The sequence below is a fragment of the Alosa sapidissima genome, chromosome 10 (assembly GCF_018492685.1).
Source record: "Alosa sapidissima isolate fAloSap1 chromosome 10, fAloSap1.pri, whole genome shotgun sequence".
Lineage (NCBI taxonomy): Eukaryota > Metazoa > Chordata > Actinopteri > Clupeiformes > Clupeidae > Alosa > Alosa sapidissima.
Genome location: NC_055966.1, coordinates 2,384,326 through 2,523,780, shown reverse-complemented (window position 1 = coordinate 2,523,780; position 139,455 = coordinate 2,384,326). Strand labels below are relative to the sequence as shown.

Here is a 139,455-nt window from a genome sequence, read left to right as displayed (position 1 = left end):
TACTGGCTGAAGCTGACTGTTCTTCATCTGTGTCTGTAGTAGGCTACTTGCCAAAGACATACAGTAGGCTACTGAACTGGCTCCCCCTGATTCCCTTCAATATTTTTTCAAACGTAGACTATTTTATACAATCATTTTAATACTTCATATGGGCCTAATTTACGATGTGCATCTATTGTTCAGTATGCAGCACAGTAAATCAAAGTTAATACTTTAGGCTACTTTCCATTTTACATACGTTGGCTATCTAAACCAACTAAAGCTTGACTGAAATATTATAAAACTATTTACTTCATTTAAAAATGTATGGGAAGAGTGAAATCACTGATTAGTTTCAACAGGTCTTGCGTTTCTGCTGAAAAACTGCTAGTTTCATCCCGAGCTGCATGTTATTATGAACACATTTAAAGATTCGTTTTTTTTTTTTCTTTAAAAATGTAGCAAGTTGCCCCCATTCAAAACACGGAATATGCAATTATATTTCACAACTTTGCAAAGTACTTTGACTGGGAAAGGCTGGCAAGCAGGCCACAGACAGACCAGGGGATTTACTGCCCTGTTAGGTAGGCCTAGGCTGGGACAGCAACATGTGCTGGAGAGATACAGTATACTGTATGTTGACATTAAACCATGGAACGAACAGAAGTTTACCCGACTGTTGTTCCTGCTGTTCATTCTCGTGAAGTTTCTTTTTCCGGTTCCCATGCCCTGAATGGTAATTTGGTGTCATGTTCATCTTCATAATGTATGAGACACTCGCTATAACTGTATACCTGTCCTCACTTGACTCAAGGTGAGACGGGGGACGGGGCCTTCATTTACTTGCGGGGCACTACGCAACTTGCGTAGTGTGTATATAGGAAGAACCGGCCCTGTATAGGATTTTGACACCCTCTGAATGCCAAGTTTCGTGGGATTACGGCTACACGCATGTACACGTACTGTACACGCATACACGCATGCACACAAACACATAAACACACACACAGCACACATTCAAGAACGCACACACATTCACACACACAGGCACGCACACACTCACATGTATGCACACACAGGCACGCACACATTCTACTTCTTTATTTGTGTCCACAATTCAGAATAAATATTACATAAGGACACAGATTTGGGCAGCCGTGGCCCACTGGTTAGCACTCTGGATCTGTAACCGGAGGGGTGCCGGTACGAGCCCCGACCAGTGGGAACGGCTTAAGTGCCCTTGAGCAAGGCATCTAACTCCTCACTGCTCTCCGAGCACCGCTGTTGTAGCAGGCAGCTCACTGCGCCGGGATTAGTGTGTGCTTCACCTCACTGTGTGTTCACTGTGTGCTGAGTGTTTCACATTCACGGATTGGGATAAATGCAGAGACCAAATTTCCCTCACGGGATCAAAAGAGTATACTTATACTTATACTTGACGAGCAAGCCAGGATGAGCAGACACGGATTCATCAAGCCAGGTGAAACCTATCCTGGATAAGTGTGCACTCACGGCTCCCTCAAATAGACCCCGCCACCGAACACAGATTCACTGATTCACCATGGCAACTAGACATAACTAGAGCGGCTTCATTGCTTCTTTTATGGTGTGAAGTAGGTAGCGATAGCCTTTTCACAACAGCAACAAACAGCAACACCTCTGTTTAGGAGAATATTGCAACTAGTGCCGCGACCACCATGCGCGAAATGGTTAGGCACTCCCGTGACGTCACATTGTCGCATGACAGGTCGGGAATGGCAATATGTAAAAGTTAATTAATGATCACAAACGTTTAAATAATGACAGTGGGTCTAGTTATATGTGATGATAATGTGTAGTGGGCAGTGGAATAACTATTGGTTTCCATTTGTGGTGACTACTGACTGAGATAAGGGATGAGATTAAATAGATCCTGGAACTTAGCCTGGTCTGGAGCAGGCTAGCTCCACAGAATAAATCGCCATGGTGATTTATACCATAACATATCCTGCTGCCCCCTATCCCGCTTTTGTGCAACTGGATCACGGATAAATTGAGCCAGGATAACCAAGATATCCCGGCTTAATCCCTTATCCTAGTTTTGTGCAATAGGCCCCAGTACAGCATATGTTAAGGATATACACAACACCTCCTTCTCCAAATGTAAAGCATATTGCATCTGTTTGCATTAACGACGGCAGTTACCATGGACTGTGTTGGGGTAGTTTAGTGGAGCTCTCTCTACACCCGCCTTGACACTCACGTGCGCGCACACGCGCACACACACACACACCCCATCACCCCCCCACGCCCACTCTCACAAGCATACTCACACACACACAGGATGAGGTTACAGTGGCTAGAAATCTGAATCCTGAGCTCTGTGGTTTTCAGTGACCTGTCATAAAAGGCTTGATGGGAAAAAGCAAATACCAATGCACCTACAGCCATTAACAGCTTCGATCAGCTTCAATTTCACAGTATTACTATTGACTAGTATATTATTAAGCAGTTTAGTTACTGACGGGGACATTTAATGTTTAAATTCCATATGGTAATGTTTGTATTTCTGTGGAGATTTGTAATTTATCCCCAATATGTAAATTTACTGTATTACTTTAAATTATTAAATCACTTTGGCCATGTACACACATACACACACACACACACACACGCACGCACACGCACACACACACACAGGGCAGCCGTGGCCCACTGGTTAGCAGTGACTTGTAACCGGAGGGTCGCCGTTCGGGCCCCGACCACTGGGCCACGGCTGAAGTTCCCTTGAGCAAGGCACCTAACCCCTCACTGCTCCCTGAGTGCCGCTGTTGTAGCAGGGATTAGTGTGTGCTTCACCTCACTGTGTGTTCACTGTGTTCTGTGTGTGTTTCACTAATTCACGGATTGGGTTAAATGCAGAGACCAAATTTCACTCACGGGATCAAAAAAGTACTTATACTTATGATGAAGTTCTCTATTCGCTATCACCAACTCTTTGCAAGTTATCATCTTTGATTAACTAATTAATTTTACATTACTCATAACACAGCTTCCCTGCAACATATTCTTGACAGATTATTTCTATTTAAATTTCAGACATTTCAATTAGCCACATACAAAATAGACAAGACAATAGTTAAACATTTAGGAACTTTTACTGAGTAAAGAAAATTAGTGACTTTTAGGAAATAGTATTTTGAATAGAATAGTTTTTTAGAATAATAGAATAGAATAATAGAATTTTGAAATAGTTATAATGAACAACACAAGTCAATGCTGTCACCATTTGGTAACATCATACAGGCAGAGCATTTTTAGCAGTATTTTTAGCAGCAAATTATGTGACTTGACACCGACTGGTTTCAGAATGCCGGAAAGGATATCATTTAAAAATTAGATTTTGGGAGTGATGGTATGAACACTCTTGAGGCTTTTCATATCCTGAAAGTCTTTTCTCTCCTTTTGTCTCTGGATTGCATTAATAATGACTGGATTAGACGTAACAAGTCAGCCACTACACTGTAAGATCCTATTAGAAAACAGGTTGGGTTAACCGGAATCTTTAAAAAGTTCACTCACATGCCCTCTTTTTGTAGTCTGGTAAACCAAACTCGTCCACTTTGTGAATAGAATATGGTCACTCACGATTACAAAACCTTTCCAACATTGGCTTGGTGACGGGCATTGATGTAACGTTAACTTTGTTTGTGATCGATGTAAATGATTGATTCCAGTCTAACAAATCACATTGATCAGGGATTCCTGACGTTACTTCCTGCTTTGCCTGAACTTTACAAACTAAATGTATCGTCAGTCAGGAAACAATGTGTGTGAGCCCACCTTTTGCTGTACATAAATTTACACATTCTTCTGTCTGCAATTTTATATGTTTGCAGGCGTTGCAACTACCGTTTACCACAGCCACTTTCGATTTCAAAATCATAGCATCATCCCTTCTCATCGCTGATTGGGCAAATAATCTGCCGACCGATGGAAACGCTAGTGAACTACTGTATGGGGTTCCAGACTAGTATCTCCCTGGCCGTGGCGCAACTGGCTGGGGCACCTGCACTATACTCCGGCGACCCGGGTCCAATTCCCGCCCCTTTCCGGATCCCACCCCGACTCTCTCTCCCACTCGCTTCCTGTCATTCTCCACTATCCTATCACATTATATATATATATTAAATAGAATATATATATAATGTGATATATAATGTGATATATATATAAAAGACTAGTATCTCCCTGAAAGAAGATCTAGGTGGGCATGGCCAGACACACTTTTTGGGACTTAAAAATGCATCTAACTGGGAGTTCTTAAGAGACACAATGGGTGTGTTCGAAACGGGTAAAGTTGCTGCCTTTTAAGATATCTAACTGGGGAGCAAGGCAGCAAGTGCGGTTCGAAACCGAAAAAACAAATTCTGCTGCCTTTTAAGATATCTTAGAATTCCCAAATAACGGTCATTTTTGAAGGCAGCATCGATGCACACTTCATGCTCCCTCCTACCCATAATCCCTTGCGGCAACGTCTGAAACAGCTGTGAAAGGTAAACAAACATGGCGGATGACATCGGTAATGGCTGCTGAATTTGTTTAAAATGTCATTTGTGTGACCTTATTTTGCTTAGATTTGTAGATTACAGATTAGAAATAAACAATTTACTATCTGATTATGCCATTGTTGTAACCATTAATAGCGTCTGGTCTGATATATCTGCCGGCCGTAAAACTAATTTATACCGTTAGCCTGCTAGCTTATGTAAGCTAATTTAGTTTAACGTCAGGCCTTTGCTAACGTAATACCGTAGTGTTAACCAAAGATTCTAGAGTGCTACGCTCATTTTTAAAAGATGCATTTAATCCAAAGTCATGTCTAGTGAGACAGCTCTCTATGTAGGGAGGGAGGCAGTAGGCAGCTGTCTCCCGTTTCGAACACACCCAATATGTCTGGGAAGCAACTTTATTATGCACAGAGAATCACAGGCTCAGTCCCTGCCTCAGTCATTGCAAGCGCCTCTTGATTAATCACCCATTATGTGGATACTGTTTTAAGAATTGATTTAGATCAAGTGTTATTTAGTATAATTTGTATTTTAGTATATTTAGTATATTCTTTATCTTCTACTGTCCTTATTGCTTAGTTGTGTTTTTTATATTATGTACTTTTAATTACTTTTTTCTGCTGTTAGTGAATGTGTTTGTGATGTCTGTATGCTACTGAGACCTTGAATTTCCCCTGGGGATCAATAAAGTATCTATCTATCTATCTATCTATCTATGAAGTCACTGCTTATAAACTGAGGGTCATGGTCCATCTCGATAGATAGATAGATAGATAGATAGATAGATAGATAGATAGATAGGGTTGTATTCCATAGTACGCACCATGGCCCAGGGCACTAATTACCCCCCCCCCCCCCCCCCAGCCACATACATGTTAAGCAAAGAATAAAAATGACATATAGATCAAAACCCAAATAAAACAATACACAAAAAAAAATAAGCAAAACAAATCTTCAAAGACGAACAATGCCACAGGCTACTTGTTGAAGCGTCCGTTTAAATGTGTGAATAAAGGATAGCACTCATAGTTCTTTAATCGCCCCAGTAATGTTACGGGCCAGGCGGCCCTCTTCAGCATGATTCAGCGTGATCCTTGTTGGGGCGAATATAGGAGAGCACCAATGGTCTAAACAAAACTACAGGGAATACAGAGCTGCAACCCTGATGGGGCGTTGAGACACAACTAATGTCTCTTCACTGGTTGCCTGTTAGTTTTAAGAATTGATTTTAAGATCCTTTGACTGGTTTTCAAATCACTCAATGGATTAGCGCCTGTATTACCATCAGATATGACTTTGAAGTATGCCCTTACATGCTCCAAAGGTAAGGTTTTAATACTCTCATATGCCTCACTAGTCGTTCCATTCTGTCAGGTCTCATTTTAAAAGGGAGCTATAGCCTAACTCATTGGATTCCAAAGACTGGGTCGCAGGATATTTTATTTGGGTCGCCAGCATAGCCTAGTGACAATTTATGTTGTGTAATAGGCCTAGCTTATACCTTATATAGCTTAGAAAAGCTAACAGCTTTCTATTAGGATCTAGCTTGTTAACAGTCACGGTTTTGTCATAACTCCTGTGCCTTTTTGCATTTAGAATAGCTCTGAAACTGGGGGGCGAACACGTCGCAGAGTGGACGCCGGAGCGCGGATATCTCACTCACAAAATGAAATAATATTTCTGTCGTTATTTGCTGTTTACATCAGAATTGCCCACGGTGTTATGTGAGGTGGCAGGTGCAAGGGCCTTGAGTGGTGGACAAATTACGACCTCTGTTATAGAATATCCCCAAACTCTCGGATGTACATTAAAATTCATCTTTTCGGTAGGCTAGTCATTTCCAACTTCCCAAGCTGATGGTGTTCAAAATGCAGCACAACGGTGTTCAAAGCAGGATGAGGACAACCTGAGGTTGTGTGTGTACAACACTGAGCTAGAATTTAACAGCTTTGAGATTGCAGAATTGTGGGAAAACTGAGGAGTCAGTGCATCACCAAACCCTAGTAGTGGGCCAGACCTACTGTATAGGCATTAGATATCGATCCAACCACTTAGATATGGCACTGTAGAATGGTTATAGAAAAGTTTGAGAACCTGTGGCCTTAAACATCGACATTTTGGGCAATATTGGTGGTTGCATGTTACATTTGAAGTGAATTGGGCCGCAATAGTCTGTCATTTTTAAAAAGTGGGTCCCTAGAAAAAAAGTTTGGGAAACACTGGACTAACTGATGCAAGCCTTTTCCTGTGAATTATACTAAACTGGGAGATATCCCCTCCATAAAAATATAAAAAGGTTTACCAACATAAACTGCCACTGTCAATCTGATTTCATCAGTCTTGGAAACACAAGATTGGCCCCAGACTGGGCACACTTGGAGACCACAATATACAGAGAGCCAACCACAGAGTCAATACAGTAGAGGAGAGTCATAAAAGGGTCCCCTAATTGCCATTACAAGTAGGAATCAATAACGGAACTGCCCATAAACTCCTCCATATTACTCTGTGCTCATCCTGCTGCATCCATTGTATAGCACTGAATGAGCATCATGCATACATTTGTTTCTTTGTATCCAAGGATATTATCTAAAAGTTTTTTTGCACTATAGCATCAGTCCTCATCTGTAAGTTGCTTTGAATAAAAAGTGTTAGCTCAATGAATAAATATAAATGAATATTAAAATGTGAAACAACTGTGATCACCAAACACAAAGATTTTTGATCACAATAACCACCAAAACAAAACAAGATCACCAAAACTAGATCAACAAAGTCAGGTCCATAAGTATTTGGATAATAACAATTTCTATAATTCTGCTTCGGTGCACAACCAGAATGGACATGAAGTTAAACAATTAAGATGTGCTTGAAGTGTAGACTTTCAGCTTTAATTCAAGGAGTTGAACAAAAACATTGCATTAGGAATTCCAGCCATATGCATTGTCACCCTGTTTTTGAGACTTATATAACGGAGGCAGACTGAACTAGCGTGCTAGTTGCCCGTGTAAATCCTTACAGCCCTAACCTTAAGAACGCTTCTAACCGCTGAGTTGGAAGCCTGGGCTTTTAGCTCAGTGGTTAGAGCGTTCGTCTCCCATGCCGGTGTGTGTGTCAAGGTGGCGAATTCGAGGCCCGTGAGCGGCGAACAAACCGACCTTGTGACACTTATAGTAATATGCTCCAACATTGACAGTGGCACTTTTGTTTGGGGTGTGTTGCATGTACAGTATGTTTGGGGTATGTTCGTGTGTGTGTGTGTGTGTGTATGACAAGATTGGTGGGCAAGTTAGGATGGTTAGTCAACATTGATATTGTGGGGATCGGTATGTTTGGCCCCTGGTCGGGCTCAACCCGCCGCACCAGGGGAGGTCATGCCAATGATAAGAGATGGGCAGTGCTGTTCACCTGCCTAAGCACCAGAGCGAGCCACATTGAAATCATACAGAGCATGGACACTTCCTGCTTTATAAATGCTGTGAGACGCTTTCTCGCCATTCGTGGTCCAGTGAAGCAGATACGCTCCGATCGAGCAACCAACTTTGTTGGAGCATGCAGAGAGTTGAACCTCCCTTCCAACTTGAACGAGAGCACAGTCTAAGCTTTTTGCAGAGCAAGGATGCTCAAGGATCTTCAATCCGCCCTATGCCTCTCATATAGGGGGTGCATGGGAGCGATTCTGTGACTCTATGATGCTCCAAATAAAACCCTAAGCCGTGCGTTACTCAAAGCTACATAGCTCGTGAATGAACGATGTTTGTTTCCAGCATTCCGTACATTTCGCGGTCATTTTGATTTTCATCTTATCAGTGGCCATGAGATTTGACAAAACACTGAATAACATCATCATAACATCATTCAGAAATATGGCAATAAATGGCAGTGAAGCTAGCAACATTTGTAGCCTCCTGTAAGTAAACGTCTTCCCAATACTTGCCACTTCCGTGGATTTTGTCACGTATAGCCCGACCACACAATCATAATATAAACTAGATCTGCAAAATGTGGACATAACAAAATGGTAGTGGCAAAGTGATTTGCGAGAGACCATCTTTGACTTTGAGAATGTACAATGTCAGCCCATGTTAGCCAACAAGTGGTAGCCCATTGTTAAGCAGCAATTAGAATACTTATGTAGCAACATTCCAAACACAAAAGTGTGACGGTACGCTTTTACGGATAGTTAACGGCCGTCACACCAGTGTGACGGTACGTTCTTAAGGGTTAAGAGTTATTTGTTTATTGATGATGTCAGCATCTCCATGACTACAGTTTAGGAAGTAAATCAGTTCATCTGAAAACAGTAAAAAAGGTTCATACATTTCTGCTCATTTTATCTAAAGCCATCTGTTACATTTCATGCCTTTGGATGCACTGTCTGTATGTTATTTCTGTTAATGGAAGTCTTAAGTGACATAGATTTGATTAGTTTAAATTAGTGCAGATTTCATATTATAATCTAATGAGTTCATATTACATGTGTCATTGTTAGCATGTGCTAGCTCATAATGCATTCAGCTGGATGAGATAATCCATTCTCATGAGTTTAGCTAAAAATCTACACCTCAGTTCATTCATATTAAAAGCGTATTTGGGAAATAGTAATGTAATATGCGCTTAAGTAATTTCATATTAATTTTCATTAATGTACTGAAGTTAAAAATGTATTATTTTGTATTTTGTTTTACCCTACTTCCAGTGAACCATTAAAACATAGTTGAACTAAGTATCCTCTTCAGCTTGGTGATTGGAGGAGGAGTTGTCTCGAGGAGGGCCGGCCCGAGGCATACGCGAACTAAGCGGCTGCTTGGGGGCCCCCAATCGAGTTTCTTTCTCTTTTTTTACATAATAAATAACATAAACAAGTGACATCAATGAATGAATAAACGAAACAATTAATAATTCAAAACAAGAAAATTCTGATTTCATGATCAATATGCCTGCCTACCTCTACTGTGTCTGGCAGCCTTTGAGTCACGCGCATAAACTAGACACCTCGGGTGCATAGACAATTCGTGCAGACACTGCATCAAGTTCAAAAATCGGAAGAGATGGTAATGTTAAGAAAAGTCACAAAAAAGGACGTATCCCTCTGGTGCCGAAAACAGAAAGAAGAAAATGACAGAGGAGGAGAAAAACGAGCAAGATACAGGCAAAGATCCTTGATTACTAGCTCCGCTTTAACCCTCTCTGATACAGGTATGTTTGCATGATTAGAAGCTATTTACAGTATATTTTGTGCTTGAGGTAGCTAGCTAGCTGTCATGATCTAATATAAGCCATCACCAGAGCTAAATCCCTGCCATCAACAGAGAAATGTCTCCCATTAATATATATTTATCTAGGTGTATTTCAGATGTCAAGGATATTGGGATTGTTTTGGATGTTCAATCAAGCATGTACCCTAGCCATAGGTGGGCTTATGTTGTAAATTAAAGTTAGCTAGCTGACTGAAGTGGACATTAGTACTACAGTAGCTACATGAAAACGGAGCTGAAGGCAAATTTACCACAGAGGGATTGTTTCTGATTTCGCACCTGAAAGTGTTGATAGTTTATTACTGTTCTATAATATGTGACATAGTGGTAAGTCTGATAGCAACAGCAGGCTAAGGGACCGTTCGTTATTTATAAACGGGGCCACCGGAGGAAAATAGGGGAGGGTCATGTCTTTTTATTCTTTGTTGAGGGGAGGGTCACCTAACTTTTTTTTGTCTAGGAGGGGGGGGTCACCCACCTTTGTATTAATGAAAACAGCAAAAAATCAAAGTGGCTTTTTTGATTGTTGATTTCTGTCGCCATATAACGTTCTCTTTCATTCCAGCTATGAATCGAATGAATCGTGCTTTCACGACAACCACGTCGTTAACTTAAATAGGCCTACTGTAGGTTAACATCACTCTGAGTTCGCATTCAAGCAAGCAAAACGATGATTTGAATACATCTGTTTCTCTGGAAGGGCAAGGGGTAACAACAGGACAACACAGAGACAGGCCAGAATGCAGGACTAATGTTATGAGAGTATTACAGTAGGCCTAATATGGGATATTCTACGGGAAAATATTAAAACGGCAAGACAGCGGGGAAAAGTTAAAATGATAGTGAAATAGGCAAAATGAAATTGTGCAAACGGCCTTTTCAAGTCATTTGAGAAGTAAGGAGTGTAGCATGCTCCCAAATTGACGCTCGTCTGAGAGTTTTGGATAATGTTCAGCTTCGGCAGCTTTACAATGACTGAGGAAGCCTAGAGACGAGTCCATAGCAACAAGTTCATGTGTTGAATTTGTTATTACCCAGTGTGCTTTGTTAAATGGTCTCAATGTTTTATTGTTTTATTTCATGTGAATACTTACTAGAGGAGTAACTTAGGCAGTAGCCTAGGCTAATGCAGTTGCAGGAAGTGTGCATTTAGTTTCCATGCTTATTGTGTTTCCACAACAACGTTAGTGAATAAATCTACTGAAATGGCCACCATCTTGGTGAAGTGTGATGTGATGTGATCAGAAAGCAGGGTGAGTTTAGAACGATAGCATACGTCGATGTGTTATAGCGCTTTATAACGTGATCGGAAGGTATCGACAATTGGCTGGGGAGGGTCATGTCTTTTTGAAAACACTGCTGGAGGGTTGTTGAAAATTTTTTGCAGGCATTGGAGGGTCATGCAATTTTTGATTGAAGCACTCAAAATCCCTCCGGTGACCCCGATTATAAATAACGAACGGTCCCTAAGCCCAGGCTCCCAGTCCCAACCCACTGACTAGCGCGACTCTGGGCATCGGTAACGTTCCAGCTTCATAGGCAAAGATGGAACAGTACGTGCGCTCTGCTCTAAGATCTTTGGTGAGAGATGGTAGTGTTTGAGAAAATATACCATGTTGGGTGGGGAGACTTCTGTGATGGAAATAAACTTACATTTGATTAAGATAGTGGCAAGTGATGTAGCGGTGCTACCCTAATATTTAGGCTGCAGAAGATCACCATGTTAAGCGTTACTTTTGATTATGCCTCATTTGCCAATAGAATATGAATTGTTACATGTGGAATTGCTTGTTGATGAGTGTAAGTAATGATAGCAAAATAAACTCATTCTGCTCGATCAAATATGCACTTATGCAATATTTTTTCTTTTTTTCAGACACTGTTGAAGTACTTTGGAGCACATCTCTACCACTACTTAACTCTACCTCATCAAGTGTCTGCCTCCATGGCTGATGACACAGAAGGTGAGGTTTTCTTGATGGCAAATGGTTACATAGCCTGTTAATATGACATGACACATTTAACATAGTTTTTGTTTTATTTATTTATGTATTTATTTAATCATTGCAGGTTCGTCCACTGCAGAGCTGCAGATACCTGAAAGCCAGGAACGAAGTAGGAATAAGTATCTATTCTTTGGGACATTTTATTTTTGTCATTATTATTAATGTTTGTCTATTTTGGTTTTATTTTGTAGTTGAAGAATGATCATTTAATGCACATTTGCGGATTTGTTCTGCAAATCTGTTGAAAAACAAGTCATTAAACGGATGTACTTGTTTACAACAAATACAAATGCTGTTGTATTTTGTTATTTGTCAATTCAACTTCAGTAAACCACCCTTAGTGCTTCACTTTGAATATGAATGTTTCAAATAAATCTGTGAATTTAGTACCCTCTAAGATTAAAAGGTGACAGGGTTGGTGTAAATAACAACTAATACATTGGTTTACCAAGCACATGGGGCCAGAAATGTAGAGCGGAGCCCCAAAACATTTTTGGCATGTCAGCAAGGATGGATTACTGAATGAGCCTACCGAGTCCTTATGCATCTGTGTCCAGGGGGACAGTAGTTCAGTCACTGTATTAATACATAACCTCACTGTATTAATTTATAATATGACATTATAGTGTGAAGTTGTCAATTATCGCCAAGCACAGGTGACTCTGCGTTGTGGGAGGGGGCCCCCAAATCAAATTCTGCTTAGGGCCCCCAAAAGGCTCGGGCCGGCACTGAGTTGTCTATCTGCCGCGTATAAGGGTAGCAGAATAGATATGTATGCTGAAATTAAATTGGCAAGGATATGGCAAGATTTTCTTGATTTCCAGTTATGATTGACAATTTTTCTTAGATAGTGATAGTTTTTGTGTTTTGTGGGAAGGGTAGGCTTACTTTTAAAATATCACCTGGGAGGCAGTGAGACAGTGGGACAGGATCCTGCTCTACCACATGCTGCTCTACCTGGGTCTACAAATTCCACTCAGCAGGCTAAGATGACCAGGGAGCACTTAACAGAATGTTTAAACTCTAATAACAGAGATGTTGTGTAATGGAATTGTTTGTGAATGCATTGATAGGCCGTATAATATATAAATAAATTCTTAAATTTACAGACAAGTTTGACTTTGCTGCCTTTTCCTCATATGGATCTCAAGAAATGTCATCCTCTGCAACATCCAGGACTGGCAGGGTGTGATAAAGCCATCACTGCCTGATGGCTTTGCCTTCAGGTAGCGGCTGTACTGAGTCCTCATACTCTCCATCTTTGCTTTCACTGTAGCTTCTGTAAAAAGCAGTAGATTCAGCCTACATTAGTAACAGCTACTAGCCTACGTTCAGATTTTAAGACCACCAACTAGGGTAGGCTAGGCTACTTAAATTAAATTTAAACATAACATATCCAAATTACAGTAAGAGCGTATCGTATCCAAGCCCTTCTTCTCACACTAGCCTACTTCAAGTTAAAATAATTATAGAATCAATTGCGAAGAGGTTATGTGGAGCTGTCATTACTATTCATACAGCCATGACATTTGTAGCATTCCATTAACATTGCTTAACTCAAAATAAAAATAACAGTGTTAGAACGGTGTAACAAGGTTAACGTTAGGAAGGCTACTCACCAGAGGTTTCCAGTTTCTTCGTGATGTGTTTAATCGCTTGCATTTTGCTGTCGCCGTTGGAGTATGCTTGGGTCCTAATGTCATAAAGTTGAGGTTTCTCTTCCCATAGTTCAATTAGCGATTCTTCGCGTTCCTGGGTCCAGAAACCTGCCGTTTTCAAACTTTCAACGCAAAAACTACTAGTGTGATACACAACTGGATACAAGGTAACTGTGCTCACGGAAGTTCTGCCGTTAAAGCTAGTTGTTGTCAAGGGAACGAGCTGTTAGAATGTTGCCGTTTGTTGGAAAATGGGCTAGCCTACATTGGTCCGACATTCTACAACTCCACCCGACCCGACTGGACATGTCAAACTCTTAACGACTCCATCCAACAACCGCCAACAAACACAGACGGCCGGCCCACACTGACCCAACTGTTGGTGTTTGTTGGAGTTTGTTAGAGCAGTGTGCAAGCTCCTTAACATGTCTCTGGCCCACTCAACAGTCCCCCACAGTTTGAAATCTGCCACTTTTGTTCCGGTGCCTAAGTCCACAGCCAAAGAACTGAACGACTTCCGCCCAGTTGCACTGACACCCATTATTGGAAAATGTTTTGAGAGGCTGGTCCTCTCACAACTGAAATCATGTCTGCCTGCTACAGTGACACAACAGATCAACAGAGGATGCCATCTCCACAGCGCTCCATCTGGCACTAACCCACCTGGACATTCAACACTGTGATCCCCTCCAAGCTGATCTCCAAGCTCGGCCAGCTTGGCATCAGCAACTCACTCTGCAACTGGATTATGGACTTCCTTACTAACAGACCCCAGACTGTTGAATTAGGAAGTCTCTCCTAATTCCTATCTCCTCCTCCACCATCACCCTGAACACTAGCGTGCCGCAGGGCTGTGTGTTGAGCCCTCTGCTACTCCCTCATCACCCACGACTGCGCCCCTGTTTATGGCTCCAATGCTATAATCAAGTTCGCAGATGACACCACAGTAGTGGGCCTGATCAGAGAGGAGGATGAAACAGCATATAGATATGATGTTCAGCACCTAGCTATGTGGTGCAAAGACAATAACTTGGCACTCAATACCCAGAAGACCAAGGAGATCATTGTGAATTTCAGGAAAGCCAAGAGCAGGGCACACATCCCCCTTCACATCAGCGGTGCTGAGGTGGAACGTGTGTCTAGCTTTAAGTTCCTTGGGGTACACATCACTGAAAATCTTTCTTGGTCTCAACTCCTCCAGTCTGGTGAGCGCCTTCACTTTCTACGAACCCTGAAGAATGCACACCTATGTCCTAGGATTCTAACAGACTTCTACCGTTGTACCATTGACAGCATACTCTGTATGGTACGGCAACTGCAATGCTGCTGAGTGCAGGCACTACAAAGAGTAGTCTTTTCAGTCTACTCCCATCTGGCAGGCGATACAGGAGCCTGCACTCCCGCACCAGCAGGCTCAGGTACAGCTTCTTTCCAGAGGCTGTAACACTGCTGAACAAAACTTCACTTCATGTCTAGCACTTGCACTTTAGCTGTTACTAGTTTACCTATTTATTTTTCACTACTGCACTGTTTACCTGTTTACATTGACTGTATTGCACTGTTGACCTGTTTATATTTACTCCTACACTGTTTCACCTATGACCCATATAAAGCAAGAAGCGTCTGTGTGTCTGTCTGTCTGTGGCACGCATATCTCTCTGCCCGTTTGTCAGACTGATTTCAAACTTGGCAGGTGTCTTGCTACGGGCATGAGTAAGTGCAGTGCCAAATTTGACGTTGTTTGAATAAGAAATGCAAAAGATATTGTTAAATATATCGGTAAAAGAAGCACACTTCGCCGCTAGCCACTCCCCCTCCAACACACCACTGTACTGTAAGCTACCAGTGAGGACCTATGGTGAGGACAGAAGCAGGGCTTTGGCAGAGCTGGATCAGTGTAGGTTACACGGGTAAAAACGTAACATGTCTGACCTCAACAATAGAGTGAACTCCGCGGATTTTGCAACAACACGCCAACACACACAGGTATGCAGTGGCTCTTCAAAATGACGTAAAAAATGATGTGAAATAATCGGACACTTCCAATAGCCCAGGCTACTTTGGGCTGTCTTTAAACTTTGAATAAAGCAAACGACATTTCCAACTGCATTAAATTGTGCGTTAAATTGAAACGAGCGATAATGGTCCCGAATTAAAGAATGTCTTAGAATGCCACACATGCAAAGCATAACCAGCGACAAGCGGAGTTTGGAGTGGCAGACAGAGTGTGATGTCACATATGAATAGCCCAGGCTACTTTGGACTGTCTTTAGACTTTGAATAAGCAAACGACAATTCCAACTGCAAGGTCCTAAATTGAAACGAGCGATAATGGTCCCGAATTAAAGAACGTTATGCCACACATGCAAAGCATAACCAGCGACAAGCAACGAGTGACAGACAGAGTGTGATGTCACATAATAGCCCAGGCTACTTTGGACTGTCTTTAGACTTTGAATAAGCAAACTAAGCTGTCATTACTATTCATACAGCCATGACATTCGTAGCATTCCATTAACGTTGCTTAACTTAGTGTTAGTCTAACACATAACAGTGTTAGAACGGTGTAACAAGGTTAGGAAGGCTACTCACCAGAGGTTTCCAGTTTCTTCGTGATGTGTTTAATCGCTTGCATTTTGCTGTCGCGGTAAATTGAAACGATCGATAATGGTCCCGAATTAAAGAATGTCTCAGAATGCCACACATGCAAAGCATAACCAGCGACAAGCAACGAGTGACAGTCTGGCAGACAGAGTGTGATGTCACTTATAGGCCACCAGATACTGTTTTTGAGTCACACCGTTGCAAATTTCATATGATGCATCATTCCACAAAATGGTTTGTTTTCTCTATCATCAAGTTATTCAATAGGCTAAGCATATAGCCTTGACTCAAACAGCTGTTAGTCATAGTCAAGTTTATTTATATAGCACAATTTAAAACAACCAATATAACAATAATATTATTATATTATCTGTAGGCCTATTCATTATTGAATGCTAACCTGGAATTATGTTTTTCCCTATTCTATTTTCAAAGCAGGCGTACCTGCAGGCATGCAACTGGGCTACAGGAATAACATGTTTCTCCCCAGAAACAAGCAGATTTTGTAAAAAAAATCATGTTAATTGGTTCTTTTAATGATGTCGTCACCAATGCATGATAACTTTAGGTAACTTGTAACTGTCAAATTGTCAGTCTGAGGTAAATTGCTGAAGGTGGAAACCGCTGACCAGATTGTGCTACGACCCTATTCAAGGTAAGTGCCCTTTATTAAAGCAAAAATGGGGAAATCCTTCATATAAGTACCTTAGCCTTTAGATGTAGAGGTAAAATAAATTGACATTAACATTGATTTTGGTAGTTGTTGAGTTTACATAGAAAGGCTTGATTAATTCATGGTGGTAACTTTAGCATAAATTATCGTAGATTAAGAAGTCCTGCTCGTGTCGTTCATCTTAATAAGTAGCTGATAGACTTTTGTCTGGTTGTAAGCTACATTAATGAAGCATTTGTGTCTTTTCCCCCCTCCTAACTGTAATTAGTTGATGAGGGTGCGCCTTACGCTGAAGCCGATAGGCCTAGGTTAAATTGCCTATAAGCGCTCGGAGTTGAGACGTAAAGCGCTCAATAAGATAGGAGAGACACCTGTTAATATGTGTTATAATTTTTGTTGTGCGTTGATGTCAGCTGAGGTAACGGTTAAATTGTGTCTGAGATAAATTGATGGAAGAGACTGCCGCTCGCTAGTCAGTGAATAGCGCAACAAGTTAAGTGCCCTATAGCGAAATGGAAATAGTGCTACAGATGTGGAAGGAGACAATTGTTGACTTCACGTGAATCTTATCTGTTTATTACTGTATGGTGAGGAATCAATTAATTACCTCGATTAAGCCTATATTGTACACATTATAGCTTAAAGTTGAGTGTGGATATTTTTTTTTACAGTGGAGGCACCACGCTCCTTCTCAATCTCCTAATTGAAGGGGTTACATCACCTTTCATGTTAGATTAACTGTTTTGAGAGAAATAATAGAACAAGCCTGGTGATAACGTTAATACTACTTCCTTTACAGTATGTTTTGTCCATTTTGTGGAGTCAGCCTCAAAAGTTTTCAAGCCACATACCGCATAACATGTGGGAAGAACATTGGCTGGCTCCAGTGAAGGTACTGGTAAATATTACTTTGTTGCTGCACCTTCTATGCCTTAGCCTATTTGTATATTGTATTATGTTAAATAGTGGCGAACCGTGCGTTCAGTGGTTAGGCGTTTAATGACGACTATTTTTGTTTTGACAAAAATAATAATTAGGGTGGCTCCCCCCGAAGATTTTTTTTTTTACATTTCAGCGTTAAAATTTGCAATTTCCAAGCATTTCACGGTGTAAAAGTTTTCTCTCTCTTATGCCAGTATGCGTAGCACTCTAGAATCTTATTTATATATTCTAGAATATATTGACTGTTACCACCATAGACTGTATATATAGAACTGGACAGTGTGGCTGCATTCTACAGTGTTCTATGGAATTGAAGCCGCCGAGGCGACGCCATCTTGGAAAATTTGGAGCCAATTTGAAGTGCGGCTGCGCAGCAAAAGTTGAAGCATGCGCAGTGAAGAGGAGTCGCGGTCAGGCACGCCCACTCAGTTGCCACTCAGCGAGTTAAACACGCCCCTTGTCAAGTGAAACCCGCCCCCTTCTCCTTTCCACAACGCAGGTCGACTCGGCGCAGAAGGCTAGCTGGCTGGATGAATTTTGCGGCTGTGAGTTAGCTAAACAGTACAAACAACAATCGGTTTGTTCTTGTCTGGTAAGTGTTGCGTATCAACTGAAACGTTTTTTTGTCTATTGGTGTTCTTAAATACGTCTAAGAGAGCTTATTATGTTGATTATAGACTGTGACAATTTAGTATAGTGAATACTAATGGAGATGGGCGGAGTTACGCATTGTACTGCAACCAGCCACCAGGGGGCTCTGGACTAGCGCTCGCATCACTCTTAACAGACGGCACACTGTCCAGTTCTATATATACAGTCTATGGTTACCACCATAGACTGTAGGCTATATATAGAAGTGGACAGTGTGCCGTCTGTTAAGAGTGATGCGAGCGCTAGTCCAGAGCCCCCTGGTGGCTGGTTGCAGTACAATGCGTAACTCCGCCCATCTCCATGTATTTCAATGGGCAAGTAGCCAACTTTCCGTGTCACTTTTCTCACCTAAAACTATTTTTGCATCTACAACTTTTTATTAGAAAAAATAGTTTTCAAGATGCTTCAATACACACTATTTTTCTTTTCTCGCTGAAATTATTTTTTTTAATGTTATTTTAACAAATCTAAAAAGGGCGTGTTTACATCTATGATTGACAGCTGGCTGGCAGCAGACTCGACGCTTTGTCGCTACCTTATTTTACCGACACCTGATATCGACACCTAATCTAACCTAAATAAGTGTTGCTGTTATTATCATTAGGCTATATCTTATCACAGTCTGATTAAATACATATTGATAGTCATACATTGTGTGATTGTTTGTAAGAGACATCGTTGTTAGTTGTGACAGATTCTTAGTGAAAAAATATATGTGCTGTTCTTTCGTAGATGCTAAGTATATTAGCTTATAGCATGCTAAATCATGCTAGCATTAGCCAGTTGAGAGGTAAAGTAAAAGGGCTCTACTATATTGATCCGAAGTAACGTTAGCCATAGTCACGATCATTTACAGTCCTACTTGTTTCAAATGGTTTAATGTGACCAGTGATTGCCGCCACCACCGTTGCAACTTCATTTGAATACACTTAAGTCACTGGGAGAAGGCGATGTTAAGTTTCATTAACGTTAACTCTTGCTTAGTTTTGCACGAATGGCAATAAACGCCACCTAGCCTGCTAGGTCGACAACCTCGGTATGACCATTTATTAATAAGCCAGACAAATAACGTTACTTGTTTTTTAGTGAACACATATTGGACCATAGCTTAACGTGAGGAGGGATTCAAAGTTACAAATGGACAATTTGCTTAGTATGCTCAACAGCGGTATCTGAAAATGCTGAGTTAAGGTATTGTTGTTACCTGCGATTGCACTGCTGGAGAAGCATTTTGCATTGGTATGATTTGATCAGGTCTTGCCAGTGATGTGTAAATCCTCCCGTAGACATACCCCATTTCAATACGTCTAAATTGAAAACTGTGACAACTCATCATAGGCTCTCTCAATATGTCTGTAATCGTATGACTCTACCACAGGGTTGCTAGTACTAGTCTTTCACCAGAGAGGGTGCTCCATTATAAATCAAAAATGTAATATTGCAGCCTTCATGTCAGCTGTAAAAATATGAGAACATGGACCTACTACATCAGGATACTTTGTAGACATTTTACACATAATCAGGAAGCTACTTTGCTGTTCAGTGAGTCATGTGTTTAAAGTGGTACTACATTTAAAGAAACATATTTTTATTTTTTGCTTCAAGTGCATAAGAAAATACCACATTATGATGGCTAGGTTACACTTTTGTCCAAAGCCATATACAAATACAAAACAATATAATACTTAAATTTAACAGGGATCAATCAATAGCCTAATTAAATATAAACAATGAAAATGAGGGGGGGGGGCAATAATAAATAACAGGACTACACAGTAAACCCACTTAAAAAGCATCACCATCTCAGTATACCCATTTAAAATAGGCAAGGATTGCTCACAGTATACCCACCACTACAGCTAACTAGACTACACCACTGGTTAAATGGCGCATTGCAATTTACAATTTGTGTGAGTTCAGGGGCATACAGAAAGTTGAAGTTTGGGTGGCATCAATAAAGAAAATAGAAACAAAGTGATGTGTACAGCCTCAAGTATGAATGATGTCAAGTTAACAGAAGGTTCAGAGCAGCGGCAGACCTATCTTGGTGCCACGCAAGTTATTGAAAGTCATGTGTTTCGTAGTGGTGCTGTGCCATGTCCCATGTATAAGGGGCTTCAGGTTGATCCAGTGACAGTGGGTGGTGTCAGGGAGATGAATGTCTGGGAACTTGGAGAAAGGGGGAGGACATGCCACCTCAGACCACCCCAGCCAAACCACTTCACGTAGGCATTCCCTTGCAGACTAATGGAGACCTCCTTGCCGCCACCTCCAGTACATTCAGCCATCACCCATACCTTATCTGCAAAAAAGAAAGTTACAATAAAGTTAGTCAGACAATTTTACAATATTACAAAGCATATAATGAGGCACTCAACAACACTAGTAATACCAATTAATTAAATATATGTGTGCAATAAATGTCACTGCCTACCTAATGTTAACTACACGTTTAAACATGCGATTTTAATATTAAATTCTATATTTAAATATGTGAATTATCAACTTGCGTCATCTTGAAAAATAACGTTATCAGTATGACTGATCATGGACGTTAGATGACAAATTGAGGTGTTACTTTCACCGATATCCCTGGGAATTTGTGACTGGTTCTTGGCGTAGTGTTTAATGCAGACGTTTCATTTATCGATCATTCACTTATGCGGTCTACAACTACCGACCTACCGTCACAGGTGTAGCTCTAACGGAGGTGTCTTTGTCGTTAACGTTAGAAAAAATGCAACGTTGGTAAACTGGCTAGTAGGCTAGTTACATTAATATGACAAGTTGATGAGGTCCATGCTTCATCTAACGTTAACTTATGTTGCTTTATCACATCATAAACTGTACTGACTGTGTAATCTCCATGTACAGTCAATGGTTACTCCATGTTGAGATGGCATACATTCAGATTGAGATATTTGAAAACAGCAAAAACTAATAAAACCGACTAAACATGCATCGACTCTTACGGGAGCTGTTTGCTAATCTTCACCTCAATGACCAATTTAGCCTACCGTTTACAGTAACGTTAATGTAGCTGCTAACGTTAGCATGTAATTTGCTGTCCGTATTTCTGTTGTTAGCTGATTAGTATTCACCATACTAATTTCTCACAGTCTGTAATCAACATAATAAGCTCTCTTAGACGTATTTAAGAACAATAGACAAAAAAACTTTTCAGTTGATACACAAAACTTACCAGACAAGAACAAACCGAAGACTGTTGTTTGTGCTGTTTAGCTAACTCACAGCCGCTAAATTCATTCAGCCAGCTAGCCTTCGGCGCCGAGTCGACCTCATTATCGACCTGTGTTGTGGAAAGGAGAAGGGGGCGGGTTTCACTCGACAAGGGGCGTGTTTAACTCACTGAGTGGGCGTGCCTGACCGCGACTCCTCTTCACTGCGCATGCTTCAACTTCTGCTGCGCAGCCGCACTTCAAATTGGTTGCAAATTTTCCAAGATGGCATCGCCTCGGCGGCTTCAATTCCATAGAACACTGCTGAATGCAACCACACTGTCCAGTTCTATATATACAGTCTATGGTTACCACATACAGTGGGTCCCATTTAGATGTGGCTTTCCGTGATTCATGCAGCTGCGTGAAATGTATTAAAACTTATCGCCACAAGGTGGCAGTTTAAGTCCGCTGTAGCATTTGTAAACAGGGCAGCGGATTGCATTGAAAGGCGTTGCAGTGGCAGTGATATACTGTAAGCAGAACGAAACTAAAGATCACTTCGTTGAAGTCATACAGTAGACTAGGCTAAATCAGAGCCTACTTTTGTTTTTATCAAGCTGGGGCCGGAGATGATGGCCTTTGGCGAACAGTTTAGGCCTACTCAAAATGAGTAACCAAATTTGGCGAAATCTCGCCAAAGCTACCATGCGCAATGAGTAACACTGGCGTATTGGTTAACAGAACATCTTTATTAGGCGAATAGCACCCACCTCATCATCCTTATCATGCCCAACTTATGTTCACGACTCGCACGCGCATGGCACTGCTACAGGTCTACAATGATGTGTGCAAATCATTTAATAGTTTAATCTGACATCAGCAGACTTGCTTTAGACTGTATATGGCTCTCCTATTTAGCTGCAGCTCAGTCTGTTAACATTACAGTGCAACTGTTCTAGGTTGTGCCGCTGCACTGATTACTCAAGCTAATGTGGAACTACATAGGCTATCCTACAGTGTATTTCGGGTACACCACGAGAAAATGTCTCAACAGAAAATTGTAAGAAAATGCCACAGATTGCCCTAATGCTGCTACTGCTTGTTGGCTATTTCAGAATGTCTGATGGCCACATGGATTTCACCAATAACTTCCACAAAACTCAGAAAGATAAAAAGTCAGACTAAACTAGCAGGGCAGTTTTCACATAGATGCCAATCCAGACAGCTTCACCAAAGCCACATCAACTCACACACAAGCTAGCATACAATCTAGTAGTAACCAAGCAGCACAAAAACACTTTTTTATAGAAAAAGGCCAGATAACAAGCATCTACTACAAGTCTATGTTATCAAATAAACATGAAACAACACTTACCAATTCCTGCATAGGCCACTATAGGTTATGTGCATCTTGCTAACATGTAGTTCAGGGAAGACATGCGATTGGATAAAAATGTATCGCAACCCCTCACTATATGTTCACACAATCTGCCAATCAAATCACATAGCGGACAGTGGTAGTAGTCGAGAACGATCGGGGAAGGAGCAGAAGGTAAAATGGTAAAGTAAAATGTTATCAAATAATGTTAATATGTTGATATGTGCCTATATGTATGTTGTCTCTATGTGTCTTTATTACTATTGTCAACAGGTATGTTTTACTACTGTCTATTTGTTACTACTACATGTGTATGTTTTTGAATGTATAGAGTTAACACCTCTTATTTTGCAGGATTGCACATTCCTCAGCAACAGGAAAGGGCTGGGAAGTATGTGGAGGCAGCACGGGACATCCAGCTTCTCAAGTCCAGGGAAAGGCAGCAATGTAAAAAAAAAAAAAAAAGAGATCCCCACAAGACAACTGTGTGAAGGTAACTCGTCTGTTGATGCAGGCTAATAATTCTGCTGGTAGTTCAATGTAGTAGTTTTTGTAGTGCATCACATTCATTTAACCAAACCTACTTCTGCATTTCTCTGTAGATTTCAGTAGGCCTATATGCGCCTCAAGGATGGGTCCTCCCCCCGGCAAGTGTCGCCAGAGATCAGAGCAGCCCAAATGAAAATGAAAACTTTCATTACAAACATACAGGGTGATTCGTATGTCCTGCTCTACCCTGACACGACACCAGTCGTCAACATTCCCGGGACAGATATGCCTTTCTTACTGCAACTTTATAAAGATGCAGTGGGGAAGGGATATCAAAGACTCACCCTCTATATATGTGCATCGGAAGACTTCCTTTCATGTAAGTGATTCTGAAATTAATAACCAAATAAGAACTGATCCATGATCCATAATTTTTATTCAGGAGTAAATCTATCTATTTTATTGTATTGTTTTGGGATCACTCTCACTGAATCACGAGATTATGAATGCATGGTGATATTTTTGCTATGTACAATGTAATCTAACATTACCTCTCTATAGACAATGCATATCTTCGGTCAGTTAATCTCTTCGCTCCCGTGCTGCCGCTGGGGCATTTGGGTTAAATGGCATCGGCATGCAATTCAACATCACGTCTCCTTAAGTCATCTAATATTTCCTAATTTATGTCATCAACACATCCGTGATTCGTGAAAATGTGTACGCTAGATTTATGCCTATTTTTTCACATCTTAATAGACACCACACTGATTTCCCTCGAGTGGTAATATTTTTCTTTGAAATTATGTATGGTTTACCGAAATGGGAACTACGTTGTATAGATGAATGTAGCGAAGTGTGCGTTGCGCAGCACAGGTGGCCTATGAGAAAGTTTCCAAGTTGACCTAACTTTCAACTCTGCACAGTACAGTATATCCCATTAACTGCATGACAGTAGGCTATTTACAATATTTTCTGTTAAGTAGAGTTTGTAAACACTTTATCATCAACTTAATACACGCACAACATTCGTTTGAGCAGGAGAGAGAATAACAATGAATGGGTGCAGCAACTACAGAAATTGTAGCCATACTTGCTGCTTTCTTGTACTGTTTGCTGGTTAACAGCACATAAAAGCTGATTTAAGCTAATTCACTAACTCAAGACTTTAAGGCCATCATGGATATAAAACATTTTTTGAAAATAACGAAAGGATGGAGGGAACATAACAAAGCTTGGAGTTATTTCAGATGGGCTGCAACAAAGTAGGCAAAATTGTGGTGCTTAAAACCTTAGCGCAGCTGGAATAATGCTTAGGCTGATGTTAAAGCGCACGCGATGTTTAAAGCCATACACAACGGTAAATTGGAAACTTTAGCCTTTATAGGGCTGTATAAAGTTGTCCAAATTAATAGGTTATAATTAGGCGTTGTTGTTGTAAAGATATTGCATGTAGATGTTGTACTATATAGGCTACTGAATTTTTAGTTCACCAATGCACGAACAAAACCGGGAAATGGACAAATATTATCAAGGCTTTGAATGTTTCCGTCTGTGCACGGGGGTGTCTGTAGATTTGTGTGCAACGCATTCATTCATGCAGGCCTGTGGTCATGCATGCGCCCTTAAAATAGCATCTGCATTTGCGCCACAGACTTTAGACCAGGGAGTTCGTGGTCTGTGGCGGAATTGTTTTCTGAAACTGCAAAATATCAACAGTGAACGTTTGCGCCGGAACACGCCCTGTCTTTTCGCTGAACCGCCCCGGTGGGCACAATCGAATTCCCTAATTTACAGGCAGTGCCGGCCCGAGCCTTTTGGGGGCCCTAAGCAGAATTTGATTTGGGGGCCCCCTCCCACAACGCAGAGTCACCTGTGCTTGGCGATAATTGACAACTTCACACTATAATGTCATATTATAAATTAATACAGTGAGGTTATGTATTAATACAGTGACTGATTATGAACTGCTGTCCCCCTGGACACAGATGCATAAGGACTCGGTAGGCTCATTCAGTAATCCATCCTTGCTGACATGCCAAAAATGTTTTGGGGCTCCGCTCTACATTTCTGGCCCCATGTGCTTGGTAAACCAATGTATTAGTTGTTATTTACACCAACCCTGTCACCTTTTAATCTTAGAGGGTACTAAAATCACAGATTTATTTGAAACATTCATATTCATAGTGAAGTACTAAGGGTGATTTACTGAAGTTGAATTGACAAATAACAAAATACAACAGCATTTGTATTTGTTGTAAACAAGTACATCCGTTTAATGACTTGTTTTTCAACAGATTTGCAGAACAAATCCGCAAATGTGCATTAAATGATCATTCTTCAACTACAAAATAAAACCAAAATAGACAAACATTAATAATAATAACAAAAATAAAATGTCCCAAAGAATAGATACTTATTCCTACTTCGTTCCTGGCTTTCAGGTATCTGCAGCTCTGCAGTGGACGAACCTGCAATGATTAAATAAATACATAAATAAATAAAACAAAAACTATGTTAAATGTGTCATGTCATATTAACAGGCTATGTAACCATTTGCCATCAAGAAAACCTCACCTTCTGTGTCATCAGCCATGGAGGCAGACACTTGATGAGGTAGAGTTAAGTAGTGGTAGAGATGTGCTCCAAAGTACTTCAACAGTGTCTGAAAAAAAAAAAAAATATTGCATAAGTGCATATTTGATCGAGCAGAATGAGTTTATTTTGCTATCATTACTTACACTCATCAACAAGCAATTCCACATGTAACAATTCATATTCTATTGGCAAATGAGGCATAATCAAAAGTAACGCTTAACATGGTGATCTTCTGCAGCCTAAATATTAGGGTAGCACCGCTACATCACTTGCCACTATCTTAATCAAATGTAAGTTTATTTCCATCACAGAAGTCTCCCCACCCAACATGGTATATTTTCTCAAACACTACCATCTCTCACCAAAGATCTTAGAGCAGAGCGCACGTACTGTTCCATCTTTGCCTATGAAGCTGGAACGTTACCGATGCCCAGAGTCGCGCTAGTCAGTGGGTTGGGACTGGGAGCCTGGGCTTAGGGACCGTTCGTTATTTATAATCGGGGTCACCGGAGGGATTTTGAGTGCTTCAATCAAAAATTGCATGACCCTCCAATGCCTGCAAAAAATTTTCAACAACCCTCCAGCAGTGTTTTCAAAAAGACATGACCCTCCCCAGCCAATTGTCGATACCTTCCGATCACGTTATAAAGCGCTATAACACATCGACGTATGCTATCGTTCTAAACTCACCCTGCTTTCTGATCACATCACATCACACTTCACCAAGATGGTGGCCATTTCAGTAGATTTATTCACTAACATTGTTGTGGAAACACAATAAGCATGGGAACTAAATGCACACTTCCTGCAACTGCATTAGCCTAGGCTACTTGAAATAAGTTACTCCTCTAGTAAGTATTCACATGAAATAAAACAATAAAACATTGAGACCATTTAACAAAGCACACTGGGTAATAACAAATTCAACACATGAACTTGTTGCTATGGACTCGTCTCTAGGCTTCCTCAGTCATTGTAAAGCCGCCGAAGCTGAACATTATCCAAAACTCTCAGACGAGCGTCAATTTGGGAGCATGCTACACTCCTTACTTCTCAAATGACTTGAAAAGGCCGTTTGCACAATTTCATTTTGCCTATTTCACTATCATTTTAACTTTTCCCCGCTGTCTTGACGTTTAATATTTTCCCGTAGAATATCCCATATTAGGCCTACTGTAATACTCTCATAACATTAGTCCTGCATTCTGGCCTGTCTCTGTGTTGTCCTGTTGTTACCCCTTGCCCTTCCAGAGAAACAGATGTATTCAAATCATCGTTTTGCTTGCTTGAATGCGAACTCAGAGTGATGTTAACCTACAGTAGGCCTATTTAAGTTAACGACGTGGTTGTCGTGAAAGCACGATTCATTCGATTCATAGCTGGAACGAAAGAGAACGTTATATGGCGACAGAAATCAACAATCAAAAAAGCCACTTTGATTTTTTGCTGTTTTCATTAATACAAAGGTGGGTGACCCCCCCTCCTAGACAAAAAAAAAGTTAGGTGACCCTCCCCTCAACAAAGAATAAAAAGACATGACCCTCCCCTATTTTCCTCCGGTGGCCCCGTTTATAAATAACGAACGGTCCCTTAGCCTGCTGTTGCTATCAGACTTACCACTATGTCACATATTATAGAACAGTAATAAACTATCAACACTTTCAGGTGCCTAATCAGAAACAATCCCTCTGTGGTAAATTTGCCTTCAGCTCCGTTTTCATGTAGCTACTGTAGTACTAATGTCCACTTCAGTCAGCTAGCTAACTTTAATTTACAACATAAGCCCACCTATGGCTAGGGTACATGCTTGATTGAACATCCAAAACAATCCCAATATCCTTGACATCTGAAATACACCTAGATAAATATATATTAATGGGAGACATTTCTCTGTTGATGGCAGGGATTTAGCTCTGGTGATGGCTTATATTAGATCATGACAGCTAGCTAGCTACCTCAAGCACAAAACATACTGTAAATAGCTTCTAATCATGCAAACATACCTGTATCAGAGAGGGTTAAAGCGGAGCTAGTAATCAAGGATCTTTGCCTGTATCTTGCTCGTTTTTCTCCTCCTCGGTCATTTTCTTCTTTCTGTTTTCGGCACCAGAGGGATACGTCCTTTTTTGTGACTTTTCTTAACATTACCATCTCTTCCGATTTTTGAACTTGATGCAGTGTCTGCACGAATTGTCTATGCACCCGAGGTGTCTAGTTTATGCGCGTGACTCAAAGGCTGCCAGACACAGTAGAGGTAGGCAGGCATATTGATCATGAAATCAGAATTTTCTTGTTTTGAATTATTAATTGTTTCGTTTATTCATTCATTGATGCCACTTGTTTATGTTATTTATTATGTAAAAAAAGAGAAAGAACAGCCGCTTAGCTCGCTTATGCCTCGGGCCGGCCCTGTTTACAGGCGTACCTGTGGAGGGAAAATTCCAATATGCGCTGACTGCAAAATAGGAAAGACAAAAGCGCGAGTATACAAAGTAAATTGCGCTGGGACGCACGATAGAGCCCTTATTCTTTAATGATAAGGTAGTACATGTAGGCCAACTATAGCATGTTTTGATTAAAGTTCGTCAGCTAACGTTAATGTAGCCTAATAGCCAATCATAGCATTCTATATCCCATCCTATTAACTTGATAAACAAAATACCAGTAGGAAATGTAACTTAACGTTAGGTCTACAATAGTTAACTTAACTTATATATTCATGACATTTATTTACATGTCATGTGTTATGTTGCATTGCTAGTGAGGACTGTAACTTTAAACAACTTAACGTTAGATATCAAGTCTAACGTTAATCAAGCCAAAGTTAACGTTTGCCATAGCTGATGCCGTTGGTACAAAAATAGCCCATATTCATCGTAAATGCACAACATTTGAGTTATTCATGACATTATCTACATGTCATGTTATTGGATAACGTTAACGACAGGTGAAGTTGTTGACATTATCAATGGCGATCAAAGGTGCTCGCGCAGCAAACGTTCTAAAGGTTAACGTTACTGTTGCCGTTGGCTAATAACGTTAGCACCATAGACTGTATATATAGAACTCTATATATACAGTCTATGGTTAGCACACTAAAGTGACTTTTTATATATAACGCTATCTAATACTATACGCTATATCTAAATTAATCTAAAACTCTATCTATCTATATACAACAAAGATTACAATGTGATTAATATAAACAAACAAATATATATATATATATATATATATATATATATATATATATATATATATATATACAAAATCTATTCTACCTATCTCCTATTCTAAGCTAAAGTTAATATTAATATAAAAACAAATCAATCTAAATATCGCTATGTATCGCTAAAAATGCTGTCTCTTGTCTGTCTCTTGTTATCACCACCAACGTCTGCGCAGATTATTGGTAGCTGGGGCTATTATAGTTGCGGCTGGTTGGCAAGCACGCGACTTTTAGATGTGCAGTATTCTGTTAAATAATCTGATAAGTGAAGTGCTCACATGGCACTGAACTCTTCAATGTATCCCCCCATCATTTTGTTGAATTGTAACGGGCTACACCTCTGCTAACTTTCTTTAAGGACTGAGAAAGGTGGTGGAACTGCATCAATATGGGCTAACCACCTAGAATGCAAAAGTAACTCTCTTGGTGATTTCTCATCTTTTGAACAACATTCCATACTCCTATCCTCTATTCCTCCTGTTCTTGCTATTACTGTCTATAGAGCCCCCAAACCAAATGCTATTTTTCTAGAGGAGTTCAGTGACTTACTTTCCATTGTCAGTTTAAACTTTGACAATATTTTGATTGTAGGTGACTTCAATCTACATGTGGATAATCCGGCAAACCCTGCAGCCACTGAATTTCTAAATTTATTAAAATCCATGGACTTCACTGAACAAGTTCATGAGCCTACTTATAAGCATGGCCACACACTGGACATAATCATCTCTCGTGGGCTCAGTATTGAGGTCTCTTCAGTACTGGATTTTGCTGTCTCGGATCATTTCTGTGTATTTTTTTCTGTGATGCTAAGTCAGCCCAACAAAATGACTGAGCATGTAGTAATGAAACGACACCTCACCTCAGATGCTGCTCAAGCTTTTAAATTTCATCTAAATAACTTACCTCCACTGGTCCCCCCTTTTACTTGTGATGATCTTGTGATACATCTTAATAATAATCTGAGGCATGCCATTGACACTGTAGCACCTGCCAAACCAAGAAAAGTCAAAACCAAGCAGAAGCCTCCCTGAAGAACAGGGGAAATCCTAAAACTAAAGAGAGCCTGTAGGCAAGCTGAGCGGGCATGGCGTAAAACTAAGCTGCACATCCATCACAACATTCTTAAAGAACTTCTCACTAAGTTTAACAGGGAATCCAGACATGGAAGGCAAGCTTACTTCTCAGATCTCATCATTAAAAATCAAAATAACCCCAGGGTACTCTTTTCCACTATTGACAGTCTCATAAATCCAGCTCCCAAACCTCATACTATCACCTCCTTAAAATGTGAGGAGCTCGCTGCTTTCTTCAGGGATAAGATCCTGAATATTAAGCTGAATCTTAACCATACCACACTGAATGACGTTGAGCTCCAGTCTCTGGTCACTGTCCCTGGGCCCAGAGCCACTATGTCTGAGTTTGTCATGATTGACAAAGACATGTTCAGGAAAATTGTTATGCAATTGAAACCTTCTACATGCCTGCTTGATCCCATACCCACCAAACCTCCCTTTTCTTGGTAAAATCCTTGAGAAAGTTGACTACAAACAGCTATATGACTACTTAAACTTGAACAGCATTTTTGAGAAGCTACAGTCTGGTTTCCGCCGCCACCATAGCACAGAGACAGCCCTACTTAAAGTAGTCAATGATATTAGATTAAACATGGACAACAACCTTCCCTCCATTCTTGTACTGCTTGATCTGAGCGCTGCCTTTAATACGGTAGACCATGCCTTGCTTCTCAGCAGGCTACAGCATCATGTTGGCCTATCTGGGTCTGTCCTTAATTGGTTCAGGACATATCTTTCCGGCAGAGATTTCTTTGTCTCCCTTAGTGACCACTCCTCTGCCACCACTCCCATCACATGCGGTGTCCCTCAAGGGTCCATTCTCGGGCCAGTTCTATTTAGTCTGTACATTCTCCCACTGGGAAACATTATCAGGAGACATGGGATTGACTTCCATAGCTATGCTGACGACACCCAGCTTTATTTTTCTGTCTCCCCCAACGACACCAGCCCTATTGCCAATCTCATTCAGTGCATTGAACGAATGAATACCTGGATGTCTAATAACTTCCTACAACTGAACAAAGACAAGACAGAAGTTTTAGTCATTGGCCCTAAGCCTCAGAGGGAACTTATAAGTAAAAATGTAAGCATCCTGGCACAGAACATCAAACCCCTGGCCAAAAACCTTGGTGTGCTCCTTGACCTGAACTTTGAGTCACATATAAATCATGTCACCAGTTGTGCTTTTTACCATCTAAGAAATATTTCTAAAATGCGGCCTCTGCTCACCCAGGCTGACACAGAAAAGCTGGTACATGCTTTTATTACTAGCAGGCTTGATTACTGTAACGGCCTCTTCACTGGCCTATCAAAAAAAAATATTAACAAGCTGCAGTTAATTCAGAATGCAGCAGCATGTGTGCTGACCAAGACCAAAAAGAGAGCTCACATTACCCCTATCCTAAAATCCCTTCACTGGCTCCCTGTCAGTTTTAGAATTGATTTTAAGGTCTTACTCTTGGTTTTTAAAGCCCTAAATGAACTTGCGCCTGTGTCTGTGTATCTGTCTGACTTGCTCTCACCGTACCTTCCGTCACGGCCACTCAGATCCTCAGACTCCGGCCTCCTAGTTACTCCCAGGGTGAGGACCAAGACACATGGGGAGGCAGCCTTCGCTCACCATGGTCCTGCCCTGTGGAACAGCCTGCCACTTGCGCTAAGGATGGTCCAATCAGTTGAACTTTTTAAGAAACATCTTAAGACATACCTTTTTAGCCTTGCTTTCTCTTAAATCCCTGTCCGTTCTGGAATTTTAGGTCTTGGTGTGTCTGTTCTGTATGCATATGCACGTTACACATCTCTTCATATTTTATGACTTTTGTACCTTGATTTTTATTCTTATTTTTACACTTATTTTATTGCTCTTATCATTCTTTTTGTTTTACCTTATTTCTAAGTGCTGTTGTTAAGCACCTTGTATTGCTGTTTGCACGAAAGGCGCTTTATAAATAAAACTGAATTGAATTGAATTAACTAAGTGGGTTAAGTTGACCTAGCACCTAAGCAATGGAAGGCAATACCATCAAATGCATTACAACCTTTGTTCAGTAAATATCTTTCTTATTCCAGAGGTGAGGAAAATGACTTGCCTCTTTCATGCATCTCCTTTGTCCATCTCCTGTGTTCGGGGAATGTCATTTGAAATCACTCTTCAGGTCGTGATGTGATTAGAAAATGCATAAATTAACCTTCATGGTTCTTTTCAATTGAGACTCATTCAGTTCATATTTTTTAAATGAAGAAAGACAGTGAGTGCTTCTGGTTTCTCTCTTCAAATAAACTAGGGCTGCAGCTATGAGTCTTTTTGGAATCGAGTATGCTAGTGATTATTTCATCAAATAACAAAATATTTATGTATTTATTTGTTAAAATATATTTTGCTTTAAGTGCAAATTGATTAATATGCACAATAAATGTCAAGCTGTAAACTAGCCCTAGTCACTTCAAAGTAAATGTATTTATTTTATGTAGATTTGTGCATCTGCAGCATCTACCTTTCCTACCAAATAACCTCATTTACAAAAAATAACTGCAGTTTTCACAGTGCAGTTATTCTACAATACAGTGCAGTACTTAAGTATTTTCATGTTTAAAATACAGAATTTCTGCAGTAAAGTACAGCAGGCTACTATGCAGTGCAGTGCAGTTTTGACGTCCTTGTCTTTTCTAAATTTGAAATGATCCCAAAACTTTGGACATCTTCTGCCTTTTACGGATGGTTTCTTTGTTGTGTCATCACGCCAACTTAATTCGGAAAGTGGTGTGCGTGTCGGTAATAACAGTCCGTGTGAAACAATAACCCCTGAGCTGAGCAGGCCATATTGCAAGTGATGGAAATTAAGCGAAGCTTCGAGGCAGATAATTTTCCTCAATCAATTTTTGTAATTTAATTATTTTGAGTTACTAAAGTAATTAATTCAGCCCTAAAATAAACTTTTAACAATTCCTTTCATAATCAGCTTTCCATCACTACCGTCTCCAGTTGATGTGGATATTGTGTTACCTATTTCAGTCACATCTAAAACAATAATCATGTGTTACCAAGCTGGACCTAAATTGAGTCTGAACTATCTGAGCTAGATCAAGTTATTATGTTAGGAATGTGTTAAGTTGAATTCAGTTAATAGGAAATGAAATTGGTTAATGCATAACACTGCTTTTGAAATTGTATCCTTAAAATGATTATCTTTTATGATTCCTTTTAGGAGTATTTGTGATGCACACCACACTACTCTGTGAAGTGCTCCTGACCTTCAGGAGGAACAAGGATCAACTGGAGGTCAACCTGGGAAGAGGATACTTGAAGCTGTTGCTGCCACTGAAAAGCGCAACCCTGTTGTAAGAATTGTGCTTTCATGCTCATCTTTCATATACCTTGTTCACTTTCAGCAGCTTAAACACGTTTTGGATTATAACTTCTTATTCCACTGCTTGGTTGGATTTCCCATTGTCCTACGTAATTTAGAATGACTATTAACATTGTTATTTGAACACCTATGAAGTAGATCTAATTTTTTGAACGTATCACACTTGTATATTAATTGCTGGTGGGGTATACCATGTCTCATAGTGTTCTTAATTGTGTGGGTTTTTTTTAGTGGTTAGGATAGCCAAATGTATATTTACTTTCCATTATTTTTATTTATGCTCCATACAGAAAGGACTCGAGCTGGAAGTCAAGTGTGCCGATCTTGGCAGACCTGTGCCACTGTGAGGTGTTGAGTGCGTCTTGGGAGAGCTGACATCTCTTCACAGCAAGAACCTTGATTGGTGCAGAGCTGAAGCATCACACATAAAGGAGTGCACAATCACCTTTAGAGGTTTACCTCTGGTCACTCAATAGACTTCTGAAAAAAATATGGGGATTTGGAATTATCCCACCTGCAGGGACGACAAAATCGGAAATTCAAATGTTTTGTTCTACACACTTTTGTCCTCTGTCTGAGTGGATACTGTAATCTCCGGTATGAGAAGTAGACCATAGTTCCCTCATCTGATTCATAACATCCTCTCTTTTGACATCCTCTTGACAACATAACCATACCAGAGTGATAGAGAAACCATACTAGTGGTAGTAGACCATAGTAGGCATCTTGACACACACACCACCCTGTCTGCAGTTGAAAGTCGTTGTATTTTGACTTGTTTACAGTTCTTGAAGTGCAGTTTGTTGTTTGTGTACAATAAAGTGTTATGAACTTCAGAAGTTTCAGTAAGAGTTCTGTCTGTCCCTATAACGTTATAGGTTTTTGTGAGATCTGTGTTTTATTGTAGATGAGCTCCTGAGCTGAGACAATGGTTTTTGCTCAAGTTAGCCTGTCATCTCCATTTTTTAATGTACATTTCCAACGGCAGTTCTATGATTTAAGATTTGCAAATTCGCTCATTACTAGCCTGCCCTGAGGGCATTGAGCTGTAGTCGCATAGTAGCAACATCGTGTGGATAAAATTGACAACATTAGGGGAGAGCCGGGATGATTGAAACACGGGACGAATGAAACAATCCATATCGCATGCTTGTTTACATGGAAAGCAAAACAAGCTATAGTGACATATGTCTGTGTCGGGACGATTGAAACACGTGTTTCAATCGTCCCGACCAGGCTGTAACTCCATGTATTTTAATTAAATGCACAAATAGCTGTGTTTAAACAATCATTTATGGAGGTAAGACATAGAAAAACAGTTTTAGGAAGATGAAAATACATTTGGGCCCACCAGGTAGGGGGTTGAGTTTTCCCATGTTATCCTATGGAGACTGACGGCCGGTGGGTCGTTAAGCCTACTTATTTGGATGTGCATTGGCCTAACCCACGTAAAAACCTAGTGAAACAACATTTTCAACAATATAAACATGATATAAATGGGAAAGCTTACCGTTCTAGCTATAAACATGGCAGAATCATCCACAGGGCATGATATTTCAAAAACCGCTTCATACACGCTTCATGATGATGGCAATGAGTTGTTAACAGACATGCACAAAGACGTATAGCTCTGCAACAATCTATCTAAAATAAAACCTTTTGGGAGTACCATTCATGATATGTAGTAAAATGTCGAAGTTGTTGGACGTTTATATGGCTTAAACTGTATGTTTCATTCGTCCCCTTATGTTGTTTCAACTGTCCTGACCAGGAGGGACGAATGAAACATTATGCACGTCCCACTTTTGTTGTAATAATTCCTGAACAGTTTTGTTCAAAGCTGAAAATGCATCTGTATTTGACAGAGGACAGATGTAGGTTACTAGTGACCAAATATTAGCTTTCAGTGTGGTACGATCACTTTGTAAATTACGTTTAATTAAAAAGTGTTTCAACTGTCCCGGCTCTCCCCTAACATTTGTTTAGTTAATGCCTCGGACTTCACCTACTAGCCTACGGTGAAGTCCGACTTTATCGAGTAAGTCAACTTTACTTTACCCACCAATTACAGACATACTATCAAAGAATGACTAAGGTTAATATTTAACTCGTTTATTATCAAAACATTACAAACTTACATCTGTATTGTACACGTCTCTCAAGAGACGTCCATTCAGTAACTCCTCCAAGCTACAACTGCTCACTTCCGTTGTGGGTTCATATCCGTTGTGAACACTTAATGATGTTTTTCTAAACAAAGTTCGGGAGGAGCCTTCGGGATGATTGACAGCAATTAACTCACCCACTGCCGCCGCAGGGTAGGCCTATTTAAGCCGACCTCCTTTTCCATACGTCACACGCTCCGACGTTCGCAAAATCAACCAGTCCGCGTATCGTTTGCTAAAGACAAGACATGGAACTGGAAATCCACGCCTCTTCCAGCGATCTGGAGGACAACTTCGTCCCGCCAACACCCGACACCCAGGGCCCTCCGCCGGGCGAAAATAATCCTTTTCGTTCCCCTCGCCGCCAGCGTAGGGAACCCAGGACACAGGGTCGCAGAAGGTGCTGAGCGGCAGTATTTCCCGCTCAGCAGCCTCAACTCGCGGCAGCACCAGGACCCAGCGCCAGCAAGGCGATGACCCTACCCACTGGACAGTGGCTCGCATCCGCAGCACTCTCCATTCCCGCGGCATCGCGTTCCGTAGGTCGGATAGGAAGTTCCATCTCCTCCGCCTTCTAACGCAGTCGGATAGCCCGGTCTTTTCGCCCTCCCGCTCCCTCACTTTGTTTTCCTCCCCGGACCAGGAAGCAGGCTGCTCTTTCTGGCATCCCGGCGCGGTTCCTTCCGCCGGCCATTCAGCTGGACAAAGCACACACCACCAGCCACCTCGCGAACTGGGCACGCCGACAGAACCTTCCGGCACCACACGCTTCAGAGCGTATCATTCCGCTGCTTCAGCCACAGCCACTGCCACGTCAGCGGCTCAGGCCCATTCCCGCCGACTTTCTTCCCGCCGCATCTCCGCCGTATTTCCGGGTCCAACACCACTTCTCCAGACGGCCCCGGTAGCGACAGTGTCGCTACTCCCCCCACCCCTTCTTTCCCTCCCCCATCCACCTCCCCTAGCCAGGACTCGGTCCAGGGCTGCCCCACCTCCAGTCATTCCGACGACTGCTCCCTCCCTCCCCCCTTTTCCCCCTCCCTCCCCCCTTTTCCCCCTCCCCTTTCCATTCCGGGAGCCACGTCTGTACTGCACGCCTCAACTCACCGAGCGTCAGTTAGAAGATTCACCTCGCTAGCTCCCCATCTCTCTTACGAGTTAGCGAGCACCTGGTCTCGCTATTCCCCCCTAACCCTCTCTCCTTCCCCGTCCCACTTCCCGCGACCCTGTCCCAGGTTGCTCCACTTCCGGTCGCGTCAGCGACCGCTCCCTCCCTCCCCCCTTTTCTCCCTTCCCATTTCTTCCCCGGCTCCGCGCTAGACCAGCCCACCGCAGCGGGTCATCATCAGCACTCAGCGAGTGCCTCGGAAAACGACGTCCCGTTCCGGCTGCAAAACTATTCTTTAGCCACAGCACAGGCCCTGCCACCGCCTCCTCACGCTGCAGCATTCGAACCACCACCCGTCACAGCGTCCACCAGGAACCTCATCTTGTCAGGTGCAGACGTAGACCTTTCTACCATTCTTCCCTCCCTTCCTATTCCCTCTCATAACCGGAATCTAGTTTGCGGCGAACTGGTTTTTTCTCTAAAAAATTCTGGCCCAGCATCAAAAACCCTGTCATTTCCCGAGTTCACCGTAGCTTTTACTAACTATACGGAAGTCATCTGTTTCGCGTTCCCCAGCCGACGCAAAGAGCTGAACGACTACCTGGCCATCATCGCCGGTCTAGCCGTATCCTACGGGGGAGCCCGTTTCTACACGTATCACCGGCTGTTTTCAGCTAAATGCGCTGCCAGAGTCGGCCTCTGGAACCAAAACCCCTACTGGGGCGCGCTCGATATGGAGCTCCATAACCGCGTTTTTCTAGGACTTAAGCCATTAGTCTTTTTTCTAGGACTTAAGCCACAAGTCCACTAGTCAACCCCGACCATCAACTCCCCAGCACCAGCTCCACAGCCCCTAAATCCTCATCCTATGTTCCCCGCATCCCCGATGCTACGGCAGGAGAAGCCAGGGAAGAGGACGAGCGTTCCTGGAAAATTTAACTTCGCTCAGTGTCGCCAATCCTCCTGCCGTTACCGCCACGTTTGCAGCTACTGCGCAGGCGCCCATGCCAAGTCAGTCTGTTCCGCACTCAAGAACATAAATAAAAAGTTTAAAAAGTACCTCTCTACTCCAATCATTGTTTCTGCTCTCCATTCAGAACTTCAGTCCAATCCAAATAGGGAATTTTGCGACTATTTGACTTTGGGGTTGACGCATGGGTTCCATCCAGGTGTTTTAGCAAGACCTACAGAGTCTTTCGTTTGTAAAAACCTACAATCTGCCGTCAAAGATCCGGAGGTAGTCACCTCACTCCTAAGCAAAGAGGTTGAATCTGGTTTTATGATCGGTCCGTTCACCAAGCCTCCATTCCCAGTCTACAGGATCAACCCCATAGGCGTAGCTACGCGCAAATACTCAGGGAAAAAGAGACTTATCATCGACCTCTCAGCTCCGCACAATAGTACCATTCCCAGCATTAACAGTTTGATTCCACTAGAAGAGTTCTCGCTGCACTACCACTCCGTTGACGACGCTATCGCTCTGATCAAAAAGGCAGGTAGACATTGCTGGCTAGCTAAAGCGGACATCACCTCAGCCTTCAAAGTCATGCCCATTGATCTCGAATTCTGGCACCTCTTCGGAGTCAAATGGCATAGGAGATACTATTTTGCAGTTCGCCTCACCTTCGGCTGCCGCAGCAGTCCCAAAATTTTTGATACGCTATCAGAAGCCCTGTGCTGGATTCTCCTAAATAATTATAAGCTCCCATTTCTCGTTCATCTTCTGGATGACTTTCTAGTAGTTATCCCCCATTCCTACCCACCGGCCCTAGGCATTTCTACGCTAATTGACATATTCAACAAACTGGGAGTCCCACTCTCAGAAGAGAAGACGTGCGGTCCCTTATCCAGACTCAAATTCCTCGACATCATTTTAGATACCGAAGAATTCTCTTCATCTCTCCCTAAAGAGAAAAAAGACAGAATCTCTTTACTGTTGAACGAGTTTATAACCTCACCATCTCACACCAAACAAGAAGTTCTCTCCCTTCTAGGCCACCTCAATTTCGCCATGCGAATCATTCCCCAGGGCCGCCCTTTCATCTCGCATCTCCTAAACTGCGCCTCAGCAACCCCATCTCTCGAAGACGTAGTATCTCTAGATGCCCAGTGCCTGGCCGATCTCAAACTCTGGAGGATGTGTTTAGACGAATGGAATGGTCTGTGCATGTTCTACGACGACTGCCAATCATCTCCAGAAGACCTCCAGTTGTACACAGACGCAGCCCCCTCAATAGGCTTCGGAGGCTTTTTCAAAGGGCGCTGGTTTGGATCCCCTTGGCCACTAGAGTTCAGAGAGCTAATAACGGAAAATAAATCGTCAGCCGTGTTCGAACTCTACCCCGTAGTCATTGCGGCCCTACTCTGGGGGAAGGAGTGGACCTCCAAGAGCGTGCTAATCCACAGCGACAACGAAGCCGTAGTGCACGTCATAAATAACTCGAGCTCAAAATCGCCTGCGCTTTCCCCTCTTATTAGGCGTCTAATCTGGATAGCAGCCAGCTACCAGTTCATTATAAGAGCCGTGCACGTCCCCGGTTGCCACAATGAAATTGCTGACTCTCTTTCTCGTCTTAATTTCCAGAGATTCAGAAGCTTGGCTCCAGAGGCGGACCCGTACCCTACTCCACTCCCCAGCTTTTCGGAGACCATCTTCCTATAAACCACCCCCTCAGCTATCTTCAGCCCATCACGGCCGACCTAGCCCTCCAAGTCCTCGCACCCAGGACCATGCAGTCCTACTGGACTGCTTGGTCGTGCTTCAAACAGTTCCATGCAAAACACTCACTACCATTTCCCAGTTTCGATGCAGTCACCATATCATCATTTATCATCGTATCCGTAGGCAACAGCCAGTCCCCCAAGACTCCCGCCTTCCCATTACCTCAAGCATTCTCGCCACTTGCCTCGCTACCCTTCGCAAAGGGTTCATATCACCACATTCCGATTTCACCATCTCCGTTATGTTTATACTGGCCTTTTTTGGGCTGCTGAGATGTAGCGAGTTTACATGCCCTTCGTCTCTCTTCATTCCCGATGTCCACCCGTGCATCGCAGATCTAGAGCAGCTAGACCAAGACACCATTCGATTTACCATCAAACAGAGTAAAACCGATCAGTTCCGAAAAGGACACTCCATATTCATTTTTAACTCCGCCTCAGATCTTCAGCCTTTCCAATACCTATCTCACTACATCTCATACCGGTCAGCTCAAGCTTCGTCTACTAGCCCGCTCTTCGTGTCAGACGAAGGGCTACCCATCACTCGCCACAGATTCCAGACACTCTTAAAAAAACATTCTAGTCAAATCTGGTTTTCCCGCGGATCGCTACTCCGCACACTCCTTCAGGATAGGAGCTGCCACAACAGCTGCGCTCAACGGCTTATCGGAGCAACAAATTAAAATACTGGGCCGTTGGTCCTCGGATGCCTACCAGTCTTACATCCGCTCCAATCTAGTGGATTTACGACTCGCTCAGCAAGCACTTATGTAGTTGGTACTCCAGGCACTCCAGGACCACGGACAGCTACCTTGCCAAACACGCACTTCTCCCATACATTCTAGTCTAGCTGAAGCAATCATATAGAAGGGCGAACTAGTGAAATGATGTTTTTCTAAACAAAGTTTGGGAGGAGCCTTCGGGATGATTGACAGCAATTAACTCACCCACTGCCGCCGCAGGGTAGGCCTATTTAAGCCGACCTCCTTTTCCATACGTCACACGCTCCGACGTTCGCGAAATCATCCCCCCTCCTCCCCCTACTCCTCCATTTCACCAACTGCCCTGTTACTCATCCTCCTTACACAGAGGGTGCAAGCGGTCATCGCTCTATCGCGATGTCCGCTCCAGGCACTCCAGGACCACGGACAGCTACCTTGCCAAACACACACTTCTCCCATACATTCTAGTCTAGCTGAAGCAATCATATAGAAGGGCGAACTAGTGAACTTGCAAGTGTTGTGAACACTTATTAGCAAGTGTTGCGAACACTTATTTGCATGTGTTGCAAACACTTACTTGCATGTGTTGCGAACACTTATTTGCAAGTGTTGTGGACACTTATTTGCAAGTGTTGTGGACACTTACTTGCAAGTGTTGTAGCGTTTGTATTTCGCTGAGCCGTCAGGGCCACCGTAGCTCTGTACCTGCACTCTGCTAAATGACAATAAAGTTGAATCTAATCTAATCTGAATCTACTATTTCCAAACCAGTAATCAGATTAAAGTCACTTATCCAAGTCACTGTGTGTTACTATTTTTTTTGTGTTATTTTCCTTAGTAAAAAGATATATTTTTTGCTTTCTTCTTGTCTCGGGGATTAACATCCATCATGTATAGAGCAGAGCGCATAGCGCTCTAGAATCTTTGATGTAGCCTATGCTCACGTTTTTCAGCATGACAACAACTCATGTGTAATACCACGCAGCGACACAAATGTAAATAACAATGGAGGTGAGGAGAGAGATACACGTTTTCTAACTATACAGTCATTATTTTGATTTTGTGTCAGCTAAACATGACAACATTAAGGTACATTGTACACTCTGTGCTGGCGACAACGTGCTGTCTAGCTAGACATCCCAAGTCTCCCGGAAGTTCTGGGAGTCTCCCGCATATTGATAGCAGCTCCCTGACGCCTGCAAATTAGATAACATCTCCCAGAATCTAGAGCAAGCAAGCATGGGGGCGCACGTGAAACCGAGACTTCAAATTGCGTGTGCATCTGAGTGTAGCGCGCACACGACGGAGAGGGAAAAAGAGAGGGGTGGTGCGTGTGTGCCTGAAGCGCATCCAAGACAGAGAGCATCCTGGCCTGTTTTGCTAAATCAACCAATCAGTTTTCAGTGTAGGTGGGCTTTTATGTCTTTTCTCCCGAACTAAATTAATCAGTTCAGTGTGAATAGGAACAGAAGCGTCATGGCAGAGTCAGTGCCCCCCAAAAAGGAACATTTTAGACCCATTTCACATCAGATTACACAAAAGTATACCCTTGTCTCCTAAGAGTAAAAAATAATGACTTGCACACTGCACTGTTTGTAACAGTGACTTTAGCATTGCCCATGGTGGGTTAAATGATTGCAAAAGACTTGTTGAGGTGAGTTTAACAAGTGTCATTTCATTTTCATATTATTCAGGCCTTTACTAGATGGTTAGTTGCCAAGGCTACATGAAAAGCCCAAAATACCTAAATCTACATATTTTATTATCATAATTTCTATCTATAGGCCTTCCTTATTTATTCATCTGTATTTCAGTATCTAAGTAGACTAAAGGAATACCTCCCTGAAATATTTTTTTTCAGGTTGGGATATTGTTGACATTACTGTTAAAATGCACTTCCAATAAAGTGAGCATTCGCAAAACCGGTTGTTATTTTCATGTTGAGGCGGCAGGGGTGTTGTCGGCAGCTGCTGAATGTAACTGATAAAGTAACTTGTAATCTACCTTAGTTACTTTTAAAATCAAGTAATCAGTAAAGTAACTAAGTTACTTTTTCAAGGTAACTGTGGCAACACTGGGTATAGTGTTAATTTCGTCAGACGAGACAAGAGGAAATATGTTCGTCAACGACCTTTTTTTTCATGACTAAAGGCCGTACACACCAGATACGACACAAAATTACGGTGCGAAAATGTGAAGAATTCGTGTGCGAAATTTTCGCACTCAAAGTGTACACACCGAGTCCGATGCGATTATTTTAATATTTCGCATTGTTTCGCGCCGTGAGCCCGTGAATTGAATTTAATGATGGAGACGTCTAGCAGCGACGAAGAGCTAATTGTTATCGACATCCTCTTGAGAAAGAGAAAAAGGCAGTTTTGGGTGCATCCTACGTTACAGCTGAGGCAACAGCAGGGAGAGTTCCACCACCTCATCCAAGAACTGAAGCTGTACCACGACAGATTCCGTCAATATTTTAGTATGAGTGTCGTTCAATTTGAACATATTTTGGGTATCCTGGCTCCTCACCTGAGGAGACTTCATACAAACTACAGGGAGCCAATCGATCCAGAACAACGCCTGGCAGTGTGTCTAAGGTAAGATATGCCCTAGTAGGCATATAATAGGCCTATACGCCTAATGAAAATCTTAGACGACTTCTAATAGGTCCGCTTTTCATGAGCGGACGTAAACGATACATTGTAGCCACTGTTTCAAGTTTCATGTTGCTGTCTGTGCCTACTGATACATGAGTAGCCTAGCTGCTAGCCTACTAAAATCACGAAATCCATTAAATCACAATTTCGCGAAATGTTCCTCTGTTCTATTATGAACGTCTGGTTACATTCATATGGTGTTTACATAACGTTGGTTGGCTATCATCCTAGCTTGATCAAAGTAACCTGGGTAAAAGAAAGATAGATAGATAGATAAATAGATAGATAGATAGATGTAGATAGATGGAAACAGAAACAATAATAAATAAAGACAGCCAAGTGGGACTTATAACATGTATATTTATGTATTTTATCTTTACTTAGATTCCTCTGTACTGGTGATTCCTATCAAACAATTGCATCAAGCTTCAGGTTGGGGAAATCGACAGTGGCAGAAATTGTGAAGGAGGTCTGCCACCTAATCTGGAAACAGATGATGGATCGGTACATGCCTGCACCCACCGAGGCTTTGTGGAGGAGGGCTGCGAGGGGTTTCCAAGAAAAACGTAACTTCCCCAACTGCATTGGTGCACTGGATGGGAAACACGTCATTATCCAGAAGCCTGCTGGATCTGGATCATCATTCTTTAATTACAAGGGCACATTTTCAGTGGTTTTGCTAGCCCTAGTTGATGACAACTACAATTTCATTGCTGTGGATGTGGGAGCATTTGGTAGCAACAGCGATGGAGGAATTTTTGCCCATTCTAATCTAGGCAAAAGCCTTGAGGCAGGCACACTGCATGTCCCTCCACCTGCTGCCTTACCTGGTGCCCCAGAATTGGGAGATCTGCCCTATGTGATAGTGGCAGATGATGCATTCCCTCTGAGGACATACATCATGAAGCCATATCCAGGGAGACGCTTACCAGAAGACCAGCGAATCTTTAACTACCGCCTCTCCAGTGCCCGCCGGATGGTGGAAAATGCCTTTGGTATTTTAACACAGAGATGGGAGATATACCAACAGCGATTGCGGGTGGCACCGGATACAGTAGACCAGGTAAAATATTGCACAGTATATCAGTTAAAAATAAAATAGATGTTTGTTAGTCATTAGACAAGTTTACTGATTACACCTTATTCTTTGTTACTGCAGGTGATCAAGGCCACATGTGTCCTCTGCAACTACCTACGGCAAGATGCAGGCCAGGCAGCAGCAGAGGATGAGCAACATGAGGAAGGTGATGTAGCTGTGGGCCCTGCTTTGCAGCCCATCCCACCTCTACGAGGGAACCGTGGACCTGTCCTAGCCATGCACAATCGGGACACACTATGCCGCTATTTCTCCTCTCCTGCAGGGGAAACACGCAGCCAATATTACAAAGTGCGCCGTGGCTTGCTGTGATCATGCACCGTTGCATACTTCATATTTGATTTGTTAATAATTTATTTCTTTGTGTAATAAATGTGCTTATTGTATGCAATCTGCAATTGGTCTCCCTGTCATGTTGCCATGCTCTAACCCAAGTCACAATTAACAGTAACAGTAACGATATAAATAAGATCAGAAAATTATTTCACATGACAATATGTTACTCTCAACTCATTCATTTATTTAATCACAAATTCATGTATGTGTTGGCTGGTTGTGAAAATGTGTGATGTTCCCCATAAATGTGTGTCTGCCCAGCATTGAAAATCTGTGGTTGCATACTGGTCATCTGGCCAAATTCTGCCTCGTGCAGAATTTGTTGGAACCTCATCTTAACCAGTGACTGTTTCTCTGCAGGTAGCATCCTCAGAGCTGGAGCCAAGCTAGCCAAAAACAAAAAAATTGTGTCTCTCTCCTCTTCACGTATTTTCTCCCTCTCTTTCTCTCTTGTCTCTTTCCTCTCCAAGTACCTCTCCATAAAGCTGCTACCAGTGGCACCCTGGCTACGCTTTCGTTTAGGGGTTGGTTGACAGTCATCACCTTCTGTCTGTACAAAGTCTACGTCCACAATGTCTGACTCCTCTCTCTCTTCAACCTGAATGTTACAGTACTTGAAACCCTGTGTCAAAAATACATGAGCAACTAATCCCAAAACATGCCCTTAGAAAATGATGAAAATTAAATTGTATTTCACTAATAACCCTGGCGTAGGAATAATCTGTGCTTAAGTTAACTGTAGCCAAATTACATACTCAGAAGTGTTTGGTTCTGCACAAAATAAAGAGGGCAGGATTTAAGGCTACTGGAACATGCTTGATTTCTGTAATGTGAGCGCCCTCTACTGGTGCAATACTGCAAACTTATTAAATCTAAATGTTGTGCAAACGTTAATGATGATTCGAGAAATCATCCATAGCGACTGAGAAAAAATAACAAAGGGGCCATGACATAACATAAATTAGAGTAAACATTACAAACAAGTGGTTGGTTGTTAAAGAACATAACATGAGATACCTTCTATGTTCAAGTGACGACTCAATGAATGACATGGCTCCATGTCTGTTTTAAGTGGCAGGCTAGCACATACCGTTGACTTGCGCTAGCCTAGCACCTGCGAACTCTGCAATTAGAAGGACTGGATGAAACGTGTTGAAAACGGTCTCCACTGATAAATATCACACTTGCTTACTTGGAAATTAGGTCCTATGTCCAAAATCCTGAACCACCCCTTTAAGACGAGACGATGACGAGACGGCAGTAATGTCCTGAAACACTGGACTATCTTAAGATGCATTATTGTTGATGAAAAAAGACGAGACTAAAATGTTTTGCATGAAATAAAAACTAAGATAAAATCTCCCTTCATGTTCGTCTACAAAATGAGAAGACAGAATATCTAGCTGTTATGTTTTCAAAATATTCCGAATGAGTTCATACGCAACAGCTTTCCTGTAGGCTAGTCTACGTGCTGCTGCTGCAACCCTGTGGCTGCAACACGAAACTACATGGAACAAGAACACTGGAAATTTCTGCCAGAGTTAGCAAGCTAACTACCTAAGCTTTATGCCACAATGCTACATACCCAGAAGTTGAAGCTTCTCTCATACAAATTAACATCCCCCAGAATGTCCATATGAAAATGTTCAGCATGTAATGTCAACTATTCATCTAGTTAGACTGATGATGCAAAGTTTGCTAGCAAGTAAGCTAATATGGAAAGTTCGCTAGCAGGTTAGCTATGGCTAAGATGGAGAGTCTGTTTGGGGAATGTGTTGTGTTTGGGCGCATATCGCCATCTAGCGAGGCGGAGTAAAACATTAATAGTTTGGCCTACAACAGTGTTTCTCAAACTTTTTCAGTTTCAGGACCACTTAACTAACCCTAGCTGAAAAAAAAAAAAAAAGATTAGACCTACTTCAACAGTAGCCTATAATTAGTCTACACAATAGGCATACTCACTGAACCACCTTGCTTATTGACTTTGCACTTTGCTTATTGTGTCAGAGGAGTCATACTGTATGATTTAAATTGGCATATCTTACATAGACAGTATTGCAGAACTGTTTGGATTTACATACAAGTTATATTGCAAACAACTCATCTATATTATATTTTACCACGTCTGCTCGCGGACCACTTGGGATAGCTTGCAGACCACCAGTGATCCCCGGACCACACTTTGAGAAACACTGGTCTACGAATATGACAGTGGTCCAGTCAAATCTTTTACTGTCTATGGTCAAATCCCAGCCAAGCTATAACTGTAGCTTGACTTACCTGTGCATGTAAACATACTGACTGACAAAAAATCAGAATGAGTAATTATAACAGACGAGTAGCCCTGTGGACACACAATGTTGTTGGAAAATTGAGATGTGTGAAACACTATTTGACTCAAATGGTAATCAGAAATAATTTGTTATTAAAAAAGACTAAAATGTGTTGACTAAAACTGACTAAGACTAAGATACCTTTAGTTTTCTTTTGACTAAAACTACACTAAAATGACGAGACTTTTAGTCGACTAAAACTTGACTAACAAAAATGATATTTGAATGACTAAAAAGGACATTTCGTCACAAGACTAAGACTAAGACTAAATTAAAAATAGGTGATAAAATGAACACTAAAAAACAAAATGAACAAAAAAAAAACATTTAAAGGCCTTTGCGGGTGTTTTGAGTTAATTATCTGATTAGAGTGTGGCACCAGGTGTTTTCAATATTGAACCTTTTCACAATATTCTAATTGTCTGAGATACTGAATTTAGGTTTTTCATTAGTTGTCAGTTATAATCATCAAATTTAAAAGAAATAAACACGTGAAATATATCAGTCTGTGTGGAATAAATGTATATATTCACTTTTTGAATGAAATTACTAAAATAAATCAACTTTTTATGATATTCTAATTATATGACCAGCACCAGAAGCAATGTGACCCACTCAGAATAATTTATGTGCCATCAAAATTATTTTGTAAACGTACAATTTGTAAAATGTTAGGGTAAATTCTTTAGAGGGCCTTTAACTTAAATTCAACCTGTACATATTGCTTACTCATGCAAATCACTCATATTGCTTACTCATGCAAACAAAATAACAAAACGTGAGGTTATTACAATTTTGAAAATGATTGATTCTTGGTGGAGGAAAATGGACTTGCTGGAGGAAACTCCACTCCGCTGTGTGTCGTGGAGTTCTTTGCCACCGCTTCATTAATTAATTTGGTATTGGGACACTTTGGTGGCCGTTATCCCTTACATAACACCTAAAACTCGATTAATTAACAAAACGTAAGTTAGAAGGGGACCTATCTTTACTGCTAGGTCCCCAGTGAGTGAAGGGAGAAACACAGTTGGTGCCAAAGCAACTTTGCAAAAAGAGTCAGGGACCTGTCTGTGTAACTTTGCTTGCCTCCTAGTAAAGGTGATGAATAATTATGTAAAGGTAGAAGGGGGGGGGGGGTGCAAAGCTTTATGCTCATGAGATTGGTTTGAATGGTGACAATTGTTGACAACTATACCCTTACAACTGATAAAAACAGATATTATTTCAAATATTACCAACGTTAACGACATCAGCCGACTTGGAAGCAGTAAAAGGGACTAAGAACAACACGAAAACTATTGAAAATAACGTAAATAAAGAGAGAATACATTTAACTAGGCAAATCAATACAAGAAATGAACATGACATTACATAAAACTAGAATATATGTATATATGAAAATACATGTTTCAAAAAAAGTTGGGACAGGGATAAAATGCTGGAAAAGGTGTGTAATGATAAAGAAAACAAAAGGAGGAATGTTTCACAACTAATTAGGGTAACTGGCAACATGATTGGGTATTAAAAAGAGCATCCCAGAGAGGCAGGGTCTCTTAGAAGTAAAGATGTAGGGGTATTCATCACTCTGTGTAAACCTCTGTGTACACAAATGAACAATGTCATTTTAATGCTTCTTAAGATGAAATTGTGAAGTATTTGGGGGGTTAATCATCTACAGGACATAATATTATTAAAACATTCAGAGAATCCAGAGAAATCTTTGCGAACTGGGAAGGAGCTGAAAAACACATTGGATGGTTGTGGTCTTCTGGACCTCAGATGGCACTGCATCAACACCAGACCTGTTTCCACACCTGTCATTGTATGGACTCAGGACAACCTCTGATAACCATTGTCTATGTGCACAGTTTGATACTCAATTCAAAAACTGCAGCCAAAATTTTAACAACCAAAATTGTATTGAGACACAATATAGAAAATACCACCGTCTTATCTGGGCCTGAGCTTGTTTAAAATGGAGGTAACATAGGAAAAGGTCCTGTGGGTAGACCAGTCAAAATTTGCCATTATTTTTGGAAATCATGGACTCATCTAAAGAGGAGAGGGCCTATCCGTGTATCCAACCTATCCAACTTGTTTTAGTGCTCAGTTCGAAACCCAACATTTATGACGGTGTGAAAGAACATTAATGCCTACAGCATGGGCATATTGCACATTTGGCAAAGCACAATCAATTCTGAAAGATGTATACAGGTTTTGAGCAACATATACCGCCATCCAGGCAATATCTATTCCAGGGAAGACCTTAAATATTTCAGGAAAACAATGGCAAAATGAATTCTGCACATATTTAAATGTATATATTCTGCACATATTTTAGTATTTATCCATAGAGGAATCCATGTGCTAAAGGAGTCCATGTGCTAAATGGCCTGTCTGCAGTCCAGATTTGTCAAATTAGGTGCGTAATGGAATGAAGAACATGACTAAGAATACCCCATATTGTTGAGCAACTGAAATCATGTATTGGGCAGTAATGGGACAACATTTCATTCTCAAAACTCTAGCAAATAGTCTCCTCAGTTCCTAAACATTTACAGAATTTTGTTAAATGAAGAGGTGAAGCAGTACAGTGGTAAACATGCTCCCGTCCCAACTTTTTTTGAAACATGTTGCTGGCATCAAATTCAAAATGAACATATATTTTCCATGAAATAGTCCAAATTTTCATTTCAATCAACATTAGATATGTTTGTCCTTTTTGCTGCTAAATATGGGTTTACGAGACTTGTATATTATATTTAGTTTTTATTTGCATTTTGCACAACGTCCCAACTTTTTTCTGTTTTGGGGTTGTACGAACATTAGATAAAAACAAACAAAAACATGATGCCAGACGGAGCGGCGTGTCTCGCCAGCATCCCTGTCTGATGTCTGACATCTGACTCTGACATCTGAGGATATCCTAATATGTACATCGTACAAACACATGAATCATGGGACTGTCCCCAATCAGTGTGCCAAAGTTCACAACTTTTTACAAGACGTTTCAATAGACTGCCTGCCATAGATTTCCATGGCAGAATAAAGCATAATAATAATAAAATAGATAGGAACACTTAGGGTGCCATCAAAGCCTCCAATTCACACGAATAATGGCACAGCTATACACTCAGATGTAGCACAATACAGCCCCTCAGAGTGAAAAAATTCCACTTCACGTCATTCTCATACTGAAACAGGAAGTTAGACAGGTTTCTGTTTAAGTATGACAGAGAATATATGACCATATAAACATCATAGCAACAATGGCTTACTCTGAGAATTGCAAGAACCTGACAACGTACTGGGATACTAACAAGAATAATTGTGTATCTTGCATAAACAGATTTCCTTGGCCAGAAGCAGGTAGGTTTCAGTCAACAAAGTCTGTACATTTTACATGTATAATACTTGTTTTTGTTAGTGAGAATTAAAGTCTAGACAAGTCTTTGTCATGTGGTAACATATATAAATGTAGGCAAAAGTTATGAGCAGTAGTTATTTACATCTGTAGTGCGCATTAGGACAATTTCGACCATCGTTGTCTAACCTTCTATGCTGCTCTTGTGTGCATATGGCAGCCTGCTGATCGCAGAGGCTGGCTATCATGGAATAAGCTACTGGCTCATGGCTTATGCAATGCGATCTGCTTAGAAAATGCTGGTCATCTAGAGGAAAGAAACATTTGAAAAATTGAGCTAATTTACTATCAGCTAAGTTTTCAAAACGTTCTTACTTCTCATTCTATTATATCCTTATTTCTCCCAAAGGGAGTTTAGGGGAAACAAGTCAGATCTCAGTAAGGGCTGGAAGGAAAGAGAAAATCCAAGGCACTCTTCTTTTACAAAAATATATATTTTAAAAAGCCTTTATTTTAATGGCTATATCATGATTGAATCTTTAAAAATGTGGTATACATGTGAAAGTGAGCTGAGTGACAACCCACACGGAACAGTACAAACAGCCTTTTTCAGGATGTAGTCATCAGCACAATTTCCCCTTTTGTGTAGGGAGGCCTAATGTCAAGTCAAGTCAAGTCACTTTATCTATATAGCACAATTAAAAACAACAAGAGTTTACCCAAAGTGCTTCACAAGTAACGTACATGACTGTACATACATGAATGGAAAAGGAGCCCAGATTTACAAAGGTTGAGGGAGGGAAGACATTAAAAGATTAGTATAGTAAAGTAAAAAGACAAAAGGTGAATTCCAGTAAAATAAGGACGAAAAAGGCAAATAAATAAACATAATAAAACCAGTAGTAAAAACGGAAACATTGTCAAAATAGGTCAATGGCCAAAAACTGTTTTTCAATTCCTTCTTAAAGCAGCCTGATCTCAAAACAAGTGTAGTACATATGTGTACGAAATGTCAGTTCACGTTAATTCGTAAAACCTTGTACTAGTCTAGCGGTCGGTTTTGAGGGGGGAGGAGCGTTCTGGTCATTTTTAATTTCCCGGCCCCAATCAGCCCTATAAACGGGCGATTTAATTAGAAAATTGCATTAATTTCAGTCTGGGATTTACATGATGCGCTATAGGCTATATTCTTTTATTATTATTATCATTATCTAAATCTGAAATAGGCTATACAGCCTTTTTTAACGGTTCGCCTACAACAAAACTGCATTTAGGCTTAGCCTACCTGCATGGTTAACCAAAATATCCAAAACCTACTCGTCAAAATAGACGAATAGACAAAATAAAATAAATCTAATTAGTGATAGCCTATTAAATGTGTTAATATCGTTCTGTTACAATCAATTCCTTAGTTCTCAGTCTGGAGTTGGAGGTCTATTTTGCTTCAGCTATCTTCTGCATACTGGTGGAGAGCGTCCCAGCGGTATGAGGTCTGTAAACGTTCGGGAAACGGCGAAGAGCCCTGGAATAGCACGAATGTATTCAACGTCTTGTGATTGTCAAAGACGTGGACAGATAATTAGCTAAATAAATCATTGTTCACGACACGTGTTAAATGATCGAAATTAGTGTGATGGTGCAATCCTGCCAAACTTTCCAATTAGGTGGCATGGTGTTTGACATTAAATTGTCTAGTTTTAAGCAGGTCAGTTTCACATAATAGCCTATTTGTGTCTTTGGGTCTGGGTAACTCTTGTGACAAAAAAAATGCTGTTATAGGCTACTACAGTTTTTCTGAAATTACAAAGCAGTACAACAACATATCTATGTCCAAAATATAGTGCATTTGTACAGTGTACAATATAGTCTAGTGCAATGCAGCTTTTAATGTCCAAAGTAGCCTAGGCCTACTGTATTTTCCTGCATAAGAACTACACATATTCCTCCAAAACTACAGTGTTGACACTTGAAGTTGTGGAGTTATATTTTAGTAGCCGAAGCTATGGTTGTTATGGCTGTTGCTATGGTAGATATGTTGATTGCTATTTTAAACATAGCGGTTGCTAGGTTATTGCTGAGGTAACTGAGAAGGTTGTTATGGTGTTGCTAAGGTAACATATGGTGGTTGCTATGCTAAATAAAGTGGTTGCTATGCAGGGTTCTAGGGTAGTCACAGTGGTTGACATTATCAAAGTGGTTGCTAGATTGTTGCTAGGGTAATTAAGATGGTTGCTATGGTGGTTGCAAGTTTGACGTTATGGTAGTGGCTGCTAGGTTATTGCTAGGGTAACTGACAAGGTCTCTTTGGTGTTGCTAGGGTTGATATGGTGGCGGTTATGCTAAATAAAGCAGTTACTAGAGAGGCGGTTTCTAGGTTGTTGCTAGCTATGGTGGTTGTAATGTTAAATAAAGTGGTTGCTATGCTGGTTGCTGCTAGGGTAGTCACATTGGTTGACAATATCAAAGTGTTTGCTAGGTTGTTGCTATAGGTCAATATGGTGGTTGCTAGGTTAAACATAGCGGTTGCTATGGTAGTGGTTGCTAGGTTGGCTATGCCAACTCAACCCTCACATATTCACAGACTCTGTAGCACCCCCTACAAATCCTTTTTTTTTTCAATCTTTGGCTCCGCCTCCTGGCAACACATAAGCAGCTAGAGGTCTCAAATTGCACAAACAATTATGTTTTTAACCCCTTATCAATATATGTGCCACAGAATAAATATGATATTCAGATATGAACCATATACCATATACACAGTGGTGGAGGAAGTACTGAAACTCAGTACTTAAGTAAAAGTACAAATACACAGAGAAATATTTACTTTAGTAAAAGTAAAAGTACCACAATGACAACCCTACTTAAGTAAAAGTAAAAATTACCTGCTTTTAAATGTACTTTAAGTATTAAAAGTAAAAGTATTTGCATAATGATTTATTCTCTTAATATCTATAGGCTATTCTAAAACGAAAAATCAGTATGGGCTGTGGCATTTTAATTAAGCTAGTTTTAGGTTATACTCGACTAGATAGTTTGAAGCTAATGCAATTGTGCTTACCATCTGTGGCCCAGTTTACATTCTGACCTACAATTCTAGAGACTGTAATTCTGGTTATCTAACTAGGGTGATCTGCTGAGTAATATCAGTCAGCAAAACACGAGAGCCTGAAGTTTAACGGGGTAGACAAGGGAAACGTTGGGTGGATCGTAATGCCAATTATGCTGATTGAACAGAAAAGTTGCTGATAAAGGTGTCTTTATGATTAGGTTCAGACGCATAGACATTGAATGAACGCTCACATTACTACCCCCCAATTGTAGGCTATGCATCTTTATTTGATCACACACAATTAAGGAATATTTCCTAATCTGGAAAATGTTACGTTTTTTCCGGCCACCGGTTCATTAATAGTCTACCATTAATTTGTGCCACAAATGATCAGACGTGTGACAGAAGCATGGGCATAGCCTGTAACTTCGCTGATCTGCAGATAGCAATCTCATCGGAGAGGAGGCCCTAACGCTGCAGATAACAGACAGAGAAAGGCACAGAACACAGTTGCATGTACAGTGTAGCCATGGGTCTGGTGAATATAGCCTACCGAATGCAGATGGCTACAAGCTCACGCTTTGCCTGGTCTAGACTAGAAGCTTATGTTTCTAAGAATGCACGTAGCGCTCCAGAATCTTTGGTAGCAACCCCGCCCCCTGGTAAAACAAACGTGTTTGTCAGAGAGAAAAAAAAAACTGATCATAAAATGTATCGTAAAAAGGAACGATGGTGTTGTAGAAATGTAGCGGCGTAAAAGTACAGATAATTGCTGTAAAATGTAACGAAGTAAAAGTCAAAAGTATGCACTATAAATTTTACTTAAGTAAAGTACAAATACGTGGAAAATTTACTTAAGTACAGTAACGAAGTATTTGTACTTCGTTACATTCCACCACTGCATACACAGATATGTATAGTACGTACAGCTACAGTAACATTATAAAAGTAGTAAGAAGTGTATGTTCAGGATGGATAATATGAAGAGCAGTAGAATATGGTTATGTATAATTATAATTACAGTATGTGCATTTGTAAATAAATAACACTATGGGTGGGATAGGGTATTGGGGGCTTAGTTGATGGGTTGTCACCGGGATACAGAGCTACAGTCCAGTCAGATGACAGCTACAGAAAAGAAGCTTTCTCTGAACCTGCTGGTTCGGGTGCAGAGAGACCTGTACTTATAACAATAATAATAATAATAATAATAATAATAATAATAATAATAAAGACAATAATATTTTTCAAGACCATAGAGAATGCTGTTGTAGTACTCCAGTCTTGAGGCGATGAGGGCATGGATGAGAATGATGCATTGTTGAGCTGTCTGGTCACAGTAACACAAGACCCATCCTGTCAGACTAGGCCAGAAGTCCCGTCACCGGAATGATGTAGAGGACTCTGAGACAGTCATGTGGCGCCTTTGACCAGTGGCCACAATACAGAGGACCCCTGGCCAGTCAATGAGCAGTGCTTGACAAGCATCATGTGTAGAAGACCCATTTTGCAAAACAATGTAGACACCCATCTATTCTCAGGAGCAGTCCTTCTATAGCTGGCGGGAACAGCTGCAGAAAAATTCCCGGGCTTTGCCTTGCTCCTTCCTGGCCTGTGCCTTGCTCCTTCCTGGCATGTCTGGTCTCACTATGTCTTTCTGCTTTGGTGATGAGCCTGACAACAGCTGACAACCTGGAAATTAGAAATAAAAGTGTACATAGAAAGACATGTTAAAACATACTGATGACTAAAGTTCACCTATACAACACAGACCTATGCCTTTAATATAGTGCGCCAGTATTTCAGGAGGTGGAACACAGCCTAATTAATGTTAATGGATTGGTTTAGGTGGTTGAATCAGCCGTCCCTTAATAGTGTAGGCCAAAATGTATCAGCTGAACAATTTGTTTCTCGCGCTACAATATGGGCCTATGTATGCCTTATGATATGCCAGAGTAAGTAGGAAAGTGGGACATGTCTTAATTGATATTAATTGACATCTAGAGGCTATAGGCTTTCAGAAAATATATGGTGTAGGTGGTCAGTTCAGCTGTCCCTTAATAGTATAGGCCCAAATGTATCAGCTGAACAATTTGTTTCTCGATCTACAATATAGACCTATGTACGCATTATGATATGTCAAAGTCAGTAGGAAGGTGGGACATGTCTTAATTGATATTAACTGATATCTAGAGGCTATAGGCTTTTAGGTCAGTGGTCCCCAAACTACAGCCCGCCACTTCATTTTGGGTGGCCCCCCAAAACATGTCCGTAGTATATATCATCCGGCCCGCACGGGAGTACAACATCGTCAAACTAAAACCTCCGCAATTTCCCCCATTCATTCTCTATGGCGAGTCTTAACAGTACACATGTAATACTCTTTTTGTCCACTGGTGGTTGTTTTGGCACTGTTTTGCGTTTGCCATCGAAAAACAATTTCCAAAATCCAAAAGCAATTAATTGTTAATAACTAACTAACTTCTATTCAAGTCATATTTCTGGGACTTTCTGGGATAATTATTTCTATTTTTTATTCACTCGTTCAAATGTTCATACAAAGAGTTCACAAAGTTCTCATCAGGTGACTGAAAGTTAGAATGGTGGTCATTTCAGACAACTTCAGCACTTCATAAAATTCTCATAGTTTGAGAACTTATAAATTATTTGTAGGATATTCACAACTTGAGCTGTGTATGCAAAGACACAGAATTCAGAGTTCACACATTTTTTAATAAAACTTAAAACTACTTTTGGGAATGCAAAAATTTTTTTATTAGTAGGCTATTATTTAATTTTACACTACAATTTTACACTATGGCATGATGACAATATAAACACAGCTAACAATGGTATTAAATCGCAATAGCCTATGGCTAAATGTAATAGAATATTCAACTAAGGTACAGTAGACTGCTGTTCACAGCACTAAGCTATTTATGGTTACTGATATAGAACTACTCCGAGTCTCTGGCCCTCTCTTGGAGCCAGGCATAGTGAGCTGGCCCTCGGAAGAAAAAGTTTGGGGACCACTGGTTTAGGTGGTCAAACAATATGGGCCTATATTTAGCACAGCAACAACCATATCTACCATAGCAGTAAAAGTAATGTAAAAATGACGTAAAATACCTGCCAATTGTCCTCCGTTTCCACCGCTGCAGTAGATCATGATGTGAGGATGCGCTCCGTAACACACCTGTTAATGGAAGCAAGGACTGAGGTGTCAAGGCCAGCATGCTTCAGCCTCTTCAGGAAGTGAACAAATGAGTAGCCAAACAAGGACAAACAAGGCCTTGTTTACATGCTGGCTGTCTTGTAGTTTGACACCATTCTCCTTTCTGTGAGTGTTCTGTTGGAGTCATATAATGAAATGCAACCCATACATCAGGATATCAGGAGCAAGGATCTGTGAAAACATAGTAGAGGGGAGAAAAAAAAACATAAAGATACGTCAAGAAAATGTTACATGACCATCCCTAAACAACAGCATTGGGCAAGTTACTTCAAAAGCGTAATGCATTATTTATTACTTGTTACTGTCAGTAATTTGTTACATTACAATATTACTGTCTTTTAATTGTAAGGCATTACACTACGTTTACATTACTTTCACCAAAATAACAGAAAATATGGATTTGGTGTTCTCAATAGATCTTCATGTGTTCAATGCAGCTCATTACACGGCAGGAGGTGATGTGGTATGGCATAATGACTGAGTTAGGCTTAAGGCTAACAAAAGAACAATATAATGGTTGCAGTTATGGCTCATGGGACAATGTCGGTCCCAAAGGCCAAAGGTCACTCACAACTTAATATAGTAAAATATAGCCATAGTGAAATTGTATGTTGATTTTAAATGGTTCTCATCATTGCTGGTTGCCTTTCCTTCCACTTACAGTGGTGTAGACTTAATGCAAATAATTTGAGAATAATGGCTACGATCTTTGTCTGTGAAAGCAACATTTTATTTATTCTCACTGCTTGAAATAAGAAGTAAAGCCTAACCATGTTAGATCTGTTGCATGAATGGCAGAGATAACTCAAATTTCCTTTCTACAGTCATCTAAACAAGGCAATTCCAGGACCAGCATAGATTACTTTTTTAATTCTTGGATAATCTTCTCTGGTGTCAATTGAGCATTTCTCAACTTTGGATTAAAAAGCAAAGTAACTTCAGTTACTGAGAATTGTACCGAGTAAAATATTACTTTAATTGTATTGGTAATGTCTTACGTTACTGCATTACAGCAAAAAGCAACGCATTTCTGTAATTACATTACTTTTTTAATGCATTACTCCCTGCTACACAACACTGCTAAACAACACTTCCTTTCTCATTGTATCACTACTGCAATTCATAGACATATATTGTATATAGGTGAGACAAGTGTAACACTGGTGTGGGTATTTATTCAAATACTGGAATAGGCTACTAAACTATCCACAACTTCAAGTGTCAACACTGTAGAAATTTGGAGGAGTATTAGTTCTTATGCAGGAAAATACAGTATAGGCTACTTTGGACAAAGCTGTATTGCACTACGTAGTACACTGCAGAAATGCGCTATTTTGGAGATAGAAACGTTGTTGTACTGGTTTGTTTTTCAGAAAAACGGTAGTAGCCTATAACAGAATTTGTCACATGAATTACCCAGACCCAAAGAAACAAATTGCTTATTACGTAAAACTCACCTGCTTATAATTTCATGTCAAACACCATGCCAACTAATTGAAAAGCAGGATTGTATCATCATCGCACTCATAGGGAGGGAAAGTAATCTCATCGCCATCTAGTGGTTGCGTTCCTAGAGTGCGTTCCTAGAGCGGAGGGGATGGGATTTTTTTTTAGAAAAAATATATCTCGGTGCACATTGGGATCTTAATTTAATGCCTTCCATATGTTAGGCACTGGGGTCACCTCTATTGCTTCAAGTGGTCATACCTTATTTTTAGGATCAGTTGAATTGTTTTGAGTTTTTGTCGTAACATGGTGATAACAAACTACAGTTGCATGTGACATCACAGGTTTGGGCGCTTAATCTCTAACTGATCAATACAGCAATTTGCTTAACTGGCTTACATATTTTTGTAATAACGGAAGGTGATGTAAACCGCGTGGTGATAACCTTTATGTCTGGATAACTGGTGTTGTGCTTCTACTCACATGAAGAGCTGGCAGTAAGTGTTAAGTGGCAATGCTAACCAGGCTAATAAACAAACCATGCTACCGTGAGTAACGTCGAAGGGTAAAGTCACGTGGCTTTTTTGTAGTTCGTTTATGAAACAAAAGGAGCAATTTCGATTTTTTTAAATAAGGCAAAATATGGTCTGACATTTTCACAGTTAGAAGATTATTACTGTATAGACACTGAAAAGTATTTTTGGTGGATAAGATCGCTGATTTGGCTTCACAGTATTTTTTAAAAAATAGGTCTATGGGACTTAACATTGGAGCTGCTCTTCGATAGGAACGCAACCACTTGGGGCGCTGGTTTTCACTTTCCCTCCCTATTTCGATAATTTAACCATAACGTGTCGTGAACAATGATTTATTTGGCTAATTATCACGTATTTGTCCACGTCTTACAGTAAGACATTGAATTGTAGGCCTACTAAGAAAAAAACACTAAATTCGCGTGATTCTAGTCGTTTTACAGCATGAAGAAGTTTTGGTCAGGATAAGTATCCCTATATTTTATTCGAAACAACAAAAACCAACAACATTATTATTATTTACTAAATTTATGTAGTTTAACTTACCCGACATGACTCTCGCTCTATGATGCGTTTCCGCTTTCTTGTGGTGGCGTGTGTCACATGACAGCAACCATCACGCACTTCACCGTTTCCTGTTTACATACCTCGTCATCACTCCACGTTCCAGAAGCGTTCTGACCGGTTCTGACGCATTGACGTACATAGCCAGTTGCTAGCTTTTAGTGCTAATAAATCTGCCGGAGAAACACCTTCACAAACACAAACTATGATGAGTCATGACTCATGATTTCATTCACCATGAGAAACCTATGATATAATTGATCTTCGTTTCAAAATTGTATTATATATTGTATATTGCATAACATGAAACACAGTAAATAATCAACTATCAGTACAATTAAATCAATAGTAAATCTCATTTAGAAAAGATCCAATATGGAGGAAAGACCGTGGACAATGGGGGTGTGGTTAACAACGTGTTAAATCTTACAGCTGTGTACTATCTATCGTGACACGACTTTTCGTACATGGGTTTACTACCTTAGCTTTGTGATCACGTTGCTTAAAGGCATGAAACTTGGTGAACTTGTACAGTTTGGAGCCCTAAACATTTTCAAATATAAAACCATTATCAACACACTTTATAATAACTACACACAATTCATCATTTATTAAGCCTTTGTTACTTATTAGTTAATGGTTTGTTCATCATTAGTAATGTATTGCTCATACATAATTCATCACATAATTCATCATCAGTAAAGCGTTTGTTCACACAGTTATAAATGGTTTGTTCATAGTAAATAAGCCTATCCAAAAAACAGGTTTGTAAGTACATGATTTATACTTAATAAATACTGAAACAACCACTTATAAATGAAATCATTTTCCCATTATAAATATTAAATAAATATTACAATATCTATTACAAAATGCTTTGTTCATCATTTGTAAAGCATTGCTCTTATGTTAATTCTCATAAATAAAGTATGTGTACGCACAGTTATAAATGGTTTGTTAAATAAGCGTATATCTAAAATATGTGGTAACGCTTTAGAATAACATGTGCTTATTAGGCGTTAACAGTGCATAATAAGCAGTTAACAATTCATAACTAACAGCTAGCTAACTGTTCATAACATTAAGTAACTGTTAACATGCAGCTTGTAAGTGTTTATAAGCAGCCTTTTAAGTTACTTACAAGCATATTTGTTAACAGTTGACGTGCAGCCTGTAACTGTTAACAAGCAGCATGTTAATGCTAGTTAATGGTGTATAAGATAAAAGGGTGGATAACTAATACGCTTATAAGACCTTTCTTAACCTTTTGTAGTAAATTTTGCAGCCCCCCAATCTAAAGCGAGGTCCACGTAGCCTATAGTTCCACAAGCCCAACCTTCTATCTCTATATATTTACTGTATCTATCTATCTAACTCGGTTAAGCTGTGAGAAATGCACCTTCAAAATTGCTGCAGCGAGCAGGATTTGAACCCTGATCTCCTGCGTCGTGAATTGCCGCGCTACTTACTGAGCCACATTCCTACCTATTATAACGACGAAATTGTTAATCTTGATTCTATATTCCGATAATGTTCTATATCATACAAGTTATGTTTTTTACAAATATGTTTCTGATGGAAAAGTGGTGTTTCATTTCCATAATCTTTATTGAGCGAACGCATAAAACAGTCAGTTTGTCAGCAGTCTAAAGATATTATGCCAGATTTGTATAGTTTGGTTACCTAGCAACCGAGGCTTATAGACGACAAGTGGGTGCGTTCAAAGTCGCAAACATTAGGCGAACGTTCGCGATGGATTTGAAACATGTTTCAGTTTGCCTTCAGTTTTCCATGAATGTCTGCGAACGTAGTTCTCCACAAACGTTACAAGACTTTGAACGCACCCACTTGTCGTCTATAAGCCTCGGTTGCTAGGTAACCAAACTATACAAATCTGGCATAATATCTTTAGACTGCTGACAAACTGACTGTTTTATGCGTTCGCTCAATAAAGATTATGAAAATGAAACACCACTTTTCCATCAGAAACATATTTGTAAAAAACATAACTTGTATGATATAGAACATTATCGGAATATAGAATCAAGATTAACAATTTCGTCGTTATAATAGGTAGGAATGTGGCTCAGTAAGTAGCGCGGCAATTCACGACGCAGGAGATCGGGGTTCAAATCCTGCTCGCTGCAGTAATTTTGAAGGTGCATTTCTCACAGCTTAACCGAGTTAGATAGATAGATACAGTAAATATATAGAGATAGAAGGTTGGGCTTATGGAACTATAGGCTACGTGGACCTCGCTTTAGATTGGGGGGCTGCAAAATTTACTACAAAAGGTTAAGAAAGGTCTTATAAGCGTATTAGTTATCCACCCTTTTATCTTATACACCATTAACTAGCATTAACATGCTGCTTGTTAACAGTTACAGGCTGCACGTCAACTGTTAACAAATATGCTTGTAAGTAACTTAAAAGGCTGCTTATAAACACTTACAAGCTGCATGTTAACAGTTACTTAATGTTATGAACAGTTAGCTAGCTGTTAGTTATGAATTGTTAACTGCTTATTATGCACTGTTAACGCCTAATAAGCACATGTTATTCTAAAGCGTTACCAAATATGTTTATAAATTATTGTTAATACTTTATGCAGTATATTAATGCAATAATAAATTATGCAATAATATTGCTTTTGATTGTTTTTTTGCAACATGAATAAGACAGACATTCACATGGAAGACAGACATAGATCGGACCGTTGGAAATTTGTACTGCATTAGTTTTATATAAGGCCCTAGATATGGAAAGTGCAAAACTGATGATATTGAGGGTCTTGTAAACTAATTTTTTGTATCCACATGACATGGCACCAATCATTATTTTGTCTGCAAATACAATACTTTATTAATGTTGAGCCAATATTTGAAGTATCTGCAACAAATGCACATGATAGGATATAGGATAAAACAAAGTCCCTTACAAAAATGAAATGTTTGCGGCAGATGTGCAGCAAAATTGTGGGTGATTTATATAGTATTTTGATCTCATATATATATATATATATATATATATATATATATATATTTATTAGGGATGTAAAGATTAACCAATACGTATCGGTATCCGTTTTTTAACTTGTAAGATACGGCTACATCAATACGTGAAGCCCCGTATCGGAATAAAACTGAAATGAACCGGTCGTTATATCAATTTACTTGTTACGAATCGGTTCACAACCTTTTCTGCTCACTCAGACTCTCAATTACGTTCCAAGCAGCGCGTTCATCCCACTTCCGGTTTTGAAACTATACGTGGCACGGAATTGTGGGTAATGCAGTTCGTTTTTGGCTACATTCATTGCCTACATTCATCTACTGCAACTTAAGCACGTGACAACTCGCACTCGGTCGTTTGTTTTACAGTTTTTACTCTTTTGTTGCGTGAAATTAAACACTTATAGCATTCCTAAACAGCAACGATATTACGTTTGATGAAAGGATTTCCTTAATGTTAAATAATAATTTGGCCCTTGCTGCTAAAACAATGCACAAATTATTAGCCAATTATTTTGTTTATATTCACTCAGACTTGTGGCATTATAGGTTTCTGCATTAGGTCTACCGTTGGAACAAAATAAGCCCAGAGAGTTCATTGATATGTAGGCCTATTTTATTCTTGTAGGCTATATGAGAAAAGGCCAAGAGTGTCTTAAGCACTGTTTTATTTTATTTCGGTATTGTCTTACCTCAATAAGGCTACAGCTCCATGAAAACAATCAGATATAACTCTATAAAATCTAAAAAGTCTATAAAAAAACATTATGTTGTATTTGGCTGCTGTGTTTGACTGAAATGTAGACTATTCTTTTTTCATTTCAATACAGTATATGAAACAAACCTCAGTTTAGATAATCATATTAACACATTTTTTTGCCTAATTGACAACCATGACCATGATAACTGATAATATAAAATGACTGTGCACCTTGAGCAAATGATAAAAAATATTTCCGAATGCTTTCCATTCTTGAACTGCATCGAATCGTACTGAATCGTTTTTTTATGAACATGTATCTTTTTTCCTTGTATCGAATCGTGCCCATGCATCTAGATGCGAATCGTATCGTCTTTTACATGAGAGATTCACACCCCTAATATATATATATATATATATATATATATATATATATACACACAGTTAAGAACAAAATTATTAATACCCCTGGCAAATATTGATGCAATGTTGATTTTCTCTTGACAAATATGTTTGTTTCTTACTGAAAATGACACCAAAAGGTTGTAAGACAATGTGGTAGAAACATGGAATAAAAAATATATTTTCTTTATCTTTTTTAACATTTTTATGAAAAATGGCATGTCCAAAATTATTCATAGCCTTTTTAAATAATCAATAGAAACATCTTAATTTGCCATCAAAGCTCTCAAAATGGTTCTTATAATACATACCAAGCCTCTCCATGTCTCCACAATGATTGTAGACCGCACCTTTTTAGCAGCAATCTGGGTTTTGAGCAGGAACGATTGCCATCACCTTGGCCTTGTGCTCACTTTTTTGACTTATTGAGGTCTGGACTCTGGCTGGGCCAGTGCCAAGGAGTCATTCTAGTGAGACAAAGGACAGATCAGTATAGAGAGCCGCCTACAGGTTGAAACTAAGGTGAACTGTATAAATACCTACAGCGAAGTCAGTGATCTCTGATAACAGTAGATGCATGAGTGGGACCTGTGTAAAGGGAAAGGGATGACTTCAAAAAGAGGGATCTACCATACATCATAACAGAACACTGGAGGGAGCATTACCTACTGCCATTCACCCCCGTGAATGCGTTCGCGCTAGAGCGATATAGAGGGAAACATCGTGCAAGTGGAGGTGCAAGGCTGGCTTAAATAGCCTCAATCTAACAAGCAATCAGCTCGTCCCTCCCCCTAATCAATGTTGCTTGCTCGACTATGCTACTATGCAGGATTCCTCTACACTTGGAAGGCTGGCTTTGCAGTCTTTGGGCCATACAGAAAACTGGTCTTTGGTTTTTGAGAAATTAAGTTATTGCACTAGTCATCTGTGAGATTTGTCAAAACAAATGGGACAGAGTCGTTTTCATTTAGAGGCCAAACTGATGGCTTTTGCTGACAAAACAGATCACATTTTATTAAACCTGATACAGTTAATGTAGAACACTAAAGAAGACCAGCTGGAAATTGAATTGGACAAAATGTTAAAAGTAATGAAGACCATGATGACTGAGGAGATGAAAAATCAACAGACATCACACAAAAATCAAGAGACATCACACAGCTTAGTGAAGTCCGTTTTATAGTGGAACAGCTGCAGAGCTTTGTCATATGATAAAGAATCTTAAAAAAATAATGGATCTGAACAAAAACAAGTGCATATGATTGTCAGAGTAATGGCAAGGTAATGCATAAATGTGCACTCAACCTAATAAAATCCTATTTCTCGCGGAAGCCTGAACCAAGCTAAACACATACAGGGCTCACATTAAAACGGTCGAGCAAAAACATTGTTCAAGAGACTTTCAAACCACATTATAAAGACGAAGTTCACCCAAGGGTAGGCTACTTACAATTTCAACAGCAACAAAGCCAAGTCGGCATCTGTTTTGCAGTCTTCAGAGTCTCTCATTTGACGCCATTCCTCAAAAGCTCCCCACTCGTGTCTGGTCTCTTTTTTTGTCAAACTCCCTTTTCTTCTTCTTCTGTTCCTCCGACAGTCACTTCTTGGCTCTCTTATTTGTCGATTGATCCATGATGAATGCAACAATTGCCTTGCAACTGGCTGTTTATATCTAGCCGGTCCCATGTTTAAGTATAAGTATATACTCTTTTGATCCCGTGAGGAAAATTTGGTCTCTGCATTTATCCCAATCCATGAATTAGTGAAACACACTCAGCACACAGTGAACACACAGTGAGGTGAAGCACACACTAATCCCGGCGCAGTGAGCTGCCTGCAACAACAGCGGCGCTCGCAGTGAGGGGTTAGGTGCCTTGCTCAAGGGCACTTCAGCCGTGCCTACTGGTCGGGGTTCGAACCGGCAACCCTCCGGTTACAAGTCCGAAGCGCTAACCAGTAGGCCACGGCTGCCCCTGTTTGGGGGGGTGTCTGGCGTAAAGCATTTTCAAAACTACAATCTGACTACATTTTCAAGGAGTGATTGGATACTTCCGCTGAGTCACATCCGGATTTAGCCGGTCCAGAAAGTTGCATATTCGTTTTTTCCGCAGAGAAGCGATAGGGGGAGACGAAGCACCCACCAAACGACCCAGAAAGTGTTGTAGAACCATCAGAATGACTCTCAACCTGCATAATTTATTAAATTAATAAAATTGTTGCATAGTGCTTCTTTAACTCCCTGATCTTCGGGTATACCAATAATACATTTCAACATTCTAATATAGAGTGGCATGTTAACCATGGACATAACAACCACTTCTGCAAGAAATCTTGGCATATGCACACAGTATCTAGGGTTATAATTAGCTGAATTTTTTTTTTTCACTTTCACAGATTGGGCAAGTAAATTTTCCAAAAGCCCAAAAATGTTGTTTAGTAAGTTCTAATAAACTTTGTATTTTTTAAAAGGTAAAGGATTTACAGCAAATTGTGGTCTCAGCGATGATGAAGGACGGCATGTGAACGAGTATGAAGATTGCAGTAGCGGAACCTACAACAATGGCAGTTTCCTGAGCTGTCAAAAGTGTTCACCATGTTCCTTAGTCGTGGTTCGCTGTACTCCAATTGCAGACACTCAATGCTATGTGTAAGTGGAAAGAAATCTCATGTTTTTTTTATGTTTTATCCATCCATTCTCTGATTCTCTGATGTGCATGCAACTATTTACATCTTAATTGTAGCCTAAGATCAGCATATTATTTCACTGAATGCTACCATTTACCAGAGGTGGAAAGTAACGAAATACATTTACTCACGTTACTGTATTGAGTAGTTTTTCTGTGTATTTTGTATTTTTTAAGTAGTTTATAAAATCGGTATTTTAAATTTTACTTGATTACATTTTGAGTGAAGTATTGTACTTCGCTACATCAAAAATCCCATCTGTTACTTGAGTAAAAAAAAAGTTAAGACTAACGAAAACAGAAAGGGAGAGAAAAAAAAATCGCGCCCTAAACCACTAGCCTAGTGATAATGATCAGCATGTAGCCTACAACCGACATGAATCAAGCTGGCGCCATGTCTTTCTGAAAGTGATTGAGATGGAGCTGGATCACGAGATGCATCAGATTACATGTGTAGCCTAACCTATGAAAGTGTATTTTCCGCTATTTCAATGGGTTGTCTCAGTTCGTTTTAGCACTATGATTGCGGAGATATTCAAGCAAACACCATGGGATTTCGTGTTTTGACGTTTGTGCACCTTTCTTTGGAAAGTAGTTCATTAGCAGTTGTTTCCCCTCATTTCTCTCTTTTTCCTGTTTTGGCATTTGTTTTTGGTAACCTGACTTCTTGGATAAAGACATTGCACCAGCAGCACAACAATTAGCGATCCACTACTAGAGATGTTCAACTAAATAAACAAAAGATAGACTACCTTATGAATCGTGCAGGCGGACTAAACCATTTAGCTCTTTAGCAAGGGAGAGTGAGAGTGACCTTAGACAGTTTTTACTATGTTTTGTATAAACATCCAGTCAGTCAAACTTTACATTTCGTATGACATTCATTTTCACATTAATTTGGAAGTTAAAATATTAAGGTAAAATATGGTGGAAATAAGTGCTTGGAAATGAACGCTTAGACTTTTTTTCAGTAATTAGCCTAAACTTCCAGTGAGTCTATTCGAAATTTTCCCCACACATTATATTAACACACATATAAAAAATAACATGTGTAATAAAGTGGAATGACACAGGAAAAAAGTATTGAAACATTGAGCCAATCATGTGGTGTGTTGAGAATACATTGAGCCAATCATGTGGTGTGCTGTGAAGACATCGTGCCAATCATCTGTTGTGATCTCGCCGCTGGAGCAAGATTGGTGTTGTGAAGCCTTATGCATGTAACCTGACCCTAGCCAGATGAATTTCGCTCCGCCTAGCTCCACTCATCCATCTGGAACCGATCCATCGGAATGGTGTTTCAGAAGGCTGGGCCTAATCAAAAAATGCAGTGTTTCCCATACATTGACTTATTTGTGGCGGCCCACCACAATATCAACACTGAACACCACACAATGATTTTCCATGTTCTACTAAATTGTGCTTAAATCTGGTTAGCATCATAACCAGGCTGCAGGCTAATTTGTTAAAAAAACTGTTGCATTCAAGTCAATTCTGCAAACCTACCACCACAAATAGAATTTAATTCTGTGGGAAACACTGAAATGCTTGCATATGATTGAATAAGCCACTTGTCTGTCATCTATTGACGTGCTACTTCAACCACTCACATCGAAGCCAACCCGTGACGCTGATAACAGTCTCACGGTCGCTTCTCCACTACATCACATCTATGAAACTCCCGCCCTGCGTCCTGATTGGCTGAACCATAAAGTCGGTTGCAGAAATCACTCTCAATGGAAGAGGTCCCAGATGGATGTGAGTGAAGCTAGGCGGAGCTAAGCGGAACGAAATTCATCTGGCGAGGGTCAGGTTATTATGCACGCGCATTTCTGCTGAAATAGATGCCCGATAAGTGCCCAAAAAGCGTTGCAATATGGCCGGCGAGTGGAGGTACTTGCCTAAAAGGATTTTGGTCCTAGCTCGAGTTGCTGCAGCCAGCAGCTAAGGCAGCCGTGTTCATGCTCCCAGTGTGTAGCGCTGTAGGTGCAGCAACTCGAGCTAGGTAAAACCGATTGTTTCAGTTTTGTTCATACCGACAGTACTCGGTGACATTGAGAAATGGAGATCTATGTGAAAAATCACCAGAGTTCTCCTTTAAGTTTGAGCAGTAGTTGATTTTCAAAGTTAGTTGCACTCATCCTTGGTCGCTTTGCAGTGAACAGTAATCCAGCACAACTGAAAAGCCCCTCACAGGCAGCTGAGGCAGGCAGGCCAATGTTGAGTTGCAGAGTTTTTTTTTATATTTTGAAACGAGCAGAAGGTTCAGCAGATTAAAGGGCGTCGAACTGGGGGGAAAAGTGGGAAGTATAGGGCCCCAATGTAGGAGAGGGCCCTTGAAAAGTGGAATACGGGGGGCACAACATTTTCACCAGGGAAAAGTATTGAACACGCTAAGAAAAGGCACTAAGGCAAGGAAAGGAACGAGCTGGAATCTTAGAGAGTAGTTATCCTTTCTATCTGTGCAAATTAATATAATCTTAATATAATATAATATAAGCTTGGTTAGTAGCCTACATATTGATGGGCTATAAAAAGGTTTTTCATTACCAAGGTGTCACACAAGAAACATTTCATGATGGATAAAAGCAAAAAGCTCTCCCAAGACCTTTGCAACCTTATTGTTGCAAAACATATCAATGAAACTGGTTACAGATGCATTTCAAAACTTCAGAATCTTCCAGTAAGCAGCATGGGAGCCATTGTCTGCAAGTGGAAGGAACATCACTGCATCATCAACCGGCCATGCACAGGATCTCCTCGCAATATTTCTGACCAGGGAGTCAGAAGGATAGTCAATTCCAAGAGCCAAAGACCACTCGGAGAAAGCTCCAGAAAGACTCGAAGGCAGCCAATTCAATTAAATTCAATTAAACAGTTCTGGAAGTAAAGATCAGGATTCACAAGAGGGACCCATGGAATCTGTTTAGAACAATGGGCCAAAATCACACCTGATACTGCGACTAATAAGTTTTGTCATAGGAAATGTCTTGATGCTGTCATTACAAACAAAGGCTTTTCCACAAAGTATTGAAGAAATTCCAGTAGGCGTTCAATACTTTTTTCCTGTGTCATTCTACTTTATTACACATGTTATTTTTTATATGTGTGTTAATATAATGTGTGGGGAAAATTTCGAATAGACTCACTGGAAGTTTAGGCTAATTACTGAAAAAAAGTCTAAGCGTTCAATACTTATTTCCACCATATATTTATTTTACCTTAATATTTTAACTTCCAAATTAATGTCAAAATGAATGTCATACGAAATGTAAAGTTTGACTGACTGGATGTTTATACAAAACATAGTGAAAACTGTCTAAGGTCACTCTCACTCTCCCTTGCTAAAGAGCTAAATGGTTTAGTCCGCCTGCACGATTCATAAGGTAGTCTATCTTTTGTTTATTTAGTTGAGCATCTCTAGTAGTGGACCGCTAATTGTTGTGTTGCTGGTGCAATGTCTTTATCCAAGAAGTCAGGTTACCAAAAACAAAATGCCAAAACAGGAAAAAGAGAGAAATGAGGGGAAACAACTGCTAATGAACTACTTTCCAAAGAAAGGTGAGCACAAACGTCAAAACACGAAATCCCATGGTGTTTGCTTGAATATCTCCGCAATCATAGTGCTAAAACGAACTGAGACAACCCATTGAAATAGCGGAAAATACACTTTCATAGGTTAGGCTACACATGTAATCTGATGCATCTCGTGATCCAGCTCCATCTCAATCACTTTCAGAAAGACATGGCGCCAGCTTGATTCATGTCGGTTGTAGGCTACATGCTGATCATTATCACTAGGCTAGTGGTTTAGGGCGCGATTTTTCTCTCTCTCCCTTTCTGTTTTCGTTAGTCTTAACTTTTTTTTTACTCAAGTAACAGATGGGATTTTTGATGTAGCGAAGTACAATACTTCACTCAAAATGTAATCAAGTAAAATTTAAAATACCGATTTTATAAACTACTTAAAAAATACAAAATACACAGAAAAACTACTCAATACAGTAACGTGAGTAAATGTATTTCGTTACTTTCCACCTCTGGTTGAGTGTTTGCTGGGTAGGAGGCAAGCATAGCATGGCCAATTTTCCATCAAGGATTCCCGGGACACTGAAAGACTGGGGTGCACGAAACATGGTGGGCATGTAGCCCCACAAGGATAGCATGGAACCATTGTTTTTCGTTTTGAGCTGTAGCCCCCCCGCTGGACTGGACCCCCCGAAAGGAGGGTAGGGCGGACACAGTTTTCTGTGAATATCTCGAGAACCGCAGGGTTTAAGAGGACCACCTTTTTTGTATGTTGATCTTAAGGGGCCATGTCAACCCATTCCATAACCACTCATTTCATGTATAGCGCCACCTAGTTAAAAACGAAAAAGTAAAAATGAGGTGTTGCAATCGCAGGTATCTATGACCGAACATGGTCAAAACTGCACAAAATTGAAAGTGTAGGATCATTATGACACCCTCTGAATGCATGCTAAGTTTCTTGGAATTCTGTTCATGGGGGGCCATACAATAAATGAATTTATGTTACTGTACACCAACTGGCCTGTAGGTGGCCGGACACAGTTTTCTGTGAATATCTCGAGAACCGTAGGGCCTAGGAGGACCACCTTTTTGTTTGTATGTTAGTCTTAAGGGGCCATGTCAACCCATGCCATTACCACTCATTTCATGTGTAGCGCAGCCTAGAAAATCTAGACCCTGATAATCTAGAAAGATTAAGGGTCTGGCCAAGAACAATGGCCCAACTCGAGGGGCGGCAACAAGCATGCATTTAAAAATCTCACTGCACGAAATTGGATAACACTAGACCATGTTTACCCTGAATGAATTCAGTTTGTGTGTGCATAAACAGATATTCACACACACACATTCACAGTAATCATACGTATGACACATACACACACAGTAGACATATGTACGCATGCATGCACATGCACACACACAGGCACACCCACAAGCACATGCACGCACACACACACACACAAACATAAACACGTACATGCACACATGCAAACAATTCAAGAATTTTTCAGAATTATGATTAGGTACGATGGGGGTGGGGTTGTATAAAATGAATTTTACATGTGAAATCTATGAACTAACTTGTTGTCTAGCAGATACCAGTGAGAATTCAGTGTGCATAATGCAATTCAGTGAGACAATCATATATGCCTTTCACCTTTTGTTTTTAGCCAGCAGCCAGACCAGCAGATACCCCGACTTTGCTGAATTACTGAAGCTAAGCAGGCTTAGTTAGTACTTGGATAAGAAACCTCATTGGAAGAGTAGGTTCCTGCTGGAAGTGGTGTTGGTGGCTGGCCAGTAGGTGGCACTTTTCCCTGTGGCCAAAAGCCACCAAACAACCCAGATAGCAAGGTGACATTGATATGATGTTGATTTTCCATCCAAATCATCATTTTGGTTGAGATTGAAATCTCAATGGTAAATAGACATTGAATCAGCATTGCAATCCTGACAAAACCCCGGCAGTGCATGAGCATAGATAGAGAGACATCGAAACAACATTGGTTTATAGTTTATATTGCCATAATCGATAGAGCATCGATACATAGTTCACTAAAAGATATTGAAAAGTCATGGATAATGGTTTACTGGGAAATTTTGACGTGGTGATTGAAAAGTAGTGGATTTTTAGTTGACCACGCGACGACGTTTGAACTGTCTGCGGGAGATCATTTTGAGCTCTCTGTCAAGTTCGCCGCTCCACCTTAATGGTAAGCAAACATTTATTTATCTAACGATAATGTTTCAATGTGAAATTGTACTACATTAAATTCGGGCATGTTTATAGTCTATGTACATCGTAGCCTACTGTCTAACTTACAAACTCATTCATGCTTGAGTCAACTTAGGCTAGCTACGTTATCGTTGCTGTTGTCAAATTAATGTTTTACGTAACGTTATGGCAGTTCATCATAATGTTATGTTAACGTTAACGTTACTCGGCAGTCTGATTTATAATTAGGCCTTCCTTAACGTTAGTTGTCAGTAAGTTAGAGTTTATTATATTCATATGATTTACATAAAATGTTTGTTGAGTTTAAACTTTACTGTCAAAATGATAGGCTGAAGATGATGTGCTGCTGGCTAACGTGAACCAGCTAGCTAGCCTAAGTTGACTCGCATTTTGAGTTTGTAAGTTAGACAGTAGGCTATGATGTACATAGACGGAATATGATTATTCTAAAGTTTCACTTGTAAGTAGCCTTCAGTTGAACATATTTATCTAACACTGTCTATCTTTCTTCTATTTCTGTTAGGTGCCGCTTCACTCAACTGGATGGTCAGGCTGACTGCAACCGTAGGCCTACTGAATGGATAGCAGGGAAGCACAGCACACGGGACTTTATAAATGAAGAAGAGTGAATAAATGCACTTGATTTTCAAACTGATAACAAGTTGTCAATGGTTATTTATGCAAGCTTGTGTAGCCTAAACCAGACATCCCTAGGCCTAGCCAAATATATCCTGGCTGTAGATAAAGCAGGGTATTTCCCAATATTTTGCCAGATTATAGTGGCTTAGCTGTGCTTGTGGAACGTTGGTAAACCTCACTCCCCGACGCCTCAAGAGTGCTGCTGGCATGCGAGCCAGTAGCCTGGGCTATTGGCTCAATTGTTAGCATGCTCGCCTCCCGATCCGAGGTGCTGCTGTTCGCAGGTTTGAGTCCGGGCGTGTGCAGGGCTGAATCGCACAGGATCAACACAACGCAGGTTACATTGGTGCCGTGACCCGGATCGGGAGTGAGGTTTAGGGAGGTGAGTGTAACGGATGCCAGCTAGCTTAGCTGTGCTTGTGCAATGTTGGTAAACCTCACTCCCCGACGCCTCAAGAGTGCTGCTGGCATGCGAACCAGTAGCCTGGGCTATTGAAATGAACACAATTTGACAAGTGTGACTTATTTTTGACTGGGCGGCGGTCATATTTTGTACTGCTCTGCGGTACATCTAGTTTAATATGCAACAAGCATCCACATTCCAAGGTCAATAAGTAGATTTTAGAGTAACATATCCAATTATAACTTTAGATTCTTTTTTTAGGAAGCATACCACTGCAACATACAAGGATGACTCCACACCTGTGAGTATCATTAATACTGTACATAATATATCAGTTCAAACAGCTTGGACAGCATGTTTATTTTTGTCTACCATGTCTTATAACAATCATATACAGTACTCTCCAGAATTATTGGCAACTTTGGTAAAGTTAACTAAAATAGGTATAAATAATTATCTTTTGCCAATTTATTGTAATCTCACAATGAAAACAATGAGGAAAAATCCAACCTTGAAGGTAAGCAAATTTATTCTGAGAAAAAGGAAAATCTCATGAAGAAATAAATATTTATTTAACAAAAACACATTAGCAACAATTATTGGCGCCACTAGAAAATCTTATACACAATGTAACAGAAGCATTTTCCTATCTAATTTCAACTTTGTTAGGTTTAGAGTAACTGTGAACTTTCAGAAGTAGTTCATGACTTTCTTTTTCACTATGAAAATAAAGTGACAGAGGCGAAATCCTTGAGTAATCTTTCAACATGGGAAAGACAAGAGAATACACTAAATTTAAAATTAAATTTAAAAAGTGTGTTGACATTTGTAACTCAGGGAATGGCTATAAAAACTAGGTTGAAAACTACTTGAAAATTCAAAATGCCTTTATTTTCAGTTACAGTGCCTATAAAAAGTCTTCAGCCCCATGCTAAAGTTGACTAAAAAGAGGAATTTAACAAATCATCTTTTGGAAATGGATCTGTAAATGACGTCACTCGTCAGGACCAATGAGGGAACTGGGAGTGGTCGAAGGAAATCGTGAAGCTGTCCGCGCTGTTGGAAATATGTCAATTGATTATAAACCCCTGTTAAACCTAATAAATCTGACTCTGCTCAGTATTGGAAAAGTTTCGGTTCAATGGAACATTGCTATCCATAGTGGGTTGGTACACCCACAGTGCATATTGTTAATGAGAATGCCTAACTCGTTTTCTTGTGACACGCGCTTAAGCTTAGGAATATATACTATAGGTCTCCTCCATCTGCCGATTAATTCGGGCGGTTTCTAAACATAACACGTATTGGTCTGGAAGTGGTCAGAGGTTACATGCTGATCCGGACTGCTATACTCATCAGCGTGTTAGACAGTCAAGCAAATTCCTATGCTACAGGGGGTCCAGCTGTGCTAGGTTTTCGCGACCAATCTAGGACCATCGCTGACAAACTGCCCACCGCTGTGTAATGCTTGGTCATTTCATAATAACATGCCAGCTCCCAGGTGATTTAGTTTCTACGGCGGCGATAACTAATCCCAACCGTCCATTATGCTAGTAACGTTACCTAAACTGCTACTCTGGACTACAAGTACAATAGTAAGGCTATGCGGGTCAGAACATCACAATTTATTTGTCAGGTACAAGCAATTCATCCAATACATTATAGAAGATACATCTAAATGAATAATGTGAAAGTTATGAAAACAGGTTAAAGGAACATTTAGGAAACCATATGAAGCAATCAGAGAATGAACATACCAGCTCAGAGGATGAGGACTACACACCTTAGTGGTGAGGGAGATTCTGACTACTACTCTGTGAACCTCACTTAAATAGTTTACCCAGTTTGTGGTTGGTTACATTGAAATGGATCACATGGGAGGTCAGCTGACTTTGGGTCACATGAGAAGTACTTTGATGAGACTTGAGACCATTGTTGTAGTGAGAGTGCATTAATCAAGACATGACAATGTACACATTAATTACATTTCCTGCTTCCTAGTTAGTTTCTCCTGTGAAAAAGGCAAAGGTTAGAGATATAACTAGAAAATGCAATTCCAGGGAATTACCATTGCATGTAAATGCAAAAAAGCTGCTGTGTATAACATTATATTAGGCTACTTACAGTATGATTATTCAGATTACATCTTACAGTATTCTTGAAAACCACTTACTTGGTTAGATGTTTGCTTAGAGTATATGACAGTCAGTAAAAATAAATTGTCAATTCAATATTGATCAACATTCTTTGTTTTAATACAGCAGCATGATACTCAGAATACACTAATGAACACTTACCAATGTAAGCTTGAAGTAAAAATCACAGTTGTGTATATTATATATACAGAACTTGATAATGCCAATCATATTATCCTAAGACAGATATATTTATCAGTGGTAACTCTGAACTGGCAGCAACAGCTAGAGGCCTCAGTTAATGGTATTAGGTCAAATTTGATGGTGATGTATACACTGAAGAATAAAGAGTCAGCCCTTCAGATGATCATTTTTAGACAGAACTTAGGTTAGAATATTTTTTTTCACACAGCACAGCTCAGGTCTAAAAAGAGAGGTCTAACAGCTATGTTTCACAGATGTTACAGCACAGGTATGATTAAAGGTATGAATGGTTGACAAATATGATTCACAGGTATACATGTTCCATATAGTTATACTGTATAGTATAGTCCTCACACAACAATATATTTCTCAGAATGTCTCAGTGTAGATCTCAGATAAGTCTCAGTATGGTTAAATGGTATGTGCAGATATGGTCACATGTTTGTAAGAATGTATGTCAGTAGGTATGTTGCTAGCAACATTGTCAGAGATGTATGGTTGACAGGTGTGCACACAGACAGGCACACACGTAATGTCATGCACGGTCATCACCACTGGTCTGGAACCTAAAAGGCAAAAGCAAACAAGTTTAACAGTTATACCAAAACAAGGAATGTCTGCAATTGTACAATTGTCCAATACAACTAAGGTATTTAAGTGAAGTTGTTACATTACATTAGGCTGACACATTATAACCTAATGACTAACATGGTAAACAGTTTAAGCTTTTTAAACAATTCTCTCAACAATTCTAGGACAATTAAAAAAAAAAGGTAGAGTAGGCCTACAATACAATTGTTGCACCGTCAAGCTACTGGTAGTTAAATACTAGCCTATAATATTAAATTGCAAACAAAGCAGAATTCTGTGTTTTATTGTTTTCAGTTTTAGTATAGGTGATTAGAAAACTTTGCAGGCAAAGGGTCTGTTGTTGCTGTTGATAATCATATGAGTAAGGACGGATCATTCTGATACTAAGTATCTTGATAACCAACTGCTATAACTTAAACAGCTTGCTAGGTCTGTCAGCCACATTTTTTCCTACAGATTAGTGCTGGGCGGTATGACCAAAAATGTATATCACGGTATTTTTCAAAATTCTTACGGTTTCACGGTATATGACGGTATTTTTTTCCCCCATGCATAATCAGATGTTCACAGCATTTTCTACAGGTTGAGAGAGGGATTGCTGCAGTACACTGACTAAGGATGGTCTATTTTACTGTGATGATGTAGAATAACTCCACACTAGTGGTAATGCAGTTTTGCATGGCCCCAGAAAATGATGCTGTTTACAAAGAGCCACTCATGATTCTAATTAAGAATCTAATCAGAATGCAAAGACAATTGCAGTCAAAATACAGAACGTTTACTGTGCAAATTTCACAAACAATACAAAAAGTAGTGCAACTTGCAATAATTATACTTTTTTGAAAATTATACAATTTAAAATAAAACCTCTCTGCTAATATGCTTACTCTGTCAAATAGGCCTATCAGAAACATGCCTTATTGTTATTGTGTGGTTTACATGACGTTAGTGGTAGGCTAACGTTAACTTCATGTGGATGTCTTGTTAGCCTGCCATGAACTTCGGTTCGGTTCGCTAGGCAAAACATTAACAAAAAAGTTTTGGGGCACTGATGACAGGATAATTTCTAACTAGCCAGCTAGTATTGCTCAGTGCCTATATGTCTATAACATGCTTTACTTGCTACCTGGATAATTTCAGCGAATATTCTCAAGGTGAGATGAATGATAAGAACATTAAACTTCACTGTGTTCGGTGGGTTGCTAACTAACGACATCACCTACTAGCCAGCTAGTTGTTGAACAATCTCAATAGAATTTTCGTGACGGTAAATCCAGAAAGGGTTAAAGCGGAGCTAGTATAAAGGATCTTTGGTAAATCCCTTTCAATGCAGTATCCCTTAACATTTTTCCTTAACTAAAGAAACAATTTAAGGTATGCTGTGCAAAACCCTTAAATAAATCCCTCACCTAAGGAGAAATTAAGCCTTAAGGGTCATACTTCAGGGGAAAAACTTATTGTGTTTTGTGTTTCCGCAAAGATTGTTAAGGCGGAGCAAGATGTTTCATCAGGAGCCACTTCCGGGAACCCGGATCGCACGAGGGGGGGGTCAAAATCCCCCTTTATGCAGAGCAGAGGCAGCGACTGCTCCATTGAAGTCTATGGGCATAGCTCAGAATTTCACCACATATGCTAAGGTCTTGGTTCTATAGACTTAGGAATGTGAATTTTGGGCACGTTTTCATGATCCTCAAACCCTTCTGAACATTTCAGGTACATTTTTAGCATTTTTGAGCATTCCAGTCTGGAGAAAATCAACCTTATATCAGGTGTGCGCCGGTTATTTATGCAGCTGCTGTTGGCCGATTGCAACGTACGCTCGTCAATACGTCATCGACACGCCTCTTTATGCAGACAGGATTTGATCCCCATTTCGCGCCCATAGACATGAACTACGACGAAGTATCTTGCTCCGCCTTAACAATCTTTGGTTTCCCCTCACTATGCCTCGCAGTGGCACCATGCGTGCGTGTGAAAAAAGTCCCGTCTGAAACACTGTCGCGCGGCGCAGCGTTCCAAACGTTGTGTAATGAAATATACCGGTATGGCGGCATATTAAAAATTCATATCATAACGAAAATATACACCGGTATACGGTGTGAACCGGTATACCGCCCAGCACTACAACTGGAAAGTTTGATTCACGTGCCAGGCTACACTTTAATTTATAGACCAGAACAATGCAGAAATGAGTAGGCCAAGTAAACATTGTAACCTATGTTGACAACACAAACATTATAGCTCAACTTCTGTTATGTGTTTTAACAAGACTTTAGTCGTATTGTTCATTCCCTAGCACTAGCCTATTCATGGCTTTCATACGGTCCCTTTCCACAGGAGTATTAATAAAGCACCAATGCTAACGTCAACTATTTCACTAACGTTAACGTTACCTAACGTTATAACGTTAGTTTAGTTATTTGTGACCCATCATTTCATACACGCTAACGTTACATAATGTTTGACGACATAAATGACTTTGTCTGTAATTAGAGAAATGTGCCTCTGAAGAAGAGTTTTACGAGCAAATAAAGTGACCAAGGCACAGCAGGCGAAGACATTCAGAAGATTCACAGCTCCAGGGCCAGCGGTAGCTCACGTTCAACTGTTGATTGCTTTCAGCTGGAGGTCACGTCATAATGCTAAAAGTTGCCGCCACGGCGGTCAATGTTAAGTCAATGGAAATGTATTGCTCTTTTATCGTAAATATCTCAAAAAGTCTAAAGTTCACAAATGTGAAAAATACATTGGACAAATCTCCGTTACAAGACCTTTGTAGGAGTGTTTGAATGACGTCAAACGGTTCAGTGGTTTTAGAGCCTTTGAACGTCAAAGTTGGTCGGAAGAAGAATAATAACTAGAAATGCAATTCCAAGGAATTACCAGTGCATGAAAATGCTAAAGTTGTGATGTAAAATATCATGTATAGTTAAAACAGATACAGAGATGGTTATTAATACAGAGATGGTTACTACGGTGATGCTAGGATAGACATGGTGGTTGCATAGCTTAATAAAAGTTGATAGTTTAAAAGTAGACTGTTTAAAAGCTGAATGTAGATAGTTTAAAAGTTGTTGATAGACAGTAGATAGTTTAAAAGTTGTTGATAGACAGCTAGTTTAATAGATAGTTTAATGATAGTTTAAAAGTAGACCGTTTAAAAGTTGAAGGTAAATAGTTTAAAAGTTGTTGACAGACTGGAAGTTGAATGAATGTTGATATTCAAATAGTTTAATGGCTGTGTATAGGTAGATATTTGACGATAACTGAAAGTTGGAATGGCTCTAATGTTTGCTAGCAGTTATGCTAAGATTTTTAACTATGCTAACCATGCTACTTAGCTAATGTTTTATAGCAGTGCTAGCAATGCTAACCTGCTAACCATGTTACTTAGCTAACGTTTTCTAGCAGTTTAATGAATGTTGATATTCAAATAGTTTAATGGCTGTGTATAGGTAGATATTTGACGATAACTGAAAGTTGGAATGGCTCTAATGTTTGCTAGCAGTTATGCTAAGATTTGTAATTCTGCTAACCATGCTAGTTAGCTAATGTTTTATAGTAGTGCTAGCAATGCTAACATGCTAACCATGTTACTTAGCTAACTTAACTAACATTTTCTAGCAGTTTTGCTAACTAGCATGCTAACATGTTAACTATGCTAACCATGTTACTTAGCTAACCTAGCTAATCATTTTTAACAGTTTTGTTAAAAATGCTAACTAACATGCTAACTATGTTAACCATGTGACTTAGCTAACCTAGCTAATCATTTTTAGCAGTTTTGTTAAAAATGCTAGCAATGCTAACCATGCTAACTAGCTACAGTGGGTAGGAGTCATAGTTGATGAAAAGTGTTGACAGTTGATGACAAGTTAAAAGTTGTTGATAGACAGCTAGTGAATGTATATAGTTTAAAAGTTGAATGTAGATAGTTTAAAAGTTGTTGATAGAAAGCTAGTTTAATAGATAGATAGTTTAAAAGTAGACCGTTTAAAAGTTGAATGTAAAAAGTTCAGTAGTTTAATGGGTTACATTGTTTAACAGTGGATTATTGTAGTGAGGAGTTTTATTTTGAAACAGTTTTGGGCAGAGGAAACAGTTGAATAGGATGTGTAGTCTTAATTGACCCAGATTGTATGCTTAAAGATGAACTGAACTGGAATTTGAAGTAAAAGTGATATAACAGATGTATTTTATTTCTTCTCATTGGTACAATGATTAAAATGGCTGAATTTATTAAAAGGAATAAAATTGTACGTTGAAAGTGGTGTTGTTGTTACACAGGTGCCGCCATGTTGGATTTCAACAATCGGCTACTTCACTGGCATGGTAAACTACTCTGCACTAGCACTAGCAGCCATAGCAGATAATGAGTCTGAGGCTAGCTGTATGGCTGAGGAAACTAACATTAGGCCTAGCTGAGTTACATATTGGCCACAAGCCATTTATCATAGGCTAGCCTACATCAGAAAATCTCATACAAAATGAAACCAAACTAGTGAAACAAAGGCGAACACTTTAACAGGGGAAATTAATTGGGCATGAATCATACTGAACGCATGTCAATGAGCAGAAACACACATGACATTCAAACTATTGATAAGATGTGCACTATGGAAACTGGTCTGTAACTTTGGACGAATAAATGCCATTGACTTGCCATATCCTGACTTTAAAAACCCTTTTCTTGCTTACTTTATCGCAAACTCGGTGGGCAGCTTGTAGTCTTTTTCAATTCATAGAAGGGCGAGCCCACAGTCTATGTGCCATGGAGCCTAAGTTTCAACTTCGGCTTCGTTCACCCAATGCAGTCACTGGTCGCAATTACAAAGTCCGGGAAGGTTCGTTCAATCGTTTAAAGTTTTAAGTGCAGTAGCCTATCTGTCCACTTTGGAATAATATCTCGAAGTAGCCTCAGATGAGGTCCAGTGTTGGATAGGCTACCATACGATCCAACCTAGGAAAGGGCTAGCAGCTAACACCTTGGAAACACTCTTATGTCAAACTCCACAAGCTAGCACTCCATAGCGACCATAGAGAGTATAAACCATGACTCCGACGATATCACAGATCGATAATAATGCTTTTACTAGCTGGTAACTAAACCACTGCGGGTCTGTAAACAGAATCCAATGTCCCTTTCTACTCACCCTGAAGCCAGTTGTTCACCGTCTCAGGGCAGATTGTTGATGAGGGAGTTTAACTCGCAGTGCTGCTATCCAAGAGACTCGTGCAGTATCAACATCCACAAGGTAAAAATCTGCAAACTCTTCACTAACGTTAGCCTAAAATAAACGACAAACTCGTGTATCCTCCGTGTATCTGGGGTTAACTTGGGGTAACGAAGTTTTTAACAGTTTCGAGAGAGAGAGCCCGTGTGAGTTGCTGTTACGAGTGCCAGTAGTTCATACTGCGTTAGCCTACATTGACGTGACAATGCGTGTTATATTTGTATATGCACCGTATAGCCTTCGCATAGGCATAATGTAGTGGTGGTGAGTGAGTATGCAGTTGTGTGGAGGATGTACAGTAGGCAGTGTGTGTGTGTGTGAGGGATGGAGGGAGACAGAGAGACAGCGTGCGTGTTGCTGTCTCAAGCGCCCCTCGTCCAGTTTTCTACATGACCTGTAGGCTAGGTCTACAGTAGCCTATGTTGTGCCGCACAAAATGTATCTCTGTTGTACATTGCACAAAATGTATACCCCCCGAAATAAACACATACATAAATAAACATATTTTTCCCGTCACTTTGGCTTCCTTGAACATTTTCCCTACGTTTCGCCACTGCTTTGCAACAGATAGATTCCAGTGTCCATGCTCCGGCAGCGCCCACACAGTCATTTTCACCCAAATGATCCTACTGAAGGTTGAGCTGGAGCCTGAAACCCATCTAGTGGTAGTCAAGACACTACAGGCCTGTCCCTCACAGGCTCAAATTTGTAACCCATGCCATTAAAATTACTAATTTTCGTGTATACATAATATGCTGCAGCTGTTGCCTATAGAACTTCTCAGGTCCTACCATGCCAGTGACGTCATTGAAACTGGCAGCGTTCTAATACTAACAAAAGCAATTTTGGTGTTGCTTAAAAAAGGCTACGTATTGATTTTTTTTTAGTGTCATTTATTTTTAATTGTCATAATCAACACATTATCAATGTTGATTCTTTCAGTTCAGTTCATCTTTAAAGCCTGAGGCTGCAGGTGGCCTGAACACCTGCCATAGGATTCTAATTGCTTAACGGCCGTATTATGATGTCACAATCGGCAATGTTAAGTCTATGGGGATTTTTAAAAAGTTTTTCTTTAATAGTTGAAAAATAGTTCAAAGTTGAAAAGTCATACCAACCCGATCTGTTTGAAGACCTACGTTACAAAGTTTGAATGAAGTTTCTAAGTTAAACTGTTCAAGAGAAATTGCGTACGGAAAAAGTGGTAAGCGGATTAATAATAATAAGAAGAAGTTGCCTAGGAAGAACAGAGTAATAAGAAGAACAGCGATAATAGTCCATTGCATTTACATGCAATGCAATCAAAAGTTGTTGTAGTAGCAATATGTGACAATGGGCCCACCATGAGGTCATACCATCATGTGGTAGGGTAATTAATCAACAGTTCACATGATCAGGAGTTTGAACAGTATAGAAACATTAGGACTCCTTACAGATCTTTATGCCTTAATTAAACAAATGAGGAAAAATCCAACCTTTAAGGACACCAATTTTATTTGTGAATGAATAATGTATCATAAATAAATAAATGTGACTTCATTAAAATACAGAGTGCATGGCACATTGAGACACAGCTTGCATGAAACTAGTAGCTTCTTTTCACTAGTTCGCCCGTCGGCATGATTGCTATACTGAGTGTATAAGCTAAGCGCGTGTTTGGCATGGTAGCTGGCCGTGGTCATGGAATGCCTGAAGCAGAGATTGCGATAGAGCGATGGCCGCTTGCACCCCCCAGTGTAAGGAGGATGCGTAACTGGGCTATCAGTGAAATGGAGGAGTAAGGGAAGGAGGAGGGATAATTTTGCGAGCGCCGCAGCATGTGACGTATGGATAAGGAGGCCGGCTTAAATACCCTGGCGGCGGGAGACAGGTGAGTTAATTGCTGTCAATCATCCCTCCCGAACTTTGTTTAGAAAACATCATTTCACTAGTTCGCCCGTCGGCATGATTGCTATACTGAGTGTATTGCTAAGTGCGTGTTTGGCATGGTAGCTGGACGTGGTCATGGAATGCCTGAAGCGGAGATCGCGATAGAGCGATGGCCGCTTGCACCCCAAAAGAGCAGAAAGGAAGGCCAATACCGGAATTACATTAGCGCTTGCTTAGCAAGTCATAGATCCACTAGATGGAGTGGATGTACAGTAGGACTGATAGGCATCTGTGGACCAACGGCTCAGTATTTGATTGCTGCTCTGATAGGCCAATGCATGCAGCTGTAGTAGCAGCTCCCATCCTGAATGCACAGAGTAGCGGTCTGCGGGAACCAGATTTGACAAGGATATATATTAGAGTCTGGAACCTGTCACGAGTGATGGGTACCCTTCATCTGAGATGAAGAGCGGGATAGTAGGCGATGCTTGAGCTGACCGATATGAGATGTAGTGTGATGGGTATGAAGCTGAGAATCTGAGGCAGAGTTGGATATGAATATGGAGTGCCCTTTTCGGAACTGATCGGTTTAGTCTGATTGGTAGTAAACGTAATGGGTGAATTAGGGTGCTGTGACATGAACCCCATGTGAAGTATAGCGAGGCAAGCGGCAAGTACGCAAGAGTGGATCTTCGTTACGCTTGCTCAGCGGCGGACACTTGTGGATTGCATAACCGTGGGAACGATGGGTGTCAGGGCTCAGCAGAGCTGCTGCCGCGAGGGTCTTGAGGTTCAGCCGAGACGTTGCTGCATGGTCTTGGGGCTCAGCGGAGCAGTCATTAGATTGGTCCTGAACCTTGGCGGAGCGGTTCCTAAATGGTCCTATGGGCTCGGCGGAGCTGCTTCCTGTGCTGGGTCCTGTGGCTCGGTGGAGCCGTCGTTGCCTGGGTCCTGGGGCTCGGTGGAGCTGTTGCTGCATGGGCTTTGGGCTCGGCAGAGCCCACATTGCACAGATCTTGGGCCTCGGTGTAGCTGCTGCTGTATGGGTCGTGGAGCTCGGTGTATTTGCTGCATGGTTCTGGGGCTCTGCGAAGCCATCGTTTCATGGGTCTTGGGGCTCGGCATAGCTGCTGTTGCATGGTTCTCGGGGCTTGGTGGAGCCGACATTGCATGGGTCCTGGAGCTCGGTGTAGTTGTTGCTGCATGGCTCTTGGGGCTGAGCAAAGCAGTCGTTGCATGGGTCTTGGGGCTCAGCGTAGCTGCTGTTGCATGGGTCCTGGAGCTCGACGTAGCTTTTGCTGCATGGGTCTTGGGGCTCAGCGGAGCCGTTATAGCAGGGTTGCAGGAGCTTTGCGGAGCAGTTGCTGCATGGGTCTCCCTGAAGCTGTTGTTGCATTGGGTCCAAGCTCATTCCGTACTATCTGTGGCAGCCTTAAATAATTCAACCTGAAAGAAAACTTTTAGAATACCATTACCTGATAAAACATGACAGATTCAGCATGATACAACATACAACACATAATACATGATAGGCAGATAAGGCATGAATAGCAAGAATGATGAGTATCCAGATGAAATGGCTGTGGCTAATGAATAGCTGGGTAGACGGAACGGTATGTTAAAGCTCGAACGTGCAGCGTGAGGAGGTGGTCGAAGGGCCTTTGCTGTGGCTAGTGAATAGCTGGGGAGCCGGAATGGGACGTCGTGATCCGAAGCACTCGCAGAGTGCTGATAACCTGCTGCGGCGGGCTGGTCTAGCGCGGAGCCGGGGAAGGGATGGGTAGGGGGGAGTAGCGACACGGTCCCTACCGGAGCCGGCTGAGACCAGATGCTCGCTAACTCGTAAAGAAAATAGGGAGCTGGCGAGGTGAATTTGAACGGACGCCTCTTCATGCGTCGTGGTGTGCTGTACAGACGTGGCTCCGGGAATGGAAAGGGGAGGGGGAAAAGGGGGAAGGGAGGGAGCAGTCATCGAAACGACTGGAAGAGGGGCAGCCCTGGACCGGGTCCTGGCTGGGGGAAGTGGGTGGGGGAGGGGAATAGGGAACGGAGGGAGTAGTGACGCGGTCGCTACCGGGGCCGTCTGAAGAAGTGGAGTCGGATCCGGAAGTACGGCGGAGGTGCTGCGGGAAGGAAGTCGGTGGTTAAGAACCTGGGCCGCTGGCGTGGCTGTGGCTGAAGCAGCGGAGTGATACGCTCTGGAGCGTGTGGTGCAGGAAAGCGCTGTCAAGAGTGGTGGTAGTGTAGTGGTTAAGGAGCTGGGCTAGCATGCAGTAGCCTGAAAGTTGTCGGTTCAATTCCCGGCTTCCACCGTTGTGCCCTTGAGCAAGGCACTTAACCCCAAGTTGCTCCGGGGACAATGTGATCCCTTGTAATATAGCTGACATATGTAAGTCACTTTGGCAAAGAAGTGTCTGCTAAATGTAATGTTATGTAAAAGAGCAGCCTGCTTCCTGGTCAGGAGAAGAGAATGAATAGAGCGGGAAGGAGAAAAGATTGGTTTATAGGACTGAGTTAAAAGACGGAGGAGGATGGAATTTCCTATCCGACCTACGGAACAAGATGCCGCGGAAATGGAGAGTGCTGCGGATGTGTGCCGCTGTCCAATGATGGGAGCTATGCAATAGTGATAATGTTTTTTTTTTTTTTTAAATGTTGATGTCAAGATTTAGCTAATATCCAAAGTTGTGCCGCTTCTGATTGGTGAGCACGTCAGTGCAGTGTCGTGTTTCACTAACTGTCACACAAGACGACATAAATAATTGCAGCTTGCAATTAGATAATGCATTGCGATGCGATTGTATGCGATGCGATAATAGCAAACATTTTAATAAGCTGTCAATAGGGGGAGGGGGGGGGGGGGTGGGGAGTAGCGATCACTCCCTCCTGTCAGTGTTGGCATGAATGAAACAATAAACCAGTGTTCAAGGATTGTCATTAATATATTTTGGCTGTAGACTGGGGTTTGGGCTTGCTGGCGAAGTGCTAATTTTAAAACATACGGATAACCAGTCATTGTAACCAAATATAACTTGAGTTTATTTGCAAAGCTTATATCAGTGAACTAGCTTGTTGCTATACCCCGCAGTAGCTACTTGAAACGCTGGCCATCGACACAGGACGAGTTGACCAATCACAGTCCTTGCTGTCTGCGTCGCCTGACGCGAATTACAAATGTGTAATCGCTTTAATAATTGTCGCTTTAATAATTGCTGACGTCTACGACGCAGCGCCATCATTTAAACAGCAAACCAGCGGAAATACTGGGCACTTAAGGTTGAGGCTTATCAGTTTGTTATAAGTAGCTTAAATATCCAACAACGCTAGTATCAGTTTATGAGAAGTCACTGGGCAACTATAGGAAGTGAATGAACAAAACCTGTTTGTTTCCGATGCCAACACGGATTACGGATTGAGTGATCTTTGGAAGATTGGCCTCCGCTGGATAGTGGATACAAACTTCAGACGCTTGGCGTGGCGAACCATGTTGGAATTTAAAGCATTTCGAGTTACCTGGATCATCTTGCGACGTGAAAACACGGCTTGGAGCAGCCTGATGTTAGAGCCTTGAAGTAGGCTGGGGTGTGTAGGCTATAGCATAATCGATAGTTGTAGCTTACCCTTGCTCTGTGCAGTGACCTGAAAACGCTGATGAACCAGGTAGTTGTAGCCCATGGACTGGATGTAGCTTTTGGATGGTTAGTAGTGAAAAGACCCAGCTCCATTACGTCTGCCTACCGAGGCTTTGCGACTCCAATAATTTTGCGAGCGCCGCAGTGTGTGACGTATGGATAAGGAGGCCGGCTTAAAGGAGAATTCCGGTGTGATATTGACCTAAAGTGTGTTGAAACATGATACTGAGTGTGAACGTATGTCTCATAGCCCATCTCGGCTTGTCCCCTGCACTCCAAAATCTGGCGTTAGTTAGCCGATGCTACCAACAGCTTTTTCAATGGTAGTGCTTCGGCATCGGGCTAGCCATGCAAATAAATCACTGTTTTACACTATTTACGAGGCTCAATGTATCTCCACACTTCATTGGTAGACTTCCGAGGGCCCTGACATTTAAAACGAGACATTGAGAACTTTGAAAAAGCACTGGTAGTTTACTTACAAGACGATTTATACAGACAGTATCTTCACGAAGTTTAGCGTTTGCAGCCATCTTGAATTTAGTCACGATAAGTCGAGCGACGAGTAAGAATGAACAGGTATGATAAGGGATCAGATTCCAAAAATAATTCAGTGGAAATGCATGGATTCCAGTTGCTGCTACTGGAAGAAACTGGAATCCATGCATTTCCACTGAATTAAAAATAATAAAAAAATATATATATTATTTAGGCTATACGGCCTGATGAAAGTGGACAACTAAGAGAGACATACTGACCAGGCTACGGAAGTTGTGTGGAAGATCTGCTCCAAGAAAATCGTTGTGAGAGATGGATAGACAATCAATCTGAACACTTGCGTGTGCACCAACCAGCGGAATATTACACATTGCCAGCCTTCGCTGGGCCTAGCAAAAAAGCTACTTAAGATTACTATCGTGGTCACTCATTTAAAATCTTAAGTAGTACTATGCAGCATCCCACGTTATCAGGCTACCGTCTATGCTGACTATGAGGGCGGCGGGAAGTGAAAGTAAAGGACTGCGATCGCGCAGTCCAGGCTATATATAGGAGGGCGAAGTAAAAAAACTTTTACAAATAACAAATCCCGATTACCACTCCGCTGCTGTCTGGGACTTTTGCTAAATGCATGAAATACAAGCCTTACAGTGAAAGACAGATAGGCTACCTTCTGATCCTATAATTAACGAAAGAAATGGTTTATTTTAACACAGAAGAGAAGGACGCATATGGCGCTCGCTGTAGCCTCGCACAAATATTTGAGCGCTAGAATGTCCTAGTCGTAGCCTAACAATAATAATTCAGTAGGACTATTTTCTGCTAAAACATTAGGCTACATATTTTACGTCCAATGTAGGCTACAAAAAGACAATTAGGCTGCACATTCACGTCACAGTCAGGAATTATTTGAATAAGACTGTAGACTAATAAGTCTTTTATTTTACAAGACGGTAGACTAATACGTGATAACTGTTTGGCTGACAGCCTTTAAAGTAGTCTCAATTTCATTTCCAGGGAAAGGTTTTTTTTATGTTTTAGCCTGTTACAGCAGGAATTAGTGACTGGCATGTGGAGGTGTCTGTCAACCATCACGATCGGCACAACCCTACGCCACACATTAATGTTCTATGTTGTACTATTTAAATTAAATATAAGATAAAATCCTTTCATTGAGCTGCACTTTACGCATGCAGCCTTTCCTTGCCCCGCTCTCTCTCGTAATGAGCCCGCTGCCCCTCCTCTGCATGTGCATTTAACAAAACATTCAAGATTGTTGAAGGATTGTTGTTATATGTTGCCACATAGAAGCAATGCATAGAAGACATCGGGCTATCGGGCAAAACTGCTGCAATAAAGTTAACTCTGCTAATGTCTTATCACAACATAGTACATTGAGGAGACTAAACTAAGTCAAGTTATGCAATCAAGCAGTATCTCAAAGCTAACGTTAGAATACTGTTTTGGATGTTGAGTTTAGCATGCTTACTTACAGCTGCTTGTTAATTTCGTTACTCATGCAGGGCTCATTTTATTGCCTCTGACACTGAATGAAAATCCCGATGTAAATAGAAAAAGTGTTTTCCAAGACTTAAAAGTGCTTGTCCCAAGGAGAAGTACGAACCTTTATTTTAACTAAGTACGTAGAAAACGTTATGAATTACATCCACACATCAGCAGCCTTTTAACTGTTACAATGGCAAGGGTTCCCTCACGAACGTATAGGGCACTAAATTATACCTATACACTACCAAGACAATCTTAACCTCTCCCCCCACACCCATTGTCCAAGTCAGCTACCACCACAAATCCAATCCAATCCTGTGGGAAACACTGTGCTTGATTGCATTGCATTCTTCACATTTTTAGCTACATTTTCATGTACCACATCAGCATTTTTGTGCAGTGATTTTTTTGTAAATTGCTTTACAATTAGCGTCGGGCCCTCGTTGGCAGCCTTCGGGCTTGCCTCAGCTTGCCACTCTTCACTTCGTCTTCATTAACATTCCCAGTAGAATTCTCAATATTTTTGGCCTCTATGTGTCTAGTTACATAGTCTGTCTGTTCCTGGTCTTGGATTTTGTGAAATAAATTTCTAAATATCACCTGCTTGCTGCAGCTTCAGTCTGCACGTCATTTTAAAACCGCATCTTTTTCTCTCTCATGAGCATTTAATATGCTGCCAGCTTGTCTCTCCACATCGCCCATAATGCTTGATTGCATTGCATTCTCCACATTTTTAGCTAAATTGTCATCTACCACATCAGCATTTTTGCTCAGTGAATCTTTTGTAAATTGCTTTACAATTACAGTTGGGCACTAGGCCTACTCTTATCGCCTGGCTTGCATCAGCTTCTGTCATATCATTTTAAAGCAACACCAAAGAGTTTTTTGTACCTTAAAATAATGTTTCCAAAATCATTTCAGTGGTTCATCAACTTGTAACAGGGTGAACGGCACTTCTGCATTCGCTTCACAGCCCTCTATCGGCTATAACCGCACTATGCACTGCAAAAACTGCTTATCTAACTAAATCTAACCAAGTGTTATTAATCTTATATCAAGATTATATATCAAAAACTAGTTGGTATTGTTTTCAGTATGAAGAGACTTACCTAGCGCTTTCTTGTGAAATCATTTGACTTAATTAAAAAAAAAAAAAGACTTATTTTAAGACATCTCATCTTGAAAACAAGCAAATTTGTCCTAAAAACAAGCAAATTTGTCTGCCAGTGCATTGAGCAAATTTGTCTTGATAAGACTCCTTAAAATAAGTTAAAATTAAGTCAAAATGATCTTTTGAGAGGGCGCTAGGCAAGTCTTTTCATACTAAAAACAATACCAAATAGATGTTTTAATCTTAATATAAGATCAATAACACTTGGTTAGAATTCATTTTTTACAGTGTGTAAGTTTGCCAGATCTGGTAGCGGATCTGTAGTTCGGAATGAGACATAAGAAACTACAAATTTGACTTGCATCTGATGTCGCAATACATCGTACTTTCATAAATCGTGCAACATATTCTACCTTGTCTATGGACATCGTTATTTGCAAAGCCGGTGCTGGATAAACAAATAGCATGCGTGCGACAAAGGGAAAGTTCTTTGGTGTTGCTTTAAAACTGCATCTTTTTCTCTCTCTCGTGAGCATTTAATCTGCTGCTGACTTGTGACTCTACATCACATTGTATTGCATTTTGTTCTCCACATTTTAGCTAAATTTTGATGTACCACATTTCAGTGAATCTTTTGTAGCCTAAATTGCTTTACAATTACCTTCTGGCCCTCCTCTTGGCTGCCTTCACTCCTCCATCTTCATTAACATTAATCTTTTTGGCCTTGATGTGTCCAGTTACATAGTCTCTGTTTTTGGTTTTGGATTTTGTGAAACACATTTCTAAATAAATGCGACTTATAGTCCGGTGCGACTTATATATGTTTTTTTCCTGTTCATGACACATTTTTTGACTGATGCGAGTTATACTCAGGAGCGACTTATAGTCCGGAAAATACGGTAATACTGAAAAAAATGTAGGCATGTCCGAGTTACAGTTATGCTGCTTACATAATGTAGCCTATAATGCTTTTTTAATATTTGATGACAGGATAGAGACTTAAAGGAATTATCCGGAGTAAAATGCACTTTAGATCAATTTACGGATAATTGTGAATTTCCAGAGCGTGTTACTCCACACTCGGCAATCGACTCCTACGGACTTTCCCCTAAAGACGCCAGCTGCAGCAGCAGCAACATTTCCGGAAAGGTACTGGCTTGATGAAATTCATTCTGGACTCTCTATCCGACCACAAAGACCTCGGGATACTTCGGTTTGGCTTTAGGGACCCTCTACTCACTACCACGTAAGTGTAATGTTGTTTGGAACTTTAGAAGAGGTATAAAAATAGCATTTTGTAGCGGCAAATTGACTTGCCCTGGTCACTTCCAGGCTAACGAGTTTTGACTAAAAACGGTAAAATCGAACTCTCAAAACACATCCGAATGACATGATTTTGATGTCAACTCAACGCATGTACTCCCAATCATCCGTAAATTGATCTAAAGTGCATTTTACACCGGATAATTCCTTTAAGGAAAATTATGTAGACTGACAATATAATTTTCAAGTCCTAATGATCAGCCTACTGCAGCTGACATGGAACATTAATAACCAGTTTGGGAACATTATTTTAGGGTTGAACCGTAAACAGGAAACGGTAAAATACTGTTTCAGTTCGGAACGAACCAATTGGGAAAAAAATTCTGGTTCAAAGCCCTGCTGCTAATAGATTATTTAGAGAGCATGCCATGCCAGGTAAAAGCCGCTCTAGTCATTTAAGTACAAATGTAAATGGCAGGAGTTACTGAATGGTACAATGACTTTGTCTGGAGGTGTGGTCTATTCTCAGATTAAATTAAAATTGTACTCTATGGCAAGAAACACTTTAAGTGGGTTAAGTGTACATAAAAGTTTTTATTCCCAAAGGCCTTAGGAACCTTATTTAAGGTGAACCCCAAGAAAAACCTTAACATTTTCAAAGGAAATTTGTCAATCTCTGCCAAGACACTAAAAGTGGGCCATGATTGGATTGGATCATTCATCAGGTCAATGAACCAAAACAAATCTCCAGATAAAAAAAAAGAAAATGATTTACTGAACACAAAATCAAGCTTTTTTTAGTCAACTTTAGCAGAGGTGCCAATTATTCTCGAGGGCATTGTAATTCAGCGAGATCTCATTTAATTCTTGAGATATGCCTTTTAAATAATGAGATATAAAATTATGGGCAAAATACGTATTTCATATCTATATATATAGACATACATCAACATTTCTTTCAGTAAGTATACTTCCAGTGAGGCTATTCGCATGAAATTTTCACATTAGTATTAACTTAGGTAATCCACACATATAGAAAAATCCAAACATTAATATCTAAAAGTAGAGTTATGAGTAAAAAAGTAGAATGGCACATAGAAAAAGTATTGAACACGCTAAGAATAAGCAGTACACAAAGGTAAGGAACAAACTGGAATCTATAAGTAGTTAGAGAAATTATCCCTCCTATCTGTGCAAATTGATATAAGCTGGGTTAGTACATACTGGTGGGCTATAAAAAGTTACCAAGGTGTCACACAAGAAACATTTCATGATGGGTAAAAGCAAAGAGCTCTCCCAAGGCCTTTGCAACCTTATTCTTGCAAAACATATCAATGGAACTGGTTACAGATGCACTTCAAAACTTCAGAATCATCCAGCAAGCAGAATTGGAGCCATTATCTGCAAGTGGAAGGAACATCACTGCATCATCAACTGGCCATGCACAGGATCTCCTTGCAAGATGTCTGACGAGGAAGTCAGAAGGATAGTCAGAAGAGTAGCCCAAGAACCGAGGACCACTCGGAGAAATCTCCAGAAAGACTTGGAGGCAGCAGGTACAATTGTTACAGAGAAAATCATAGGTAATGCACTCCACTGCCATGGCCTCTATGCACGCTCATCCCGCATGACTCTATTGCTGAAGAAAAACATGTCAAAGCTCCTTGAAAGTTTGCTACACAACATTTGGACAATCCTATGAAATACTAAGAGAATGTATTCGAGAGCAAAATTTAACTTTTCGGATGTCATACTACACACCATATTTGGAGGGGAAATGGCACTGTGCATCACCCTAAAAATACCCTACCAACAGTGAGGTTTGGAGGTGGTGGCATCATGGTGTGGGCTGTTTTTCATCTCATGGTACTAGAAGACTTCATACAGTTGAAGGAATGATGAATGGAGTCATTTTGTTCTGGGAGAATCTTTACATCCACCAGGATGATGAGGATGAGACATGGCTAGACCTTCCAGCAGGACAATGATCCAAACCATTCAGCAAAGGAAACTCTCAATTGGTTTCAGAGAAAGGAAATCATAACCTGACTCTCGCCAGATGAATTTCGTTCCGCCTAGCTTCACTCACATCCATCTGGGATCGGTTCCATTGAGAGTGATTTCAGCACGAGATTGTATGGTAGAGCCAGAGGTGGGTGAAGTACTCAATTTCAGTACTTAAGTCAAAGTACAGATACTACTGGTCAAATGTTACTCCGATACAAGTAAAAGTTGCATATTCAAAATTGTACTTAAGTGAAAGTACTGAAGTACTTGATTTTAAAAATACTTAAAAATACTAGTATTAAAGTACAATTTGAAATTACATGTGTAAGGTTTAACACTTAAATGCATGCCCCCGACTAGCTTGTATAAGCTGCAGAATAAGGGATTATAGAATGTTACAGAATGAAGAAACCCAACTGACAGAAAGAAAATGTTTATTTTCTATCAAACTGGCTTGACATGAAAGCAACATTCAAGCAACTTTACATCACAGGTCCAACAGTGGCTCATGGTTAACTTCATGCTTAAATCTAACCAACCATTTCAAGGAAACAAAAGACACTACATGGGTGCACAAATTCCCTTTCCACTTTGTTTACAGTATAGACAGCCAACCATTTTAAGTAAACTAAACAAGTCTACATGGGTGCACAAATTCACTTCCCATCACTTAAAATGGTTGCCTGTCTATACTGTAAACAAAACTATATGGGTCCACAAATTCACTCCCCATCACTGTGTATGGACAGCCAACCATTTCAAGTAAACAAAACAAGACTACATGGGTGCACAAATTCTCTTTCCACTTTGTGTTTACAGTATAGACAGCCAACCATTTTAAGTAAACAAAACTAGACTACATGGGTGCACAAATTCACTCCCCATCACTTAAAATGGTTGCCTGTCTATACTGTAAACAAAACAAGACTACATGGGTCCACAAATTCACTCCATCACTTTGTGTAGACAACCAACCATTTTAAGTAAAATGATCAAGTCTACATGGGTGCACAAATTCACTCCCCATCACTTTGTGTCTACAGTATAGACTGTCAACCATTTCAAGTAAACAAAACAAGACTACATGGGTGCACAAATTCACTCCATCACTTCGTGTTCACAGTAGACAGCCAACCATTTTAAATGAACAAAGCAGACTACAAGGGTTCACAAATTCACTCTCCATCATGTCGTGTTTACAGTATAGACACATCAAATCAGTTGAAGTTGTAAAAGTCCTTATTCAACTTAAGCAGAAGCTGGTTCTCAAAGTTGCGGGAGCTGATTGCTGCCCGCTTTGGCCTGAAGATTAATCCAGCTGCACTAAAAAGCCTCTCGCACGCTGCAGAGGCAGGCAGGGCGGTGTTTAATTTGAGAGATAGGCTACATACAGCAGCATAAGCTGTTAACATGGTCACACCTTCAGCTGCACATGTTAGGTATGCATCCAACTGTTTGACCGTCTCCTGTGTGTGCGTGTGCCTGATATTAGAGAAAAAATCCTCTTCATCAGAAGTGTTTGAGGAGTCAGCAGGATAAAGACCTTCATCATGGTCAGGAAGATGCTCCTTGATGTAACCGAGGCCTAAATAAAAAAAAAAGATTTACCATAAATTTCATCATTACATCGAGACATACAGTTTCAATATTAAAGAGTAGGCAAAATTAGGACATTTAGAAGATCTTCCTTACCAAGCTTGAGGATGTCCTCATCACTAGTCCAGGAGGTTTTAAACTTCGGATTGAGAACGGCTGCTGCAATGAGCTCAGGATCAGACATCATAGGGTCAAAACGTTTCCTCAAACCACCCAGGAGGGCATCGACTAGTGGCTTGCAGAACCTCAGTGATGGTTTCATTTTCTCAAGCTTGGTGATGAGGGTGGTGATTGTGGGGAGTAGCCATCCCATCTGAACGTCCTTTTCTCCTTGCAATATGTTGATCGCCTTAGCAACTGGGCTCATGGTGGTCGAGTATTCACTCAAAAAGGCCATATCAGCGGGACTGTACCTAAAACATACACACAAAAAAAACCCTCAGATTATACTTGAATTAGACTTTTTTTTTTTTTTAAGAATTTAAACACTTTTTCTGTTACTTATAAATAATGTTTAACAGGTAATGTGGCAAGCATTTCTATAGGTAATGAAACTCTTAGAAGACAAACACTTGTTACTTACATAGGGACTTTGAGTTCAGCACAGACAGCCCTCATGGGTCCTTCTCCTTGATCTTTGAGGATTCTCACAATGCGCTCAACAGCCAAATATAAAGAGTTCCATCTTGTTTTATTTGGCTGTACCAGTTGTAACTTGCAGTGCTTCTCAACTGACTCTGCAGCAGGAGTCGACCTTGAAGTCTTGTTCCAGAGAGCCTGGGACTTAGAGAAGGCTGACCTTGAAAGTTTCTTGTAGGCCTCTGAACTGTTTGCCTTCTCAACATCCACTGTGGAAACCAAATTGAGTAAGTGACAGGCACACCGATGATGCTTTGGCAGTTGGTACTGGAGGCAATCATCTTCAGCCATAATGGCATCAACATCAACAAACTCAACCTCTGTCTCTTCATCAGAGCTATCTTCATCGGCTCCTTCCTCGGTTGTCTCCTCAGCAAGGTCATTGTGGTTTTCATCCAGTCAAAACTCACGAAAAGCTTTGAGAAAATTTTAACCATTGTCAGTTGTGGTTCTCACTATTTTCTGACGGATTTCATACTCTGTGTGTATGTCATTCAATGCACTTGCCAAGACATCAAATGTGTGATCCATCTACACACAAGAGCCACAGAATGTCTTTCAAAACTGGAGGAATCTAACCAGTGTGCAGTCACACCAATAAAACTCCTCCTCCTTGCAGTCCAACAGTCAGTTGTTGTGGCAATGTAAGCAGTCTTGCTCATTTCTTCCTTAACTTTTGCCTTCATGGTAGTCATGGCTGTCTCAATTCTGCGGCAAACCGTAGCTTGAGACATTACAACAGAGTTTGACTGCAAATCCTGGACTAGGGTCTGGAATGACTGTTGTTCTACGAGGGAGAAGGCTTGGAGACCTTGCACAATGAAGCGGAGTATCGAGTTGTCTACCGTTTTTTGAGACACTTGCCTCGTTTCCCGCAGCTTCAGTTGCTTGGTGTTTGAGGTCGTTCCTGGGTCGGTTTTCCTCTTGGAGGCCACCGAGGTTAGCTCACAGTACTTTGCCAGCTGACAATTATGTTTCCTCTGGAAAAGAGTGTAGAATTTCAGTTAGCCTAATTAAAAAGTATCCAACCCATCAAATCCAATTAAGACAGAACCTATATTCAATTATACACTGACACATTTTATTATTTTTTTTTCTTATGTTGTCAATAAATTACCTTTATCGGTAAGTTTTGGCCACTGTCTGACATCATCTACCCAATGTTCCCTTTCACCTGACATGTTCCTTCATGAGCAGGATCTCCTATTAGACATTCTCTGACTAGATGCTTTCATTGAAAAGCACAGGCAAGTGTCACATCGTCACACTCCGCAGGCACGCAGTAATGGCGGCAGGCAAGATGGCAGCGCCCGTGAAGTTCGCGCTGGATTTGTGTATAGCATCTCTTCTTAGGTAGCCTAGCCGTTAAAGCAAGTGCTGCTACCATACAAGAACAAATGATGAATTTACGATTTTCCCTCCTCGTCCTATCACTATTCAGTCATGCTACCTGACTCATGCAGTTTCACATTCAAGTACAATGTCGACATTAGCGAACACAAACATAACTCTGCCGTGTGTTATCTCGGTAGTCTAACCTATATGGCTAACGAAATGACTGTCCGTCAAGTTGGCGCAACACCAAACATGCAACTCTTAAAACCTAGAAATCTGATATTAAGAATGTTTTAGCCATGCTAAAATAGAGACTTCAGTTACCCTATTAATGTTGGCATAGCTTTACGTTTACTTAATCGTTTAAACTTCATAGACAAGCCTCGCGGAGTAGTTAACAAGTGATTTCACTAGCCATGCTGCAAAGGCTCATCTGACTATTGCAAACGTTCACTTAACCCTTACAAGCCCGACCGTTCTAATTTCGTTAAAATTTTAACGATGACCAATCATCTAATATCTCAGCTGTCCAATGACTGATTTTATTTCTGAAATCTTCCCCGTAATGCTGACAACATAAGCTTCAATTTGATATGATTGGTTAAGGGGTTTATGGCGCGAAATGTTTTGGATACTTGAAGATGAGTCGTGAAAAAAACTTTTCACTTCAGTCGTGCATTTTAACATGGACCGCCAGATGCCACCTGCTCTTCGTTGGAGTTTACCTCGACTGGAAACCACACAGCTGGATAAACTGAGGTAATATATATTTTACATCGTTTTTAGTTATGGTTAATCTTAATTTGTAGTCATAAAATCATGTTATTTGACAGTAATATGCTTTCTCATCAGCGTCAACATTATGGCATAGCGGGGGCTAAGTGCATCGTCATGTAACTTTAGCTAGCTGCATTACTCTGAACTGCTTGCAGTATTCTCGTTTGCTTTTGATATCAGTTATTTTCATTTGACGATTTCATTTAAAAACCTGTTAGTATATAACCTGTAAGTAAGTTTGTTTTCTAGTACCAATTTGCTTGTTAGGTAAGCATTATATTGGCAAGTCAATATAGCATACCAAAGCTGAATAAATCAATGCGCGCCGCGTTTCTAAGTTGCTTTCTGTTACATGAAATAAGTTGAGCGATATTTTTACTCCTCTCAATATGTAATTGTAGAAAACAAGATGTGAAATCACGGATTCTGTCAGAAATGTAGTGCTAATTAACGTATTGCCTCTCCTCGGGTTGTTACCTCGCTAGGCAGTTTGTAGTGAACTGTTTTACCTTGCTAACTTCTAAATGACAAACATCAGACGTGCTTGTCTCAACATTTTCTAAGATGGCATGACTTGATATTCTACTCTTCTCAATATGTAATTTTATATGATGTGAAATCACATATTATGTCAGAAATGTCATTATTGCATTTAAGCAGTTAGTTACTAAGTGAAATGTAATCTGTCTTTATCTTAATGCCAGCCAGGCAATCAGATTTAGGGTAGCTAAACCCATGTGTAATAAAATGACTTTTCATACTTCTAAATATTTTTGAGTTACTCAAAATGCTTCAATAGTTTAGGCTACCTCTTCTTGTGTATGTATGTGCACACACGCACACATCTGTAGTTTTGTGATTTTATTTTTTAAATTAATAAATGTATTACACTTGTATGATTTTACTGTTGTTTCAGATGGATGATGACAAGACCTACACAGACCTCCTTGCAGGCCTGAAGAGGTAGCTGACTGTTGATGAGCTTGCGCTCACAATGTTGAAGACCATGTGAGGATGGAGGAAGAAGGTATAGATTTAGGTGGCGTGCGTAGGGTGGTGTAGACTGCCACTAAAACACTGTGAAATAGACTTGTTATGTTGATTTTTATGTTGTTGTCCCAGGCATATGTGGTTTTACCAACCGGAACGGGTGGGAGGTTGTGCTTAGTAGGCCGTCGTATGCAAACACACAGTGCAGGGGCATGGGACGAAGAGACCCCAGAAGAGTTTCACAGTTTTCTGGGATTGATCATTGACATGGGACTTCACTTCCCTCCCTAATATCCATTGCTACTGGGGAACCAAGTCTCTGAAGGGATCAGGGAGCGTTGACCAAATGAGAAATACATATTGTGTACACTTTTTCTCCATTGACATTGCTGTTTCAGTAGTTTCTTATTATTTCAAGTTTGGCAATGCAGAATCTGGTGTTGAACCTAGGTTTGGTAGCTACAGCCAGAAAGACTTTGGCGAAAATCTATCACAACAGCTGGCAGGCATTTCCGTCAAAATTTCAGCCTCGCCTTCAGCTGCTCCAACTACTACTCTGTCGTCTTTTCATCAAGTACATATTCCTGTACAGCAGGAGCCAAAGAAAAATTGTTGGCTTTGTTATAAAAACAATACATAATAACACTAAAGTAGCTTGTATGGCCTGGAGTTTAGCGGTAGGTGACTGCTTTTTTGGTAAACAAAATTGCTGTCAGATTTGGCATTCTACAGAAGGGGATGCGTTTCGTTATGAGTCATAGGTCTTCTGTGCTTAACCTTCAGGTTCCCCACCCCACCTTTCCCTATCCTCCTCTGTGTGTGTGTGTGTGTGTGTGAGTTTGTGTGTATATGTGTGTATGTGTTTATTCTCAACAGGCTTGTTCTATGTAATCCACTTTCAAATGTTTAGACACGCTGATTTTTGAGTGATGTTGAAGTTGATTGTATTCCTAGCTTTTCATAAATAATACATTTTATAGATGTATATCATTTTCATATTACACTAATTTATATAAGGAAGTTGTATCTGTTGAATCAAATGTATTCTATGTCTCTATTCAGAATTGATCTTCAATAAATATACAGTATACTTACTTCCTGTATTACTGGTAAGGTACATGTTTTTCTTTTATATATCATTATTGTTGACTGTAGCATTTGCTTATATACAAATAAATGGTTTATTCTTATGGACCAAATAAATCTAAACCATTGTGTCTGACTTCATTATTATTTTTTATGCATACTTTTATGTTTTTGGTGAGAAAGAGAATGTGAATTCTGTCAACATTCTAAATCCCGTTTCCTGCATTTTTTTACACTTATCACTTAATTTATCATAACTTTTGAAAGGTTAATGATATTCCAATTCAGTCTTTTTTGTTAAATAGCCCACAACTTGCTGAACATGTCATACACTCTATATTTTTCTCTATCTCGTATAGAAATATGAGGAAAATTCATTTTTATGCGAATGAAATTCAATTTTAACGAATTTCGGTATACATTTGGAGAGGATTTTCAAAGACTGTTCATTACTATATCAACATTACAATATGTATTTTACATCATTTGATAGAACTGACCCTTCTGATTACAATGGTATGTATATCCCATTTATGGTATGTATTATACTCAAGAAATAAGGTTTTTTGTGTAAGGAGGTCCTCCAGCACCAAAAATGGAATGTTCGGCACGGGCACGAAAGGGTTAAAAACGTTAAAACAGTTCGACTACATACCAGAATATGCTTCCGCAGGTTGGACGGCGAATTTTTGTATGCAGTGATGTGGTTTACTTTCGGCAAACAAAGCATGCATTTAAAACGATAGGAATCGTTCATCCGTTCAGTAAACTTAAACATTTTGTCGAGATACGGCCATGGGTGCGAGTACTCGACAGGGCATCCACCTTCATCTCTGTCTCCATCTACCTCCATCTTGCTGTCCATTTAGGAATAGAGAACGGTTAGACGTTGAACTTGGTTTTATAGCCTAGCGCACAGATGTGACGCAACCCTGATTAGTGATAGGCTGTCACCTGTGAACAAACCATCACATTTTAGAAGAGAGGGGAGGGGGGGACAGAGTTTCGATATAGGCTAGACCTAGTTTATTGAAAGTTAAAAGTAACGAGAGCCTTAACAGAAATGTAGTGAAGTTAAAAGTACGATTTTTGTCATTCAGATGTAGTGAAGTGAAAGTGAAAGTATTTAAAAAAAAATTAACTCAAGTGAAGTACAAATACTCAAAATCTGTACTTAAGTACAGTACTTAAGTAAATGTACTTCGTTACTGCCCACCTCTGGGTAGAGCCAATCAGGACGCAGGGCGGGAGTTTCATAGATGCGACGTAGCGTAGAAGTGACTGTGAGACTGTTCTCAGCGTCACGGGTTGGCTTCGATGTGAGTGGTTGAAGTAGCACGTCAATAGATGACGGACACGTGGCTTATCCAATCTTATGCAAGGATTTTTTTAATAAGGCCCAGCCTTCTGAAGCACCACTCCAATGGATCGATCCCAGATGGATGAGGGTAGCTTGGCGGCATGAAATTCATCTGGCGAGAGTCAGGTTAAGGAAATCAAGGCCCTGACTTCAATCCAATTGAACAGTTTTGGAAGTTAACTATATATCAGGATTAACAAAAGGGACCCCTGGAATCTTCAATATTAAACGACTATCTGTTTAAAAGAATGGGCCAAAATCACACCAGAATACTGTGACTGATTAGTTTCGTCATACAAGAAATGCCTTGAAGCTATCTTTACGAATAAAGGCTTTTCCAAAAAGTATTTAAGAAATTTCAGCAGGCTTGTTCAATACTTTTTCCCTGTGCCATTCCACTTTTTTACTCATAACTCTACTTTTAGACATTAATGTTTGGATTTTTATGTATGTGTGGATTACCTAAGTTAATACTAATATCCGAAAATTTCATGCAAATAGCCTCATTGGAAGTATACTTACTGAAAAAAATGTTGACGCGTTGAATACTTATTTTCCCCGCTGTATATATATATATATTATTTTTTGCTGGAAATGGGTGCATAGGTTCATCTGTAGGTATCTAATATCTCACTGAAATTTTACCCACTACTGATGGTCATTTGATTGAGTGATTGCAATATAATGCAATGCGTTCAAGACAACTCAAATTCTACACATAGGCCTTTTAAGGTTTGTGAAAATGAAACTAACTTGAAACTAAACTGACATTCAACATAAAATTGAGCTCATATTTCTATATTAAGTTGCATGACTTCAAAAAGCTACTGTGTGCTTTATTATTTTTTAGATGCAGGTGATGACCCGCGACTTCGGCAAATGTAAGGGTGCAATTTAACAAATATACATTACTACATATACATTACTACATTACTACAATATACATTGGCTGACGCATTTTTAACCAACAACTAACAACATGGTAAACAGTTTAAGTTTTAAAGCAATTCTCTCAACAATTTTAGGACAATTTAAAAACAGTAGAGTACAGTAAGAATAAGTGCATCAGTGAGTGCAGTTTTTAAACAGTTGAGTGACAGTTCAAGACAGGTGGTAAGTGCTAGGATCAGCAAGACTTGTTGTAAGTAGTGCTATAAGAGGAGATGTTCTCTAAAGAGCTGGGTCTTCAGGAGTTTTTTGAAAATGGAGAGGGATGTCCCTGCCCTTGTAGGAACTGGCAGTGTGTTCCACCAATGAGGAACAACAGATGAGAAAAGTTTGGATTGGCCTGAGCGTACCGGTGGTAGAGCTAGACGTCGTTCGTCTGAGGAGCTCAACGGTCTGGAGGTAGTGTATGTCTGTAAGAGGGCATTAAAGTAGGTGGGAGCAGAACCAGAGACTACTTTGTAGTCAAGCGTTAGAGCCTTGAATTTGATGCGGGCCGCCATTTGTAGCCAGTGTAGCTGGATGAGCAGCGGGGTAACATGCGCCCTTTTGGGTTGGTTGTAGACAAGGCGCGCCGCCGCGTTCTGGATCATCTGAAGGGGTTTCACTGTGCAGGCTGGGAGACCTGTCAGGAGGGCGTTGCAGTAGTCAAGTCGTGAGATGATGAGTGCGAAATGACACGACCGGGCGACTGAGGCAACATGATCTGAGAAGGTTAGTTGGTTGTTGAGAACAACTCCTAGATTTTTTGCAGTCCTGGTAGGTGAAACAGACAGGGAGTCAAATTTGATGTTGATGTTGTTGTCGTGGTGTATGGTAGCTGGGAGGACCAGCAGTTCAGTTTTTGAGAGGTTCAGCTGGAGGTGCTGTGCCTTCATCCATGTAGCTATGTCTGAGAGGCGATCCGTGCTGAAACCAAGGGGTCATCAGGTGGAAAGGACAGATAGAGCTGTGTGTCGTCTGCATAGCAGTGGTATGAGAAGCCATGCAAACGTATAATCTGTTCCAAGGAGGTGGTGTAGATAGCAAAGAGAAGGGGGCCCAGCACTGAGCCCTGGGGGACCCCTGTGGTGAGATGGTGAGGTGCAGATAGCTGTCCAAGCCATGATACGTTAAACGAGCGTCCTGTGAGGTAGGATTCAAACCAGGAGAGAGCAGAACCGGAGATTCCCATGTTAGAGAGTATAGAGAGAAGGATGCGGTGATTAACTGTGTCAAAGGCAGCCGATAAGTCAAGCAGAATGAGTACTGATGACTGAGTGGTCGCCCTGGCTTCTTTTAAGGCTTCTGTTACAGACAGCAGAGCCGTTTCGGTAGAGTGGCCGCTTTTAAACCCAGACTGATTTGGATCCAGAAGGTTGTTCTGTGAAAGGAAGTCAGAGACCTGTTTGGAGACTGCTCGTTCAATGCCTTTGGATAGGAAAGCCAGGAGTGAGACAGGGCGGTAGTTCTCGACTTGAGCAGGGTTGAGAGAAGGGTCATTCCATGTGAAAACAGCCAATATCGGGGTATCATGTACATGGTACCTCTCAGATTTTGCTGAAAAGCGGTGAAAATATGCCTTATGTTACCAAACGAGGGAATCTGAAGTTTCAGGTCAATATCTCAAACGGTTTGCCCGTGGCGTCCATTTGAATTTCGGGTGCCACGGCCCTAATTGACACATTGGAATTTCACATTTCAAAGTGTGATTTTTCACTTTTTGGGTGGCCTTAGCACCACAATTAATGATCATTTTTATTCTAAACAGGATTATTTGTTATATGTGGGAACCTTGCTCTTGCCAAAATGAATTTGAAGGGTATGGTACCACTAGTGGGGGTTTTATGGGGGTCCAAAAACCCTCTCCGGCAGATGTGACTCTTTTGGAACCCCATATTTGGACCCCCAAATGACCAAGTGGGCACTTGATGATCCTAATGGGATTTATACCAGATAAAGATACATATTTGTTCTTTCTTTTGACTATGAAGCTCCATATTTCTTCTTTCTTTTGACTATGAAGCTCCATAATGTAAATTTTATTCTTCATAATGCACCATTTTGGACATTGTTTCCAGAAGTCTGCAATGTAGATCAGGGAGAATTTAGTGATGATAAAGCATGAAAATAGTGGAAATGCTCAGTGATGGCAAACAATTAAATACTGAGACTGTCACGGATTAACCCCTTATCCCCATGAAAGAGACCCGCCATCAAACTTTTAAAGAACTAAATAACAAGAATGTTACATAGTGTAAGAGTTTGGGGGATAATGGGGGATAATCCTGAATTTCTCCTCGGGGATCAATAAAGTATCTATCTATCTATCTATCTATCTCATAAGGGGTTAATCCGTGACAGTCTCAGTATTTAATTGTTTTCCATCACTGAGCATAATACTTCCACTTCCAGTTATTTCCACTATTTCCATGCTTTATCATCACTAAATTCTCCCTGATCTACATTCCAGACTTCTGGAAACAATGTCTAAAATGGTGCATTATGAAGAATAAAATTCATATTATGGAGCTTCACTGTCAAAAATGTTATTTCTGGGGGCAGCCGTGGCCTACTGGTTAGCGCTTCTGTCTTGTAACCGGAGGGTTGCCGGTTCGAACCCCGACCAGTAGGCACGGCTGAAGTGCCCTTGAGCAAGGCACCTAACCCCTCACTGCTCCCCGAGCGCCGCTGTTGTGCAGGCAGCTCACTGCTCCGGGATTAGTGTGTGCTTCACCTCACTGTGTGTTCACTGTGTGCTGAGGTGTGTTTCACTAATTCACAGATTGGGATAAATGCAGAGACCAAATTTCCCTCACGGGATCAAAAGAGTATATATACTATACTATATTTCATTAAAAGAAAGAACAAATATGTATCTTTATCTGGTATAAACCCCATTAGGATCATCAAGTGCCCACATGGTCATATGGGGTTCCAAGAGTCACCTCTGCCGGAGAGGGTTTTTAGACCCCCATAAAACCCCCACCAGTGGTACCATACCCTTCAAATTCATTTTGGCAAGAGCAAGGTTCCCACATATAACAAATAATCCTGTTTAGAATAAATATGATCATTAATGGTGGTGCTGAGGCCACCCAAAAAGGGAAAAATCACACATGCCATCAACATTTTTTTGGTGACCCACCTCTCACCCAAACAGTAAGGAATGTTGATTCTGCCTCCAGAATTGTGTAGTACAGGCTACAATGAACTACCACACCAGTTTCCAGCCTTCTACCACTATTAGAACAGACATTATGGGCTTCCAAAAATGGCAAAAGATGAAATGTGAAATTCCAATGTGTCAATTAGGACCGTGGCACCCGAAATTCAAATGGACGCCACAGACAAACCGTTTGAGATATTGACCTGAAACTTCAGATTCCCTCGTTTGGTAACATAAGGCATATTTTCGCCGCTTTTCAGCAAAATCTGAGAGGTGTCTTGTACATGGGTGGCTTATGGTTAGTTTTCTTAACTAACGGTGTTACCTGGGCCATTTTGAACGCTGTTGGAAATGTGCCAGAGGTTAGCGAGGCATTGATCACATGTGTGATAGCTGGTGCGATGGTTGGGCTGATGGACTGAAGTAGGCTCATAGGTATAGGGTCCAATGAGCATGTGGTAGGACGGCTACATGTCAGGAGTCTAGGTACTGCACTTTCGGAGAGAGGCGCGAATGCTGAAAAAATTTTTCCAGCAGCCCCTACAGGTTGTAGGAGTGCGGTATCTGAGTCGTTTTGTGGGCATGTAGAGAATTGACTGCTGATTGCCGGCACTTTGTTTGTAAAAAATGAGGCAAGGGTATCCGCAGTAAAGCTGGATGGAGGAGGAGGCAGCTGAGGGTTGAGTAGCGATTTGAAGGTTGAGAAAAGTTTTCGAGTGTCTGTAGCGCTGTTGTTTTTGTCATTGTAGAAAGCCGTCTTAGCAGCAGTGATGCTGGCTGAGAAGGAGGTTAGGATCATTTAGGCTACAACATATAGGCTACAAATAGGCAATTTTCTAAGCATATACAAACTTGGAACTATGTTCTCATTCAGGAAAAGCATTGCTATACTTATGCAGAGTGATTTGTACGCAGCACCTGAAAAGCTGTAGTAGTGCTTTGCCTGAATGAGAATGTAGTTCCAAACATGTTTAGAAAATTGCTGTGTTGCATTTTACATTGAAATTTGTACACATTTTAATTATACTACATGACATGTAAACATGTAAATAGAACAATGTTTAAGTTCTTTGGTCACTTTTGGGAGATAGGCTAGTTGGATGCTTCAGACTGAGTTACTACAGGCAGAACACGAGAGGGGTGTGTGTCATCTTATCTAACTCTGGGGCAGATGGTGAATAACCTAATTTCCTAAAATGTTAGCATGTTCTTTTGAGCAAATCGTGTTTGCTTTGTTTCAGATCCATGACACCCATGTTATCCTGACTTATAAATAAATGAGATGACGATCAGGGATTTATGTTGTTTCTCTTCATGAAAACATTATTTGCTTTTCCAGGGATCATCATCCCCATAATTCTGGTCGCTTTGTTTCTGTTTTACATTATAAGGCGGCGGATCATCACAAACAGAGGTTAGTAGATTATAACATTGGTATTGTAGTTTGTCACACTGAACATGTGGTTGTATATTTGACATGAGTGCACTGAACAGGTTCCACATTAGTAGATTATGGCCTGGACAATTATTGATAGAATTTCCTATTTTCTACCTACATAATTTAAAGAAAAGATCTTGGCTCTAGGGTACTATGCCACCTGGGCCTGGGGACTGACACTTCAAGCTAAATTTGTTTGCATGCTGTGGTTGTAGTATTTAAGTAATGGCAAGGTATCCTAGGACAGGAAAAGGCTCACCAGGAGTTTCAAGGAATGCTGGGAATTGCAAAATTCTAAGAAAATAGTACAGGAAACAAAGCCCCAAAAAGGCCTTAGCTTTTGAGGTACCTTCACCCGAGGTAGAACAAAACACAACCATGTTTTTTATATCTTTGATATGTCTATGAAATGGATTGTTGTATAAAAATATTTTACTGCATAACTAGTTTTTTTAGATGGTATTTGAATCCTCCCAAAAACTGGAAATTGTGAAAATGTTTTCCTTGGTAGGATACAATTGTGTATGATGGTTCATTTCTAATCTTGGGGAAGGATTTAATGTGCACACTGGGCTATTCTATAGAATTACACAGTTATCATTTATGCATTGTCACTAGTACTCAGTTAGTATTCATTTTGGAATTGTAAGTACAAAACAATTTTAGTAAACTACCTCTTCAGCAACGACTTAAATCTGACAGCAGACCAATGCCTACATTGCCTTGACATTGTGGGCCCTATTATCATGGTCTTATCAAGCTTATTTAAATTTAGTGGGATATCCAGTCCACATCTAACCTGACTCTCGCCAGATGAATTTCGTTCCGCCTAGCTCTACTCACATCCATCTGGGATCGGTTCCGTTGAGAGTGATTTCGGCACCAGATTATATGGTAGAGCAAATCAGGACGCAGGGTGGGAGTTTCATAGATGTGACATAGCGTAGAAGCGACTGTGAGACTGTTCTCAGCGTCATGGGTTGGCTTCGATGTGAGTGGTTGAAGTAGCACGTCAATAGATGACGGACAAGTGGCTTATCCAATCATATGCAAGGATTTTTTAATAAGGCCCAGCCTTCTGAAGCACCACTCCAATGGATCGATCCCAGATGGATGAGTGGAGCTAGGCGGAACGAAATTCATCTGGCGAGAGTCAGGTTAGTCCACATCGGGAGTGTTTTCGTAATCAAATGTCGGGCAGATGGTGCAACAAGACGTTCCTATGTTTCTTAATCAGTCACGGGTGTGTTTTGAGCGTAACATCAATTAAACCAATGAGAATGACATCTGTCATTCCCTTTAACAGCGCGCAGTGCAACTTCAAAAGCACATCGGTATTTTGATAGGCAGCAGCGCATTTGAAGGAATCTGTAATGTAAATCCCCAGTAGGAGTTAAGTAATTTAGAAACGAGACCGGGCGAGACAGACGAGTCCAGGAAGTGACGTCAAACCGGAAGTAGGTACATAATCTAAACTTACTTTATTGTTTATGGATAATACAGCGGGGGAAACCTGTTTTTTTTGACAGTCTATGGAAAAAATAGTCGCATTAGGTAGAACCCTTTCATATCCCTATTCGTAATTAACATTTATTTATTAAATAATCGATTGCGTCTGACTGTCCACGTGATCTACCAGAGTCAGCTGGGAGGAGCTGGAAGAGACTGCCCTGGACCAGAAGCGATTCTAGAGTCTGTGGGGGCCCCAAGCAAAAAATCCAAGGGGGCCCTAGGTTATTAGGTTATTATGTTAAATAATAAAAATACAAAAAGCGTATTGGGCAATTCCATGGAAAATTACATTTTTTGTAACATCCATAACGCCAATAAAATATGATGGTATGGTAAGATGTGAATGATTACATGAAATTTGAGCATTTGCTATTTTTGGCTGAAGAATGTACATGAGAAAAAATGCACAAAAAATGAATGTTATCATTCCCATCATACAAATGTTAAGGAATTTCACTGGCGTTATGGATGTGACAAAAAGTCCATTTTCTGTGGAATTGCCCTATTATAAAAATGATTATATTTTGACATGTATCTCACAAAATATCATTATGAGTGCCTAGGTGTATGCAATCATAATGATTCTCTACAACAACTTTTTACATTGCCATGAACAAAGTAGAAGCAAAAAAGGGGTTTCTTTGTTGAACAAATTGGGATGCAATGTGAGCCTTGAATTGGATGCCATGCAGGAATTTGCTAGGATCTCAAAACCGGATTATGAACATGCTTTGCCATAGAGAAACACACGATAGCGTTGGATTATAAACATCCTTTGCCACAAAAACAGACAAAAATGTGGGGTAAGTCCAGCTATATGAAGTTATTATTTTGCTTTCACTACGTCTGTTTTATAACAGAAGGATGTACTTGGTATCAAATGATAGCTCTGTGTCTCCTCTTTCATCTGACATGCGTGGCATATCTATCCGATCACGGGTCCGCGAGTAATTCAAACGAGAGTAATGGGTGTGCAGCGTTGGTTTGTGTACATGACGTTATTATTTTGCAGTCTCTTCGTCTGTTTTTATAAGCCAGAAGAATCGATATACATGGTATTGATATACATGGTACCAATGGATAGCCCTGTGTCTCCGCTTTCATCTGGTATGCTTGCCATATCTATGCGATCACGGGTTCGCGAGTAATTCAAACGAGAGTAATGGTTGCGCTAGCCTGGAAACTAGACAGGCCAAGGCCAGGCTATGGTTGCGCAGGTGAACGCAGAGAAGTATAGACTGTAAGTATGATGCAATTTGATATAATTTCATGATTTTTTTATTTTTTTTTATTTTCATACTTGATCGTACAGACAAGTGCGTAGTCTCGTTGGAAAGCCCCACTTCTGCTCTGTCACGCAATAAAGGTTTCAATGAACAGTTCTGGAGCAATGTAACAAAGAAGAAAGGGTGTTTTTGACGCACTATGCGTCAAATCGGGTTCTAAAAAATTAACTCGTATGCTTGTCCTTACTGCATCGCGATTAACATGTTATGGCTGACAGCCCTATTACAAACATAACGTTAACCATCTCCTTGCTTAACTAGTTGTAACTGTCGCTAGCTGAAGTTTACTGTCGTATAGATGTAGCAAACCATCAATCTTTCTACCAATTAACATAGCCTACTATAACTTCATTGAGTAGGCTAGGCTAAATGCCAAACTCCGATGTTGATCCGTCTGCACCCTCGATTGACGTTTACCACAGTAGCCATAAATATGTGCGGATTCTTTGAACTCTTTTGAACACAGATCCGCTGTTTATAAGGCCATAGCATAGGGCCTACATATGTAGCCTACAGATGTACTGTTTGTACAACAGGGCAGGAGCACGCAAAATACATCATTCAATCTCTATAGACGCATCATTGTCAACTCTGTTATCATTAATCTAACACAGAATTAACAGAGTTGACGATAACAGAGTTGACATTTCCCATCATTTTGTGGCTTAGCTCCACATCTTAACCTCAAACTAGTTACTGCATGATATGTATAAAACCAGAATCTCATGGTTTTTAATCATATTTTTGTTTTTTAAAAATTGAGTGAGAGTTTCACTCCAATAACACAATAACAGAGTTGACGAATAATTAATCTACTGTTGGTGTGAGATACCATATCTCACGGCCTTTCTAAAGTTTCCTGTCAGAGGAATTGACACCTCTCTGTGTAGGAGTCATGCTTCATATTCAAAGTCTGCGTGGATTTTAAGCGGTTTTTGACAAGAACTTTGAGACAGACCAAAATTATATATTTTTAAACTTAAATGTTGCATAATACAGAACATATGTTATAACAGTTAGTAAATTAATCTCCAAAAAATAGATCGTAAGACTTGATAACATCATGTTTAGTCAAGTTGAATGCATTAATCTGTAGTCGGAGACAGTCAATAATACGGGGTGTAGAAGTAATTTAGTTAATATTTTGTGGATAAATTGGGTCTAAAATAAATATAAAGCATTGTTATTGGTGAAAGGGTGTTTTATTAGCATAATTGATATTTGATAATATTTGATTTTTGATAATAACTAAATCTTTATCATGGAGACTGGAAATGTACCCTGAATTATAGAATGACCCATATATCTATGTAATAGCCTGCATGGTGGTCACAATAGAGCGGGCAGATTTTATTTTTATTTGAGGGGTCACCGCCGCCTCCGCTGTCCCTCTTCTGTGCCTGTTCAAAAAAAAACTAAAAACACATCTTATCACTGAGGCCTTCAGCCTCTAATCCCCTCATCATCCCACCCAGCGCTCCTGCGCACACACACACACTTACTACCACCCTCTTCTTGTAAAGAGTTTCTAGAAAGCCACTATAAAACTTATTTATCATTATTAATATTATTTCTTTGCCCTATTAAATGCCATTACTACTAGGGCTGGGCGATAAAACGATAGCGATATGTATCACAATAATGTAATCGATATCAATAAAAATGCGTTCGATAGAACATTCGATAATTAAAAGCAACACACACCTCCCGCCTTACGTTGTCCATAAATAAATAGGCTAAATATATCTGGCATTGTAGCTAGTAGGCCTATGTGCAACTCTACCAGTATAGACGATAGAAGTAGGCCTACCTCAACACAGACTCTCAATGAGTCCTTGCCCCGTGCACTCTCTCTCTCTCTCTCCCTCTCAACAGGCGCATCCCTCCTCAGCAGGCACATGTAATCCAAACATTCACAATCGTGCAAGACAACTGGCTAAATTGCTATTAAATCCGGTTAGCATCATTAGCACTGCTAAATTCTAATCATCTCAATCCCAATGCAAATGGAAAAGTATTTTCCAAGACTCAAATGGGCCTGTCCCAAGGAGAAAAAGTATTCATTTGAAACTTAAACACACGTGGGGAAACTGAACAGTCTAACCAGTAGACTATGATAAACTAGCAAATTAAGCTACTTTGTTTACAATATTTCCAGGCTTCAACCAGTGCTGCTCATTCAGACTTATGTGCACATTTATTTATTTGAGTGTTTTTCATGATTGTGTTGCTATTTCTTTTCCCTGTTTGCTTTGATTGATAACTGAGGTGATTCAAATCAGAGGAAGGTTAAGTTTAAAATAAAAGTGTTTAAATTGAACTTTTTTCCCCTTCTGGTCCTTATCTGAAATAGATTTATTTAAAAAAAAAAAAAATCAATAATTATCGATATCGCCTGATATGAAATACTTATATCGTGATACAGATTTCAGCAATATCGCCCAGCCCTAATTACTACGGAAACGTATTAGGGCCACATGAAGAGAAAATAATTTTGAACATTTTGAGATAAAAATCAAAAGTTTTGAGAATAAAAATTTTCAACATTTTCAAGAAACAAAGTCAGAAATAATTTCTGAGATTAAAATCAGAATTTCTGACTTTAAAGTCAAAACTTCTGGCTTTTTTTTAATTTTATGTCAAAAATGTTGACTTTTCTTCTCAGAACTTCTGACTTTAATCTCAGAAATTATTTCTGACTTTGATTCTCAAATTTTGACTTTTATCTCAGAAAATTTGACTTTTATCTCAGAAATTTTGACTGTTTTTCTCCGAAATTCTGACTTTAATCTCAGAAATTATTTCTGACTTTGTTTCTCAAAAATGTTGACTTCTTTCTCGAAAATTAAAAAAAATATTTTCTCTTCATGTCCTAATACGCTTCCGTACATTACAAATCCCCTTGGGTATACAGTGCCAGCGCGCCGCACACGCACTGCGCGTAGGGCACCAAGTGCCTGGGGGGGAACCAAAAAATCTGGGTCGTGAAAAATCACCACAATAGGCTACTAGTATAAATAACAAATAAAATATGTCTAAAGCATGTTAATATGCAAAAGCAATACAAAAGTAATATAGGCCTAGACCTAGAATTAGTCGAGAAAAAGGTGAATCTCCTGTGCGGCCCTCTCTCCAGTCTCCCTCTGGTGCCCCCCTCCCCCACCTCCCAGTGGTCTGTTCGATTATGCCTTAATCCCAAATTTGGCAGACACCTGGCCTCGAAAAGGCACTAAGAGTAGGGGGCAGAAAAAAAGGAAAAAGAAGAGATAGCGGGATGATGCTTGCGCATCACTTGCAGTTAAAACAATGTTTAAAAAAATAAAAAAATAAAAAAAGTTTTATAGCCCTTGCGTGTATGCATGTCTACTGTATGCTTATGCCAAGCAATACTACCGTCAATAAACTTTGTAACGTAAGCTCCTACTAGCCATGTTCATGTTCAAGTGTTACCTTGCAAATGATTGATGCTGGCTAGCTATTTATTTTACGTTGTGGATATGGATTATTGAATGCATTTAGCAATCGGTGCATAAGACTAGCAACCCTTCCTCAGGTTGCTAGCTAGCAATAGAGTGGTGAAGTCCCGCCCCTTCTACTTCCGGTCCATGGGACCTATCTTTCAAAAAATTATGAACGGGAGTTAATGGAGAGATAACAATTATTTTTTGGTCCAGTTTGAATTGTGCCACAAATTTCACATATGATGTGTGTGAATTTAAAATATAATTTTTCACGTCAAAAAAAGTACTGTTGTTCGATAGACTTCAAAAGTTAAAGTTGGTTTTGTGCGAATCCACTCAGTGGACTACATCTCTCGTCTCGAACGATGTATGTCACCAACGTAATGAAAAGATAAGAGCTGTTATGCTAGTTAACGGTTGCATCTTGCTGCCTGCTATGTCACTTAACAGTATGTAATGTACAGTCTATGGACGATTACAACTTACCTGATGTGTTTAATCCTCTGACTCATGGTATTTTCTTCGGCAAGGAAAGCCCAATTAAGACCTGTTGCTGGTATGCTTGTACAATCTAGTGTGGCTGTGAATGAGCTAACGTCACTAGCGCGACTGATGGGTTTGTAGTCGTTGGAATTACGATCTTTTACAATGTTGTAATTCAATAGTTACGAAACAAACTGCAAACGTCTTTACATGAAAAATTGTCTTTAAAATTGACAAACATCATATGGGTAATTCAAGGCACAAGTCAACCGGGACCAGAAAATAATTTCTTTTTCGCCATAGACAGCCGTTCAAATTTTTTTGAAAGATAGGTCCCATGGAGGCAAACGGAAGGGGCGGGACTTCACCACGTATTTCTGATTATGCTTAAACTGGGCTTGCTATTTCTTTTAGCCATCAGAGATATAGTCAGGTAACGTTAGCCTATTAGCCTAGTTTGCTTTGCATTTCAGCACGTTTTTTTGCCGTTTGTTATCAATTATGATCAAACGATCTAATTGTGTAGTGAAAAACTAAGACTATGCTGACACTTTCACAACGTAATGAAATGATGAGTGGAAAACGGCTCTTAGTAAGGTGAACTTTGGAAAAACCCTGCAACTGAACGTGATATGATTTTGCCAAATTAGACAGCTTTAGATAAGTTTAGTTGTTCTATCTATGCGGTCATTTTCAAGAGGTTCATAGGCCAAGGGCTAGCCTGGCGAGCCAGACCCACATTAAAATGTAGGGTCTGGGCACTCACCGTTCGCAGTGCTCAGTCCGAGGGGCGGGATAATCAGTTGTCTTTCAATTTCCCTCTGCACGCAATAGAACAGCGGCAGCGCTATGAGTCCCATGCGTTTCCCACCAGCGGAGCTAGTTGGCTAGTTCAACGACTCTATACACGATTTCATTAGCCTGATTAAGTTTCGATTTCTGGAGCTCACAAGCCAACGGAGAGTTGCTAGACTAGCCCTGGCAGCAAATGTAATTTGCGGCCGCTAGGGGCGCGTCTAGATTTCTAGGCTAGCCAAGGGCGACATCTGTTGGTGAAACTGCAATTACAAAAAACCACCAAGCATTTGTGCACCCAAATGGCTAGCGCCGGCCCTGCGGGTATGCTTTAAATGTCTCCCATAGTACAAAAGGAGATGTGTTCGGTTTATTGTTAATATCAAAATATGTTTTGATCTCTGAGCGCAGATAGTCACAGAACACAGGATCATTCAGAAGCTGGAGGTCAGGTCTCCACAATGGCTTTGTTGAGGAAAAGTCAGTTAGTTGTAGAATGAATGTAACTGGGCTGTTTTCTGAGATCTGAAATTAAAATGTTATGGTAAGTGGAACTGAAGATGGGGCATCATTTTCCAACCATCAAATGTTGAATGCAGTTTAATTATCTAAAGAAAAAAACTAAATCCTTAAGGGAAAATAGTTTGAGCGCCAGTTTGAATTGATTTATTTGTATAGTACATTTAACAATGAGCCCATCAGCACTTTATTGTACAATTATATGTACTAACTGATATAATGTTTTCTTTAATAAATAGAGATGAAAAACCACAGCAAGTCCCAATGTAGCTTCACAACAGCAACAGACACTCAACTTGGCACCCTGGCAAGTGTTGATAACATCATTGGTAAGTTAAGCTGTAGTTTATTTGCAGGCATCTTTTATTGTAAAGTCTGGGGCAGCCCGAGACACATTTTATGTTAATCCTGGAAATAATGAGAAAGTTAGTAGTAATAAACTTTTAAAAACACACAAAAAACTGTAACATGTAAAATATTCTGCTAGCCTGGAAATCCAGACCCAAATCTGAAAGATTATGGGTCCGGCTACAATGAAAATGGCCCAACTCGAGGGGCGGCACCAACAGTGGCGTAACTATAGTAGGTGCAGCAAGTGCAGTCGCACCAGGGCCCGTGACCTCCCGGGGCCCGTCGCTACCCCCGCCCTTTTTTTTAAGAACATCATTAAGAATCAAACTATCAAATAAAAACGGCTAAATCAAATTACCATCTTTCTTTGTCGTCATACTATTTCGCCAGAGTATCTTTCTTTCTACTGAGATGCAGCAAGGATTTCTGGGTAGGCTAAGTGATTTGTTGTGATTTTTTGAATGGATGGTGGCTGCACATTTCAGTCATCGTTCCGACCAAAATGCCCTTCAAACACAAGAGCGGCTGCAAGAAGCGGCAGGAGCGTAAAGAGCAAGGGGAAAGGGTGGCAAAACTCCCGAAATTAGACCAATTTGGATTTTTAACCAAGAGTGACCGTGAGGACAGGACACCTAGCAGCAGCAGCAGCAGTAACTGTAAACAGTCATGCAACAGGTAGGCTAATCTCAGGAGGAGGCTACAACATCAAACATACAACATGTTGGATATGTCCTAGTAATCAAGTAGACAATAAATGGATGAGATTAGTCATTAGTAGAGATTAGGTTTGTAGGAAGATTTGAAACGTTAGCATTTCTAACCTGATGATGGTAGTAAAAAGGCTAGTTGTTATTTCAATATGGTGCTAGTTTCTATTGTTTGTGTTGCAGTCATGAAGTCGGTAGCGCAAGTGGCCCAACTGTAGACGACACTGTTAGTAGTCCAGAGTACTGTGGGGTATACTACGAAGCACGTTCGACATATCTAGGCTATGTAGACATATCGAGGCTTCACAAAGCCTTGACTCAGGGGTATACGTTAAGTGATACTACGATAGCAGTTATGTGATCTATTTGTCAAACTAGGCTTTCAGCTCAGATATGTGTGCGTTCTCGGTGTTGGGATGACGTTGGCCAATCGTAAAACGTGGAGACGCACAAGACCGCTAGCCTGGAAACCAGACCAGAGTCTCTGGCCTAGATCCATCCATAGGCGTTCGTTTATTTCCGGGTGGGAGGGCACAGTTTGAGGTTTAAAATCATTGGAGTTCCTTTGAACCAATCACTAACAACCGGCGTTTCGTCATACAGAGAAGTTTCTCTGCAGCACGCCCATAACAAGCACGGGTGCATCTTATCAGCAAACAATCACACGTTTTATCTGCGTAACTCTCGCCAAAATGCATCATATAGTGTTTTGTGAATGTACCCAAGTCAAACTTTCATAATGCATAAGTACGTCCAAAGCGCCACTTTTAAGCTTGTATGCGTTGTCGTTTTCGGGTGAAATGACCTTTTGAATGAGATTCCTATAGGGCTACTACTTTTTTGATACAATCGCGTCAAAATAGCTATTTTTTAAATACTATGAATGCTCGACACAACATGAAACTTTGATCGAAGTATCATCAGTGTCTCTACACATGAACTCGAGCATTGAGAACATTGTTGGTGTACACAGAGTTTACTAAAAGAGAGGTTTTGAACAACTCACTTGTTTTTTCTGCTCGCTGCCATCTTGCAAGGAGTGAGTTGTCCAAAATCTTTCTTTTTAGTAAACTATGTGTACACGAATAATGCTCTTAATGCTCGAGTTCATATGTAGAGACACTGATGATGCTTCGATCAAAGTTTCAAGTTATGTCGAGCCTTCTTAGTGTTTGAAAAATAGTGATTTTGACGCGACCATGTAGCCTACTAAACTAGAGTTTGACTCCGAGTATGTTCGTAGCCTATTTCAAGTGACAAAATCTATGACTAAAGTTTAGCTGACGATATAACATCCTACTCCACTTCGTTCGTGACACTCCTGTTAATAGGCTAAACTATTATTCACATTTGCTCAAAGATTTCATAAATATAAGCCCTTTTCGCTCCCTACGTTGATGTATTCCAAGCGATCTGCTTCAGGGGCGGGGACGTAGCTAAACACCATGCCTGAGTACGTAATCGCTCTCAGGGACGCCCTCTGTTCGCTGGTTGGTCGGCTGCCCAACTGCCGAAGTAAACGAGCGTGAATCAACCTATTCCAGACGGAGTACTGTAGGGAAAAGAAATCGACCGGAAGTACGTAGACAGGCCAATGCCAGGCTACAAGACCGCCTCTATTTAAAAACAATTACTTCCGCATTCATGAGCGATAGCTTAAAGGAGAATTCCGGTGTGATATTGACCTAAAGTGTACTGAAACATGATACCGAGTGTGAACGTATGTCTCATAGCCCATCTCGGCTTGTCCCCTGCACTCCAAAATCTGGCGCTAGTTAGCCGATGCTACCAACAGCTTTTTCAATAGTGGTGCTTCGGCATCCATGCAAATAAATCACTGTTTTACACCCATTTACGAGGCTCAATGTATCTCCACACTTCATTGGTAGACTTCCGAGGGCCCTGACATTTAAAACGAGACATTGAGAACTTTGAAAAAGCACTGGTAGTTTACTTACAAGACGATTTATACAGACAGTATCTTCACGAAGTTTAGCATTTGCAGCCATCTTGAATTTAGTCACGATAAGTCGAGCAACGAGTAAGAATGAACAGGTACTGTATGATAAGGGATCAGATTCCAAAAATAATTCAGTGGAAATGCATGGATTCCAGTTGCTGCTACTGGAAGAAACTGGAATCCATGCATTTCCACTGAATTATTTTTGGAATCTGATCCCTTATCATACCTGTTCATTCTTACTCGTTGCTCGACTTATCGTGACTAAATTCAAGATGGCTGCAAACGCTAAACTTCGTGAAGATACTGTCTGTATAAATCGTCTTGTATTACGCACGTCCCTCTCCAAATTACTATCAATGGTCCCATTGAGTTTCCATTGCTCAAATACAACACAGGCTCCGATGTGTACCTGGGAGGACTCGTGGAATTAAATTTTTTGGGATAAATGCCCCCAATCACGAACTCCATTCACACATGCATCCGGCTATCCAGAACAAGCTCATTCACATATTGTTCTTGCGTGTTCAGCAGAACATTACAGCCGACATTAATGAAGCTCCGTTTTTTTCCATCATAATGGACACTACGCAGGATCTGTCCAAGCATGACCAACTTAGCCAGGTGTATAGATATGTCACAATAGTGCGAAATGCAATGGATAAAGCTGTCAATATAGAAGTGATGGAGTCTTTTTTGGGATTTATGGAGACAGTAGATACATCCGCAAGTGAGTTGGCAGTTAATGTGTTAGACTAGCCTAGAAATCTAGACGCACCCTAGCTAGTCTAGCAACTCTCCGTTGGCTTGTGAGCTCGAAAAATTAAACTTCTATCAGGCCAATCAAATCGTGTATACAGTGGGCAGTGCTTCGACTTGGCCAGCTTCCCTCGCGGTCCGCGCGCGGGATCAGGCGGCATCACGCGACTTTAATTTGTATTTTTCCAGTGACGCTGCAACAACCGGCAGAGGTCTCAAGTGAGCAGGGTGTCTCGTAAAAAGAAATGGAGCTGGAAAACCCTACACAGACTTCACTACAAACTTTAGTAGACTGGTTTAGAAATAATTTAATAGCCAGAAATATGCCTGCCCTGCCCTAATAAAGAAATACTTGGTTAACGGCGAGTGAATCCCGTTTGCAGCCGTAGAAGAAACGCAGGACAAATTAAACATTCTGGTTTTCTCCGAGTGCAACGATGATAGACAGACATCATTTGGACAAAATATAGAGCATATTAACCTCCGTTGCTCAGCCAAATGCCTTCCTGTTATCACGGAGTTACAGGCGATAAAGATTTTTGATGGTCACAAGTTTACTTCATTAGCATTTATTTTTTTGATTATTAAAGAGTGTTTTTAATTTAAAGGCATGACTTCGTGCTTATTCAGTAGAGCATTTAGTGCTCTCCCCAATCCCAGACATTCACATTGCATGTTTGTTTGTAATGGATGCAACCACAAGATACGCTTGTCATAGGCGCCGATACCGTGGGTGCTCCGTCTCTCGGGCACCCACTGAAAACATCGAGCACCCACATTTGCCAGCTTACAGTCCCGGCTAAATTTATATTAATTTAAAATCAAACATCGCAGTTTATGTTAAATTCAGCATCTCTCATAATGTGATTGGATATGTTGCTGTTAATTCCCTACTCCATATACTAACCACCAATGAGAACGTCTCTCGTATGAAAAATCCTGACACTTCCCATCTGAAGAATTAACGCAAGGCTTTGTCGGGTCTTCAGCCCCGAATGTTTAAAATGTATATAGCCCTGAATATCATTTTGAAAGTAGTCTGACAAAGCTTATTGTTTTGTGACACAGCTAAACACTGGTACCTCATAGAACGTCTATAACATACTGTAGCCTAGGTGGTCGCAACTCACAAAAGTAAAGCAGATAGAAAGAACTCACGCAAATCTACTACTTACTAAAGCACATCCACTGTTTAAAGTCACAAACACAACGAACTAAGGTAACTTTTATGCATGCGCGAACCTATACCGGTAGATATGGCTGTGTAGTCTGTGCCATAACATTTATTCCTGCAGGCTGCCCGTTTTGGCTGTCATACTTTTAAATGGCTTCGCAAGAAGTAGGCCTACATAGACCATAACTTGTACTACTGTCATCTTCTTTAAGAACTTTTCCCAATATTTCCCATAGCCTATATCGCTTTTCCTGAAGGGGTGTCTTTATTATTTTAACTCGCGTCTTCAGCTTCTTTACTGTTGACTTTACTGTATTGATGCTTTACTGTATTGATGCTAGCCTTCTCATGATATTTTAAGTAGGCCTATTTGTAGAAAATATATATTTAATTAATTTTAACTGACCCGCCCGCAAATGACCTGAATATCGTTACAATATTTTGTTTATGACTCATAACCGCGGGCGACCGCTTAATTTCGGGCAGACCGCGCAACACTGTGAGCTATGTAGATCGTTTCTCGTACCATTTAATTTCTCAGAATTTAGGTCTACTAGGCCTACAATAACGTCATCACCAAATACATCTTTTATTTTTAGTTGATCAACCACAAAGAGTAGCATAGGCCTACTGTGCACAGTGCACTGACGACTGTAGTAGCCCAAGGTAACCAGTTGTTGTAGATGAGAGGCAACCCCTTGTTTCAGATAGCCTGGACAACATGTTACCTGGGTGTTGCCTACGTTATTAATTAATGGTAGCCTACAATAGTTAATTGATTCGTGTGACATATTAGTTGGCTCAAAGAGTAGGGAATCAGGATGGAGAGAGTCACGCGTGTGTTGCTTTTGCGGGATCGAATCCAGTTTAATGCTAGTTTTCAAAACATATATTTTTTTACATGTCTTTTGTCCGAGTGGCTGTAATGTAGCCGAGCGCTCATGGCGTATGAAAAGCGACTTCAAACCGGCTAAAACAACTTGTTTGTGAATGTCTGACAACTGCTGCAGCGCATGCACGCGCAAGGAAACCAGTAGGTGGAGAAACCAGAAGGCACACAACACCGGAACGATTTTAAGGCTATTTCGCATAGGCTACTCAATGGTGCTATTTCACACGCATTATAGCGACCCCCACGCACCGGGGTTAGGTGGAAGGTGTTAATAGACGACTGGCGTAGCCTACAGTGGACTAGGGCTGTCAAAATTGCTCAAAAATGAAGTTCGAATATCCCCTCTAAAATAAACACATGTATTCGAATACATTGGAATATCTAGGCTATATTATTTGCGCATTATGTCAGTGACGCGCATCATGTCTTCTGTTTTTAACTTTTTGTATGGTTATTGCTTGACAGGGGGGATCCCAAGCAGCTTTCAGCCATAAGGCATTTCCTAATTCACCCATCAGACACTGATATACAAAATGTTGAAACTATTTCGGCATAGCCTATAAGCAGTTTAATTAAATGTAATGTTAGTTGTAAACAAACGGGCTACTTGGTGAGACTTGGCCTCACAGATAGGCCTATTAACTGACCGCCCGATTCACATTGGCTGGGGGGCAGGGGGGGGCCATCAGACATTTGTTCCCAAGGGTCTATGAATTATTAATCCGGCCCTGCCCCCACGAACGCAACTTTCCACCTCTGAGACAGCTTAAAAGAAGTCTAGAGGACTCCTAACTCACTGACCTAGGCTGCGCAAACCACAGGCCTTTTTTTTTGGGCAAGCCTGCATTCGAGTCAGGCCTTCTGTTGAAGAATTTTATATAAATCCGGTGCTAACAGTAATCCTCCTACCCCCCGCTACCACAGCTGTGGATAGTGTGGCATGCTCACGCTTTAAGTCTTCAAAAAATAACAACTTGCCAGATATGCCTTCATATCTTTGGGATTCATTCAGCATTTTGTTCTTCCACTGGAAATGACTCTTCTATATTTGCTGCCTGCTGCATCATTTCTGTTTGTATTGTTAGGAAAGGTTTGACGTCTTGAGTTAATGCATTAAACATTGTTTGCTGGTAACCAGCCACAAATAGCCTACAGATTCTTGCATGCGTACATTCTCTATTCTCTCCAAAATGTGCCCGTTCTATAGGCTGGCCAAGTGCGTAATTTTGTGGCATAAAGTAGATGTATTTGTTTATTGTACAGAAAAATAAAAATAACCTGTCAAGCAGTCAATTGACTACATTGCAGTCAATAAGTAAGGCAAATTACGAAACCAAAATGTGGGTCATAGTTGTCTAAGCCTCTGCTGTGAGGCCAAACCCATGAACAAAGACGCATTGATATCTGCAATAGAGTTTTTATTGGCGAAACAAGCTCACAGCTGAACGAGTCATAGCACTGAAGGGAGAGGCAACTGGCATGTGATCTCCCCACGGGCCAATGGATGTACAAGTTTTGGTTAGAAGTGTAAATATCAATTAGAAACCTAAATATATTTATAATTATTCATTTGGAAACAAATAACTGGCGTCAGTGACGTCTTTGACATGAAGATCCCTGGAACTATGCTTCTACTAGCATTCTACCACAGGTCGAGAGGTGTAGTTGTAACTACACAACTTTACGATAGTGGTTGCGAACGTTCGTTGCTACTATGATTTTGGGAAACACTAACGTAGTGTAACGATGCTTCGGACTAGGCCTATGTAAGTTCCAAATATGAATGTAATTCTGCGGCATAAAGCAGATGTATTTGCTTATTGTACAGAAAAATAAAAATGACATGTCAAGCAGTCAATTGACTACATTGCAGTCAAGAAGTAGGGCAAATTAATTTACGAAACCAAAACGTGGGTCATAGTTGTCTAAGCCTCTATAGCGTAGCCTGTTAAAAACGTCGCAGAAGCCTACAGATTAATTCTGAACAGTTATTTCTCTACTGGCTCAATTATCACACCACTGTTTTGATTTGCGTAGTTGCGTTACCCCAACACTGACAATGTAGACAGCAAATTTCGATTTCGATTTTCGTTACCAGTAGTCAAGCCTTAAGCCATACCTGAGCAAATTCAAATTATGCTCTCGCGAGAACTGCATTGTATGTGGTTTGCTTTTGTCTGTTCCTCTTTTGGCCTGCAGGTGGAGTTCTTGAGTCCTGCCTAATGTGCTAATTAGATGGCCTAATTGGAGGGTGAATAAAACCAGTGCTCTCCAGCTTGCTGTTTGTTGCTTGCTCTGCTCTTGCTCAGGCACTCTCGGCAGCGCCAGAGCCATAGAAAGAGGGAGTTGCAACACTCTTTGATGTCGCCATCACACGATAAATAGTTCCAAAAACTTGTGCTGAATGCTGTATCGCAGAAGGGTGGGATGGATTTCTGGATCCTGGAGGGCGTAATCTAGTAACTCATTGACTACTGACCAAATGATTGGCCGTTTTCAGTTCTAAAACTGTCTTATGGGAGTGTCGCCACTCTGTTTTCTCTACTGCTCTGGCCAGTACTGGCTGCAGCCCTGAGTCATTTACCTTTTTTTACCATATGTCCACATGTTGACTTACATGACCATTTTGCTCTGCCTTACACATACTGACTAATAAATATTTAATTTAATGAATCCATCTTGCATTTAAAATATACTTTGGTGTGGTCTCCACTTCATGTCGCTTCTACCATGAGCCAAGTGATTATTCATTTGTACAAAGCATCAGGGTGTATTGATAAGGTGTATAAGATTGACATGACACTATTATAAGGAGAACTCTGGACATCGGTACTACCTAACTCAAGTTGTGCTACTGTACTAGTGGCTAGAGCAGCTATATGCTATGGGGACATGCCTTTGTGCCTCTTAACACTTGAGTGTCAATAACGCAATATTGTGCTTTTTGTTCCCATGTGTTGAGTGCCAAAAACGCAATATTGCGTTTTTTAGCTTTTTTTTTAATTACGAAAATAGACACTCTAACACACCTTATGTGCGATTTTGGGAACTCTATGATGAATAGAACTGAAATAGATGACGATCGAAAACTCATGAAAACACACAATCTGGACATTTTATCTGGGCATTTGGTCATAACTCGGCTTTTGATGGTTGCTGCTTAGGGTCGAATCAGTGACACATGCACGTCAGGTCAAAACCAGGCCATTTATTTTCGTGGGTTTATCACCAGGTGGCAGTCTCGCCAGGTCTCGCCCTAGGTCACTTCCCGGAAACTTAACTTTACAGGCAACACTTCTCAGATGCTGAAGGGGAAGAAAAAGATATTGCAGCAGGTGCGTTTTCGCCAGACAACGCTGGAGTCCACCTTTCTACTAAGACAAGATGACTCGGACCCCGACAATCAAGGGAGACCAGGATCACCACACAATCAGCGGAGAGCACACGCCAGGTCAAAAACATTAGAAAGAGTGACTGACCACCGTGCTGAGGAGGGAGTTTCATTTCCACCACGGGCCAAGCGGAGTGGGTGATAGGCCCGTGCCTGAGTCGTGCTTGGAAGAGGGCACGTCCTTGCCAGAGTGCCGAATATGTCAGTGATAGCGACACAGACATTACCAACCAAGAGGAGGAGGAATTATGGAGCCTGACAGCAGTAGAAAGGTGGTTTTGTGAACAGAAAAACTATATTTATCTTACACAAGTCCTTTGACCCAGAAATTTAAGTGTCAGAAGAGTGACAGGCTCAAACAGCGCATATTTCATAAAAGACGCTATGTCTCCATTTCTAGAAAAAAAAAACAGGGATTTTGATGAAAACTAGCCACTGTTTAGCTTGGGATTTCTCGAGAACAGAGGCATGTAGAAATAAACGGTTTGTACCCACTGAGAGCTTAAGTCTCACCTTTCAAACGAGCCATAGTATGTGTCCATAGCTACAACATAGAATACACTGTGGCTCAACGTCAACAATGATCTAGGTTGCTGGCACTCTGGGTCAAGCTTCTGAAAACAGCGCGGCATTCAAAGTGTTAACAGTGTTAATGTCATTACAAGTGACAACATGAATTTATTAGGGCCCTAATGTGATACCACTACGTGTGTTCAACTACTCAATTACATTTGCTGCCAGGGCTAGTCTAGCAACTCTCCGTTGGCTTGTGAGCTCCAGAAATCGAAACTTAATCAGGTCATTGAAATCGTGTATAGAGTCGTTTGGTGGGCTTAACATAATGATTGATGGCAGAGTTGCAACGGGTTGACTTGAATTCCCTGCTACTTGAAAACAAATATCCTATTGCGTGCAGAGGGAATTTGAAAGACAACTGATTATCCCGCCTGTGAGCGGAAAAACCACCCTTGCAACTGTCGGCCAGCGGGCCGCCGGCCTCAGTGTCAGGAAATATAACGAGTGTAACGAATTGCTTTGCTGCTTTCAAATACACATACACACCAGGCACCGGCTAGAAAAAGGTAGCGATGGAGTTTCTCAAAAAATCGTCATGACAAAGCCAGCGAAAAAGAAGCAAAAATCGAGAAAACAGTAAGGAAATTGCCAATACTGCATAGTTTACCTTTAACCAAGAAAGCATAAACTGGTGAGAAAGCATGCTGATGTTTTTGTCCAAAGCATAACATTCTAGTTGAAGTGCAATAAGAGATCTTACAATAACCAAGACAAACATAACCCAGCAAACAAAATAACGTCCCGTCAACGCCCCCTACAGGTCCCCGCCAAACGTCCCCTCCTCAAGAATGTGTAGGGTTCCCGTTACGTCCCGCGAACATTATTCAGGACGTCTAAACCACGTCCCCGGGACATTGCAGAGACTTTGAGGGAACATCTAGTTGTCACCACGATGTTATTGTGGGACGTTCAAAGGACATACCAGCGACGTGACTAACGTCATGGGAAGACTTTTTAGACGTCCTCATACTGCCAACCTTTTAATAATAATAATAATAATAATAAGCTATGAGCCTTACACTACAACTACCCATCTTATAGGCTATAGCGCATTTACTACCTATAAGCCCAGTGAATGCTTCAATATGGGTGATGTTACTGCCACTGTGGGGAGAGAGACTACTTACATAATATCAGATCGCATTATCATGGTTATCCATATCGCTATTAATAACATACAGAAATCCTTACTTTTAGTGTTAAAGGATAATTCCGGTATTTAGCACTTTGAATCCCTTTTCTGGTTTGTTTTGGATGAACTAGAGTGGTGGACACCGACATTTTGACAATGTGTCCTGTCTCGACTTTCTGACTCATTTTGAATAGCCTTTGACGGTTTCAGAATGGCTGGCTATGGGCATGCACAAACATGTCCTTAAAACAACCCTTAACGTTTGTTTTTAAAACTGTGAAACTCACCGAGTGGTTAGTGATGTTCATTGATGTTCCAAAACAAGTAGCATAGCAAAATACAGTTTCTGTCATGTTTTATTTGTCATTTTGTAAAATCCCATTGATTTCACATCCCATTGATATTACTGCGCTAAAGGATGGTTGTAGTCTTTCCGCGAGACCTTCTTTTACTGTCTATGCTTAAAACTCAAATATTGAGCGGAAGTTTATACACGGTTTTGAGGTATCTGAAAAAATAGTTCCACAATAGCAAATAACATAGATTGAAATCATTGCGCCGATATATTTGTTTTGAAATCATTGCGCCGATATATTTGTTTTTAATAATCAACGAACACCACCTCCGTTCACCTAGCATAGCTATATAGCATAGACGTACCGAGAAAACCAGCCATACAACTTCCAAGAGTGGCGAGTCCAGACAGAACTTCTGTTGTGGGTGGGGCTGTTCGGCTGGTATTCAGGCCAAGTTATATCCACTCTCCAAAGGTGCTTCTTAAACCAAAGGTGCTTTCTTGAACCCATGGTCAAACCAGAGACGGAAAGCTAAAAATAGGCCTAGCCTATCCTGGGAACTTTCAGATAAAAAAATATATAGTTTTCTCTAGGCTATAAATCTCATTTTTATAGATGGTCCCCATGGTCGAAAATTCATGAAATTTGGCACACACAAAAAAAAAATTGCACACACGTCAGATATGTGCGTACACTGTGTTCCAAATTATTATGCAAATGACATTTGTCTCAGATTTTCCTAAATAGTTAATGCAAATGACAGTCAAATAAATTACAAATAACAGTAATTTTTTCAAAAATAAAAAACTCAAAATGCACTGCTTGGATTTGAACTGCCTCCCACCCTCATAGATATTTTTGCTTGCTTGATGATGCTCCAAAGGTTCTCAATAGGGTTGAGGTCAGGGAAAGATGGGGGCCACACCATGAGTTTCTCTCCTTTTATGCCCATAGCAGCCAATGACCCAGAGGTATTCCTTGCAGCGTGTGAAGACGATTTTGCTATGGAAGGCACGGTTCTTCTTTTTGTACCACGGAAGAAAGTGGTCAGTCATAAACTCTACATACTTTGCCGAGGTCATTTTCACACCGTCAGGGACCCTAAAGGGGCCTACTAGCTCTCCCTATGATTCTGGCCCAAAACATGACTCCGCCACCTCCTTGCTGACGTCTCAGCCTTGTTGGGACATGGTGGCCATTCACCAACCATCCATTACCAGCGTTGCTTGCTCGCGTTGCCTCTGTACACAAGGACGTCCTTGGGATGTTTTTGCAATGACCCAATGCGGACGACACCGAGGGACATAACGGGGATGTCCCCAAAAGGTCCAACACCAGACATCACACAAAGACCAAAGGCGACCTTGCTCCGGACGTCAATAACGCCAAGAACACAATGTTAGGGTCCAATCGGGAACGTTGTGAATGTCCAGTTAAAGTCCGGGGATGTTCCCTGTTTGTAACGGAAACCTACTATACCATCAAATATTAAGCTCATTTGCCTGCACAAACTATGCATTCTACAACAGTCTCCCATTATGTTTGTTTGAAATGATATTTGGCAACATTAAGGGTTTTAACAGTTTAGTGGAGGTTGAGCAGTATTATCATTTCGGAGGATAGTTTGTGATTCTGTTAAATCATATTGAATTTTATGATTTATGATGGTTGTAAAGGACTGTAGTTTGAATTTGCGCACCAAGGCTGTGATTGGTCCACTGTAGATCAAAAGCAGAAAACCTCAGTGACATTGACTGCTTACTTTACTCATGATATGTCTTGTAAAACTGCAGACATCATACGGACATGTTAACAAGGTTAAATACTTTTCCACTAGAGGGCATCTTTAAGTAGTTACTGTTAAAGCAACACCAAAGAGTTTTTTGTACCTTAAAATAATGTTTCCAAAATCGTTTCAGTGGTTCATCAACTCGTAACAGGGTGAACGGCAATTCTGCATTCGCTTCGCGGCCCTCTATCCGCTATAACCGCACTATGTAAGTTTGCCAGATCGGGTAGCGGATCTGGAGTTCGATGGAATGAGACATAAGAAACTACAAATTTGACTTGCATCTGATGTCGCAATACATTGTACTCTTATAAGTCATGCAAAATATTCTACCTTGTCTGTGGACATCGTTATTTGCAAAGCCGGTGCTGGATAAACAAATAGCGTGCATGCGACAGAGGGAAAGTTCTTTGGTGTTGCTTTAAGGTGAATAATGTATTCTAATGACCAGAGGTGTGGACTCAAGCAAGGTCCTTTAATGGCAAGTCTTTCCAGGGATCTACACTAAAAAAAATTTCCAGGAGCACTTGTGCGCCCAAGTTAAAAAATGTAGGAGCACAGACACAAATTTGGGCGCACAGTCAGTTCTGTACTTAATTTACACATAATCTAACATTACACTGCAGCTAACAGTTAAACATGCCAGTGCACCAATTGCAAAGATTAAGAATGACCGACGACATTTAGGCTACAGGAAACAGGATTTTAAAGATCATTGCCTACTGTCTGTTCTATGCGAGTCTGTTCTATTTTCCTACATTTTGTTAATTTAGCTAATCCAAATATGCCTATGGTGACCTATCTGACTGCATACTGAATACTACTACTAAAACAGTCCATTTGCTCTTCCACAAAACCCAACATAGTCTAATCAAGGATACATTTTTTATACTTTTATTTTTTATTTGAAATATCTGCATTGATGGGGGCAGTTAGGCAAACATCAGGCCTACTTTCGTTTTGCACTTCAGCTTCAGTGTAAACAAACAAGAATGCATGGAAGCCTGGAGTTGTCAGTAGCGTTCTACCTTTGAATAAAATGGAAGTATTACGGGAGGCTACTTTTGTGCCTGTTCGCTACAGCTATATTTTGCATATTGCAGCCAATACGTCAACTGGACTAAAAGGCATGTTAGGTTACCTTTCGTTCTCTCACTGCATTCTCAGAATCTCATCCTGTTCCTCATAACCGATGAATTCTTCAATCTTTGCATCTTGGCTGGCTAGTCTAACTTACCGCTTTTTCTGTGCGCTCTTGGATTTGATAGAAGCGACTACTAGCGAGTCACAACTAGGGCTGGGCGATAAACCGATTTTATCGATTAACTCGAGTGTGTAGTTCACGTCGACTTGTTTGAATGAAAATCGGTTTTCTCTTTAACATCCGCTAACGCTTCCCTCTGGCCTCCCGTAGAATGAGCTCGGCCCTCCCTCCCCCCGCATAGAGCGCGCATTTACCAAATAGTGAGTGATAGTAGTGAGTGACAACATGGCAGCAAGCAGGGAAGAACTCGTTCCGAAGAAAGGCACTGTGTCATCCGTCATTTGGAATTGGTTCGCGTTCGCGAGGTCAGATTTAGACCAGACAACACCCCGCTGCAAAGTCTGTATGAAGTCTGTTGCTAGCAAAGGCAGCAGTACGACAAATTTACTGCAGCACCTCAAACAAAAGCATCCTGTCGAATGGGAGAAATGTTGCGCGCAGCGGAATGAAAAAGACAGCAGCACCCCAAGCACCACACGCACAGCCGCTAAAATACAGTCCACCGTACCACAAACGTTTTCAAACTGCATCCCATATGACAAGAATTCGGCCCGCTGGAAAGCCATAACAGATGCGATTGCTATGTATATAGCAAAGGATATGGTGCCAATATATACGGTGGAAAAGCCGGGGTTCATTAACATGATTAAAGTTTTGGACCCCAGGTATGTGCTACCTAGCCGAAAGTACTTCTCCGACGTTGCCTTGCCCAATCTATATAATAGCACAAGACAACGGGTCAAAAAAGAGTTGGACGATGTGTCGTCTTACTCTGCCACCACAGATTTATGGTCAAGTCGGACGATGCAACCGTACATGAGTCTCACTGTGCACTTCATTAACAATGACTGGATTCTGCGGAGCGTCTGCCTTCAAACGGCATACTTTCCAGAGGACCACACGGGTGAAATTGTAGCCCAGGGGCTAAGAGATGCCCTCAACTCATGGAACCTTGCCGAAGACCGACTCATTTGTATGACTACTGACAGTGGCAGCAACATGATTAAAGCTCTGAAGGACAATGCGTGGCCTAACCTGCAGTGCTTTGGACACAGATTGCACAATGCTGTCGGTAAGTCTAATGGCTATCCATCAAGTGACATTTTTTACTTTAGCAAGACAATCTAAGTAATGAATCATGTAATTAATGCATCAAGCCAATATTATGACAAATTGTATTAATTAATACATTTTGAAATTCCCCCGGAATCAATCAATCTATCTATCTATCTATCTATCTATCTATCTAATCATAATGGTATACATGAAGTGTGTGTGTGTGTGTGTGTGTGAGAATGAGTGTGTGCCCTTTGTGCATGTGCATTCATATTGTACAGAAATTGAAGCAAGACAAGTTTGTGAATGTAGTGGTATGTTCCCCTAAAATGTGTTTTGATTAGGCCTATGTATTTTTTATTTACTACAGAGAATGGTGTGAAGGACCCACGGATCAATCGTGCTGTTGGGGTTTGTAAAAAGGCTGTGTCTGCCTTTTCTTACAGCTGGAAAAAAAGAAGAGACATGAGCGAAGTACAGGCAGAGCTTGGTCTACCCACTCATCAGCTGATAACAGAGTCCCCGACTAGATGGGGTTCACGCCAAAGAATGATTGAGAGATTTCTCGAACAGGAGAAGGCTCTAGTCCGTGTCCTGGGTTCGGACAAGAAAAGTCGCCATCTTGTGCCCACTTGGCAAGATTTGGATGTGTTGGAGTCGGTAAATAAAGCTGTGAAACCACTCCAAGAGTTCACTGATGCACTCTCTGGGGAATCCTATGTCAGTGTTTCATACATTAAACCAGTGCTCCATCTGTTCAAAACCAGTCTCCTAGAGCCAGGGGAGGAAGACACAGAGCTCACCAAAATAATAAAAGGGAATGTAATGCGGTACCTTGACGACAAATACAGTGACCCTGTAAAAGATGAGCTCTTGGACATGGCCTCACTGGTTGACCCAAGGTTCCGCACAACCTACATTGACCCAGACAAGGTGGAAGAAGTCAAAAAAAGAGTTGTTGCTGAGCTGATGGCTCTACCTGCTCCCTCCAACAACAGTACACCACAGCAGCCTGGCACAGCTGTGCAGGTGCGCCAAGAAGATGCACAGCCTCCACCCAAGAAAAAGATGACTTTAGCGGCCTTCTTCAAACAGAATGTAGTGTCATCTCCCAACCAGTCAGAGGCAGAAAAGATAGAGACTGAGCTGAAATCTTACTTATTGACCCCTGAAGTAGACCCAGACACCAATCCTCTTGAGTGGTGGAAGCGCCACCAACCAAATTTTCCTAGGCTAAGTGTCCTGGCAAAAAGATACCTCTCAATCCCAGCAACAAGTGCACCCTCAGAGAGGGTTTTCAGTGTGGGGGGGGGGCATTGTTACATGCCATCGAGCATGTCTAAAGCCAGAGGTGGTAGATAGGCTTGTCTTCCTGGCTAAGAATGTTTAGAAATGTTTAGAAAAAAGCACCCTATGCTGTCATGTACAGATAACTGATGCTGTTGAATGTTATGTTACATAAGGTTACATGTCATATTACATTTTCACAGTTTACAATGGCAGGGCCTGCCATATTGCCTTTTTGGCTAGTTGTTGTTGATTGCACTTTAACTCCAAGGGAGAAATCAAAATAAACAAGTATTTTTGGAACTATTTCTTTTGCATCTGAATTGTTACATGCCACGGGGCATGTCTAAAGCCAGAGGTGGTAGATAGGCTTGCTAAGAATGTTTAGAAATGTTTAGAAAAAAGCACCCTATGCTGTCATGTACAGATAACTGATGCTGTTGAATGTTATGTTACATAAGGTTACATGTCATGTTTTGTGTCATGTACATGTCATGTTTTCACAGTTTACAATGGCAGGGTCTGCCATATTGCCTTTTTGGCTAATTGTTGTTGATTGCACTTTAACTCCAAGGGAGAAATCAAAATAAACAAGTATTTTTGGAACTATTTCTTTTGCATCTGAATTTGGGGGCTGTTGAGAAAATCGATTTAAATCGTAAATCGGATTTTTTGTGAAAAAATCGGGGATTTTTTTTTTAGGCCATATCGCCCAGCCCTAGTCACAACGCGAAACTGCTAACGTTGATGGGAGGTGTAGTTTTTATGCTGCATTCGCGACGTGATTCTATGGTTTGCACCAGTAATGTTTCTCGATGTTGCGGTGTATTCTGTAGACAAACATTGACATGTTTAGAAGTCATTCGCATCAGTGCGCCTAAATATTTTTTTGCACTCGCATGCAATAATTTTTACTCGCATGTGCGAGTGAAATGGGCGCACTGTAGAGCCCTGCTTTCCACTCAGTGGCCATCTTGGTAATGCCTTCGGGCAGTTATTTCAGACTAACAAGATCTGGGGCCGTATTCACAAAGAATTTTAAGGCTAAAAGTAGCTCCTAACTGGCGAATTTAGGAGCAACTCCTAAAAATAATGGGCGTGTCACTCCTAACTTTAGGACTCTTTTCACTAAAAGTAATTCACGAAGCATTTTAGACCTAAATGTAGCACCTAAGTCTGGGACAGCTTAAAAGAAGTCCAGAGGACTCCTAACTCACTAAGACCTATTCACAAATCGCTTTTTGTGGCATTTCACGTTGCAATGTTTTGAAATGCGTAGCCTATGTGGCTACATGAGCTTCCAATCGTGAGGGAACAATTTAGCATTATAGGCATAACTAAGGGATGCAATAACGCCACCAACAACAACCAAAACTACTCATTATCAACATGTAAATTAAATGTAACGTTTTGTTGTGAATCAAATTCAAATATTATCCTCTTTGCATAGACATAGCTATGGTGACAGATTAATTTAATAATGTTGCACAGATACTGCATCAATCCGTATGTTTCATTAGGCTACTAGGCTATTTGTTTTGCCATACTCTATTCATTTAGGCTAGGCCTTTTTATTCAGTTATTCATCACTTTTAACTAAGACCAAGAAGAGAGAACACATCACCCCTGTGTTGGCTGAACTGCACTGGCTCCCTGTTTCCTATATAATTGATTTTAAGGTTATGTTAATTACTTACAAAGCTCTAAATGGCATAGCACCTTCATATATCTGAGCTTTTAATATCTTATCAACCACAAAGGAAACTTAGATCATCCAATTCTAATCTTTTAATTGTACCCAAAGTGCTCCACAAGCAAAGTGGAGAATCTGCTTTTATCTAGCCTGACGAGCCAGACCCACATTAAAATGTAGGGTCTGGGCACTCACCGTTCGCAGTGCTCAGTCCGAGGGGCGGGATCAGTTGTCTTTCAAATTCCCTCTGCACGCGGGACAGCGGCAGCGCTATGAGTCCCATGCGTTTCCTACCAGCGGAGCTAGTTGGCTAGTTCAAACGTTTGCCAACTTAATAAAAGCTTAACTCGTGTCACACTGTTCGCCAACAGCAACATCCATCTTATTTGTTTTCAAGTAGCAGGGAATTCAAGCCAAACCGTTGCAACTCTGCCATCAATCATTATGTTAAGCCCACCTAACGACTATATGCCGCTAGGGGCGCGTCTAGATTTCTAGGCTAGCTTTTATCCATTATGCCCCAAAACTATGGAACACCCTGCCTCTATACATCAAGCAGGTGAGTTCAGTAAATATTTTTAAAAAAGATCTGAAAACAACTCATCTTACCCTGTAGACTACTTTTTCAGATTATTCTACATCTGCTGTCATTGGAGGGCGCAGCCAGCCAGAAGCAGAGGCTCCCCCTATTAAGCCAGGTTCTGCTCAAGGTTTCTTCCTGGAATATGGGAGTTTTTCCTTGCCACAGTTGCCATATGGCGTGCTTGTGGGGGGTAAAGGGTTAAGGCTGCCTGTCTTGAATGTCTGTGTATAAAGTCAAATAATTGCGACATATGCTAAGAACAAGCTAAGGCTGGCTGCTTGGAGTCCGCATCAACGGGGCCTAAGCATTTGTTAGCCTAGGCATTTGTCAGCAAAGCCTTTATATATCCATAGTAGTATAATAGTATTTCTGATATGTTGCTGATTGGATCATAAACGGTCACAGTAACAAAGGGGAATGACTGACTCTTCTCTAATAACTGTGTTACATGTTATTTTTTATATTTCTGATATTTTGCTGATTGGATCATAAACGGCCACAGCAATGAAGAAAAGTGAAACTGATTGATAATGACTGACTGACTATCAGAGGCGGACAGAGTACACAGATTCATTACTTGAGTAAAAGTACAGATACCCTTTGCTAAATTTTACTCAAGTACAAGTAAAAGTACAACAGTCAGATGTCTACTTAAGTAAAAGTACTGAAGTACTTGTTTTTAAAAGTACTTGAGTATCAAGAGTACAAGAGTAGCCTACATTTTCTAAATATTGCATTACTACTGCCACAGTGCTTACATTTATGTACAGAAACGTCCTACATGGAGTACCTTGGAGAATGTAAAATATATTGGAAGTAAAATCAAGTCATTTTCATCTTTTTACCATGTTGCCAGGGATGGGCAGCAGAGTCCTGCACGGGTCCATTTTTTTAGACCCACCCCCGCCCGCACCCGAGAAGTTAAGCACCAGATCCGACCCGTCACCTGTGGTGATATTAAAATTAAATCCGCACCTGCCCGGACCCGTTAATATTTTGCCTGTTACCCAACCCGTGCCCGCGATAAATCACACACAAGCTAAAATCATTCAAATGAATGTGCTTTATTTTTTTTCTCGCACAATCGAAGCACGTAAAGGGCGACCTTTTTTTTTACATTTTGCGTCAGGGATAAACCTTACAACAACGACACATAGCCCAAACCTTGCTGCATCAGAACATTATTCTACATAAAATGGACCTGTTAATGAAACAAAGAGAACAAGAAAAAAACAACCTGAGCCTGCCACTAGCCAACTTTACCTTGACTTCATCCATTGTAGCCTACTCTCTTGCGCTCCAACTACGAGACGGTTATATTGTTTAATGTTTTCACACATAGATGCATCAAACAAATAATTCAAAAGTCGCAGTACTGATGTGATGGGTCAAGTGTCGTATCGTTGACTAAAACACATATTTGCGATGTAGTAATGGTAATTTAGATATACAAATATTTCACATATTTTTCAATGATGTTTTATTTCTATACTGTTTTGGTTCTCATCGTATCCGCCCGCAAGGAGTTTTTTTCCCGCCCGTACATTTTAGGGACGTCATAATTTACCCGTTTTAGCAACTTTTCTGCGGGTACCCATCGGGATACCCGACCCGTTGCAGGACTCTGATGGGCAGTATTTCTAATACATGTATTTAAAATACGTATTTCAAATACAAAATACTTGAAGCGAAAACTATCATTCACTTGTTCAGAAAATTGAAATAGTCTTGCAAGGTGGGGCCACAGGTTGGCACATTCCCGGGATGGACCTGCTGCGTCTTCATCTATTGTTTCGTCCATGGTTTTGTCTCTTATCTAAATCTGACCATGGAGTTGACTTTGGCGGAAAGCTGAAGGTGATTGCTGATAGGCTGTCCCAATTAGCGGTGCCTGCACAATCCAATCACGTTTGAGAGGGAAACAACTTGAGGGTTTCCGAGATTTTTCTTTTTTCCTTTTTTTTAGAAGTAGTAACAGGTACTCACGGTTATGGATAGAAATGTAGTGGAGTAAAGAGTACAATATTTGCCTCTCAAATGTACTTGAGTAAAGTCATGAGAACTCCCCAAAAATGATACTCGAGTAAAGTACAGATCCCTCAAAATTTTACTCAAGTACTGTACTCAAGTAAATGTACTCCGTTACTGTCCGGCTCTGCTGACTATTATTGTGTTACATGCTCCAAAATGGCAAAGCACTTTGAGCTGCATTCTTTGTATGAAAGGTGCTATACAAATAAAGCATATTATTAATATTATTATCTACTGTCATTGTGTAGCGCACAGATTCTCAGACCTGTCACTTGTCACTCATCATGAGGTGTTTGGAATCATTCCCGCGTTACAATCATCAGCCAATCAAGGTGGTCACTTTAGTCAAGCCTGTGCATGAGTAATGGCGACATCCATATCAACGAAGACTCACTCTTAGTTTAGGAGTTGTCATTTTTCCTTACTAAGAGTAGGTCTGAAAGGCTTTGTGAATAACTTTTAAGAGAAAACTCCTAGCTAAAATCTTTTAGTGCGATTTAGGAGTACTCCTAGTGGTAAGATAAAAGGCTTTGTGAATACGGCCCCAGGCTCCTATTCAAATAAATGGGGAGGCATATGTAACTCCAAATAGGTAGGTCATATTGACATAAAAGCACATCAGGAGAAATCTGTGTTTATATCTGAATTGAACGGTATAAATATCCCCTAATTTGCTAAAATAAGGCTAATGAAGACATTTAACTTGACGTTGAACTTGAAGATTATTCTTGACGTTAACTTACTCATTGCGCATGCGTCAACATTTGCAGTATGGCTATTACCATGATGACGGGGAAGTAAACAGAAGGCAAAAAGTCAGTCATGCTTTTTCCAACAATGCAATTGGTTGTTTACATTACAGGGCAGGGTTTCCTATTTGACCCACAATTAGGGAAGGGGCGGGATACGTGTAGACAACTGCCATCTTGGCATTAGAAACTGTCCCCATATATTTCTATGGAGGATTCTAGAGGAATAAAGATTCATTGATATGTCTTTGTGGTCTTTTGCCCTTAGCACCTGAACTGCAGATGGTGCCATTACAACTTCTGCTGGATAACATGGATGTGCTGGAGGACCTGCTAATCTTGCTGGATCCAGACTGCAGTGGATTGAAGAACACTCGTCACCTGGCTTCCCGCTGCCATTTCTCATCTACCTGGATTAATTATGCTTATTCCAAGAGAGACAGCAAGAGCCCTCTAGTTGCTGTGTTGGAGGCAATTGCTGCCCGGTCTCCTGAGTGGACTGTGGGTCAACTGGCATGGCTTCTTCACGATATTGACCGTCATGATGCTGTCAATGTCCTGAAGAAATTCAGTCAACCCCAGAAAGTTTAAGTACATAAGAAACATACTTGTAAAATTCATTAACATTTATTAATTTAGCAGACGCTTTTATCCGAATCAGCTTATGTCAATTATATTACAAGGGTCCCTGGAGCAACTCTGAGTTAAGAACCTTGCTCAAGGCCCAATGGTGGAAGGCGGGAATACTTCAGATATACTGCTGTAAAATGGTTCACTTCTCACTGGAAGAACTCAAGTTTGTGATGTTGAGGGCACCATATCAGATCCTCAGAATAATACATGTGGGGTGCCAAGGTTCCATCCAGGGCCCCCTTCTATTTTTTTATGTTAATGACATGCCTGCTGCTGTAAAATGTAAAGTAAGCTTCTTTTATATGCTGATGACTGCATTACTGGTCTCTGGGAGCGATATCAGTTAGATTGAGAAGACTATTGGTAATGAACTAGATGGATTTAGCAAGTGGCTTCTGAACAAGCTCTCAATATGTAAGGGATAATGTATAGAACACGTCATTATTGGGAAAATAAGTCCCGACAGGGCGAACCGGACCGGTCTTGCTTCGCCCTGAAGGGACTTATTTTCCCAATAATGACATTATTCTATACATTATCCTGTTTATTATACGGCTACTTGCCAAAACGAAAAAAATAAACTCCACGATGTCTCTTTACATTTATTTGTTAGTTTCGTTGTTGCTTTTGCTGAGAAACAAATAGCTCGCAACACACGCTGAACTTGAATCAAATGTACTTTAGAACAGGGGTTCCCAAACTTTTCCACGACAAGGCCCCCCAAATACCACTAGGTTCTGGCCAAGGACCCCCTTGATGTGTTATTAAACCCATCGACAATACTACGGCAAATATAAAAATCCATTAAGCTAATCCTAATAATTATTTTAGCCACAAGCACTTCGTGATGGAGCATACAGTGTGTAAAAATTGTATTTGGGGCTTTCTGCTATATGAGAGCTATCACTCTACTATTATTCCCAGTCATTATCATGGGAAATATAATGTTCAGATATGCCTCACATTATTATAATGGCATTGTATAACAACCCTCATAGTAATAGGTATATTTTAAATTTTCCAAATGTATTTATTTTTTGCTTTTATTTTTCCTGTAAAAAAAAATATTAGTTGATTCAACTTAAAAACGCGTGTAACCTGGTTGCCTTGGAATTTTGAGTTAATTGAAAATAATACAATAAGTTAACTAAATGAGGCAAATAAGTTGTGTCAACTTGAGATGGCTAGTTGATCTGACAAATATGACCTGTTCCATCAACTAAGGAGTCATTGTTGACACAACATTCTATTTAGTGGATGCAACTTAAATTATGCATCATGTCAACTAACCTAGTTGAGTTGAGTCAACTCAAGTCGTCATTAACTTAACAACATAGAAGTCGTACTGACTAGTATTTTGAATTTGTATTGACCAAACATTTTACTTAGATCAACTTCATAAAGCTTGTTGTATTAACTTTTCCACAAAAGTAACCTGGTTGCCTTGAAAATTTAAGTTTTCCTAACTCTTGCTTAAGTGAACATGACAAATGCCCTTTGCTATGCATTGTTTTAACCAAACTGGTTTGTAATACAAAAATATATACGCAAACATGATGTACAAGTCAAGAAGACAACATTTATTAAGCATATTCAATGAGCAACAGATTATATACAAAGATTTGTTGCTTGACAAATCCACAAGTGTGGTTGTGTGAGTGAGTGTGAGTGTCTGAATGTTTGACCCATCGACAAAATTTCTGTGCCCACCACTCTAGTTCATCCAAAACAAACCAGAAAAGGGACTCAGTAAAAGTCAGGTGTCTGTGAAAAGAGAAAGAAAGCATATGTTACAATTGACCCTGTCCATGAATGTAATTAACTCAGCTTGTGTGACAAATAAAAGCAAACCCACAATAGCAGCCTAGAAGTCAGGTGCAATAGTTAGAAGTAATGGAGATATGTATTACAGTTGTGCTCATAAGTTAACATAACCTTAGCATACACATACATTTAAAAATCATCTGATCTTAATGTCGTAATTAAAAAAAAATGAGGAAAAATCAAACCTTTAAGGAACACTTATTTATTTACGATACATTATTCATTCACAAAGAAAATTGTTGTACTTAAAGGCTGGATTTTTCCTAATTTTTTTAAAATTAAGGCATTAAGATCAATTTCCAAAAGTATCATACCTAATTGCAACACTGTCTGCAGAAGCTCTTTCCTTCTTGCTTAAACCACCTTTCTGATGCCTAACATAGATCCTCCCCCATCTGACGTGCAGTGCCAGCCTCTGGCTCCAGGCTGGGACTTGCTGGATGGCACCTAAAAAAATAAAACAGCAATTGCTATACATTATGTTATTGTTGATTAAGATATAAATCAAAGCATTACAAAATAAGTTGGTAAGTCAATCAGGTGTACAAACAAAAATGATAATTACCTTATTGATTGATAGGTTAGTGATATAGATTAATTGACAGGCTAGACAGACAGTAAGCGATAGTTTAGATAGATATAGTCTAGTGACGTTAATATTTAGATAGTAGCAGAAGTAAAAAAAATATATGACTGATGCCTTTATTTCAAGAACAGCTGACCCTTTGAAATACTGGCAGGAGAGGAGAGTGGTTTATCCAAACCTAACTGTGATGGCAAAAAAATATTTGTGCATGCCAGCAACAAGTGTGCCTTGTGAAAGAATTTTTTCCAAGGCTGGGGAGGTTTATTCAAAAACAAGAAACAGATTAAATGCCAAGACGGCAGAACAACTGTTATAATAAAAATGTATGTTGACATACATTTTTTTCCCAGGTTGTACCTGATTAGTCTAACCTGCTTCACATGTATCCTTTATTTCCCTACAACATGTTCCAAAAAAAAACCCTGGGCCATAAGCATAGCCTACATTTTAAAACCATTGTAGCATTTTCCTCTCCAGCATATTCCAAAGGATAATGTACTATGAAACTGAAATAACAAAACATCTAACTGGCAGATATAAAAATGTTCTAGTTACTGAACGCATATACTAGTCTGAAATTTCTAAGCACCAGCAGGGAGTCGAACACCGGCCGCTCCGGCCGAATGCAAGTGTGTTAACCACTGAACCACGTGGCTGTGGACGAAATCTTGCGTTCCATGTTGGCTATTTATATTCTTCGTCTGAAGCAGTTGTGCTTCACGGTCA

At 40.5% G+C, this 139,455-nt stretch overlaps 4 protein-coding genes and 4 long non-coding RNA genes across 10 annotated transcripts; 5 read left to right on the top strand and 3 right to left on the bottom strand.

Annotated features, from left to right (window-relative positions):
• The first annotated feature begins 23,601 nt into the window (after window positions 1-23,601).
• On the top strand, window positions 23,602-34,438 carry LOC121720993. The gene is made up of 3 exons (XR_006034707.1): window positions 23,602-23,749; window positions 33,480-33,612; window positions 33,932-34,438. It is a non-coding gene; the product is annotated as an uncharacterized LOC121720993 (long non-coding RNA).
• A 1,616-nt stretch (window positions 34,439-36,054) lies between these two features.
• On the top strand, window positions 36,055-39,584 carry LOC121720877. Its single transcript, XM_042107350.1, has 3 exons — window positions 36,055-36,206; window positions 37,491-37,605; window positions 37,813-39,584. Exons 1-3 carry the CDS (start codon window positions 36,055-36,057, stop codon window positions 39,574-39,576), a joined length of 2,031 nt encoding a protein of 676 aa, XP_041963284.1. The 3' UTR covers window positions 39,577-39,584.
• A 10,415-nt stretch (window positions 39,585-49,999) lies between these two features.
• igflr1 (IGF-like family receptor 1) lies at window positions 50,000-136,805 on the top strand. 2 transcript variants are annotated; one of them, XM_042107533.1, is made up of 7 exons: window positions 50,000-50,148; window positions 65,553-65,730; window positions 72,838-72,877; window positions 101,260-101,290; window positions 105,842-105,916; window positions 114,236-114,325; window positions 135,955-136,805. In XM_042107533.1, the coding sequence occupies exons 1-7, from the start codon at window positions 50,049-50,051 to the stop codon at window positions 136,275-136,277; spliced, it is 837 nt and encodes a 278-aa protein (XP_041963467.1). In that variant the 5' UTR covers window positions 50,000-50,048; the 3' UTR covers window positions 136,278-136,805. The 2 variants fall into 2 exon arrangements, with proteins under 2 accessions (XP_041963467.1, XP_041963468.1); XM_042107534.1 differs by lacking the exon at window positions 114,236-114,325.
• On the bottom strand, window positions 54,115-71,152 carry LOC121720991. Its single transcript, XR_006034705.1, has 4 exons — window positions 71,141-71,152; window positions 66,993-66,998; window positions 56,389-56,598; window positions 54,115-54,884 (listed from the first exon to the last, which is right to left on the bottom strand). It is a non-coding gene; the product is annotated as an uncharacterized LOC121720991 (long non-coding RNA).
• On the top strand, window positions 71,145-72,189 carry LOC121721006. Its single transcript, XR_006034721.1, has 2 exons — window positions 71,145-71,511; window positions 72,058-72,189. It is a non-coding gene; the product is annotated as an uncharacterized LOC121721006 (long non-coding RNA).
• On the bottom strand, window positions 95,347-100,265 carry LOC121720979. The gene is made up of 2 exons (XM_042107535.1): window positions 99,705-100,265; window positions 95,347-95,841 (listed from the first exon to the last, which is right to left on the bottom strand). The coding sequence occupies exons 1-2, from the start codon at window positions 99,912-99,914 to the stop codon at window positions 95,356-95,358; spliced, it is 696 nt and encodes a 231-aa protein (XP_041963469.1). The 5' UTR covers window positions 99,915-100,265; the 3' UTR covers window positions 95,347-95,355.
• LOC121720968 (E3 SUMO-protein ligase ZBED1-like) lies at window positions 128,321-131,345 on the top strand. Of its 2 annotated transcripts, XR_006034700.1 has the most exons (3): window positions 128,321-129,359; window positions 129,714-130,806; window positions 131,092-131,345. XR_006034700.1 is itself a non-coding variant. In XM_042107514.1 (2 exons), the coding sequence occupies exons 1-2, from the start codon at window positions 128,513-128,515 to the stop codon at window positions 130,703-130,705; spliced, it is 1,839 nt and encodes a 612-aa protein (XP_041963448.1). In that variant the 5' UTR covers window positions 128,321-128,512; the 3' UTR covers window positions 130,706-130,947. The 2 variants fall into 2 exon arrangements, 1 of the variants encoding a protein (XP_041963448.1); XM_042107514.1 differs by lacking the exon at window positions 131,092-131,345 and having other exon boundaries at window positions 129,714-130,947.
• Window positions 136,806-137,873: 1,068 nt separating the features above from the next.
• LOC121720992 lies at window positions 137,874-138,663 on the bottom strand. Its single transcript, XR_006034706.1, has 2 exons — window positions 138,458-138,663; window positions 137,874-138,083 (listed from the first exon to the last, which is right to left on the bottom strand). It is a non-coding gene; the product is annotated as an uncharacterized LOC121720992 (long non-coding RNA).
• Window positions 138,664-139,455: the final 792 nt, after the last annotated feature.

Coding starts and splice junctions, on each gene's coding strand:
- igflr1 (XM_042107533.1), top strand. CDS start 50,049: ATGGCTTACTCTGAGAATTGCAAGAACCTGACAACGTACTGGGATACT. Junction 65,731..72,837: donor GCAGACACTCAATGCTATGT/GTAAGTGGAAAG, acceptor TTCTTTTTTTAG/GAAGCATACCACTGCAACAT. Junction 114,326..135,954: donor AAGTGTTGATAACATCATTG/GTAAGTTAAGCT, acceptor TTTTGCCCTTAG/CACCTGAACTGCAGATGGTG.
- LOC121720968 (XM_042107514.1), top strand. CDS start 128,513: ATGGCAGCAAGCAGGGAAGAACTCGTTCCGAAGAAAGGCACTGTGTCA. Junction 129,360..129,713: donor CAGATTGCACAATGCTGTCG/GTAAGTCTAATG, acceptor TATTTACTACAG/AGAATGGTGTGAAGGACCCA.
- LOC121720979 (XM_042107535.1), bottom strand. CDS start 99,914: ATGGACAGCAAGATGGAGGTAGATGGAGACAGAGATGAAGGTGGATGC. Junction 95,842..99,704: donor ACCTGCGGAAGCATATTCTG/GTATGTAGTCGA, acceptor ACTCTTTTCCAG/AGGAAACATAATTGTCAGCT.
- LOC121720877 (XM_042107350.1), top strand. CDS start 36,055: ATGGAACTGGAAATCCACGCCTCTTCCAGCGATCTGGAGGACAACTTC. Junction 36,207..37,490: donor AGGACACAGGGTCGCAGAAG/GTGCTGAGCGGC, acceptor CGCGTTCCCCAG/CCGACGCAAAGAGCTGAACG. Junction 37,606..37,812: donor CAGCTAAATGCGCTGCCAGA/GTCGGCCTCTGG, acceptor ATGCTACGGCAG/GAGAAGCCAGGGAAGAGGAC.